The 124,787-nt window shown below is 38.0% G+C and overlaps 2 protein-coding genes and 1 pseudogene across 7 annotated transcripts; 2 read left to right on the top strand and 1 right to left on the bottom strand.

The window, feature by feature from the left end:
- The first annotated feature begins 38,950 nt into the window (after positions 1–38,950).
- Positions 38,951–42,327, top strand: LOC122753257 (annotated as a pseudogene).
- A 6,115-nt stretch (positions 42,328–48,442) lies between these two features.
- Positions 48,443–98,514, top strand: SNAPC3 (small nuclear RNA activating complex polypeptide 3). Of its 2 annotated transcripts, XM_043977128.1 has the most exons (12): positions 48,443–48,756; positions 50,457–50,534; positions 52,537–52,621; positions 53,369–53,473; positions 56,848–56,997; positions 71,737–71,819; positions 73,265–73,429; positions 79,607–79,714; positions 82,033–82,533; positions 83,218–83,321; positions 93,722–93,827; positions 97,604–98,514. In XM_043977128.1, exons 1-9 carry the CDS (start codon positions 48,461–48,463, stop codon positions 82,178–82,180), a joined length of 1,218 nt encoding a protein of 405 aa, XP_043833063.1. In that variant the 5' UTR covers positions 48,443–48,460; the 3' UTR covers positions 82,181–82,533; positions 83,218–83,321; positions 93,722–93,827; positions 97,604–98,514. The 2 variants fall into 2 exon arrangements, with proteins under 2 accessions (XP_043833063.1, XP_043833062.1); XM_043977127.1 differs by lacking the exons at positions 93,722–93,827; positions 97,604–98,514 and having other exon boundaries at positions 83,218–83,323.
- On the bottom strand, positions 83,729–114,237 carry PSIP1 (PC4 and SFRS1 interacting protein 1). 5 transcript variants are annotated; one of them, XM_043977122.1, is made up of 16 exons: positions 114,100–114,237; positions 113,510–113,700; positions 110,640–110,716; positions 101,357–101,495; positions 100,104–100,208; positions 98,600–98,662; positions 95,126–95,240; positions 93,427–93,502; positions 91,353–91,581; positions 89,166–89,284; positions 87,488–87,543; positions 86,978–87,048; positions 86,629–86,730; positions 86,314–86,527; positions 85,619–85,730; positions 83,729–85,246 (listed from the first exon to the last, which is right to left on the bottom strand). In XM_043977122.1, the coding sequence occupies exons 2-16, from the start codon at positions 113,579–113,581 to the stop codon at positions 85,186–85,188; spliced, it is 1,611 nt and encodes a 536-aa protein (XP_043833057.1). In that variant the 5' UTR covers positions 113,582–113,700; positions 114,100–114,237; the 3' UTR covers positions 83,729–85,185. The 5 variants fall into 5 exon arrangements, with proteins under 5 accessions (XP_043833057.1, XP_043833059.1, XP_043833058.1 ...); XM_043977124.1 differs by having other exon boundaries at positions 114,096–114,227; XM_043977123.1 differs by having other exon boundaries at positions 113,992–114,114.
- Positions 114,238–124,787: the final 10,550 nt, after the last annotated feature.

Below are 124,787 nucleotides of genomic sequence, written 5' to 3' on the forward strand. Positions count from 1 at the left end.
GATTACAAATGGAACTGAGACTCTGTTGTGCATCCTGGGGTCAACTCTCAATGGGTTGGGAGTATTAACCAAGGTGACCTTGACTTTTGACCTTCAACTGGTTTTTTCTGTCTAACCTTCGTTTGGTGATTTCTGTACACTTAAGGGTGAATATCTTCCCCTGATTCTTCACTGAAGAGTGGAAATTCTCCCTTCCCTCTGCGAGCCTTTGAAGACTCTATACCAGTAATAAACAAGTTGTGGGAGGTCCTGACCAAGCTGGAGACAGTACATTCCGGTTGTTTGTCCTTTGACCTTGACATTGGGGTGATGTCATGACTTGCAGTAAATTGGATTTAAGTGAGGGAGGGCTGTGTATGGTCACCAACCTTGCTCTCTCCTCCAGCACCACCTGGGTCCAATGGTAAAATATACATCATGTAACGATTGGAATAACGCCACCTGCTGGATACTAACTGTAGAAGAGTTCTGCCCATGAAGCGAAGGTCTTTGAGGGCAAGACCAGGAGTCTTTTCTTCAGGAGTCAGGAAGTGACGCGGACTAGTGGGAGGAGGAAGGAAGAGACTGGCGCTCAGTCTCGCGCTTTTTCCTTTGGACTCTGGTGGAGAGCGGAGCTAGAAATGTGCTCTCCCTTTAATAGATAGGAATCTAGGCCTTTTTCTCTCTCTTTACCAAATTCTTATTCTCCTTAATAAATGCTTAAAAGTTTAACTCTTGCTAAAGCTTATAATTTATTGGCGACCACTCATTAGATATTTTAGACAGTTTAGCTAGAATTTTAGCCCTTAACAATCAGGATGGCTGAAGATGGCCCCAGATGTTTGAGGCAATTGGGGTCAAGTGATTTGCCCAGGGTTTCATAGCTAGTGTCTAAGGTGAGATTTAAATTCAGGTCCTCCCAACTTCCAGGCCAATTCTCTATCCACTGCACCACCTGGCTGCCCCATGCACTCTGGCTGCCCCAAGTGCTCTGAGTCTGTCTAGCCAAGTTAAGCTCAGAAAGACATCACCAGCAACTTGATTACTACATGATGAATTGTTTTTGGGCAATCCTTGCTGCCCCCAGCAATTTTTTTCTCCCCCAGTTTCTCATAGTTCTTGGCCTATGTCTCTTTTGTACTCAACTCATCATGTATTATACATACTTGTGTACACATCTTCCCCCCTGCAAATTTCAAACTCTTGAAAGGAATTTTTGCATCGTGTTAAATATGTATCCTTGGTGCTAAAAACAATGCACTATGCGCAGCACAGTGCTCCCTCCCTCTATGTGAGGACTGTGGAACTGTGGAACTGAAGAGTATTCTCATAGTCAGTTCCTTTAGGAACTGCCTGGAATAATACTTCTCAGAGGATGTGAACATAAACCATTATAGTGTGTCACAACTGGAAACTTAAGAAAAAAGTAATAGGAACAGATTAAGTGGAATATACTATGATGGTTAAAAATATGAGAGGCAGAGGAACAGCTAGGTAGAGTAGTAGATAGAGCACCAGCCTTGGAGTCAGGAGGACCTGAGTTCAAATCTGGCCTCAGACTCTGGGCAAGTCACTTAACCCCAATTGCCTCACCAAAAAAAGAAAAAAGAAAAGAAAAATAGGAGAGACAGTTTCTGGGTAGTTTAATCATTTTACTAATAAGTTTGATAGGTTATCAATAAAAGGATAATCAATGGACATCTATTAGGAACAGCCCACTAGTGTTTTCCAGCCCCATAAATCAATCTTTCTATAGGTTCAAGAATATTTTAAATATCTTTTTAAGGATCATCTTTAGGTTAGACAAAGAAACTGATTCTGCCCAAAACAGTGACCTGAAGCTGGTGACCATGAGCTGTACCACTCACCACCACAGGGGAGCATGAAACTGTTTCCCATGAAGTTGTTCAGCAACTGAACAACACAATAGATGCACGATTATTGATTACCAGAGGGAAACAGAACAAGAAGAGGAGGAGGAAATGAAACTCACAAGTGTTCAGAAAATCATTGCAACTTCCATGCAAACTATTCCAACTTCATCATTCAATACCACAACCAAGATCAAAATAATAGCAAAACTGAATGACCCCCCACCCCACTTTCTTTACTTACTTCAATATCTGTGTTGAAGAAGGCAAACTGGAGTTGGAATCTTGACTCTGTCACTTACTAGGTGTGTGATCTTGGGCAAGTCAATCAACCTCTTTGGGACTCAATTTCCTAAGCAGTAAAATGTGGGAATCAGGCTAAATAATGCTTAAGTTTCCTGACAGCTCTAATGGTTGATGAACCCTTACTTACTTCCATGAAGCTCCCTTGGCACCAGCTACTCCCACTGCTGTTTAGACACTGTTCCCCATCCCCTGCCTCAATGCTTATATGTCAGGGAAAGAGATGCCAGTTACATTGCTACAATCTCTACAAATCTTTCTGTGTTCACAATGTTGATGCTAAAGGAAGGAAACTCACAATAGAGGTAAAGGCAAATCAATACCCTTGCTACAAGTCCACCTGAATCTATGCTCCACCCAAGAAGGGCTAGCCTCTGCTATCATAAAATCAAGGAAGAGAAGTGCTGTCTTCCAACTCCTACCAAAATTATCTCCTGTCATCTGGAGTGGGCTACATCCCCAAACTGGAAACTAGGTGGTACAGTGGATAAAGTACCATCCCTGGATTCAGGAGGACCTGAGCTCAAATCCAGTCTCAGACACTTGACACTTAGTAGCTGTGTGACCCAGGGCAAGTCACTTAAACCTCATTGCCCCGCAAAAAATAAAGTAAAAAAAATATGGCATGTGAGAACCAGGGAATAATCCTTCACCTGGATGAACTTTTCAGATACTTTTAAGGGTATTATGTATATTCTATATATATGTATATGCATATATAATTATGTACATAATGTATAGCATGGATTGAGCACATATTAGGAAAGAAAATGAAAAAACAGGAGAGTTCAGAAAGGTTAAAAAGAACATAATAAAATAAATAAAATATAATTCATATGAAGAAAAGAATTTGGCACCATTTAGTCTAATGAATAATAGAAACTCACTTTTTTTTTTGCAGGGCAATGAGGGTTAAGTGACTTGCCCAGGATCACATAACTAGTGTCAAGTGTCTGAGGTTGAATTTGAACTCAGCTCCTCCTGAATCCAGGGCCAGTGCTTTATCCACTGCACCACCTAGCTGCCCCTAGAAACTCACTTTTGCTGAGTTTTGTTTCTTGATTTTTAAGCTATAGCTTTCTCTTATTGTCTAGGCTTATATTTTGTACCCAAATTTCCTGGATCCAACCTAAATATTATTTTTCTTCCTCTCTACTCCCATTTTCAAAGAGCTACAAAGATGAGACAAATAAGGCTCGTTTTCAGGATCTGTTTCTTAAAGTATAAATATGGACCAAATTCATGCTGCTTATTTTTCTGTGAACTGGACATAATATGTGATATATATAGGGGACTTCTGTTGTGGCTTATAGAAACAGAGCAGAATCTCCCCTCTCCCCTCCCTTCCCCCCCCCCACCATTCTTATCTTTGCAGTGTTTCTGGAGGCATATTGGGGCCTCTCTAATGATAATTTTCATGCTCATACGGGATACCAGAGCAGAGTTGGGGCATATAAAGGGAGAAGAGCTGCTTACCTTTGAAGAGGAAACTTTGAACATGAAAGAAGTTAAAGGGACAAAGGGAAAAGGGGTGGAGCATTTACCCCCACCCTTAAAGAAACAAGGTGGAACTTGTTGACATTATAGGTTGGAGGAAAGCCACACTGCCTGCCCACTAAGGCAGGGACAGGGTGAAGGGAACTCACTTGTCTTAGCTAAGTCTATTGGTACCACCATCTTCCTCCCTGAGAAAGATTTATGGCAAACATGGATAAGGGTTGCATAGAATGAAGCATGGATAGGTTTCAATATATCCACATTAATGGGTAATATTTACATAAAGTTTGACATAATGACATTGACATAATATTTGCACACCCTGTGTCACCCAATTGTTTTGAGGAAAGTACGTTGTAAAGCTCAAGGTACTAGAGGGATTATTTGTTGTAATGCCAAAGTACAAGCAATCGTAAGTCTATTCCTCCTCATCCAGTGTTTCAGATGATCTGTTTGAGGCGACTGAAATTTCTTTTTTTTTCTTTTGCAGGGCAATGAGGGTTAAGTGACTTGCCCAGGGTCACACAGCTAGTAACTGTCAAGTGTCTGAATCCAGATTTGAACTCAGGTCCTCCTGAATCCAGGGCCTGTGCTTTATCCACTGTGCCACCTAGCTGCCCCAAGGCTATTAAAATTTCAAAGAAATTTGGATAGCCTCAGAGATAACTACCAGGGAGCACTTGGGAGTTAAAGAAGCCAACGATTATTTCAGCAGTGTGATGGCTCAATATGGAGGATGCTCAGCCAGTATAGGGAAGAAGTCAAAAGAATTTACTGTTTGTAACCTACCTAGAAATGAGAGCTTAGGCCTGGTACATGACGAGCTCTTAAGACATGCTTGTTTTAATTTACATTTCTTTAATCTGTAATGATTAAGAGCATTTCTTCATACGAATATAAATTGTTTTGACTTCATTGCAAAACTGCCTGTTCATATCCTTTGACCATATATCAATAATGAAGAGCAAAATGAGCAGAGCCAAGAGAACTCTGTATACAGTAACAGCAATATTGTTTTAAGAATGACTTTGAACAAATAAGTCATTTTGACAATTATAATTACCACAATTAACTATAAAGGACTAATGAAGGAAGATGTTATCTGCATCCAGAAAGAATTGATAAATAGAAGTATACATAGAATGATTTTACATACATATACCTATTTGTGTCTCATGGTAGTCATAGCTAGGGAGAGGAGGAGAAGGGGGAAGAAGGAAAAAAAGGGGGAAAGAAGAAAATGAAAAAATATTCACATGATAACTTTATTATATATTTAAAAGGGATAGCAAGTTGCATATAATAGATTTGCAGTTTCCTCTTTTATTATACCATGTTATGGAAATCCTTGTTTTATTCCATAAACTTAAAAATAAATGAATGAATGAAAAAATACATATTTATTGACTGAACTGTTTAACTATGTGTTCTTATAGGGTTTTCTAACAGAAGAGCTGAAAGTGTATTGTCTACCACAGGGCAGTCTTTCCTAAGATTGTTAATAGTATATGTTCCTCTTCTGAGGATAAACTATGGCAATTCCAATAGATGGTAGAAGCAGCAAGTCAGCTGAGAGGCAATGGCCAGAAGTCTTGGATGTAAAGTAGAACAACATCAGCAAGAGGAGCTAGCTCTAGGACCACACCAAGGGATATGCTAGAAGTTGGGAGGAAAATTGGTGAGACACAGCCAGCTGCCCGAAAACAGTGCTGTGAGAAGGGTTCCAGCCTCACCATAACTTTTCTTCTGTATGAGTTTTCTAGAAAGCTTTCCTTTCCCACTAATGTAGGTGTCTATAGAAGATTGTACCCCTTCATGTAGTAGGAGGAAACAGCCAGCCTTCAGAAGATGCTATTACTTTGCTATTCTGTTTTAATTAAATGCTTTGCTATTTGATTTATGATGACTACCTGGTCTTTTGGAAATGAATATACTAGATGAAGATTGAGCTTTGTTTACCCATTTGTCATTACTCAAAATGCCTCACACCAAATACAAGGTAGCAATGGGTTCCTGTATCAAGAAGGATTCTATGAGATCCTATGTTATATGTTATTAAAGTATATATTATCTGGGGGCAGCTAGGTAGCACAGTGGATAAAGCACTGGCCCTGGATTCAGGAGGACCTGAGTTCAAATCCAGCCTCAGACACTTGACACTTACTAGCTGTGTGACCCTGGGAAAGTCACTTAACCCCCATTGCCCTGCCAAAAAAAAAAAAAAAAGGGCAGCTAGATGGCGCAGTGGATAGAGTACTGGCCCTGGATTCAGGAGTACCTGAGTTCAAATCCAACCTCAGACACTTGACACTTACTAGCTGTGTGACCCTGGGTAAGTCACTTAACCCCAATTGCCTCACTAAAAAAAAAAGTATATATGATATACTATATATGTAATGGCATATGTAATCTACTATACATACTATATGTAATCTACTGTTGTGAGAAAGTTTCCTTAATTTAAATTCCCTGTAGCAATGAAATTACAAATCCCATTCAGAAATATAAAAATGTCTGTGCTGGTTGCTGGCAATACAGAAATTTAAAAATTGGATAGTCCCTGTGTTCTGAAAGTTTACAATCTAAACTAAGAAATAATAATACAAGATAACCCACAATAAAGCTGCATGTCTAGTATGAAATTAAGTGGTAGAAGAATTCCAGAAGAGGAAGGAAATAGTTTGGTAGAAACTCTTAGGGAACTATTGTCTTTCATGGATAAATAGTACTTGAGTTCAGCCTGAAGGGTGGATAAGTGAGGCAGCTAGGTGGCACAGTGGATAAAGCACAGGCCCTGTATTCAGGAGGACCTGAATTCAAATTTGGCCTCAGATTCTTGACACTAGCTTGTGACCCTGGGAAAGTAACTTAACCCTCATTGCCCTGCCCCCCCCCCAAAATTGGATAGCTAATCTGATTGCTTGCAATCTTGGGGAGGGCGGAAGGGAAGGAGGGAGAAAAATTTGGAACTCAAGATCTTACAAAAATGAATGTTGAATTGCTCTATGGTCAACTGTGATAGACTTAGCTCTTTTCAGCAATGCAATGATCCAAGACAATTCCAAAAGACACGTGATAGGAAATGCTCTCCACATCTAGAAAAAAGAACTATGGAATCTGAACGCAGATTGAACCATACTATTTCTAGACTAAAAAAAAAGTCAATGGAATTTCGACTTGCAGATTGGAAGGTTGTTGGTAACCTTTAACAATTCAGTTGCAATATATTGGTGAGAAACTTGATTGCATAAGATCAGTGAACAAATAAATGGTGATGAAGTAGAGATAACAGCTGCTTATGCTCGTTTTAGACATTTGGCAGTGAAAAGGAGAGATGAAAAGGTAGCTAGGGGAAGAAGCAGGATCAAGTTCAAGATAAGGTTTGTTGCCGTTCAGTTGCATCCAACTCTGTAACTTTCCCAAGGTCACATAGCTGGTAAGTGTCTGAGGCCAGATCTGAACTCAGGAAGAAGAGTCTTCCTGACCGCAGGCCAGGTGCTCTCTCCACTGCACTACCTAGTTGCTCTAAGACAGACCTTGCCATAGAAACACCAATCAGCTCAAGTATAGGGACCAGGAGACCAGAGCCAGTGTGGGGAGAGCTCAATACTTGTACCAGTGGCTGCCCAATGAGCTGTAGCCCTGGCAATGAGGGATAGGAGAAGGGGACTTTAGAAATCATATAGATCAATGTATTCATTTTACAGATGAGGAAACTAATACCCAAAGAAGAGAAATAACTTTTCCAAGATTACAGACATAGCAAATAACAGAGCCAGAATTCAAACTCAGGCTCTCCAACTCCAAATCTAGCGTTCTCTTAATTTGGAGACCCCAAATTAAGACGTTGTTGTTGTTCATCCTTTGTTTTCAAAGAGGATGACATCATGATAATATCATGGGCTGATGTCTTAACTCCAACGTGAATTAGATTTAACTGAGGCAGAGTTGCACAAAGTCATCAACCTCACCCTCTCTTTCAGAGTCATCAAAGGCCAATGGCAAAATAAAAGTCAATGACTTTTATAGAGTTGGAAGCAAGTCAATACTGGCCATGGCCTGGGATGCAGTGGACAAACCATGGCATCTTCACTGACTGACCAAGCTCTAAGTGCTTCATAGTGTCTGCCTCAGCCTCTTTCATGGCTGTTGGAATAAATTGTTCTCATCTGCTCACTCCGATAAGGAGTCTTCAGTGCTTGGGGTAGACAGCCCCCTAACTCACCCTCGTTGATGGGGTTGAGACATGTTGGTTACCTTCAAACTGGTTAAGACAAATTGGCCAACAAAGCACTATAGTAAATGGCTTGTGAGTTTCTTTCCAACTCTCAGATTCATGATATTCAAAGAACCTGGATGACCTTTCAGGTCCTTTCCAGTGCTAATTCATAGCTATGATCCTCAGAACGTAAGGACTCCAATCTGGTGGGTGACTCTTATAAGTGTAGCTCAGGTAAGGGACAGATTTTTTAAGTCCCTTTAGTTAAGAGAACCAATTCAAATAGAGTGTTGGGAACAATTATTAACTTAAAGTAGCAGTATTAATTATTGTGGTAGTCTGTAATTAATTTCAATTAAACTCAACAAACATATTAAAATGGCTACTTATATGCAAGGTTCTATGCAAGGTCTTTGGGGATAGAAAGGAAAAAAAAAAAGAAAACAGTCCTTGTCCTCAAACTGCTTACATTATATTGGAGGGACATAAGAAGACAGATAAGAAAATACAAAGTAGGGGTTTAATTTTTTTCTTTTTTTTACCCTATTTTATTTTCAGGTCCAAATTCTCTCCCTCTCCCCTCCTTTATCTTCACCCCTCACTGAGAAAGCAAGAAAAACAAAATGCCTTACAAACTGGTATAGCCAAGCAAAATAAACTTACAAATGGGCCATGTCCATCATCGTCGTCATCATCATCATCATCTTCTTCTTCTTCAATCTGTGCTCTGAATCCATCACCTCTCTATCTGGAGGTGAGTAGTGTATTTTCTTTTTGTTTGTTTGTTTTTGTTTGTTTGTTTGTTTTTTTAGTGAGGCAGTTGGGGTTAAGTGACTTGCCCAGGGTCACACAGCTAGTAAGTGTTAAGTGTCTGAGGCCGGATCTGAACTCAGGTACTCCTGACTCCAGGGCCGGTGCTCCATTCACTGCGCCACCTAGCTGCCCCGAGTAGTGTATTTTCATCGCAAGTGCTCTGGAATTCTGTCTGGTCATTATGTCAATCCAAGTTCCTAGGTTGTTTGTCTTTACAATATTGTTGTTATTAACACAAAGTAATTTCCAGGGGAAGACAACACTAATTACTGAAGGAGACAGGAGGGAGGTCAGGAAGGACCTCATGTAGGAGGTGACACCTGAGTTGGGCTTTGAAGGAAGCCAAGGATTCTAAAAGGAAGAAGTGAGGAAGGGGAACCTTCTGGGTAAGGGGGACGGCTTGTACAAAGATATCAAGATAGGGGATAGAGGATAGTGTAAGGGGAACAGCTAGTAACCTAGTTTGCGGGGAATGGAGAATGCCTAAAGGGGAGTGAGAAGTACTCCCCCAAAGAATGGATGCATTGTAACTGCAGACAGTAACACATCTCTGCCGCAATTCTGCATTTACAAAGCAGTTACTGTCAATCTTAGGAAGTAGGTAATTTGGGGTGGGAAGGGGGGAGCTGGAGCTATGACTTCATCCATGTGAGGGGGCTAATGCAAGTATTATCTCTGTATTAGATGAGGAAACTGAAGTGATTTGCCCCAAATCAGGCAGCCAAGAAGTGCTAAAAGCTCAAAATCTGGTCTTCAGAGTCTGAAGCAGGGCTTTTTCTACTATGTCATGATCCATATTTTGCTAGCAGGGATTGTCCCAGTGCAAAGACATAAAGACATAATGTGGAAATAAGCCAAGCAACTACTGTACATTTAATCCTAGGTGAGCAAACTAAGGAAAGGAACTAGTAACTGACGAGGCACACAGGATGGCTAGGGATCTCCATGGTAACCTGAGAGAAGCAGGGAGGTGGAATACTCTCTCTCTCTCTCTCCTGATGTTGGGAGAGCAGGACTTTCAGCTAACCTTTGTGTCTTTTATTTACAAGCAGCCTACCACAGAGCTAAGTGAGTTGGAAGTAGGTATAATTTAGAAGTTGCAAACTTTTGTGCTTTGTTTCTGGGAGCTTTGGGGATTTGCTTTACAGCAAAGGAACTAAACAAAAATGATTCCCTTATGTATGCTTTAATTGGTGTTTCATGCTTTTAGAGCATCAGATGTTCAATTTGGAGCTTCTTGCGGGACCAGCTGTCCTTCTGGCTCTCCCAGGAGAGCAAAGGTTCATTGGTGTGTTGTGGCTCTGCTTTGCCATCTCCCAAAGGGTGGAGAAATGGTTGGGTAATGTTCATTCTGGAAAATTCTGAAACAAAACATTGTTTTGTTTGGCTCATTCTATACCCCCACCACCTAGGTCTGAAGGAGGCCTAGGATTCATTCATTCATTCATCCACCCATCCATCCAACAAACATTGATTAAGCACCTATTAGGGACACAGCATATAATGCTAGGCAGTGGGGCTGGGGGAAAGGCAGAATAAAATCTAATATGTAAGGACAAGACAAACCCAGAGAAGTACAATGTGTTATATTACACAATATTACTTGATATTTGCATTAGGGGAGTTGTGAAACAAAGTTATAGGTGAGGTTCTAGGGGAAAAGTCATTATTACTAATGTAGGATGAGGCTGCATGAAGGAGACACCTTTAAGTTTGGCTTTTATAGATGGGTAGGAATTAAACAGCTCAAGGTCTATAGCAACTTACTATAACAGAACAAGGAAGAAGGAGGGACTCCCAGCACTCAAACATGAAGGAAAACCATTTTGGGTAAAGTGGCTATGAAAAAAGTAGGGGTATCTGCTTGGATCACTCGTATGAATTTTTTCCCACATAGGGTGTGTGTGTGTGTGTGTGTGTGTGTGTGTGTGTGTGTGTGTGTGTGTGTATGTGCAAACCTCCAATTTTGCCCAGCTAGGTTGTATATGCTCATGAGTATGTATATATGTGACTTACAGAAAAGCAAGAATAGGTATGTCTAGAGTTTCTTCTCCCTTATCTTCTTCAAGGGGTTTTTTATTTCTGGCATAAGAAGCAGAAGCACAGAGCCAGAGGCCAGCTACTCTAATCTCCTCAGAAAGAGGGGATATTGGGCTAGAATTATATCTATCTACTCCCTTAAATATTATTAGTCTAGGGGAAATGATTTTTAGGTTCAAGCTGTGTTCTTAATCACTGTCCCATAATGAAGAAGGAATATCCCAATCCAAGACTTCAGTCCATTCTCACCAAACACCAGTTCCCCAAACAACTCACATGGTAAATAGCAAATAAACCCATTCAGCCAAATTGATAGCAAACAGAAATCAGAGAAAGTATACATAGGAAAATATATACTGACAATACCAAAAGAATGAATGAGTTCTTCCTTTGGGAGCAATAACTCAGCTCAGCTGAGAAAGAGTTTCTGATGTCACCCAAGGGAAAATTCCCCAAAGTCTCTAGTGTAGTAAGCTGGGGTTAGGGACGTGACTGAGGCTGCTAACTTCTCTGCAAGTCAGCTTCTTCCCAGAGTCTTTCCATACTTTCCTGGGGCCTGAAGAGAATCTGGAACCATGTGACTTCTCTCCTGAAGCTAGAGGCCAAAAAATAGGATCTCTTTAAACTGTGTTGTAAAGCAGTAATCATCAAAACAATCTGATACTGGCTAAGAAATAATGGTGGATCAGATACAATTATTTTTTAAAAACCCTCCAAACACAGCCAGAAAACAATTCCTAGAGCAGCAGAACTCACAAAAAGATGGCTGAGATTATTTTCCAGCCAAAGATACCTTGGAAGTTCAGCAGAAGGGGGAACTAGGCTGGGAGTGGAGTCCAGCCTGGTGTAATGAAATAATGGGATTTAGCAGATACTCAAAGACCCACCTGGAGATTAATCTATACTGATTGAATCAAGTAAGAGTGATTGACTGCTGATTAAGCCTACTTCAAGTTAATTGGATTGTAATCACACCTGGCTATCCCTTAAGAAGGTATTGTTCTCAGAAACTCAACTTGAGAACACCTTCAAAGCCAATGGATTTGGATGACGCCAACCAATCACCTTGAAGCAGTGTGTAAGGACCGCCTCTGTTCCAGATCTATAAAAAAGCTTCCCCAAACAGCTTGCGAAGGAGTTCCTTATTAAAGCAGTCTTGTGGAGGAGGACTTCAGGAAGAACCCAACCAGGCTGGAACTCTAGGCTAGGTAGGACTTCTTTTTCTTAACTCCTTGTGAATACCTCTATGCTTTAATAAGTGTTTAATGCCTAAAGACTGATGCTGAAGCTTCTGATTTAAGGCGACCACAATTTATATTTTTAACATCACACTGGTAATCACACCAATGCAGATACAGCCACAGTCAGACTGTGCCAGAGAAACTTACCCCGAGCCTCCAAATCAGTGCCAGTGTCTTCCGAAAGTAAGCTCACAGTCTGGCAAGAGGGCAGAATGGCTGGCTGGGAGGTGGGGGAGTCTATGGGGGCATATGCAGGAGCTGAGGGGAGATTTGGATGTCCTACCCCAGCAGGGAACCAGGAAGAAACATTAAGCAGTAGAGGCCCAAGTAGGGGAGGGGTGTGTAAGCTTGTCAGAGCTAGCAACCAAGACACATAAAGTTTGCTGCCTGGCTGATTGGCAAGTTGGCTGGGGGTTATCTACAGACCAGAGAAAGGGCCAGGCAAGTGAAGAAACTGCCACTCATTAAATCATAACACCTGCGATCCCCTGAAGCTTGAAACAGTATATCCTGGAATTAGGACCCCACACAAAGAAGGAGTTAAAAGTCAAGTGAAAGACAGGCAGGATGAGCAGGCACAGAAAATTGCAAACCATAGAAAGCTTCTTTAGTGACAAGGAATACCAAGGTGCACCCTCAGAAAAGAACAACAACATCAGGGTCCCTACATCTAAAGCTTCCAAGAAAAATTTGAATTGGTCTCAGGCTATAGAGGCTCTCAAAAAGGACTTTGAAGGTAAAGTCAGAGAGGTAGATGAAAAATAAGAAAGAGAAATGAGGGTGATGCAGTAAAGACATAAGAAAAAAGTCAACAGCTTGAAAAGCCAAATGGAAAAGCTCTCTGACAAAAATAATTGCCTAAGAATTAGGATTGAACACACACACACACACAAAAGAATTAGGATTGAACAAATAGAAGCTAGTGACCTTATGAGAAACCAAGAAACAATAATAAAGCAAATCCAAATGAATAAAAAAATAGACGACAATGTGAAATATCCTCTTGGAAAAACTGCTGACCTGGAAAATAGATCCAGGAGAGATCATTTGAAAATTATTGGACTACCTGAAAGCCATGATCAAGAAAAGAGCTTAGACATCATCTTCCAAGAAATTGTCTGGAAAAATTGCCCTGATATTCTAGAAGAAGAAGGCAAAATAGAAATTGAAAGAATCCACCCATCACCTCCTGAAAGATATCCTAAAAGGAAAACTTCTAGGAATATTATAGCCAAATTCCAGAGCTCCCAGGTAAAGGAGAAAATATTGCAAGCAGCCAGAAAGAAGCAATTAAAATATTGTGGAGCCATGGTCAGGATAGCACAGGATCTAGCAGCTTCTACATTAAAGGATTGGAGAGCATAGAATATGATATTCCAGGCAGCAAAGGAATTGGAATTACAACCAAGAATCATGTAGCCAGCAAAACAGTATAATCTTTCAGGGGGTAAAATGAGACTTCAATGAAAAAAGAGGACTTTCAGGCATTTGTGATGAAAAGACCTGAACTGAATAGAAAATTTGACTCTCAATTGCAAGACCCTAGAAAAGCTTAAAAAGATAAACAGGAAAAAATGTTAAACTGTTTACATTCCTCCACGGGAAGATGATATATCTAAATATGATGATGATATGTCTAAATCATAAGGGTTAATGAGTGCCTTGTGTCTGAGGCCAAATTTGGGTTTGGGTCCTGCTGGGTCCAGGGTAGGTGTTTTGTCCACCGTGTCACCTACCTGCCCCATGATGACATCTTTGGGGTATAATTGAGGGGGAAGAGGAATACACAGGGGGAGGGGATAGAGGAGTGGCAGAATGGAGTGAAATCTCACTTGAAAGAAGCAGGAAACAGTGTAAGGAGTGGGGGGAGAGATGGGGGATGTGTGGGGAAGTGAAGGAGCCTTATACACATCAGAATTAGCTCAAAGACATTACATCAGAGTTGGCTCAAGGAGGGAATAACATACACACCCAATTGGGTGGATTAATCTATCTAACCCTGCAGGAAAGTAAGGTGGGAAGGGAATAAGGGAAGGGTGAAAGAAGGGAAGGCAGAGCAGGGAGAGGGCAGCCAGAAGTAAAACACTTTTGAGGAGGAATAGGGTAAAAGAAGATAGAAATAGAGTAAATATCATGGGAAGGGAATAGGATGGAGGGAAACAGTTATGATGATTGATGATAATGGCAAAATATGGTACTTACTTTGCTGGGCTATTCTGAAGACAATTCTTTGTCAGGTTTAAAGCACTATATAAAAGTTATAATGAACAAGATGCTATCAGAAAAACCTGGAAAGACCTAGATGAACTGAAGCAGAGTGAAATGTACTATATACAAAATAACAGCAATAGTGTAAGATGATCTGCTGTGAAGTATGTAGTTATTTTCAGCAATTCAGTGATCCAATATAACTCTGAAGGACTTATGGAAATTGCAATCCATCTACAGAGCAAGAACTTATGGTATCTGAAAACAGATTGAAGCATAATTTTTTTTGATAGTTCCTTAATCTGAAGTTTTGTTTTTGTCTGTTTTCTTTCACAACCTGGCTAATGTGGAGATGTTTTGCATGACTACTCATGTATAATTTATATTGAATTGCTTGAGTTCTTGGGGGTTGGGGGGGTGGGGAGGAAGGAAGGGAGAAAAGTTGGAACACAAAGTTTTTAAAAATTGATGTCAAAATTTGTTTTAATTTAGAAAATAAAATTCTAAACAGAAAAAAAGAAAAAAGAAATAGTGGTGGATCAGTGGAATAGATTAGGTATATAAGATTCAGCAGTAAATGACCAGAGTAATCTTGTTGTTTGTCCTTCCTTCCCAAAGAGGACCATGACATCAGGGTAATGTCATGATTTGCACTGAATTGGATTTAAATGAGAGGGAGGGCTGCACAAAGTCACCAACCTCACTCTCTCCTCCAGAGCCATCTTGGCAAGATACATGTCAGGATGACTGGAGATGGCCCAGATGTGTAAGGCAATTGGGGTTAAATAACTTGCCCAGGGTCACACAGCTGATAAGTGTCTGAGGTGACACTTGAACTCAAGTCCTCCCAGGCTCTTCAGAGCCAGTGCTCTATTCACTGTGCCACCTAGCTGCCATCCAGAGTAATCTAGTGTTTGATAAACCCAAAGACTCAAACTTTTGGGGACAAGAACTCAGTATTTGACAAAAACTGCTGCTGGATAGAGAGCATTACAAAATGTAAAATGGATAATTCTGATTATATTAAATTTAAAAGGGTTTGCACAAATAAAACCAATGCAACCAAGAAGGAAAGTAGAAATCTGGGAAACAATTTTTATAGCAAGTAACTCTGATAAAGGCCTTATTTCTCAAATATATAGAGAACTGAATCAAATTTATAAGACTACAAGTCATTCCTCAATTGATAAATGATCAAAGGATATGAACAGGCAGTTTTCAGACAAGAGAATCAAAGCTATTTATAGGCTTATGAAAAAATTCTTTAAATTCTATTGGAGGGCAGCTAGGTGGCACAGTGGATAAAGCACCGGCCCTGGATTCAGGAGTACCTGAGCTCAAATCCAGCCTCAGACACTTGACACTTACTAGCTGTGTGACCCTGGGCAAGTCACTTAACCCCAATTGCCTCACTTAAAAAAAAAAAAAGCAATACTGTACAATTATTAACTGTGAATGACTTAACTATTCTCCACAATAAAATGATCCAAGACAGTTCCAAAGAATTCATGATGAAAATGCTATCCACATCCAGAGAAAGAACTAATGGAGTGTGACTGTAGGTTAAAGCATAATATTTTTCACTTCATTTTTTGGTGGATTTTTTCTGGTCTATGTCTTCTTTCACAACATGATTAATATGGAAACATTACATGATTGCACATGTATAATCTAAATCAAATTGCTTACCATCTCAGGGAGGGGTGAGGAGAGGGAGAGGAGAGAGAAAATTTGGAACTCAAATTTTTTTTAAATGAAGTTAAAAATTGCTTTTATATATAATTGGGGAAAATAAAATATTGCTTGAAAAAAGAAAGATCTCACACACAAAGTGATAGAAATATTTTATAGCAGAGATTTCTTCTAATTAATATAATTATAATTTTTGTGGCAGAGATCCAATCAAAATTTATTTGCTCTTAATCAAATAAGAGGGCCAAAACCAGGCCCAGTGCTCTCCAGTAATTGAGTGTTTGAATATATGTTTGGAGATGAGGGATACAGAATAGAGTGGGGGAGCATATTACTGTGATATAAATATAAAATATAAAAATATATATTTATATTATATATAAATATTAAATAAATATAAATATAAATATAAAATAATTTTTTAATCAAAATCAAATAAAAATTTCAAATGCCAAACAAAAACAAAAGTTTTAAAATGGGATTTCTTTCTAACCATTACCAACTTCACCCTTCATGCAAACATAGAACATTGAATACTCAATCTCCACCAATGGGAAGAGTCTTCATGTCAATGATGAAAATGAGCCACCTGTTAGAGGCACATACTTCCTGGCCCCCAGAATTTGGTGACCTGTTTTGATTGATTACCTGGTTCAATCCATAACAGCTTCCAAGTTACTCTCTGGACTTGTGTTCCCACAGAGTATTTTTCCCTCTGGCTGTATTATCTCTAGTTATTGGCATTAGCCAGGCCCCCACAGTGATGCAACACACTGGGAGAAAGGAAACAGGATATAACTTAGCTTTTAGATATCAAAATGATCATCCAAAAACTGATTTAGACCTTCTGGTATAGCTCCAGATTGACACATACTCGTCTTGATAACAAACCTTTAGCCTACATGGCTTTAGAACTTTCCCAGGTTCCAGGTTTGTAGGGTCAGGGTATCTGAAGGCTGTGTACGCAATAGTGGCCCAAGAGCAGCAATGTGATATAGAAGAAGAACAATTGTATTAGCACCTTTGCTCTAAAGTTCCATCACCAATAAACTGAGTAATCTCTGGAAAGCTATTTAACTTTTCCATGTCTCCATTTTCTCATCTGTTTGTAGCATCCAAAGCCTCCTTCACATAGAAATAATGAAAATATTATTACCATCGTTTTTTGGTATGTGGGAATCTGAAGCTTCATAAAGTCATGTGATTTTCCTTTGGTCATACAGTTAATATAATAACAACAATAATGGATATTTAAATAGTAATTCATATACTTTCTTATTTGATCCCCACAGCAACCCTGAGAGAGAGACCCTAGGAATTATCATTATCATTTTAGAAATCAGGAAACAGAGGCTCAGAGAGGTTAACTGATTTGCCTATGTTCACATAACTCGTAGGTATGAGAAGTTGGGTTTGGATTCAAGTCTCGCTCAAATCCAAATTCAGCACTCCTTTTGTACCATGGCACCTAGGTCAAATCAACCAATCAATCAACAAGTATTTATTAAGTGTCTACTAGGATCTACATCCAAAAGAGATCATTAAAAAGGGAAAAGGACCCACATGTATAAAAATATTTATAGCTGCTCTTTTTGTGGTGGCAAAGAATAGGAAATTGAGGGGATGGCCATCAATTGGGGAATGGCTAAACAAGTTGTAGTATATGAATGTAATGGAATATTATTGTGCTGTAAGAAATGATGAGCAGGAGAATTTCAGAAAAATCTGGAAAGACTTACGTGAATTGATGCTGAGTGAAATGAACAGAACCAAGAGAACATTATACACAGTATCAACAACATTGTGTGATGATCCACTGTGATAGACTTAGCTCTTCTAAGCAATCCAGCAATCCAAGACAAGGTAAAAAAACTCATGAAGGAAAACACCCTCCACATTCAGAAAAAAGAACCACGGAGTTTGAATACAGATTGAAGCATACTATTTTCTTTCTTTTTTTTTTTTTTTTGCGGGGCAATGGGGGCCAAGTGACTTGCCCAGGGTCACACAGCTAGTAAGTGTCAAGTGTCTGAGGCCGGACCTGAACTCAGGCACTCCTGAATCCAGGGCCGGCGCGCCATCCACTGCGCCACCTAGCTGCCCCGAAGCATACTATTTTCAAAAATAAAAAGTGCCTACTATAAAGTCAGCAATATTTGTCACACCTATTGCAGGAGGATGTTATGAGGATCAAGTGAAATAATGCATGAAAATGTAAGCAATGATGATTACAGCCTAGGTCATTTGGCTCAGAAATTCAGAAGAACACATGGTTCTGTCATATGCTTCTAAGACAATGAGAAGGGCAAGGATAAGAGCAAGGAATGCTAGAGGGAGATGCTATCTAGAAACTCTTTTGTGTTCTGACCTTACTAGGGCATGCCCAGTGAAATGTGGCAGAATAGCATTATCTGTTGTCATGCCATTTGTTAACCAAAGAATATACTATAAGAGAATTCAACGAGTATGACCCTAACATGAGGTCCTGTGAAATATTCTTCATAGATACCTAAGTATCCAGAGCTAGCTAACTTAATCTACATCCTTAAGGTCCCTTTCTTTCCCATGAATCCAGTAATTATTCCTTATTTTATTCAAATTACTTTTAGTCTGTAATAACAGAGGTCCTCACTTGAATGAACTCTACCATATATACAATTCATAATTCAATTCAGCCAATGTCAAGAAAGAAAAACGATATGCAAAGCTACTTCTTCAATCAGGCCTTTTAAAAAGAGATTTTTTTCTCATACTTTTTTCTTATTTAGTTTGAGTCAATGCAGGATGGATCCTGTTGGAAGTCTGCTATACAGATATGAATAGCACCTCTCATTGTTTGAGGTTTGTGTCCTGTAGGGAAAACAGCCAGATATATGACCAGCTATTTTTATCTCCTTCCTGGTCATATCAAGGCAGTGTTGTAGAGTGGGAAAAATATGGAATTTGGAGTCAAAAGATTTACATTCAAATCCCTGCTTTGCCACTTACTACCTATGTTGACTTTGGTCACATCATTTCCCCTCTCTAGGCCTCAGTTTCTTCATGTGTCAAGTGAGGACATTGGACTTAGATGACTTCTAGGGCCCCTTCCAGTTCTAAATCTATGATCCTACTTTAGTTTTCCAAGGATCCAATAGCTTACCAGTGTCATTTTAAAAACCTAATAAAAATTATAACCCCTCCAGACATTATTAGAAAATCTTCATGAGTTGCTGCAACCAAAAATTTTACCCACCGTGGGCAACTTTCTGGTGATCAACCTCTGCAGACTTAGTTAGGCTAGTTCTTGGATAAGAGACACACAAAGCTTGTCACCAGGTCTATTCTCAAAACCTTCCCAGCATGATAGGATCTACAAGAGCTAATGTTGTGCAGGCATAAGCTTTGAGATTGCAGGGTCACCTGCCCAGTCACTCAACTAGCTTTCATTAAGCACCTACTATGTGCTAGGTATATGGGTCATACAGTGAATAAATTACTTGCCAGACCCAAAGACAAGGAGTCTTGAGTTCAAATCTAGCCTCAGACAGTTACTAGCTGTGTGACCCTGGGCAAGTCACTTAACCCTGTCTACCTGTTTTCTCATCTATAAAATGAGCTGCAGAAGGAAATGGCAAACTACTCCAGTATCTTTGCCAGGAAAACTCCAAATGGGGTTCCAAAGAGTCAGACATAACTGAAAACCACTGAACAACAATAACAAATGTGTCAGGCACTGTGCTGAGCAGTGGGGATGAAAAAAAGGCAAGACAACTCTTGCTTTCCAGGAGTCCATCACAATGAGAGCTCAGAAAGAGGCTGTTCTAAACGTAGGGAATATTTCTGCTCTTCTCACCTCACAGCCCAATTTCAATTATATAAAACCTGGCTATGTTATGACTAAGGTTCCTAGAAATGTCCCTAAGTTCAGTCCACTTCCAACTCTCTCTTAGAACTCCTGTTTCCAGCTCTGAATCCTACATCTGACACCTACCACAGGCCACAGTCCATCAGCTGACTGCTGTTTGGTCTATATAGAACCTTCTTTGACTTTCAGCACTGTCCTTTTGCATTATCACCCTCCCAGCTGTGTAACTTTGCCCAAGGTATTTAACCTTTGTAGGCCTCAGTTTCTTCATCTGTAAAATTAGGATTTGTACTGACTACAGGATCCTTATGAGATTTTCTAGCTCTAAATTCCATGATCATATGTTTCCCCCAGGGCACATTCTTCTTGCTGATGGTTGCAGCTGAGGGATAGGTCCCCAGAAGAGTCCTCATACTTATAAAATGATACTGAGAAAATACATTTTCCCTGATCTGGGACTAGGACTAAGCAAAGTAGACAATCACCATGGGTACAACAGTGAAGGAAGAAGGCAAGAGGTGGGGAGTTGGGGTAGGTGGGAAGAGAGTAGAATAATGAAGGACATTCTGATTTTGTCTGGATTCACAGATTTTTGATACTAACCTTATAATGTAGCAAAAAGAGCATTGATCTAGCGTCAGAGGACTTAGATTCTAATCCTCATTTTTTTTACTCATTAGCTGTTAGACCTCAAACAAGTGCTTTTATCACTCCTGCTTTGACTTCCTCCTTACAGGTATACCTTCTGACTTTATAGCCTACATTCCTGCAAGACTATTGGTGTGGCACCAGCACAGTTCATTTGGTTCCATAAATTCTGTAACAGATGTCACATCTAGGTCATGAAACAGTTTCTACAATGTCATTTTTTTAATCTTGTAAAAAGGTTTTTTTCCCCAATTACAAGTAAAGATAGTTTTCAACATTCATTTTTATAAGATTTTGAGTTCCAAATTTTTTCACCCACCCTTCCTCCTTCCCATCCCCCCTCTCTAACATTGCAAGCAATCTGATATAGGTTATATATGTGCAATCATGTAAACATATTTCCACATTAGCCATGTTGTGAAAGAAGAAACAGAACAAAAGGGAAAACCCATAAAAAAAGCAAAAAACAAAAACAAAAAAAAGAAATTTTATGCTTTGATCTATATTCAGACTCCACAGTTCTTTTTCTGGATGTGAAGAGCATTTTCTGTCATGAGTCTTTTGGAATTGTCCTGAATCATTATATTTCTAAGAAGAGCTAAGTCAATCATAGTTGATCATAGCATAATATGGCTGTTACTGTGTACAATATCCCCCTGACTTTACTCATGTCTCTCAGCATCCGTTCATGCAAGTCTTTCCAGGTTTTTCTGAAATCTGCCTGCTCTTGTGGCAGCTAGGTGGCACAGTGGATAAAGCACCGGCCCTGGAGTCAGGAGGACCTAAGTTCAAATTTGACCTCAGACACTAGAAACTTACTAGCTGTGTGACCCTGGGCAAGTCACTTTAACTCTTGTGCAAAAAAACAAAACTAAACTAACAGAAATCTGTCTGCTCATCATTTCTTTTTTTTCTTTTTGTGGGTCAAAGAGAGTTAAGTGACTTGCCCAGGGTCACACAGCTAGTAAGTGTCAAGTGTCTGAGGCTGGATTTGACCTCAGGTCCTCTTGAATCCAGGGCCAGTGCTTTATCCACTGTGCCACCTAGCTGCCCCTGCTCATCATTTCTTACAGCACAATAGTATTCCATTACATCCTGTAATGATTGGAATGACGCCACCTACTGGAGACTTGCTGTGGAGAGCTCCACCATGAGGAAAATGCCTCAGAGGCATTGTGGCTTTTCCTTGGCGTCAGGAAATGACGCTTGCTCATGGGTGCTATCTATCAAGTCTACCAGCCAATCAACTGGAGGAGCCTCCTATGGTCTGGGAGGAGACAGGAAGGAGGAAAGGGAGCCTGCGCAGAGAGCGCTGGCCTTTTTTGGCTTCCGGACTTGATGGTGGTGGCAGCAGAGGACTTCACAGGAAATTTGAGGAAAGATAGGAATGCCAGGCTGTTAGAATTCTGTTCTCAATCCTTTTCTTTCTATTTTCCAATAAACCCTTAAAAACCTAAACTCGTTTTATCAGTGATTTTTAGTCAGTTTCCCCCAAACTGGGGGAACACATTAGAATCCACATTTAGAATCTTAAATTACACAATCCATATACCACAACTTGTTCAGTCATTCCCCAATTGATGGGCATCTCCTCAATTTCCAATTCTTTGCCACCACAAAAAGAACTACTATAAATACTCTTGTACAAATAAGTCCTTTTCTCCTTTTTTATGATTTCTTTGGGATACAGACCTAGCAACAGTATTGATGGATCAAAGAGTATGAACAGTTTGATTGCCCTTTGGACATAGCTCCAAATTGCTTTCCAGAATAGTTGATCAGTTCACAATTCTACCAACAATGCATTAAGGCCCCAATTTTCCCTCATCTTCTCCAGTATTTATCATTTTCCTTTTCTGTCATTTTAGCCAATCTGATAGGTGTGAGGTGATACCTCAAGAGTTGTTTTATTTTGTATTTCTCTAATCAATAGTGATTCAGAGCATTTTCCCATATGACTATAGACAGCTTTAATTTTTCATCTGAAAATTGCCTGTTCATATGCTTTGACCATTTATCAATTTGGGAATTACTTGTATTCTTATAAATTTAACTCAGTTCTCTACATGTTTGAGAAATGAGGCCTTTATCAGAAACACTTGGTGTAAAAATTGTTTCCCATCCTCCTGCTTTCTTTCTAATCTTGGATGTATTGGTTTTGTTTGCCATAATGTCTCATAAAAGCCCACTTGAACAAGTCAAGTGGTGGAGCAAGATCAACAATGAAACCAGGCTGCAGGTCGTGCTTGTCAGAGCCCAACCACACACTGGGCCATCTATGTGCAAAGAAGGGTGAAGAGCAGAATACAGAAGCTCCTTTTGTAGAGTGGGCTAAAGTAGCTCCATTGTGAGCAGAGAGGGCAGAAGATACCTTCAAGGATTGCCTGAAATGCAGCTTCAAACAATGCGCTTAACTGGTGGATGGCTGAAAACAAGAGCAGCTAAAGCAGCTGCCAAGGGTTCAGCTGGAGGGAACAAAGCTGGCCTTTTTTTTTTTTTTTTTTGCAGGCAAAGGGGGTTAAGTGACTTGCCCAGGGTCACACAGCTAGTAAGTGTCAAGCGTCTAAGGCTGGATTTGAACTCAGGTACTCCTGAATCCAGGGCTGGTGCTCTATCCACTGTGCCACCTAGCTGCCCCCCAAGAGCTGGCCTTTTTGAGTAGATAATTTGGGTTACCCATGACCCTAAAAAACAGTGCAGCAAGTTTTAGGCTGTTTGGGGACTACAGTTGCACATCAGAAAACAGAGTTCATAAGGATTTTGTGTGGAATGGACTGACTGCCCACACTGTGTGACCAAATAGACCAAAGGTGGCAAACCACCTAACCACTAACATTTTTTTAAATGGGGCAATGAGGGTTAAGTGACTTGCCCAGGGTCACATAGCTAGTAAGTGTCAAGTGTCTGAGGCCAGATTTGAACTCAGGTCCTCCTGAATTCAGGGCCAGTGCTTTATCCACTGTGCCACCTGGCTACCCCTACTAACATTTTTAAGACCAAAAAACAACAACTCAATATAATAAGCAATGCAATGTTATCAGTACCCAGTAAAGAAACACTGGACCATAGTGAGGAAGAAGAAGAAGAAAGGAGGAGGAGGAAAAGGAGGACAAAGAGAAAAGAAAATGAAGGGGAGAAAGAAGGAGGAGGAGGAAGGGGGAAAAGAAGAGAAATAAGAACTTGGTAGTTCAATTAAAATACATTTTAAATTAATATTATGGACATTATGCTTGGAATACTAAGAGTCATAAAACTGCCATTCCACTATAATGTATGCCCTGGGTTACCTTGTATGGCATGCCCATATCCCAAGCTACCATTTTCCCCACCTCCCATAATAGATTAGAAAGAGCTGAGGAAACTCAATTTAGTTAAGTGCCAAAAGACCATAACCAAATAACAATTTTCCATTGTTCTCCTCTGACTAATGTGAACTATGAAAGATTAGGAAGATATATCAGCAGCATACCCATAGTCAGTTAATCAAGAAGTATTTGCTAAGTATTTACTATTGAGAGAAATTAATATTAATAACAAATGATTTGGAGAGATCCAGAGTTCCCCCTCTTTCTATGGTCCTCGTGTCAAAGTTTAATCTCTTGAAGGACATTACTGATAATGAGATTGAATTAACCCTTCTCAATTGGTCAGACCCCACCCAACCTTATAAGGAATTTAATCTAAGGTGGGGAAACCCACTGTGCTCTACACAGGTTTGAATGGGGATAATTTTTTTTATTAGAAGAGGTAACCTAGAAGTAAATGACATGATCAAAAGTCAATAAAATAGACCCAGCCCCTAGTTGTAATATTCATTCTCTCTTATTACTTGTTAAGTAATCAGAATTGATTGCCACCCTCTTGAACACCCACTTTTCCAAGGCCATATGTCTTGAGCCACCCACTCACCATGAAAGTCTTTGGCATTTGAGAATGTCACTGATCTCATTTATTAAAATTCTAGCATTATTAATAAAAGGACTAATTAGTCAAAAATCATGTCTCTTGAACTTTTACTTTGAACATCACACTATGTGCAAAGCATTTAGCTAAGAATCAATTAATCAATAAAGAAACGCAGATAAATGATCCAACCATTCTGGAGAGCAATTTGGAACTACACCCAAAGGGCAATAGAATTGTGCATACCCTTTGATCTAGCAATACCACTACTAGGTTTATATCTCAAAGACATCCCCCAAAACAGAAAAAGACCCATTTTTACAAAAATATTTATAGCACCTTTTTTTGTAGTGGCTAAGAATTGGAAATCAAGGGAATGCCAATCAATTGGGGAATGACTCAACAAGATGTGGTATATGATGGTGATGGATTATTATTGTGCTATAAGAAATGGACAAGCAGGATGATTTCAGAAAGTCCTGAAAAGACTTGTATGAACTGATGTATAGTGAAGTGAGCAGAACCAGGAGAAATCTTACATAGTGACGGCAATATTGTTGGATGAAGAACACTGAATGACTTAGCTCTTCTCAGCAATACAATGATTGAAGACAACCTCAATGGACTAATGATGAATCATACCATCCACCTCCAAAGAACTAATATTAATTGAACACAGACTGAAGCATACTATTTTGTTACTTTCTTTCATTTTTTCTTTTATTCAAGTTTTCTTATACAAAATAACTAATATGGTAATGTTTTACATAATTGTACATGTATAATCTATATCTGATTGCCTGCCACCTCAGAGAATGGTGAAGGAAGGGATAAAATCTAGAACTCAAAACTATAAATAAAAATGTTTATTTAAAAAAATGAACAGATAGAAAGAAAGGCAAAAACATTATTCCTTCCCCCAAGGACCTCACATTCTAGGAGAAACCACATACAAATAGCTAGGTACATACAATTTTTATACAGAGTAGAAAGAAGATACCCTCAGAGGGAAGGCATGAGTATGATGAGTAACCAGGAAAAAGTTCCTACAGAAGATAATATTTTATCAGAATCTTGAAGGAAGTCAATGAAGCTAAGAGGTGGAGATGAGTAGGGAGACCATTCTAGGTATGAGGAACAGCATCAAGGAACTGTGTCAGGTTCTAGAAAGAGCAATTAAGTCAGTATAGCTGGCTCCCAGAGTGTGTGGAGGTGAGGAAAGTGTAAGAAGACAAAAGCAGTAGAAAGGAACAGGTTATAAAGTGATTTAAATGCCAAACAAAGGACTATATATTTTATGGTGGAGGTAATACAGAATCACTACAATTTATTGTTTAGGGGAGTGGCATGATCAGACCTACACTTGAGGAAAATCACTTTGGAAGCTCAGTGGAAGAAACAGTGGAGTGGGAAAAGACCTGAGTCAGGGAAAGAAGGCTAATTGGAAAGCTAATGTCATACTCTAGGCACATGGTGGTACAGTAGCTAAATGAATGGAAAGAAGGGGACACATAAAGAGATGTTGTAAAGGTAGAAATGATGAGATTTTATAATATAGGGCATGAGTACCAGTAAAAAATCTAGGATGAAACCAAGTTTGAGAGTCTGGAAGACTTGGAAGATGGTAGTGCCCTGAATAGTAATAGGAAAGTTTAGATGAAGGAAGGATATGGGGAAAAGATAAAGTTCTGCTTTGGACATACTGAATTTGAGATGCCTACCAGAAATTAGTTTAAAAAAGGTATCTGAAAAGGTCATTGGCACTATGGGAATAGAGTTCAGGAGAGAAACTAAGGCTAGCTATATAGATCTGGAAATCATCTGCATGGAAATGATCTTTATTTATTTATTTATTTATTTTAGTGAGGCAATTGGGGTTAAGTGACTTGCCCAGGGTCACACAGCTAGTAAGTGTTAAGTGTCTGAGGCCGGATTTGGCCTCAGGTACTCCTGACTCCAGGGCCAGTGCTCTATCCACTGCGCCACCTAGCTGTCCCAGAAATGATCTTTAAACCCATGGAATCTGATGAGATCACCAGGTGAATATGGGAAAAGTGCTTTGTGTCACTTCCTGCCATCGGTGACCAACCTGTATCACTGTTACATCACAAAAAGATGTTGCTCCATGCATAAACAGATGTGCAGAGGGAGATCAATGTATGATGGGGAAGATGGACATTGGCAGGGAAATCTGTAGACAAAATTCCACCCCTTCCCCCACTTCAAGTAGAATCAGTCAATTAATACAGCCCTACATACCTTTGTTCCTGTCTATTCTTCCAAAAACAACCCTCCCAAACTTGGAGTTTCAAAAGCATGGTTGTGTAGGGAGAAAAGAAGACAGGGAGTCAAGTTTTCATGTTTGTATGACACTTCATCTAGATTAACCTGGCCACCAATAATAATATCTAGCTTTTAATAATATAATCTGTATAATCTCATTTGATTCTCACAACAATCCTGGGAGGTAGGGGTTACTATTATCCCTATTTAACAGATGAGGAAATTGAGGCTGAGAGAAGTTGTGATTTACCCTGCTAGTTAGGGTATAATGCATTGTTTGAACTTGTCTTACTGATCCCAAGTCCAACTTCTATCTACTGTGCCAATTAACTGCCAATGAAAAGCCAGATAATATTAGATGGGTCTCTCTTTATCCCTCTGGGACTCAGTTGATTCATCTACCAACCTCAAAGAATTTTTATTACATCTAGGACATGATAAATGTCCTAGAGAGACATATTGTTTCATTTTAAAGATAAAATACATAGTACAATCAATATAATAAAAAGTAAGATTCCCTCTTAAGCAATAAAGCCTGAAGGTTATTTCTATGTTATGTTTTACAATGTACACTACCGTATGTTTTGACGTGAGATGACTTTATGCCTGGGAAAAAGTATTTGAATTTACATTTCATTTCAGCCAAATCAAACTATCTGTTCTCTGAATTCAACATTATTTACAGTGTGTCCAGTTGTGACTGATCAGACCAATATGAGTTTAGAAGGCTCTACCACAGGTCAGGCACAAATAGTCTGTATGGCCATTGGGAGGGAAATGTCCCTAAATTTTAGCATTTTTCATTTGTTTTGAGCTACCATAATTCTGCTTTGCTCAAAGAGCACAGAACTTTCTTTGATGACAGAGTGCCACTGCATTTAAAATTTCTCCATTAGCTATATGTAGCTGATGATTCCACATATGGATAGTGCAGTGCTTGCTGGTGGTTTTGTTTTCTTGATGTTAATTATCAGGCCAAAATCAGCACAAGAAGCAGAGAATTCATTCACACTTTGTTATATCTCAGCCTCAGAGACTGCATTGAGTGCACAATCATCTACAAACAAAAAGTCACCCACCAACTCTCCCTCCACTGTAGTCTTGGCTTGTAGCCTTTTCAAGTTAAATAATTTGTCAACAATGTGATAGCTGACCTCGATGCCATTTTCATCCTTGTTGAAGGCATCTGAAAACATTCCCGAAAATATCATGCTAAAAAGCGTGGCAGCAAACACATAGACCTGCTTCACTCCATTGGTGACTGGAAAAACACAAAAGCATCATCCATTATCCAAAACCCATGTAATCATGCCATCATGAAACTGATATACCATTGATGAAGTCATGGGCAAACAAATTTCACCATGATCTTCCACAGGTCCTTGTAACTGATGATATCAAAGGCCTTGGTTAGATCAACAAACATTGTGTACAGACTTCTGTTCTCCTCCTGGCATTTTTCCTGGAGTTGTAAGGCAGTAAAAACAATATCAACCATTCCTTTGTCTTTTCTGAAGCCACACTGACTCTCAGGTAGATGACCATCTTCCAGGTGAAGGATCAGCTAATTAAGGAGGACTCTCACAAGAATCTTTCCAGCAGTGTCTAAGAGAGACACCTTCCAGTGGTTGTCACAGAACTACCTACTTCTTTTTCTTTTATATAATGGATGATGGAGGCATCCTTGATCTTCTGGGGGATAATCTCCTCTTGCCATATAACTGAGAAGATTCCTGTCAGCTTTTGTATGAGTAGACCACTTGCCTTGTAAATATACGTTGGGATGAAATTAGCAGGCACTTTGCCCCATGAGAGGCAAACATCAAACAATATTGCTGTCTCTGTGCACAACATTCTTCTGGTTCTGCTCATTTCACTATACATCAGTTCATACAAGACTTTTCAGGCCTTTCTGAGATCATCCTGCTTGTCATTTCTTATAGCACAATAATATTCCATCACTATCATATACCACAGCTTGTTTAGCTGTTTCCCAATTGATGGACATTCCTTTGATTTCCAATTCTTAGCCACCACAAAAATCTCTTCTTCAGTTGGAAATTCAGCTATAAAGGGATTGACTTCTACTAAGGTATATGATCAATGACTTCAGCATTAGTTTATACAGACTGTTGAGAACAGCCTATTTCTCCAGGATCATGTTCTTATCACTGATCAGTGTGGCTCCATCAGTGCCGAATAGTTGAGATGCACAAAAAGTCTTTCGTCTGTAAATAGCCTTCAAAGCATCATAAAAACATTTTGGATTGTTACTATCAGCTTAAAAATGAATTTCATCTGCCTTCTTACTGAGCCACGAATCCTGTATGTCTCTAAGCTTTGCTTGCACTTTACTTTTGATGGAGTTAAATGTTGCCATCTTAGTGATAGATTAATTATTCTTCTGGAAGACCCTGTAGAGTTGTCGTTTTTCATTTAGTAGCTTCTGAATTTTCCCATCATTTTCATCAAACCAATCCTAATGTTTGCAAATATTCTGGCCCAGATAAGTAAATGCAGTGCTGTATACCAAATCTCTGAAAGCTGTCAACTTTTTTCTGCTCCACTGTTGCCAATCATGTGTTGGCTCAGCTTTCCCTCCAAATTAGTAACACACTGTTCACACAAGAAGTGCTCTAGTCTAAAGATGTTGAGTCTTCAAATAGTAATCATACCTTGATGCCACCACTTTTATTGAATATGCATGTTTAACTTAGAGAGGATGAGTCTATGATCTTTCTAGCACTCTGTGCCACACATTGCCTTTGCTACTCTCATATTCTATCTGTCTCTTTTCCTTAAAATGATATAGTCTATTTAATGCCAGTGTTTACTACAAGGGTGCATCCATGAAGTTCTATTACATTTAAATAAATGGAAGACAGTATTGGTGACGAGGTCATGAACTGTACAAGTCTTCCATAGTAAGTGACCATTGCTGTTTCTGTTTCCAACTCCATTCCTCCCAAGGATTCCCTGCTGTGTCCGATAGTCTGTGCCTATTCAGGACGTTAAACTTACCCAGAATTACAAACTTGTCCTCTTTTGGCATATTGATGATGAGGGTGTCCAGGTCTTCGTGAAATTTTTCTTTGAACTCATTAGGGTTTGTCATGGTGGGCCCACATACAATGATGATGGTGGCATGGCACTTCCCTGAAAGTGGCAACCTCATTGTCATGAGCCTGTTACTCACCCCTTGTGGGAGTGAACATACATGCTTGGGAAGCATGTGAGCTTATTGACTAGATTAGATTTGATTGCAAAACCTATGCCAATGAAACCTATGCCAGCTTCATAGCACTCCCCATCACTGTAGCCACTCCAGAAAAAAAAATGTGTATGCAGGTCTTACTTTGATAAACTGGTCTTCATTTGCCAGCCTTCTTTCACTCTGGGCTGTTATTTGGATGTGATACCTGCTGAGTTCTCTCAAAACAAGAGCTGTTGATCTTTCAGCTCTACTGTTTGATGAAGAACTATAAAAACTATTCTCAGAATTATAATGATCCAAGATAATCCCAAAGGACTAATGATGAAACATGCTATCCACCTCCAAAGAAAGAACTGATATTGATGGAACACAGATTGAAGCATGCTATTTTTCACCTTCAATTTTTTTCTTTTATTCAAGTTTTCTTGTACAAAATTACTCATATGTTAATGTTTTATATAATTGTGCTTGTATAACCCATATCTGATTGCTTGCTGCCTCAGGGACAGATGAGGGGAGGGAGGGAAGAAGGGATAAAAATTTGAACTCAAAATTATAAATAAAAAATTTTATTACAAAAAAATAAAATAAAATATTATCAGCAAGGGAAAAAGGATGACTGGCAATAGCTCTGTAAGCAGGGGATGACCTTGGTATGTATCTTCCATGTCTGACCAAGCTCTAAGTAGTCCACAGTGCCTGTGTCCCATTGAAACAAAGTGTTCACATCTGCCTGTTCCACTGAGGAAGTCTTTACATGCTTGGGTTAGACACCCTTCTAACTCACCAACAGGTTTGAGGCCCATTGGTTATCCTCAAGCTGGTTCAGCTCCTCTGCAGAGAATGTTTTAGCAGGGTGTGACTGCTGCACATGCAGAGTCTTGGAGTCACAGGTGAAAGCTGGATGAGAGGTGGAAACTAAAGGTGCATAAGCAACCCTGAAAAGGGCTCAGCAGTCCTCATGCCAGAGATACTAGTCTTCCTTAAACATCCCATACACCCATGGATGAATGAATAAGTATTCTTTAACCGGTTACCATCCGCCAAACACTCTGCTAAGTGCTAGATATACAAAGAGAAAAGCAAAGACAGCCGGTGTCCTCAAGGTGTGTAAATTCTCGTAGGAGACAACACATAAAGGGAAGTGGTGGCCAGAAAAGGGTGTTTTGGCGTGGCTAATTCCTGGAATAGCGAGTGGAACAATAAGGGAATAGACTCGCACCCTTTTCAGTCATCTTTGAAAACTAAGAGGAACAACAACAACATTATCATCCCCTTTTCGGTAGCAATGGATGTATCGGTTTGATTATGGTTTCAGAATTAGAAAGGGGATCAGGAAGGGCTCAGGAAGCTTGCAAAACTATGAAGAAAAATGCATAGGAATTAGTTGGAACACAGTGCAAGCACTGAGGAGCATTCAACATTTCAAAAGAAAATATAAAACATGTATCTTGTTTTCCATAGGCAGAAAAAAGGAAAGGCAAAGTTTAGGTTAATGAGTAGGGAGGGGTTGGAGGAAGGCTGGGGTCATGGAGTAGCACCTGACCTGTAGTCAGCCAAGGAAGGGGGAGAGAGGAAGGCCTGGGAGAAGAACTGGCAGAGAAATCCTCAAGTACTAGCAGCCCATAAAAGACGTCCACCTCCAAGCAATTTTGCCCTGCCATACGTAAGGGAACTCAGTTCTTTACATTTCTAAAGTGGAATCAATAGGGCGTGCACCACTACTCAGACCCCTTCTTGAATGTATCTAGGCTCCCAAGCAGCGGGAGACAGGATGGTGCGCAGATCAAGACCCCACATTAAACACAGACACACCACATAATGTATGTGTCTGACTTACTGCTCCAGTCCCTGAAGGCACGGTTAGTTACCAAAGCTACCCACAAGAACACCAGGGAAGACAGGAAGGGAAAACCACAGACCACCACAGTGGCTGCCACAGACTTCTCAGAGCCTCTCTTGTTGTCTCTTTGAAATGCCTGTACTGGTAATTACACTGGGTCTGGGCAGGTTGGACCAAGCTACTGCAGCACTGAAGCTGGCTCCAGTTTGGATCAAATACTCTATCCTGCCCCACTAGACATGAGTGACATCCCTGATGCTCACCTCTGATACACAGCCCCAGCAGAGCTCCTCCTTGCTTATTTATTGCTGACAGACACTGCTAGAATAAGAGTTCTTAACCGTTTTTTGTGTCATAGACCCCTTTGGCAGTCTGTGAAGCATATGGACCCCTTCCCAGAATAATGGAGGTTTTTTTTAATTCATAACTGAAGGAAATACTAAAGTTTACTTAAAGGTTAGCAAAAATAAAAGTGTAGGTTTTTTCTCCCTTCCCTGTACAAGAAGTTAGTGAAGAATAGATACTATTGAGCACCTACTACGTGCCAGGCTCTATGTTAGACTCTGGGACAACATTGACAAAACATTGGTCTGGTCCTCAAAGAACTTACAGCTTTAGGGAAAAATAATATGTAAATAGGTAAGAAAATACAAAATATAGAAAAAGTATATCTAAGCACTTCTGTTCTAGCATCTCTAAAGAAAAGACCTGACCTGTCTCCACTTTTCTTCCATCTTAGAACAGGTTTTTGTAGTAGTAGTCATAGTGGTGGTGGTGGTGGTAGTGGTGGTGGTGGTAGTGGTGGTTATAATAGTGGTGGTGGTAATGGTAATAGTAGTAGCAGTGGTAGTGGTGGTGGTGGTGGTAGTGGTGGTGGTGGTAGTGGTGGTGGTGGTAGTGGTGGTTATAATAGTGGTGGTGGTAGCAGTAGTGGTAGTGGTAATGGTAATAGTAGGAGCAGAGGTAGTGGTGGTGGTGGTGGTAGTGGTAATGGTAATAGTAGTAGCAGAGGTAGTGGTGGTGGTGGTAGTGGTGGTTATAATAGTGGTGGTGGTAGCAGTAGTGGTAGTGGTAATGGTAATAGTAGGAGCAGAGGTAGTGGTGGTGGTGGTGGTAGTGGTAATGGTAATAGTAGTAGCAGTGGTAGTGGTGGTGGTGGTGGTGGTGGTGGTGGTAGTGGTGGTAGTGGTAATGGTAATAGTAGTAGCAGTGGTAGTGGTGGTGGTGGTAGTGGTAATGGTAATAGTAGTAGCAGTTGTAGTGGTGGTGATAGTAGCAGTAGTTGTAGTGGTAATGGTAATAGTAGTAGCAGTGGTAGTGGTGGTGGTGGTGGTGGTGGTAGTGGTAATGGTAGTAGCAGTGGTAGTGGTGGTGGTGGTAGTGGTAATGGTAATAGTAGTAGCAGTGGTAGTGGTGGTGGTGGTGGTGGTGGTAATGGTAATAGTAGTAGCAGTGGTAGTGGTGGTAATAGTAGCAGTAGTTGTAGTGGTAATGGTAATAGTAGTAGCAGTGGTAGTGGTGGTGGTGGTAGCAGTAGTTGTAGTGGTAATGGTAATAGTAGTAGCAGTGGTAGTGGTGGTGGTGGTAGTGGTAATGGTAATAGTAGTAGCAGTGGTAGTGGTGGTGGTGGTGGTGGTGGTAATGGTAATAGTAGTAGCAGTGGTAGTGGTGGTAATAGTAGCAGTAGTTGTAGTGGTAATGGTAATAGTAGTAGCAGTGGTAGTGGTGGTGGTGGTAGCAGTAGTTGTAGTGGTAATGGTAATAGTAGTAGCAGTGGTAGTGGTGGTGGTGGTAGTGGTAATGGTAATAGTAGTAGCAGTGGTAGTGGTGGTGGTGGTAGTGGTAATGGTAATAGTAATAGCAGTGGTAGTGGTGGTGATAGTAGCAGTAGTTGTGGTGGTAATGGTAATAGTAGTAGCAGTGGTAGTGGTGGTGATAGGAGCAGTAGTTGTAGTGGTAATGGTAATAGTAGTAGCAGTGGTAGTGGTGGTGTTAGTGGTGGTAATAGTAGTAGCTGCTAATATTTATATAGCACTTACTGTGCTAAGCCTAACAATTATTATTTCACTTGATTCTCACAACAACCCTGAGAGGTAATTTTCTTGAAAGAAAAAACTTCTGACTTCACTTCTGACACTCAGATTCTAATCACCCAAAAAACGTTGTTAGGTGTAAAAGAGTTAATATTTGTATAGGATTTTCAGGTTTATATAATTCACTTGTTATCTCATTTAAGGCTCATAACAACCCTGTGAGGTAAGTGCTTTTGTTATCCTCATTTTACAGATAAGGAATCTGAGCTTGCAAGTGACTTACCCACATTCACATACAGGCAGGATTTAAACTTAGGTCTTTCTGACTCCAAGTTCAGCACTCCATCACTATCTCATCTAGCTACCTTAAAAGGTTATTCTCATCCAAGAAGGGCTAAATTTGGTATTTCTCCCCCTCAAAAGTCTCCCCACTTGTTTGCCAACATCTTAGTGATACAGTGAATAAAGACTTCCTGATTCTAGGTCTGACATTCTATCTCCTATATGCCTTCTAGCTACCTCAAATGGGGAAAAAAAGAAAGGAAGGAGAGAAAGAAGGAAAGAAGGAAGGAAGGAAGGAAGGAAGGAAGGAAGGAAGGAAGGAAGGAAGGAAGGAAGGAAGGAAGGAAGGAAGGAAGGAAGGAAGGAAGGAAGGAAGGAAGGAAGGAAGGAAGGAAGGAAGGAAGAAGCTTTTCATTTGAAATTTGGAGAAAGCTTTAAAATTCCAGTACTTCCAGGATTAGCTGTGACAATTCCCCTAAGAGACATTTTTCTGGTTCCTTGCCTCCTCTGGCCACCTTCCCTTAGGCTACTCCTCAAAATCACATTGTATTTACTTTGTAAATTTTAAATTTATTTAAAACTGTTTCCATTTTTGTCTTTGTATGTGGTACCTGGAACATAGTAGGCCCTGAATAAAAGCTTGTTGAATTGAATTGCAATAATATTTATTTGTCAGCAAGTTTCACTGATGGTGTGATTGGTCGATTAATGAACAAGTGTAAATGACTGATAATAACAGACATATATCAGTTTAATAAATCCAAAATATTTACCAAAAAAATACAATTTTCCCAGCAGTTTTTTAAATCAAATAGTGAGTTCTTATCTTGGTAGCTGGGATCTTTGTGTTTATTGAATAATAGATTATTAGATTAACTTGCTTTTGTATATTGTGTGCCTAATCTATTCAATTGATCAACGTCTTTTTTTAATCAGTACCAAATTGTTTTAAGAAGTATTGATTTTTAGTATAATTTGAAATCTGGCATTTCTAGGTCCCCTCAATTCTGATTTTTTTCCCTTACTTCCCTTTAGATTCTTGGTATTTTTTGCCTCTATGTGAATTTCATTATCATAGTTCTATAACATGATCATTTGGTATTTTGATTGGTAGGTCATTAAATAAGTAAATTAGTTTAGAGAGTATTGGCATTTTCATTACTATGGCCCAGTCTACCCAAGAGCAACTAGTATTTGTCTAGTAATTTAGCTCTGCCTTTATTTGTGTGGAGTGCTTTGTAATTATGTTCTTATATTTCTGGGTGTGTCTTAACAGATAGACTCCCAAGTAGTTATTTTGAATGGAATTTCTCTTTTGATCTCCTCCTGTTGAGTTCTATTGGTATTATATAAAAATGCTAATGACTTGTGCAGATTTGTTCTATATCCTGCAAATTTACTGACATTATTAATTCAATTAACTTTTAGTTCACTCTTTAGAGCTGTAACGATTGGAATAACGCCACCTGCTGGATACTTACTGTAGAGGAGTTCTGCCCATGAAGGGAAGGTCTTTGAGGGCAAGACCAGGAGTCAGGAAGTGACGCGGGCTAGTGGGAGGAGGAAGGAAGAGACTGGCGCTCAGTCTCGGCTCTCTTTCCGGAGGACGCTGGCGGAGAAGGGGAGCTAGAAATGTGCTCTCCTTTTAATAGATAGAAATCTAGGCCTTTTTCTCTCTCTTTACCAAATTCTTATTCTCCTTAATAAATGCTTAAAAGTCTAACTCTTGCTAAAGCTTATAATTTATTGGCGACCACTCATTAGATATTTTAGACAGACTAGCTAGAATTTTAGCCCTTAACAGATGGCGACCACGAAGGGACTCTGTTAAGGGCTAAAATTCTAGCTAGTCTGTCTAAAATATCTAATGAGTGGTCGCCAATAAATTATAAGCTTTAGCAAGAGTTAGACTTTTAAGCATTTATTAAGGAGAATAAGAATTTGGTAAAGAGAGAGAAAAAGGCCTAGATTTCTATCTATTAAAAGGAGAGCACATTTCTAGCTCCCCTTCTCCGCCAGCGTCCTCCGGAAAGAGAGCCGAGACTGAGCGCCAGTCTCTTCCTTCCTCCTCCCACTAGCCCGCGTCACTTCCTGACTCCTGGTCTTACCCTCAAAGACCTTCCCTTCATGGGCAGAACTCCTCTACAGTAAGTATCCAGCAGGTGGCGTTATTCCAATCGTTACAGAGCTCTTTAACCATCAGACCATCAACAAAAAGCAATTATTTTGTTTCTTCTTTCCCTATGCTTTTTCCTTCAATTTCTTTGTCTTGTCTTATTGCAACATTTAGGATTTCTACTTAGGTAAAATAGAACTGACAGTGAACATTCTTGTTTCACCCTGATTTTATGGGAAAGAATTCTAATTTATCTCTGCTACCTATGCTATCATTTGGCTTTAGAAATGTACTGTTTATCATTTTAAGGAAAAGTTCATTTATTCCTATGTTTTCTAGGTTTTTTCTGCATCTATTGATATAATTGCATCAATCTCTAGTAAGGGATTGACTAGCCACAAAAGAACCCTGCAATTTGGGGGCAACTAGGTGGTGCAGTGGATAAAGCACTGGCCTTGGATTCAGGAGGACCTGAGTTCAAATCCAGCATCAGACACTTGACACTTAACTAGCTGTGTGACCCTGGGCAAATCACTTAACCCTCATTGCCCTTCCAAAAAACAAACAAAAAACCCCTGCAATTTGTCTATTTTTTTACAGACTGGGAAAAGAACAACCTTAAATAGAGATCAGCCCTCAGACAGGAAGGCAGAGCAGAGGTTTCCAAGTAAGGGTTACACTGGGAGTCCTGTCTAGGAGAAAGAGAAGGGAGAAATAGCAGTTGTCCCACAGCAGAAGCAGTTAATCATTGCTAATATTTTCTCCACTGCTTTAAGTCTAGACAATCAACAAAACAATCAAGCCCTTATTTGTAGTGTTTTTCAATTTACTGAAAATTTAATATTCTTTTCTTGAAAATGCATATGAGGGGCAGCTATGTGGTGCAGTGGATAGAGCACCGGCTCTGGATTCAGGAGGACCTGAGTTCAAATCTGGCCTCAAACACTTAACACTAGCTGTGTGACTCTGGGCAAGTCACTTAACCCCAATTGCCCCACCAAAAAAAAAAAAAAGAAAGAAAAGAAAAGAAAACGCATATGAGATGACTCCAGCATGACCCTGAGATGTAAAAACTGACATGCCAGTGAGGTTCCCAAACTGAGTCTACGATGTCCCCTCCTGACTCAGCCAATCCAGTAAAGGGATGGGTTTGCCTAGGTACTACCCTTCAATCTTTCTTTCTGGGAACCCCTATGTCACCTTAAACTACCTAGAAGTACAGGGTTTCAGAAATCTCTATTTTGCCTTTTACTAGTTAATATTTTTATCATTACTTGGGTAAAGTCTGAGATAACACACATCAAATTTGCAGGTGACCACAAAGTTGGAAAGCATGGTTAATATATTGGATGAGTCAGGATTCAAAAGGACCCAGTAAGCTAGAATCTCAAGACTAATCTAATAAAATGAAATTTAGCAAGCATCAATGTAAAGTCTTATATCCGGGTACTTGAAAAGCTAATTGTGGTCCCAGAAACAAATCAGGAAGTATACCTGACCACAGAGAAGCAAGGGTGCTGCCGCAGCAGACTGTTACAAACACTGTCAGATACCACCACTGTACCATGTGTCTGTCTGCAATGGTTTTTCTTTGTCATAAGGAAGACTTCAACATAGAGCAATGAATTTTTTTTCCTCCTAGAAATGACTATGATATAAAAATAAAAGGCATAAATAACACATTTTAAGAAAGCCAAAGGGGGACAGCTAGGTGGCTCAGAGGATAGAGCACCAGCCCTGGAGTCAGGAGTACCTGGGTTCAAATCCAGCCTCAGACACTTAACACTTACTAGCTGTGTGACCCTGGGTAAAGTCACTTAACCCCAATTGCCTCACTAAAAAAAAAAAAAAAAAGAAAAGAAAGAAAGCAAAAGGAAAAAAATGTCTTTAACTTGGGTTTAAAAAGAAAATAAAGCTGCTGGGGATAGAAAATAGAAACTTACTGGAATGGCACCAAAAGGAAACTGTTCCCAAAGCATCTTCAGAAAGCTTGGAGCAGGAGGGCAGGAGGTATCAAAAAGGTTTCAAAGAGTAAAGACAGTGGGCAGCTAGGTGGCACAGTGGATAGAGCACCGGCTCAATTCCGGCCTCAGACACTTGACACTAAGTAGCTGTGTGACCCTGGGCAAGTGACTTAACCCTCATTGCCCCGCAAAAAAAAAAAAAAAGAGTAGAGACATCCTGACTCCAAGGTTTATTTTTTAATTGTAACACATCCATACAGGAGATGGGGTTCTACATCTGCTGAATGCTAAAGAGATGGGTGGCATAATGAACAGAGCACTGGCCCTGGAGTCAGGAAGACCCAAGTTCAGATCCTGCCTCAGACACTTACTAGCTGTGTGATCCTGAGCAAGTCACTTGACCCTGTTTACCTCAGTTTCCTCATCTATAAAATGAGCTGGAGAAGGAAATGACAAACCACTCCAATATCTTTGCCAAGAAAACCCTAAATGGGGTGGAGATGAGTCAGACATGACTGAAACGTCACAACCGATAGTCCCCGGTAGAAGACACTGTGCGCCATCTGCTGGAGAGTTATTGATCTCTGGCCTTCACAACAATCCTTCAGGAACTTCAAAGGATAGTGAGCAAGGCTTATAAAGAATGACCACCACTTTCTGGGAGCTGAAAGAAGTTGCAGGAAATGGTGATCAGAAAAAAATACAGGAAGGAGTACACCCTAGTTTTCTCCCTTGCTGGAGCCCCCACACTGGAAATTATGGAAATGGTACAAGTCTGAACTGGGGTTACACGCTTGAGGAGAGGGACTTGACTTTCTAGGGCATGCTGCCACTTTCTGGGTTGCTGTACCTAATTGACTATTGGTGGTGATTGTTCAGTAGTTGCTGCTAATGGCAATAAGGAAGTTGGGTCCCCTTTTCTCTCTTCAGCGATGGCTGTGGAAAGCTACGGATATGGATGGTGAAACTGGAAGCAGCTCCATTGGTTTGGAGGCACTACTATTTCTAAAACTCCTTAGCTCACGGTGGTGATTTGTCTCCATCAGGGTCTGAAGGGACATGGTAATCATAGTGGTGGTGGTAGTAGTGGTGGTTTGTCTTTCCTGGCACATGATACCTTCAAAGTTAAACTGGGATCTTTGTGCAGGGAAAGAACCTTTAGCTCAAGGCTCAAAGGTTATAAACATATCTTTCAGAATAATACCATGATATTGAAAAGATTCAAAACTATAGCATACCATGAAGTGGAAGTTTGGGCTGGCTCCTGGGAATATTGGAGCTAGTTCAGTCAGAGCCCATCCAATGCCTTGGCCTCACTTGGTACTTTACAAGCCTAGTGGTTTGAACTACAAAATAATTGGGATCAAAGGTATAAGAAATAAATCTAAAAGATTTAACAACCTTAAAAAATTGATGTCAAAATTTGTTTTTACATGTAATTTGGGAAAAATAAATTCTAAATAAAGAAATTTTTTAAACAATTTTGAACTACCTCCAGTTCCTGACTTTCTGAAGGTGAGTTGTACTTTATTATCTTTTATTCTAATATTACATGCTATAAAACCTTATATATTAAAGTAATTAATTGGATTCTTATTATTTATAATGATGATTGCATTTTAGTCCTCTCTTGCCAAACTTCTAAGCCATCTTTGGCTGGAAAATCATCTCGGCCCGTTGTTTTGTGGGTTCTGCTGCTCCAGGAATTGTCCTATGGCATTATTTGGAGGTTTTTTGAAGTGATCACAGTGTGAGTTCCAACAGCTTACTCCCTTTCCTCCACCATCTTGGCTCTGCCCCAGAAATGTGATGATTGCATTTTAAACATGAAAAACTTGGGACCTACTAGACCAGGGCAAATTTAGGCCTATAACATACAAGAATCAATTGAAGAGCCTGGGGATCTGAGGTGTAGGGAAGTATCACTCAATCAATAAACATTTATTAAGGGCCTATTATGTGGCAAGCATTGTGGTAAGCATTGAGAATATAAAAAAAAGAAAAGAAAGACAGTCCCTGACCTCAAGGAGCTTACAATCTAATGGGAGTAGAGAGCATACAAAAGGAAGCTGAAAAGGGGACTAGCCAAGGAGGGAGGCTATATAATTGCTAGCTAACTAGAAGCAATGGTTAAAATTTAAAGGAAGGGGGCAGCTAGGTGGCCCAGTGATAAAGCACTGGCCCTGGATTCAGGAGGACCTAAGTTCAAATCTAGCCTCAAACACTTGACACTTACTAGCTGTGTGATCCTGGGCAAGTCACTTAATCTTCATTGCCCTGCCCCCCCCCAAAAAAATTTAAAGGAAGGAAATTTTTAATTTATTATAAGGAAAAATCCTATTTCAGTGTATTTCCATGCTTGGAATTGACCCTGGATTCTATGGGTGTATGGAAATGAAGAACAATTATTTCCAAGTTTTACTTACTTCCAAGAAAAGTTTTCAAGTATAGTGCCAATGGCAGGCTGCATCTGCTATCCAAAAACCAGACTAGGTATGAAGAGGCTCATCACTATTAGAGTAGCCACTAGGTGATGAATTCTTTGGTCATGATAACTCATGAAAGAGATAAAAATAAAAATGGTGCTTGCTCTCATTTTACCTCCTATTCTTTCCACAAGAGAGGGGTCGGGGTGGGGGGGTGTTGGGGAGGTGGAGTAGTAGAAAATCATATAGAAGGTGTTGAGAATCATATTTTTTAGACCATCTACAGAGTATAATTGAACTTTGGGAATTCAAAATGAGATCAGCAAGGAAGTGTGGTATAATGGAAAAAGGGCTGGACTTAGAATAGGAATTGCATTCAGTGTTTTTCTATCTTCAGTAGGAACTGGCTCAAGGGCTTCCCTAGCCAATCTATAGATCTATTTAGGAAAATTCTATGGGAATGTGAGCCAACTCCGAACAACTGGTAAGCCTATTATAGCTAGACAATTTAACATATTTATCTTCTCTTACTCTCTCATCAAGAGCCTTTAATAGTCCAGATTGTTATTCTTTTAATGTAGAAAATTATGAAGGCTACAGGCAGCAATGTAGTGCAGAGGTGGCCTGAGTTCTAGGCCCAGCTTGTAACAAACTAGCCAAATAAACACTTCCCATTTCTGGGCCTCGGTTTTGTCATCTGTAAAATGAGTTTGGCCTCAGTGCGCCATCTAGCTGCCCCCAAAGTGATTTTTTTAAAAAGAGTGTGGGGGCAGCTAGGTGGAGCAGCGGATAGAGCACCAGACCTGGAGTCAGGAGGACCTGAGTTCAAATCCGGCCTCAGACACTTGACACTTACTAGCTGTGTGACCCTAGGCAAGTCACTTAGCCCCAGTTGCCTCACAAAAAATAATAATAATAATAATAATAATAATAATAAAAAGAGAGAGAGAGAGAGAGAGAGAGAGTGTGTGTGTGTGTGTGTGTGTGTGTGTGTGTGTGTGTGTGTGTGTGTGTGTGTGTACAAAAGAAGGTAGACCTGGCCAGTGGAATGCTGTACCATTAAACTTGACTAGCTTAAAAGAAAGAAGGTGTACCAACTACATAGTGACAATAGTTTAGTCAGCAAAAGCAGCTAAAGAAGCTCAAAAGTTTTCTATGCTTAATATTCACCTGAAATGAATATTACATGAAAATTTATGATCCAAAAACATGGAATTTCAATCTGTATGCATCTTATGCATATTGCCACACAAATGAGATCATCCATGGTGCAGAGTTTAATTTTTGTACCCAATGTTAAGGAAACAGAAGTTTCTGTGACATGTCCTGAAACTTCTCATCTAAGTCACTAGAAGTTTCTAAGTTTGGAATTAGTTTTACATACACTCAAAAGAACATTATCTCTACTGGGGTCTTTGTAATACTAGTATGTGAAGACTTGTTGGGATTTGAACTTGAAAACTGCCCATATGTATTACACTACAAAGTTTAAATTGGGAACAGCTCCTTATACAATCCTCTTCCATATTCCAGTATCAGCAACATGGATTCAGTACTAAAATGGGTTTTTAAAAATGGAGTTGGGGGCAGCTAGGTGGAGCAATGGATAAAGCACTGCCACTGGATTCAGGAGGACCTGAGTTCAAATCCAGCCTCAGACACTTAACACTTACTAGCTGTGTGACCCTGGGCAAGGCACTTAATCCCAATTGCCACACACACACACACACACACACACACACACACACACAAAGTGGAGGTGCTATAGTTATGGAGAAGCTTAGCACAATCAAATCTCAAATGGTACATGACATCATTGATAAATCCCAAGGATTCTCTATATGTCCATGGAGAAAGAAAAGTAAAATGAGCATCCCTTTCTATATTGGTGCTGCTTTCTTTTAAAATTATTATTATTATTATGGGGCAATGAGGGTTAAGTGACTTGCCCATGGTCACACAGCTAGTAAGTGTCAAGTGTCTGAGGCCAGATTTGAACTCAGGTCCTCCTGAATCCAGGGCCAGTGCTTTATCCTCTGTGCCACCTAGCTGCCTCCTAAATGAAATTTTTAAAAAATTATTTTATCAAGCTCTATAGACTCAATAATTTGATTGATATAGCATTAAAAGTATAAATTCTGGCAGTATTGTCATTTTTATTATTTTAGCATGGCATAACAACAAGCACTTGATATTCCTACAGCTGTTTAGATTGTTCTTTAACTCTTCACGGAGTGCTAAGTAATTGAATCCATACAAATCTTTTGTGTGCTTTGGGAAGTTGGTCCTCAGATATTTTAGATAAATCACTGTACTCTGTTTAAAAGAATTTTGTCTAAAATTTTTGAATCAATGTTCATTAATGATATAGGCCCAGAGTTTTCTTTCTATTTTTTATCTTTGCTTGGCTTAGGTACTGGTATAGTGGGATGTGGGACCCCAACCCCTAAGAAATCCTTAAGCCTTGGATATTAAAACCAAAGAACTCAGAAATGAAAAATAGCTCTGCCTCCCACCTCAGGAATGCAGTGTAGCCAGAGCACAAAGACCTGGTATGGTGTAAACACTGGTAAGCATACCAAGGTCTACAAGTGGTAGTAGACTATATGCAAGTTCCATACATTTGAGATATGGGCCTGTTTTACACCAACAGGATGAGTGCTGCATATCTTACTGATAATCCATTATTTAAACTCCAGGCACCCCCCTCCCCAGTTTTTTGCAATCTCCTTCCTCTAAAGGTGGTTTCCTTTATCTGTAAACATATAAAAGATCAACTCTTTTCTTACTCAGGGAGGCAGTCTCCATCCTGACTCTGCCTCCTGGTCATATATACCACTCTCCTAATAAACCTTTTTATTTTACAAAATTCACTGTGAGCCTCCAATTTTTTGGGTGAGCTAGCCCTCCCTAACCAGATCAGAAGTTCCTCCCAGAATACTGGACTATATTTGTCTCATAAAAGGATTCCAGTGTGGCTCTTTCTCAATTTTTGAGAATAATTTGTGAAATATGGGTACTAACTGTTCCTTAAAAATTTGATTGAATTCTCCTGTGAATCTATCAGGTACAGGAGTATTTTCCCCCTTTGGTAGTCCCTTTAGAGGTAGATCTATTTCCTTTTCTGCAATCAGGTTATTTAAGATCTTTATCTGGTCTTCTCATAGTTTGGGTGTTTTATATTTTTGAGGGTTCTCGGTTTTGTTAGCATATTACTGTATATAATACATTCTGATTATTCTTATTTCTTCTAGTTTTGCTGTGATTTCACTTTACTCATTTGCTATTATATTGAGTTGGTTTTCTGCTCTCTTCTTTTTAATCAGAATAGCTAAAGGTTTATCGATTTTATTAGTTTTTTCAAAGAATTGGCTTTTAGTTTTATTTGTCATTTCTTATTTTTTGTTTTCAGTTTATTTATCCTCTAATTTTTAATATCTCTTCTTTTGTGTTTATTTTAGGCTTGTTTATTTTTTGATTTCCAAATTTTTAAAATGCATATTTAGTAAATTAATCTTCTCTTTTTCTATTTTGTTAGTGTATGATGGTAAGAATATTATTTTCCCCCCTGAGGACTTCTTTATCTGCATCCCAGAAATTTTGGTGTGTTGTTTCATCATTATCATTTTCTTTCACATAGTTATTAGTTCTATGATTTGTTCTTTTACAAAATCATTTTTTAGGATTTCATTGTTAAGTCTCCATTTGGGTCTGTATCTTTTGTCCGTGGTTCCTGAACTAATTTCTATTCTTATTGTGAAATATGAAGGATGTTTTGATTCTTTCTACCTTTTTCCATAAGTTTTCAATATCTTTGTGCCTTAGTACATTATCAATTTTTGTAAAAGTTCTACGTGGTACCAAAAAATGTGTTTCTTTTGCTGTCCCATTTAGAAGACGTCCAAAACAGAACTCATTAGATTTCCCCCTAAACCCTCCCCCTTGCCACCTTCCCTGTTACTGTTGAAGGCAACAACCTCCTTTTAGTCTCTTAAGCTTATAACCTAGGAGTCATACTGGATTCCTTGCACCCAGTTATATCCAATCTGTGGCCAAAGCCTGTCAATTTTACTTTTGCAACATCTCTCAGATACCACCCCTTTTCTCCTCTGACACTACCCACTCTGGTGCAGGCCCTCATCACCTCATGCTTGGATTGATGAAATAGCCTGTTGTTGGGTCTACGTAACTCAACTCTCTCACCACTCCAATACATAGTCCATTCAGATATCAGTATATTTCCTAAAACATAGGTTTGCTCATGTCACCACCTGACTCAATAAACTCCAGTGGTTTCCTATTGTCTCCAAGAGCAGAAACAAAACATTCTGTTTGGCGTTTAAAGTCCTTCATGACCTAGCCTGTTCCTACCATTCCTCCCCTCTTACTTACACCTTACTCCCTGACACAGAGTCTCCTGGCTGTTCCACAAACAAGACTTGTCATCTCTCCACTCTGAGCAATCTCTCTGACTATCCCTCCTGCCTGGAATGTGCTCCCTTCTCCACTCCAACTACTGATCTCCTTGGCTTTCTTTAAGTCTCAACTAAAAGCCAGGCTTCTATAGGAAGCCTTCCCCAATCCCTTTTAATTCCAGTGCTTTCCCTCTTTTAATTATTTCCTATTTATCCTGTATATAACTTGCCTTGCTTATATTTGTTTGCATGTTGTCTCCCCAAATAAATTGCAAACTCTTTGAGTTTTGCCTATTTTTGTAGCCCCAGGAACTCCAAATTAGGTTAAGCCCTCCCCTGTACCTCCCTAAGGTGGAGATTATTATAATGAGACTGATAATCAATTTATCCATACTATAAATATAACTGTCTTTACTTTCCCTATTTGAGAGACACTTCCATGATGCTCTCCCTGTGACTCACAGTATTGCAATAAAACTTGGGAAACTGAGTCACTGAGTCTTGTAATTCTTTTGGGACAACTCACGATCAATTTGACCATAAATCTGTTATGGGCCCAGAGCACTCCAGAAGTTCTCTGGGGTACATCAAGGAACCTTCTCCTTGAGAAACTAAACCAAAGGACAGACACACCTAAAGAGATAAGTGGAACCAGATTGGACTGAGCTAGCTCCGGGACCCCCATCGTTCATTGCAGTCTCCTCCACCCCATGGGAGATAAGATTAGGTGTGGCTGCTGCCTTTGTGTCCTGAGGAGATGGCTTGAGAGATCCGCAGCCACCCCTCACCCAACTACTCCAGCCACCACCAGGGGTGATGGTCTTCCCTCAGTAGAGGAACTTTCCACAGTCAATCACCTCATCTGACCACCATCGGACCTCTATAAAAGTATCTGCCTGTCCCCTGCTCGAGGAGACTGGTATCTCAGAGCCATGTTTTGTGCCATGCCTTTCTCCCCATGAGAAGTCCAATGATTTCTCTCTTGGTTTCCCTTCCCTTCCCCTGCCCCTAAATAAACTACTATCTTATTCTAATTGCTTTTGTGTGCAGGAGGGTGTAATTCTTTAAAGAGGAATTCCTAAGGATACCAAACCCCTATCCCTACCCAAACCCCCTACCCCATTTTTCCCATGACAAATCCATCCCACATCACCAGTGCTTAGCACAGTGCCTGGCACATAATAGGTGCTTAATAAATGTTGCTTTGATTCTCAGAGACCTATGGTCCTTAGGTTGTTTCTATACATCCTGTATTTGAAGTTCATATGTTTTGCTTGCAGAGTGAGCATAATTTCTTTTAATGTTCTTGTTTTTCACTTATCTTCTTCTAGATTGTCTTTCACTTCTGTGTGTATGTCATATTGACTTATGTCTTGCCACTGGACTCCAATGATTCTGGAGGAGAGAGTGAGGCTAATGACTGCATAGCTCTGCTTCACCTAAATCCAATTCACCTGCAAATCAAGACATGACCCTCCTGGTGTCATTGATCTTCCAGAATGAAGGACAAACAACAATCTGTGAGTAGTAATAGCTGCCCCCCTGGGGACCCAAACAGCCAGTTTGACTTGAGTAGTGCTACCATTAATCCTTCTCCTCCTCCTCCCTCTGTCCCTGCCCCTCCTCCCCCTCCTCCTAGTCTTTCTCCTCTTCCTTCTTTTCCTCTTCCTCACGTCCACATGGGAAGTAATACCCTTATATGTGGGTGCTCTGTTCAAAGGAATATAATTTTGATTACTTATACCTTGAAAGGTATCTTGGGATTTGGGGGATAGATTTTTTTCTTTTCTATTCTATCACTATTTTTTCAAAAAACTGATTTAATTGACTCTTTTGTCTTGTATAGTTTCACTTATGATTTCTTGAAATACAGCTCTGAAAAAATAGGCTTTGAAAAAGTCCATTGGGATTCAAATGGAAGTACTTAACTATTCCTTTTAATCCAAATCACTTTTACTAGTTGGTCAATAATAGGCTCCAGCCCACACCTCTCTTGCTGGTTGTTTGGGTTTTGACGGCTTAGAGTGTGTAAAATAGCAATTGTTTTCTATTCTAGTGGGTCTTCCCCTACCAGATTGACTATTTTGGGAAGGCAAACCGGAACGTTTTTTGTCTCAATTCTTTAATCACTGAATGGGTGTTGCCTCAGGCAAACTGAGACTTGGGAAAGACCTTAGTTTAAAAAGGCCAAAGTCTACCCCCTGCACCATGGGCCTTTGCTAATTTCTTGACCCAAGTCTCTCTATTAGATTCCAGTGACTCTGGAGGAGGGAGTGAGGCTAACGACTTTGCACAGCTCTGCTTCACTTAAATCCAATTCACTTGCAAGTCAAGAAGACATCACCCTCCTGAAGTCATTGATCCTCTTCAAAAATATGGACCACGGGGCTGCTAGGTGGCACAGTGGATAGAGCACCGGCACTGGATTCAGGAGGACCTGAATTCAAATCTGACCTCAGACACTTAACAGGTACTAGCCGTGTGACCCTGGGCAAGTCACTTAACCCCAATTGCCTCACCAAAAAAAAAAAAAAAAAAGAATGTAAAAACACGGACCACCAACAAAACAACCCTCTCCTTATAAATGAAGAAACTAAAGCCCAGAGACAGAACTATAAGAAAGAATTTTTTGCACCTAGGCAAATAGCTGAAATGTGCCTTCTTTGGGGGTGGACAGAGGCAGAAGGGGTGAGGTAGGGTATATGTATATGTTTTGATACCTCATCCTATGGCATGGAGACAGAAACTTGTTCCTGGGACTGTATGAGAAACCCTCCTAATTTTCTATTTTAAGTACTAATTCTTGCTAACTAGGCTATTTTTAGAATGCAAGTGTGGTGCAGAGGTGAATTTGGGGTCACATGCCCTAAACCTGAATTCTAGTTCTGTTAATCAACTAACTGTGTGTCCTTGGAAAGTCAGTTAACATCTCTGGGCCTAAGTTCCATCATCTGTTAAATAAAGGGTTTGGGCTGGGTGCCCTTTCCAGGTCTAGATCTTAAATGTCTGCAACCCTCATTCAGCTTTGGGGGTAAATATCTGGCAGAGCCAGGTGTCAAACCACGTGCCCTGCTGCCTTCTCCCCAAGTATGTATGTTGCAATCAATGGGTGGATGCACAGAATGTGACCCTGTCCCTTTCACAGGAAGGTTTCTCCACCCCAGACATTTTTTAAAAATATCTAGAAGGCATTACAAGAACGCGAAGTCTATGGGTGCGGAAGCTAGGGAGAGAGCATTTTTGGGAATAAAAGTTGGCCCGCGCGATTCCCCTAGTGGGGCCGCAGATCCCACAGTGAGAACCGCTCCCACTCAGCAGCTCCTCCCAATGCAGAGAACAATGCAATCTAAGGACACGCTCCTGAGGCTTTCTCTGCTGCGGACTGACGGGGCGGGGCTGGGCGGGGCGGCTGCGCTGCTGAGGAGCGAAGCTTTCTGGGAAATGTAGTACCTCGTTCTTCTCCTCTCCCGGCTGAGGGGTTCGCTCTCAGTGTTGGAGAAGGGAGGACGCTGCTCAAAACTACAAATCCCGCTACACACCGCGCTCCCGGCTCTAGTGGGAGTGGCTGGGGGGGGGGGGTGGAAACCCGGCTTTTGCGGGACGAGGAACAGAGGAGGGCGAACATGGCTGCGGACTGTGTTGGCGGTAGCGGCGGCTCCTCAGGCTGCGGTTCCTCCGGCGGTGTGGTTGGGTTCAGGTTCCCAGAATACGAGATCCCGGAGCTGAACACGAAGCCTTTCCTCGTGCAGGCCGTGGGAAACCTGTGGAAGGAGAGGCTTCTCGGGGCCCGTGACTTCTCCCTGGAGCCGCCCGAGCCCAGCAGGCTGGACGGGGCCGGAGCCGGCGAGGAAGACGCGGCCGTGGCCGAGGACTTGGGCTGCAGCCCGGAGACTGCGGCCGAGCTGAGCCTCGTGTGTGGGTGAGTGCTCCGCTCCCCCCCCCCCCCGCCGACTTCCGGGCCCTACTGGGAGGGGGAGAAGGGTCCCAGTCTGAACCCCTGCACTGACCAGACCTCCCCCACACACACACCAGAACACTCCTCAGAGACCATTTAGGACTGCGGGGGAGGGAGTGGGGGTGGGTCAGGAGAGCTGGGTAACTGCTAGTGGAGGAGGAGATGGAGTTAAGGGAGGGAGTTTGGGGGGCTACTCCAAAGAGACATAGGCCACCTATCATCCTTTTGTTACTTAAGAAGGTGTATCTCGTGGGGGCAGCTAGGTGGAGCAGTGGATAGAGCTCCGGCCCTGGAGTCAGGAGTACCTGAGTTCAAATCCGGCCTCAGACACTTAACACTTACTAGCTGTGTGACCCTGGGCAAGTCACTTAACCCCAATTGCCTCACTAAAATTAAAAAAAAAAAAGGTGTATCTCATGAAAAAGTAGCAAAAGCTAATAAAGGAAACCCTTGGATAATGTAGCAGGGGAGGAGGGGTTAATGGAAAGAGTACTGGAATTGGCATCAAATCAGCCTTTATTTAATTCCTACTACGTGCCAGGCAATTGTGCCCAGCGCTGAGGCTACAAAAATGAGGCAGAAGACGGTTCCTGTCCTCAACGAGCTTACAGTCTAACGGGGGAGACAAATCAGAGGTCCTGGGTTTATATCTTGGTTCCTGGGTGACTCTGGGCAAGGCATTTCACCTCTCTGGGCCTTAGCTACCTCTCTCTCAAAAGGAGAAAGTTGGATTTAAGTTCCCTTCCGGCCATGAGTCTGTCATTTTTGTGCAGCCTACAGTCTGTGACATTGTATCACAGTTAGATGTTTTGAGAGTTTCCTTGTTGAAGTGCTGCTTAGTATCTTCTTACTGATGATATCTTTGGTCATGGCATGCCTCCAAAGAAAAGAAAGTAAGTAAAGTAAAAATCTGTCTGGTGTCATTTAGCCACTAACAGTATTGGAAGAATAAAAATAGTCTTGTTCTCTTGTTCAAATCTAGCCTCAGACACTTAGCAGCAATATGACCCTGGGCAAGTCACTTAGCCTTTTTGACATCCTGAGGATCAAATGATATAATAATTGTGAGGTGTTTAGCACAGTACCTGGCATAGAGTAATTGCTTTATAGATGTCAGCTATTATTATTACTATTATTTTCTTAATGAAGGTTTGTTGAAGTAATAGAATGTTAAACCCACCAATCACACCTAGTGTTTATTTCAGAATAATTGTACCAAAAATATTTCATTCAGTGAAGTTTTCTTTTGTAATGTCACTATTTTGTGTGTGAGGGTACTTGGGGTTAAGTGACTTGCCCAGGGTCACCCAGCTAGTAAGTGTCAAGTGTCTGAGGCCGGATTTGAACTCAGGTCCTCCTGAATCCAGTGCCTTTGCTTTATCCGATACGTCACCTAGCTGCCCCCTACCTTACTTTTTAGTTGTTCAGGACATTCTCACTTTAATAGACAAGGATGGATATCTCATGGGTAAAAATATCTGAGTTATGGAGCAGCTAGATGGAGCAGTGGATAGAGCACCCGCCCTGGAGTCAGGAGTACCTGAGTTCAAATCCGGCCTCAGACACTTAACACTTACTAGCTGTGTGACCCTGGGCAAGTCACTTAACCCCAATTGCCTCACTAAAAAAAAAAAAAATCTGAGTTATTGCATTTCCATCTTTAGCCTGGATAAATTGAAGTACTGTGAAGAGGAGGATGATCCAGAAGTCATTCCTGAAGACACCAACCTAGTGACTTTGGGGTATGATAGACTGATTTTATAATACAATATGAATTTTTTTTAAGTTCATTTTCCATGTAGTAAAGACACTTATACACAATAATGTAATACCTTTTTAGTACAAGCCAGATTCCATCTAAGAAATAAAATTTCTTTCAAAATATGTGAATGATAGGGGTAGCTAGGTGGCGCAGTAGATAGAGCACCGGCCCTGGATTCAGGAGGACCTGAGTTCAAATCCGGTCTCAGACACTTGACACTTAGCTGTGTGACCCTAGGCAAGTCACTTAACCCTAATTGCCCTGCCAAAAAAAAAATTTTGAATGATGAGGTTTCTAAACATCAGCCTTTTGTTTATTTGTTCCAGACTATTTCTATTAACGATACAGGTACCATGTTCTAGACTCCTGGACTTTAAAAAAGTTAGCTATTCTATTGAGATCCATATCTAATACATCACAAAGTCCTTTTGAGTGTTCTCTTTTTGTAATGTCTCACGTCTTTCTTTCCCTTCCTACTGCCAGCAGCCACCCTAATAGGAGTGTTATTACCTCAGAGTGGTTTTAATTTGCATTTATTAGTGAAATTATTAGTTAGAGCATTTTTTTCACATAGGTATTATTACCTTGTGTTTCCTCCTCTGAAAACTGCTTGTTTATATCCTTTAAGCATTTATCAATTGGGGAATGGCTCTTATTCTTATAAATTTGACTCAGTTCCCTAGATATCTTAGAAATCCAGAGAAACTTGCTGCAAAGATTCCTGGCCTCCCCCCTTTCCTGCTTTTTAGCTAATTTTATCTGCATTGGGAAAACTTTTTAATTTTATGTAATCAAAATTGTCCATTTTACCTCCTTTGAACCTCTCTATCTCCTGTTTGGTCATGAACTCTTCCCCTATACATAGATCTGAAAGGTAATTTTCATGTTCCTCTGATTTATTAATATTACCCTTTATGTCTAAATCATTTACCTTCATGGAGCTTGTCTTGGTATATGGTATGAGATGTTGGTCTTTTCCTAGTTTCTTAGTTTTCCCAGAAGTTTTTGTCACCTAATGAGTTCTTCCCCTAACCACTAGGATCTTTGACTTTATCAAATGCTAGGTTCCTGAGCTTATTTGGTTCTGTAATTGTGTACCCAACATGTTCCACTTATCAACCTCTCTCTTTCTTACCCAGTACTAAATTGTTTTGGTTTTAGCTTTGTTTTGTTTTGTTTTCCCTTTTCTTTTTTTCCGGGCAGTGAGGGTTAAGTGACTTGCCCAAGGTCACACAGCTGTCAAGTGTCTGAGGCTGGACTTGAACTTAGGTCCTCCTAAATCCAGGGTCAGCGCTTTATCCACTGTACCACCTAGCTGCCCCTGAAGAAAGTATTTTGTTTTGTTTTGTTTTCCCTTTTTCTTTTGTGGTTTTAGCTTTGTAGTGTAGTTTGAGATCCAGTACTGCTAAGACTCTCTTGCTTCCCTTTTTTCCCCATTAATTTCCTTGATATTCCTTTTCCTTTTCTTTCTTTTTTTTTTTTTTTGGTGGGGCAATGAGGGTTAAGTGACTTGTCTAGGGTCACACAGCTAGTAAGTGTCAAGTGTCTGAGGTCAGATTTGAACTCAGGTCCTCCTGAATCCAAGGCCAGTGCTTGATTCACTGTGCCACCTAGCTTCCCTCCTGATATTCTTGACATTTGATTTTTCAGATGAATTTTGTTATTTTTTCTAGCCCTATTAAATAATCCTATGGGAATGTGATTGATGTGGCAATGATGAGTAGTGTTTGGTGGGGGGGGGGGTTGTTTTTTTCTTTTTTACAAAATGCTTTCCCATTTAGGTGTTTAACCCAATCAACTTCATTGAGTACACTGAAAGAATTAAGTAAAATTTTCCAGTTTTCAATGAGATCAACAAATTCCTAACCCTAGGCATTAGAACATCTATTTGTAGAAAATCTTCAGTTATTTTACACACAATTTAAAAATCATAGATATCTTTGATATTTTTAAAAATTTTATTTTTCCCAAAACTCCAATAGACTTAGAAAGAGAGCTTTGGAACATCGAGAAGAAACCATAACAGTAGATCGTATCTGCAGACAAGAAACCTTTGCCTATGAGATGGTAAGATTCCTTTTTTTCCCTCACTGCTCATAAAATAATTTCCTCTTGCTTAGTGAAGCCTTTTTACTATTGTAACGATTGGAATGACGCCACCTGCTGGATACTTACTGTAGAAGAGTTCTGCCCATGAAGGGAAGGTCTTTGAGGGCAAGACCAGGCATCAGCAAGTGACGCGCCACTCATTAGATATTTTAGACAGTTTAGCTAGAATTTTAGCCCTTAACACTATATATGCTTAACTTAATTCCCAGGCAGTTTTTTAAGAGTGTATAACAGGCAGTATGGGGGGAGGAAGATGAGGAGGAGAAACACACACAATTCCAGTTACTGATGCCCTTACCCTTCTCAGGCTTTGCTTTTGATTTTCTTCTTAGTGCTTTCCTTGGTTCTGTTCTCAGTACTGACTTTATATCTGTTTCTAGCCCTGCTCCTGGTTCTTTTTCTGTTTCCCACATGAACCTGGCTTTTTATTCTTGCTTCATCTTTCTCAGGCCACATCCCTCCTCTTACTGTAAGAAAACTAGGAATTTTTAGGCAGATAAAAGATGAGATTTTGTAACATCACTGAAATTTTTAGGGTCATCTACTTTCCCTTCTATCTTCTTATCCTTTTGGTTTGTCAGTAAACCATAGTTTTAAAGCAATGTATTTAATTATGACCATGATCAATTGTGAAATATAAAGCAGCTTTTTGAATTCTAGAAGCTTACTTGGATAATATTCATTTTTTCCCTTCTTCCCTATCAGGAGTCACATGCCATAGGAAAGAAGCCATCAAATCCAGCAGACTTAGTTAATGAAGGAGAACTTATCTTAACGCTGAATATCTTCTATCCTGTTATTTTTAGTAAGGTCAGTTCTGAAACCTAAAAAATAACCCAGTGATAATAAAAAGTCCCTAGTTGTTTTATCAGGAGTAGTCTGCTAGAATAACCAGTCAACAAACATTAGGAAGCATCTACTATGTGCCAGGTACTTGTGCTAGATACTGGGGATGCATAGACAAAAAAATGAAACTGTCATTGTTTTCAAGGAGCTTTCATTCTCTCAGGGGAGACAGCTTGTCTATACATACATACATATATGCACACATATAGACATACATATCTTTGTACATATGTATGCATGTATGTATAAGCATATACAGAATAAATATATAGGGAAGGGAGGACACAGTCATATGAGGGCATCAGGAAAGGCTTTTTGTGTAGATGCTGCTGCTTGAACTGAGTCTTGAAGGAAGCAGGGATTCTGTATAATTGAGAGCAAGAAGGAGATACATTCCAGCCCAGGGTGGGGGTGGGACACAGCCTTACAAAGGCATGGAAATGGAATAGGGAGTGTTGTATGTGAGATACATCAAGAAAGTCAATTTGGCTGGTGGCAGAGTGTGGTAAGAAGGAGAAATATTTAATGGGACTGAAAGAGGAAGATGAGACCAAGTGTTTTAAAGACCAAGAGCATAAAAAACAAAACAAAGATTTCTATTCTCTTCTTAGAGGCAATAGGGAGTTATTGGAGTTTGAGCAGAAAATTGATATGGTTCTATCTGTTCTTGAGTAAAATATTTTAGCAGTTGTGTGGAGGATAGATTTGAATGGAAAGAGAATTGAGGCAGGGGGACCAGTTAGGAGGTCTTTGCAGTTATCTAGGCAAGAGGTAATGAACACCTGAATTAAGGGCTGTGTAAGAAACAAGAAAGGGTTAGACGTGAACATAAAAAAATGACAGGATTTGTTAACTGATTTAATGTGAAGGGGAGCAAGGAGTTGTGGCAAGTGAAACTATATGTGGTCACCCTATAATTGTCCCAAGTGTTAGGGAATTTAGCTGGGATTTATAATGTATTTGTTTTTTAGAAATTAGAGGTTACTACATCAGTTTGGGGCATTAAGCATTTATTAAAGCATATTAAATATTAGTAAAGAGAGGACACATGGCTCTGAAAGATAAGAAAACCTAGCTAGGAAAGAGAAGAGAGAGAAAAGAGAAAATGGGGATCCCTAATGGGCTGCATCTTCTCTCACCAAATTCCTGGGCCAAAGAGCAAGAGTGTCTGTGTAAGCTTGCTGAGGGCAGCAGGAGAGCCCGCCCGTATACATTCCTCAAAGCTAATTGGCTAGCATCATTCAAATCTATTGGTTCACTGGATTTGAGGGTGGTTTGGCATAGTCATGCTGAGGTCAGAGCCCAGAGAACAGATCCTCTGGCAGGAACAAGGCGTGGTTTTGAATGAGGTAACTTCCTGACTCTGGGTTGGCCTTAAGAAAGGTCAGGCCAGGCGCTCTCAGCAGGGGCTTCTGGGAGTCCCCAAAACCCCTATTAATAATTTTCTCACAGAATCAAGGATTATGTGATGGTTACAAACCTGGGAGACTGGTGATGGCCTCTGCAGAAGGTTCAGTAGGGGGCAAGATTTTGGGGGAAAGATAATGAGTTTTGTTTTGTACATTTATATTTGAAAGGTCTCTAAGAAATCTATTTTCACATGTCCTATAGGCAGTTGGGAAAGCTGGAATTCTTTTGTTGTTTTTTCCCTTTCTTTCACATTCTACATGGTCCAGAAATAATACTGCCATATATTATTTAGAGTTTAAAATGCTGTCTTTGGATCTGGAAGTCCCCATAGGCTCTCAAAGACTTAGAAATGCTTGGTGTGTTGAATTGAAAGGTTTTGTGTTTATAAGGAAGACTCGTGAATATAATGGGATGTTGGATAATCTGGTTGGGAGGCCAGCCTCATTAAATTAATATTCACATTTAATTTCTACATAAACTGTTGGCCTCATGAATAGACATGTAATTTTCACAAAATCACTGACTGGACTAGACTTTAAAGATCATCTTATCCCTTTGGTTTAAAGGAAAATGAAACCCTGGCAGATGAGGTGACTGCCCAAAAGTGGCGGCAATAAATTTGAAACACCTTCTTCTAAGCTGAAGTACGGTAATTAGAAATTGAACCTGAATCAGCTGATAGTTATTTTCAGTCACTATATAACCAGTGTCCTGCCTTTAAAAATTCTTTAGGGGGCAGCTAGGTGGCGCAGTGGATAGAGCACCGGCCCTGGAGTCAGGAGTACCTGAGTTCAAATCCAGCCTCAGACACTTAACACTTACTAGCTGTGTGACCCTGGGCAAGTCACTTAACCCCAATTGCCTCACTAAAAAGAAAAAAATTCTTCAGGTTTAAAAAAAGAGAGAAATATATATATATATATAACTTATATATATGTAAACATACTTAACGTGTAAAATTGGTTGTGTTTTCCTTAATATTACATTAAATGATACACCATATCTGTTGTACCTCCCTCAGGGGTGTTTTAAGGCCAGAATGACATTAAAAATGGAAAAGCATATTAAACAAGGAAGAGTATAAATATATTTAAAGTGACGGTAGTAGCTTTTAAAATAGAGGTAATCTCTAGCTTATGAGTACCCACCATGATACTAAATATCTTTTTTTTTTTTGGCGGGGCAATGGGGGTTAAGTGACTTGCCCAGGGTCACACAGCTAGTAAGTGTTAAGTGTCTGAGGCTGGATTTGAACTCAGGTACTCCTGAATCCAGGGCCGGTGCTTTACCACTGTGCCATCTAGCCACCCCATTTATATAATATCTTAAGGTTTACAAAATACTTTCCTTACAACAACCCTTTGAGATAAGTACAGGGTGGGCCAAAAGTCACAATGGTTTAATAACTTTTTGAAAATTATTTTTTCTTTATTTTTTGCCATTTGTGAGATTTTGGTTTTTACATGTAAATTTTTTTTCCTACATATAAGTATTGAAACCTCTTAATGACTTTTGGCCCACCCTATAGATGATTAGCATCTCTGTTCTGCAATGAAGAAAAAGGTTTAAAGAGGTTAATTGTCTTGCATAAGGTCAACTCAATTATCTTCCAACATAACTTTTTTTTTTTTTTTTTTTGGTGAGGCAATTGGGGTTAAGTGACTTGCCCAGGATCACACAGCTAATAAGTGTCAAGTGTCTGAGGCCAGATTTGAACTCAGGTCCTCCTGAATCCAGAGCCAGTGCTCTATCCACTGTGCCTCCTAGCTGCCCCCCAACATAACTTTTAAGTGTTGGAAATGGGATTTGAGCATGGGTCTCTCCTTACTTTGTTTCCAGTATATCATGCCTGCAGAGAGAGGTCCTTAATCCTAGTGCAGGTACATTTTCCTTTTTGTTGCTGACTTGTCATGCTATGTGATTTGTAGCATAAAGAACGAAAACCCTATCAAACCCTGCTGGTGTTGGGCAGTCAAAAGCTCACAGAGCTCAGAGATTCATTTTGCTGTGCTAGTGACCTTCAGATTGGAGGAGAATTCAGCAACACACCTGACCAGGCACCTGAACACACCAGCAAGGTAAGGTGATTTTTCACAAAAACTAGGCAATTGATAAATACATGCATATACAATTGTGGTTTGTAATGTTAGATGTTCTCTCAACTGTTCTCTATGGACAGGCTTTAAGATGATTTTTTTCAATTTAGCCTTCTCGAGTGTTTCATAGAAAATGCAAAGGAATAAAAACACTAGGCTCTTGAGAAATGAATAAAATTTCGAAACTGGCAGTAAAATAAAGGAAATGAGCTTTGTTTCATTACTTGACTCAGGTATACTGCACTAGTTTATGAATCAGAAGACCAGCTCTAGTCCCAGCTCTGCCCCATACCATCCACATTATCCATGTGATCTTTAGAAAGTCATTTAAATTTTTGGAACTTTAGTTTCCTCATCAGCAAACTGAGATATTAATACATGTCCTGTTTGGTTACCCAACTTTATTATATTTGGGTGTCATAGTCATAAATCAAGAGCTGGAAGGGATCTGAAGTCCTCATCAGGCCTCTCATTTAATAGAGAAGGAACCTGAAATGAAGAGAGGCTAAATAACCTTTCCAGGGTCACAAAGAAGTAAGCTTCAGATCTGAAATTTGAACCTAACTCTTCTTCTGCCTCTTAGCAATACCACCCTGTAACTTCCACCTCAGTAATATACTTTTAAGTACTTTGAAAAAATAAAATCATATAAATGTAAGGTATTACTGTTACCGGTAACATAACTTGAAACTGTAAAGGAATGACTTTTTTTTCTGATAAAAATATTTTATTTTTTTCCATTTACATGTAAAGATAGTTCTCAACATTTGTTTATATAAGATTTCCAATTTCCAGTTTTTCTCCCTCCCCCCTCCCCTAGACAGCAGGCAATCAGATATAGGTTATATATGTGTGTGTGTGTGTGTGTATACACACACATTAAACATATTTCTGCATTAGTCATGTTATAAGAGAAGAATCAGCAATAAGGAAAAACCTCAAAATAGAAAAACAACAGCCCCCAAAACAAAAGAAATAGTATTGTTCAATCAGCAACCATACTCAACAGTTCTTTATTTTTCCTGGATTTGGAGATCCCCTTCCATCATGAGTCCCTTGGAACTCTCCTGTACCATTGCATTGGTGAGAAGAATCTAGTCCATCATAGTTGATCAACACACACAATGTTGGTGAGCAATTGGGGTTAAGTGACTTGCCCAGGGTCACACAGGTAGCAAGTGTCAAGTGTCTGAGGCTGGATTTGAACTCAGGTCCTCCTGAATCCAGGGCAAGTGCTCTATCCACTGCGTCCACCTAGTTGCCCCTAACACACAATGTTGATGATACTGTGTACAATATTCTTCTGGTTCTGCTCATCTCACTCATCAGTTTATATAAGTCCTTCCAGGTTTCTCTGAACTCCTCCTGCTCATCATTTCTTACAGCACAATAGAATTCCATTACATTCATATACCACAACTTGTTCAGCCATTCCCCAGTTGATGGGCAACCCCTCAATTTCCAATTTGCCACCACAAAAAGAGCAGCTATAAATATTTTTGTACATGCGGGTCCAGGAATGACTTTTTTTTAATGAGTTTTTAACTGCTTTGTCTTTTTTACTCCCCATTTCTGGTCAGTTATCAAGTTCTGATCAGTCTGCCTCCACAATCTGTATTATATCCATATTTCTCTTTCTGTTCTCATTACTGCTTTCCCAGTTCACTCCCCTGTTGAAGTAGTCTCATAACTTTTTCTTTCTTCTAGTTTCTTCTCCAGTCCATCTGTGAAGGTTGGTCCTACTCTTCATTTTTCTTTTTTCTTTTTCTTTTTTTTGCTGGGCATTGGGGGCTAAGTGACTTGCCCAGGGTCATGCAGCTAGTAAGTGTCAAGTGTCTGAGACCGGATTTGAACTCAGGTCCTCCTGAATCCAGGGCTGGTGCTTTATCCACTGTGCCACCTAGCTGCCCCCCACTCATTTTCCTAATACAGCTATGATCTCACTCCCTTTCTTATACTCCATATACATACTTTGACCAAACTTGGAAGTCATAGAATCTTGGAGGTAAAGAGAACCAACCATATAGATTATCTAGTCTAGCTCTTTTTACAGATGAGGAGACTGAGGCCCAGAGAGCATTCTTATCTTTCAGTGCCCAGTTTAGGAGCTACCTCCATGAACCTAGGCTGGGATTGTTCATAGTACTTTGTATGTCTTCTATGTACTTTTCATATAATGTTTTATAATTATTTATACCCTTGTTTTAACCACCGTAATAACTATGAACTCTTTGAGGACAGTCATATATCTTTGTATCTCTCCTAGAACATTGCTTTTAACGTTAATGTTTGAAAGAAAGGGACTGGGGCATCTAGGTGGCACGGTGGATAGAGCACTGGCCCTGGAGTCAGGAGTACCTGAGTTCAAATGTGGCCTCAGACACTTAACACTTACTAGCTGTGTGACCCTTGGCAAGTCACTTAACCCCAATTGCCTCACTAAAAAAAAAGAAAGAAAGAAAGAAAGGGACTACCACATGTCACAAAGTGTTATTCCCCTCTTCTCTCATTAATCCCATTTGTTAAGGGCTAAAATTCTAGCTAGTCTGTCTAAAATATTTAATGAGTGGTCGCCAATAAATTATAAGCTTTAGCAAGAGTTAGACTTTTAAGCATTTATTAAGGAGAATAAGAATTTGGTAAAGAGAGAGAAAGGCCTAGATTCCTATCTATTAAAGGGAGAGCACATTTCTAGCTCCGCTCTCCACCCGAGTCCAGAGGAAAGAGAGCGAGACTGAGCACCAGTCTCTTCCTTCCTCCTCCCACTAGCCCGCGTCACTTCCTGACACCAAAGAAAAGACTCCTGGTCTTGCCCTCAAAGACCTTCGCTTCATGGGCAGAACTCTTCTACAGTAAGTCTCCAGCAGGTGGCGTCATTCCAATCGTTACACATTCCTACCTATTAAATTAACTTTTTAATATCTTATCAATATCATGTCAGTGTCTTGTTTCCTTCACATGATCTTATACTATAGGAAGTCGTTTTATAGCTAGTCAGGTAGAGCTATTACAGAGTTATAGAGGGAGCTCATTGCTCATAGATCAACTATAGCAATAGGTCTGGTATAACTTCATGATAAATATGCATTAGAGAAGCAATAAGAAGGAACAATTTGTTGCTTATCATTGAAAATGGCAAAATTCACTAGTGAGAAGATTATTCCTATTTTATGTGTCTTCAATACATTATTCTTGTATTTTGAAATGGACACAAGTTGTAATTAGAGTAGGGAATTTCAACAGACAGCTATGTCAAATAAGGCATTATTAAATTTATAGAAATGTTTAAAGAGGACATTTTGCCAATTTATTTAATTAATGCCTTTACATCTAATTCCTAATCCCAGTATGGAGTGGCCTCAGGTTCACAGAGGCAGTACCAGAATAGAAATAGGTTTTGGGTTAAACAATACCTATCAAGCTGAAAAGGCTTGGACTGCAGTTTTGAAATCCAGGGAGCAATCTAGCTAAGTTATGGGAGGGGTTACTTACCACCAAACAACCCCTAAATGAAAATTGTTTTAACTGCAATAGCTCATAAAACTATTTTAAGTCTTAGAGTGGTTGAAACCTATGTCTCCTGGAAGAGTGAGTGCCTACATAAATTAAATTACAAATCTTTTGAAGTATTTAAGTAGTGAACTAGCTATCTATAGACTAACCATCCTTTTTTGTTATTATATCCAAAATTATTTGTTAAAATTCTCCAGTTTGGGGGCAGCTAGGTGGTGCAGTGGATAGAGCACTGGCCCTGGATTCAGGAGTACCTGAGTTCAAATCCGGCTTCAGACACTTAACACTTGCTAGCTGTGTGACCCTGGGCAAGTCACTTAACCCCAATTGCCTCACTAAAAAAAAACAAAAACAAATTCCCCAAGTTTGATTCTTTGCTTAGGTTACTATTAAATAGAAGAATGATAAGGAAGAAAAAAGCTGGGACAGAGGTGAGAGCAGTAGTACTTCATTGGATCTGTGAATATTCCCTGCAATAATACAACTCATGACCTGTTCTTACCCCTCTCATCCAGTGCTATTTTTATTCATGTCCTTTCTTAAGTCCTCTATTGAGCAGCTATCCAATGTACTGGAGGACTTCTGGACTTAAGAAAAAAAAAATCACTAAAAGTCTAACATTTGAATTCTCTTTCATTCCTTACTCTCCTTATGTGGTTGTTCCACTTTTCCCCAAATATAGATCTCCTGGATGACATCTTTTATGCTGTCACTTATGGACAGATCATCATTGGTTAATATGCCATGTCCTACTAATAAAATATCTCTTCATTTTCCTTTAGGTCACCTGAGATTTTGATTTTGTTTTTTCTTAATTGAGGTGTTCCATAATTCATAGCAATATAACATCACCAGGGGAATACTGACATTAAAAAAATAGCTTTTTTGTTTTTGTTTTTGGTGAGGCAATTGGGGTTAAGTGACTTGCCCAGGGTCACACAGCCAGTAAGTGTTAAGTATCTGAGGCCGGATTTGAACTCAGGTTCTCCTGACTCCAGGGCCAGTGCTCTATCCACTGCGCCACCTAGCTGCCCCAAAAAGATAGCTTTTTTATGTTGTGGATCAGCTAGGATTGTTGAAAGTGTTATGTAGATTACCAAATATAATTTAGTCAGCTCTCTTCCTGTTCTGTTCTGGACCCAGCTAAATATCCATTTGTATTGTCTAACAGGAAGTTAGTTATATACTGCTAGATTAATTTAGTGGACTTCCAGTTCAGGCATATGTTATACTAACTGAACTAATTAGAGATATAGTCATTCTTCATGGGTAAGCTGTACTAAACAAATGAAAATACTGCCTAAATTAATGTAATTATTCAGTTCCATACCAATCAATCAACAAAGAAGCACTAGCACTTGCAGCTGCAGGGGAGTAGAGGCACTAGTTACAGTTCCAGGGTGGAGAAGAGTACTTGTGCTCCCTCACAGTTCCAGGGCCAACAGGAGAATATTGGTACTTGTAGCAAGAGGGGAATAAGGGTCCTTGTCACAGTTCCAAGTCAAGAGAAGAGCACTAGAGGCTACAGCTGCAGGAGCGGAGGGGACCTGGTCATAATTCCAGGGCCAAGAGGAGTACGAGTGCTCTTCATGGGTAAAAACCAGAGCACAGGCCAGGAGAGCAGTGACCACACCTCTCCTTGGATCATGCTACCTTAGAAATACCAAAAACTGACAGATTCCCAGAACTAACTCTAAAAACAGCAGCATGAGACACTGACGCTTAGGACAGGGCCCGCTCCCCCTACCCTGGTAGTAGAGCCCAATATTAAAAGAACATTCAAAGTGAAGAAATAGGCTGGAAAAGTGAGCAAACAACAACAAAGAACCTGACCATACAAATATACTGTGTTGAGAAGACACAAATTCAGAAAAAGATATGCATGTCAAAATAGCTACAAGCAAAATCTCAATGGGTGGGTGCAGGGGAATGTGAATTGGACACAAGCACAAAAAGAATTCACAGAAGAGTTCAAAAAGGATTTTAAAAATCAGATGAGAGGTAGAAGACAAATTGCGGGGAAGGGGTGACATGAGAAAATTGTGAAAAGAGTCAACAGCTTGGTAAAAGAGCCCCCCCCCCCCCAAAAAAAAATACTGAAGAAAATAAGACCTTAAAAAAACAGAATTGGCCAAATGGTAAAAGAGGCATAAAAGTTCACTGAAGATTAGAACTCCTTAAAAAACACTTGAATTGGGCAGGTGGGGAAAAAAGAGGTACAAACGCTTACTGAAGAAAAGAATGCTAAAAAACAGAATTGGCCAAATGGAAAAAGGAGTATAACATTACACTAAAGAAAGTAATGCCTTAAAATTAGAATTAGGCAAGTGGAAACTAATGACTCCATGAGACATCAAATAAAACCAAGTCAAAAAAAAGGAAAAAGTAGAAAAGTGAAATATTTCATCAGAAAAACAATTGACCTAGAAAATAGATCCAGAAGAGATAATTTAAGAATTATTAGACTTTCTGAAAGTAGATATATCCTAGATATATGTCAAGAAATTATCAATGAAAACTGCCTAGTATCTTAAATCTAGAATGTAAAATAGAAATTGAAAGGCTTAATCCACTAATAACCCCCTGAAAAAGATCCCAAAATGGAAAATCCCAGGAGTATTATAACCAAATTCCAGAGTTCAGGTCAAAGAGACAAAGCATCTGGAAAGAAACAGTTCAGATATCATGTAGCCACAGTCAAGATTACACAGGATTTAGCAGCTTCCATGTTAAAGGAGCAGAGGATTTGGAATATAATTTGAAAGGTAATGGGTTAGGATTACAACCAAGAATTACCTACCTAGTAAAACTGAATATAATCCTTCAAGGGGAAAAAATGGATATTCAATGAATAGAAGACTTTCAAACATTCCAGGTGAAAACACCAGAGCTGAATAGAAAATTTGATCTTCAGATAAGAGTCAGGAGAAACATAAAAATGTAAACATAAAGAAATCATAAGGGACTTAATATGGTTAAATTGTTTATATTACCATGTAGGAAGATGATATTTTTAATGCCTAAGAACTTTATTGTTATTAGGGCAATTAGAAGGGTGTGTGTGTGTGTAAAGAGAGTGAAGTGTGTATAGGTATGAATTGACTATGATTAGATGATTCCCCAAAAAGGGGGGGAGGGGTGAAAAAGAGGTATGTGGGAGAAGGGAAAGGAAGAATGGAGGAAATTCTCAAAAAAAAAAATGCACACAAAGAAGAGCTTTTATAGTGGAGGGGAAAATGGGGGGGGGGGTGAAAAATACTTAAACCTCACTATGATTGAAATTTGTTCAAATAGGGAATAACATACACATTTAGTTGGGTATAGAAATGTATATCTTACCCAACAGGTAAGTAGAAGGGGAAGAGGATAAGAGAAGGGTTGAGGGGAGGGGAGCCGTTGGCAATAAGAGGGAGGTTGAATTGAGAGAGGCAATGGTCAAAAACAAAGAACAGGATAAAAAGAGAGAAAATAAGATGGAGGGAAATTGACAGTAATTATAACTGAATGTGAATAGGATGAACTTAACCAAAAAATGGAATTGGCTAGCAGAATGGATTAGAAACCAGAATCCAATAATATGTTGTTTACAAGAAATATACTTGAAACAGAAAGACACACAGAGTTAAAATAAGGGGCAGGAGCATAATCTATTCTTCAACCGAAGTATAATAGGCAGGAGTAGCAATCGTGGTCTCAGACAAAGCAGAAGCAAAATAATCCTAATTGAAATAAGCAGGGAAATCATCTTGCTAAAAGGTACCATAGACAACAAAATTTCTATCAAATAGTATAGCAACCAAATTCTTAAAGGAAAAGTTCAGTGAGTCACAAGAGGAAATAGTAAAATTACTAGTGGGGGACCTCAACTTTCTCCCTCAGATTGAAATTAAACTAACCAGAAAATAAATAAGAAAGAAGATTAATAATAAATAATTAGAATCTCAATTATTTAATTATTTTTGGTGGTTAATAGATAATTAGTTTTAATTTAGAATTTTAGAAAAATTAGATGATGAATGTCGGAGAAAATTGAATGGGAATATGATTATATGTTTTTCTCAGCTCTACATGTCACCTTCAAGGGGAAAAATGATGATTTTTTAGGGCATAAAAACCTCACAAATGCAGAAAATCAAAAATATTAAATGCATCCTTTTCAGACCATCATGCCATAAAAATTACATTCAATAAAAAGTCATGGAAACATAGCTTAAAACTTGGTTGGATCAAATCCGGCCTCAGACACTTAACACTTAATAGCTGTGTGACCCTGGGCAAGTCACTTAACCCCCAATGCCCCGCCAAAAAAAAAAAAGTAAAGCAGGAAACTGGGCAAAGAGCTTTTTAAAAGAACTTCGGGGGGGGGGGGCAGCTAGATGGCGCAGGGTTAAAGCACCGGCCCTGGATTCAGGAGTACCTGAGTTCAAATCCGGCCTCAGACACTTGACACTTACTAGCTGTGTGACTGTGGGCAAGTCACTTAACCCCCATTGCCTAAAAAAAAAACAAAAACAAAAAAAAAGAACTTCTCTGATAAAGGCCTTATTTCTCAAATATATAGAGAACTAAGTCATATTTATAAGAATACAAGTCATTTTCCAGTTGATAATGGTCAAAGAGTTTGAATAGGCAGTTTTCAAAGAAATCAAAGTCATGAAAAAATGCTCTAAATTACTATTGATAAAGAAATGCAAATTTAAACAGTCCTAAGGTACCACCTCACACCTATCAGATTGACTAATATGTCAGAAGACAGATGTTGGAAAGGGTGTGGAAAAATTGGGATGCTAATGAACTGTTGGTGGATTGTAAACTGACACAGCCATTCTGGATAGCAATTTGGTGGAACTATACCCAAAGACCTGTAAAACTGAGTACCCTTTCATCCTGCAATACCACTACTAGATCTGTATTCCAGAGATACAAAACAAAGAGAGAAAAGGACTTGATTATTATTTTTTTAAAAAAAGTTCTTTTGGGGGCAGCTAGGTGGTGCAGTGGATAGAGCACTGGCCCTGGAGTCAGGAGTACCTGAGTTCAAATCCGGCCATAGACACTTAATACTTACTAGCTGTGTGACCCTGGGCAAGTCACTTAACCCCAATTGCCTCACCAAAAAAAAGTTATTTTTATGAAGACAAAGAATTGAAATTGAAGGGATTGTCTGTTAATTGGGAAATGGCTGTTTATTAATATAATGGAACACTATTGTGCTGTAAGAAATGACAAGGATGATTTCATGAAAACATGGAAAGATTTACAGGAATTGATGCAAAGCAAAGTGAATAGAACCAGGAGAACATTATACACAGTAATAGCAGTATTGTATGGTGATCAATTGTGAATGACCACTTTTCTGATCAATACAGTGATCCAAGGCAATTCTGAAGGACTTACTATGAAAAATGCTAATGCTCCTCTAGAGAGAGAACTGATAGAGAAATTGAAATGTAATTTTTAAACATTTTTTTTATTGTTTTCTTGTAACATGGCTAATATAGAAATGTTTTGCATGCTTCCACGTGTATAACTGATAATACATTTCTTGCCTTGTTGGTGGGTGGTAGAGGAGTAGGAAGTAAGAAGAGAATTCAGAACTCAATGTGTTTTTCCGGAGTAAAATTTTAATGGAGATCTACTTAAAAAACACCAAAAGCTTTTTTTTTTTACAAATAAATATATTATTACTTAATGACATATAATTTCATTCAGTTGTACAGGAAATTATTCTTATGAAGGTTTTTTTTTTTTTTTTTCAGTTTTGAGTTCCAAATTCCCTCCCTGTCTTCCCCATTGAGAATGCAGGCAGGGGGCGGCTAGGTGGCGCAGTGGATAAAGCACCAGCCCTGGACTCAGGAGTTTCTGAGTTCAAATCCGGCCTCAGACACTTGACACTTACTAGCTGTGTGACCTTGGGCAAGTCACTTAACCCCAATTGCCCTGCAAAAAAAAAAAAAAAAAGAATGCAGGCAATTAGATATGTGTTATATATATATATATGTAGTCATGCAAAATATTTCCATATTAGGCATGTAGTTAACAAAAAAAAACATAGACACCACGCCCCCCCCCAAAAAAAAAAAAAGAAAGAAAAAGTATGCTTAGATCTGTATTCAGACTCCATCAAGAACTCACCTTTTTTTTTTTTTTTTTTTTGGCCAGGCAATGAGGGTTAAGTGACTTGTCCAGAGTCACACAGCTAGTGTCATGTTTCTGAGGTCGAATGTGAACTCAGGTCTTCCTGAATCCAGGTCTGGTGCTTTATCCACTGTACCACCTAGCTGCCCCCTGAGAATTCACAATTAAAAAAAAATAATAATGTTTAAAAATAGTTCGTGGTGTTAAAGAAACATGGCAAAACTTGTATGAACTGATGAAGAGTTAAATGAGCAGAACCAGGAGAACAAATTAGACAATAACAACACTGTAAGATAAATATCTTTAAAGGACTTAACTCTGTACAATGACCAACCATAAATGCAGTTTCCTGATGAACCGTAACAGAGATAAAGCTCAAGATACTGAATGAAGGTGTACGTTTTTGGACATTATAAATGTGTAGATTTGTTTTATTGTACATATTTGTTATAAAGGTTTTTCTTTCTGTGGGGGAGGAGAGTTGGGAATGAGAGGTAGGCTAGGGACAGGGAAAGGAAGAAACAGAAAAAAAATCATTGAAGGATTATCTTAAAATGCACAGTTGATGATCCAACCATTCTGGAGAGCAATTTGGAATTATGCCCAAAGGGCGATAAAACTGTGTATACCCTTTGACCCAGCAATACCACTTTTAGGTCTTTTTCCCAAAGAAATCATGGAAAGGGGAAAGGGACCCACATGTACAAAAATATTTATAACTGCTCTTTATGTGGTAGCAAGGAATTGGAAGTTGAGGGGATGCCTATCAATTGGGGAATGGCTGGACAAGTTGTGGTATATGAATACAATGGAATACTATTGTGCTGTAAGAAATGATGAGCAGGAGGAGTTCAGAGAAACCTGGAGGGTCTTACCTGAGCTGATGATGATTGAGATGAGCAGAACCAGAAGAACATTGTACACAGTATCATCAACATTGAGTGTTGACCTACTGTAATGGATTATATTCTTCTCACCAATGCAATGGTACAGAAGAGTTCCAGGGAACTCATGATAGAAGAGGATCTCCAAATCCAAGAAAAAAAAAAAAAAGAACTGTGGAGTATAGATGCTGAATGAACCATACTATTTCTTTTGTTTTTGGTGCTGTTGGTTTTTTTTTTCTATTTTGAGGTTTTTTATCATTGCTCTTGATTTTTTCTCTTATAACAGGACTAATGCAGAAATAGGATTAATGTTATTATGTGTATAGATATATATGTGTGTATAGATATCTATATGTATATGTATATAGATATATAAATATAACCTATATCAGATTACCTGCTGTCTAGGGGAGGGGGGAGGGAGGGAGAAAAATCTGAAATTATAAAGCTTGTATAAACAAAAGTTGAGAACTATCTTTACATGTAATGGAAAAAATAAAATACCTTATATGTAAAATTAAAAAAAATTTTTTTAAATGCACAGTTGAAAATAGAAGGGTAGCTGGAAGGAATCATAACCTATCAAGACAACTTTGAAAGTTACTCGTATATACTGTAACGATTGGAATGACGCCACCTGCTGGAGACTCGCTGTAGAAGAGTTCCGCCCATGAAGCGAAGGTCTTTGAGGGCAAGACCAGGAGTCTTTTCTTTGGCATCAGGAAGTGACGTTGGCTAGTGGGAGGAAGAAGGAAGAGACTGGCGCTCGGTCTCGGGCTCTTTCCTCGGGACGCTGGTGGAGAAGGCAGCTAGAGATGCGCTCTCCCTTTAATAGATAGAGGAATCTAGGCCTTTCTCTTTACCAAATTCTTATTCTCCTTAATAAATGCCTAAAAGTCTAACTCTTGCTAAAGCTTATAATTCATTGGCAACCACTCATTAGATATTTTAGACAGACTAGCTAGAATTTTAGCCTTTAACAATACTGAATTTATTGTGTGCCTAAAAAAACCAAGTTTATAATAGAGATTATTAGTTTCATATAGTCCCCTTTCTGTTTTACTGTGTATATGGAAATGATCATCTTATTTGCTGGATCTCATGTCAAGCTTTCTCTTGACAGTTTTTTCCTCTTTATTTTTCACTGTTTCATGAGAATAGTGTTTTATAAATGAAATTATACTCTAACCTGGCCTTGGCTTTGGCTTACAGTTCACTTCTCTCATAGTTATGGTGACTACTATTTACATAGGCTAAAATTCTGGGGGATGATGATCAGAATCATTTTTTGTTTTGTTTTTGCAGGGCAGTGAGGGTTAAGTGACTTTCTCAGGGTCATACAGCTAGTGTCAAGTGTCTAAGGCTGGATTTGAACTCAGTTCCTCCTGAATCCAAGGGCAATGCTTTATCTACTGTGCCACCTAGCTGCCCCCAGAATCGTTGTCTTTTTAAAGATTTTTAGTCATTTCCTGCTTTGAGGAGTCAGTTTTCATACTTGTTTGGAGGATAGATGATGAAGAATGTTACCCACTTCCTGACAGAGAGGTGATGGACTAATATGCAGAATAAAGCATACGTTTTGGACAAGACCAATATAGTAGGACTTTGTTTTGGTTGACTATGCTTATACATAGTCATGGGTTTTGTTTTTCTTTATTTCTTTCTTTTTTAGAGAAGGGAGAGAAAAAAGTGCAAGGGAGAATTGATAACTGAAAAAAAATTTATTATTCAGTTTCATTTTTGGTGATGTTTGGTGTTTCAGCACCTTTGGACTCTCCTTATCCTGGGAGACCCAGTGATCTACCTTTTTTTTTCCTTTGGGCAGGGCAGTGAGGGCTAAGTGACTTGCCCAGGATCACACAGCTAGTAAGTGTCAAGTGTCTGAGGCCAGATTTGAACTCAGGTCCTCCTGAATCCAGGTCCAGTGCTTTATCCACTGCACCACCTACCTGCCCCCTACCTTTGGACTCTTTAAAGAAAGTATTCATGATATGTAGGTATGAGACTTCTGAATTATCTACAAAGCCCCATTTGTTTCTTTTTTAAAATAAACAGAGAAAGGCCTAATAAACATTTTTACGTATAGTTTTGAGTTCCAGTTTTTATCCCTCCTTCCCCTCACCCTTCCCTGAAGTGGTAAGCAATCAGATGGCTTATATATGTACGATTATGTAATACATTACCATATTAGTCATTTTGTACAAGAAAACTTGAATAAAAGCAAAAAATGAAAGTGAAAAATAGTGTGCTTCAGACTGTGTTCCATCAATATCAGTTCTTTTTTTTAATAAAGTTTTTTTTCCTGTTAAATGTAAAGATAGTTCTTAATTTTTGTTTATACAAACTTTCCAATTTCAGATTTTTCTCCCTCCCTTCCCCCTCCCCTAGACAGCAGGTAATCTGATATAGGTTATATATATATATATATACACACACAATAACATTAAACATATTTCTGCATTTGTCATGTTATAAGAGGAAAAAAAAATCAGAGCAATGACGAAAAACCTCAAAATGGAAAAACAACAGCACCCAAAACAAAAGAAATAGTATGGTTCTGTCAACATCTGTACTCCACAGTTTTTTTTTTTTTTCCTGGATTTGGAGATCCTCTTCTATCATGAGTTCCCTGGAACTCTTCTGTATCATTGCACTGGTGAGAAGAATATAGTCTATCACAGTAAATCAACACACAATGTGGATGATACTGCATACAATGTTGTTCTGGTTCTGCTCATCTCACTCATCAGCCCACGCAAGACCCTCTAGGTTTCTCTGAACTCCTCCTGCTCATTGTTTCTTACAGCACAATAGTATTCCATTTATCAGTTCTTTCTTTGGAGGTAGATAGTATGTTTCATCAATAGTCCTTTGGGATTGTCTTCAAAGCCCCATTTCTTAATACTGAACTCTCTTTTCTAACCTTCATTTCGCATTTTTCTTTCTTTTCCTGTGATCCTCCTTTCACTAAAATCTACAAGTACACACAACTTGTTTTAGAGAATCTTGCCAAGTTCTTTGTAGAATTTCCTTACTTTATCCTCTATAACATTGTGATTGGTGTATAAGTTGCAATTATGCTTTTATAGTTATGTGAGGGGACTTATTGGGATGAACTCCCAGGATTAAGTATAGATAGAAGCTAGATTTTATTCTGATTACCATTATCTAGTAAAAAGCATATGGGGGGCAGCTAGATGGCGCAGTGGATAGAGCACCGGCCCTGGAGTCAGGAGTACCTGAGTTCAAATCCGGCCTCAGACACTTAACACTTACTAGCTGTGTGGCCCTGGGCAAGTCACTTAACCCCAATTGCCTCACTAAAAAAAATTAAATTAAAAAATAAAAAAATAAAAATACAAAAAAGCATATGGAGGGGCAGCTAGGTGGTGCAGTGGATAGAGCACCGGCCCTGGATTCAAAAGGACCTGAGTTCAAATCCAGCCTCAGACCCTTGACACTTACTAGCTGTGTGACCCTGGGCAAATCATTTAACCCCAATTGCCTCACTCCCCCAAAAAAGCATATGGATTTAGAGTTGAAGGTGAATCAAATTTATGAAAGCACTTTAAAAATGTTAAAAAAGCATTGTACAAATGCTTTTGTACAGAACATTATTACTCTTACAACCATGCTAAAGATAAACAGCAGCAAAAAATATCTGAGACTTCATGCTGGCAGTCATAAGGAAAAAAAAAAGTTGTTAGCATGAAAAGGTTTATTTTCCATCAAAGTATTTTACCGGGGGCAGCTAGATGGCGCAGTGGTAAAGCACCGGCCCTGGATTCAGGAGTACCTGAGTTCAAATCCAGCCTCAGACACTTGACACTTACTAGCTGTGTGACCCTGGGCAAGTCACTTAACCCTCATTGCTCTGCAAAAAAACAAAACAAAGTATCTTATCATTGAAGTATGCTGGTTTAAGGGAATCTCTTTTACAAAACTGTTTCAAATACAAGTATAAACATAAATTAAATTCAAAATGTAACAACTAAAATAACAGTATAATAAACTGAAAATGGTGGAACCTTGCACATATCTTGAGTTCTCACAAAATTAGTTTTCTGTAATTTTAAAACCATACTGGTGGCTAACACTGGTACATTTTAAAAATGTAAACAGTTGTACCTGCTTTTTTGTGTAATTATTAAAGGCATATTTTTCCCCCTCAATTCCCTTATAGGATCTTTACAAGTCAGCTTTCTTTTATTTTGAAGGAACATTTTACAATGATAGAAGATACCCTGAATGCAGAGATTTGAGCAGGTAATTATTTTTCGTAAGATCTATTTTTTCCACTTCTAAAAATGAAGGCACTGTAAATAACCTTGAAACTATGACTTTTGAATAAGAGTTATCTTGACTGCCTAAGATATTTGGGAAAAAATGTCAACTTCCTAACTTGTTGAAAATTCTGTAATCAGAGCATTGAGCTAGTCATAAGTATTTATCAAACCAAAATAGGAATTTTCCCGACAGGGAGGTATTGAGAATATTTATTTGGGGACAGACTTACATTAACTTCTACAAATATCTTTAAAAACAAAAACTTTTAAAAACTTACTCATAGTTATTTTATATTGTAACCTTGCAAACAAGTCAAAAAAAAATTTCGTTACCATACCATTAAAATGTATCACCCTAGGGGGCAGCTAGATGGTGCAGTGGCTAAGCACCGGCCCTGGATTCAGGAGTACCTGAGTTCAAATCCGGCCTCAGACACTTGACACTTACTGGCTGTGTGACTGTGGGCAAGTCACTTTACCCCCGTTGCCTGCAAAAAAAATAAAAAATAAATAAAAATGTATCACCCAGCTGTTCTTCGTCATAGAATAGTAAAATGGATTGACTTTGATTTTTTGCATTTACTCTGGGGAAGAAACTGTATGTAATTAGTAATTTTTTAAAATCAAAGCTATGAAATGCCTATTGTACAGAATGTTGTCCTGGGTATTTTGGAAAAAGAAATTAAGATTCACTCTCTGCCTTTAAATTCTAACTTAGAGGTTAGTAGAGGGATGTGATACATAGACATATGTGATACAGTACGAATGAGTGCAGGAAGGTCATTGATAACTGGGGGTGGGGAAGTTAGGAATCAGAGGTTTCCTAAAGCATGATGTAGTACTGCTGAGTTAAACTTGAGGAGACAGCTAGTTTGCACAGTGGGTGGAACACTGGACCTGGAATCAGGAAGACCCAAGTTGAAATCTGACTTCAGATACTTACTAGTTGAGTAAGTCACTTACCTTTTCTCTGCCTAAGCTACCTCAACTATAAAATGGGGATAATGAAAGCATCTACATTTCAGTGTTATAACAATAAAATATATACAAAATGCTTTGCAAACTTTAAAGTACGGTGTAAATGATAGCTGTCATTATTATTATTATTTTGCTAGAGTTACCAGTGGGTGGTGTCCTAACTAATTTAGTCAGAATTCTGTATTCTTATAAGTTCGTTGAGATTTTCCTCATGCCAGCCCAGTGAGGGCTCTTCATAAAGCCATACCAATCGCAAGGAGTAAAGGAAAGGGATCTTGTAGCATCATCATGTCTTAGCTACAATGACTGCCATCCAGAATTGTCAATTCTCCAGTTAACTGGGTGGTGTTGGTTGTGGTGCAACATGACACTCCTGCCAAATGTCTTCCACCCTTTTAGGTTTCTTGGGCATCATGGTTGATCACATATACTCCTGCTTGTTTTCAGAACAATTATTGAATGGTCAGAGTCCCATGATCGAGGATATGGGAAGTTCCAGTCTGCTAAAATGGAAGATTTCACCTTCAATGATCTGTACATTAAATTAGGTTTTCCTTACTTGTATTGTCACCAGGGGGACTGTGAGCATGTTGTTATCATCACAGATATAAGGTATGTTGAAGTATTTAGGTCATCTTCCTTTCTCTTTTTTGAACATACATACATCAGAATAGGAAAAAAAAAAACACCTTGTAATGTCATTATAGGCTTCTTAGAGCCAAAGCCCCAACTTGATTTTGGTTCAGTGACCAAAGTTTCATAACCACTTACTATTTCCTCATTTTCTGTCTTCTATTTTGTTTTATAGTAAATCTAAGGGGGCAGCTAGGTGGCACAGTAGATAAAGCACTGGTCCTGGATTCAGGGGGACCTGAGTTCAAATTTGGCTTTAGACACTTGACACTTAACTAGCTGTGTGACCCTGGGCAAGTCACTTAACCCTCATTGCCCCACCAAAAAAAAAATTTAATCAGTATAGTAAATCTAAATTCTTAACTCATATTTAACACAAGCACCTATGAGGGATGATTATGCATTTTGTGGGTCACCCAGGTACCTTCTTGTTTACCTTTTTTTCCCTTTTCATGTTTAGATTATTGGTTAATACCTTTACCAGGTGGAGAAAGAGAGAAAAATAATATTTTTAGAAATTCTGGTAAAAAAAAATTAATTGGAAGGATTAAGTTTCCTAAGAAGAGTCTTAGGAGTTATATGTTTCACTTAATTATGGCACAGATAGAACTCCTTTTACTAACACTTGGAATTATAGTGTCTACATATACAAGACCCTGGCTACCTACCTCTTTACCTTTACTGCCTTTTTCCAATTTGGTACACTGTGAGATTGCTATGAAAAAGCTGCAACCTTTTGCCCTCAAAGCCCTTAAACTCTCCTTCTGTGGGAGTTAAAGAAGCTGGAGACTTTAGCTTTATCTCTGCCTGAGCTTGTCAGAGCCAGTGGGGAAAATTTAGGTGGCTAGCTGTCTTAAGATTGCCATCTCTCCTCACATCCACCAGCCGCTACTCTTGTTCTCTTCCCCTGCTGCCAGAGCATTCTTCTTTCCACTTGACCTAGATGATCATCTTGTGTGAAAGTCACCACTGCAGGGGCAGCGAGATGGCGCAGTGGATAGAGCACCAGCCCTGGAGTCAGGAGGACCTGAGTTCAAATCTGGCCTCAGACACTTAACACTTACTAGCTGTGACCATGGGCAAGTCACTTAACCCCAATTGCCTCACCAAAAAAAAAAAGAAATAGAAAAGTCACCAATGTTGTTGTCAAGAGATAGCTTTGTCACTGCAGCTATGAGCAGAGGAGGGGAGATAGTTGTGTTCTTGGCATCTCCACTTAAAATTTCATACTCATTTTTCAGGGGGAAGCAGATTATAAATGGTTAAGATGTCTTTGGTCCTGTAGTTTAGCTTCATTATGAGTGAAATAGGCTAATGTTGGTTGGCATGGGAATTTGGTTATTACTAAATACCCTATATAATTGTTTCTCTGGAAAATGCAGTATGAGTTGCAAGTGACAAAGTTAAAATTGACTCTTCAGAACGCAACCTCTTTAGAAGTTGGGTGCTATTTTTAATTAATTGAAAGCTGTTAAAATCCCAATTAAAATACTCAGGTGATGGGGGCGGCTAGGTGGCGCAGTGGATAAAGCACCAGCCCTGGATTCAGGAGTACCTGAGTTCAAATCCGGCCTCAGACACTTGACACTTAATAGCTATGTGACCCTGGGCAAGTCACTTAACCCCCATTGCCCCGCAAAATAAATAAATAAATAAATAATACTCAGATGATAATCTATTTTGGTTTACTCCTGGTGTTTCAATTATTATTGCAAATCTTTCTAAAATGTATTATTTAGTTGCCTGTATTTATAAGTAAGACAAACTCAATTTAATTGTATCTTTGATATATAGGGATTTTGCAGGGTTATCATTTTGAACACATGGGAAATATGCAAAGGACTTTCATAGCGAAAGGGGATCGGATACATCATTATAGTTCCACATGGAATAGGACCAATGGGTAGAAGTCTGACAGGGACATATATTGGCTTGATGTAATGAAGAAGTTGCTAACAAATGTGATATATTGGCTTTAAAAAAAAAAATGAATGACCTTCCTCACTAAAGTAATGAGCCCCTTTCATTTGAAAGCAGTTAAGCAGACACCAGATGATATGTCAGTGATGTTAGAGGAGATGTGGGAGTTTGGATGAGATTCAGTTCAACAGTTCAACAAACATTTATTAAGCACCTCCTAAATGCAAAGCCTGTGATAAAAATTAGGGAGACAAAGACACACAACTGTTCTTTCTTTCAGGGAGCTTATATTTATCAGTTAGTACAATTGTACAAGATGATTGGGGAGTGATTTGTAGAAATAAAATTAAAGAACTCTTGGGAGTTGATGAGTTTGCTAAAATAATGTAGAGAGAAAAGGGAAGAACCTTTGGGAGACAGCCTTGCGTAAGATGTGAAAGATGCTTAATGATTCACTAAAGAAGACTAAGGAGTGGTAAGACAAGTAGGAGAAGTAAGAGAGGGCAGTTATCAGAAGAGAAGGGAGTTTTGAGGATAAGTAATTTGTTAACCATGTCAGAAGAAAATTTGTCTAATACTTGTGATACTCTGAAGCTAAGTGTATTATATTGACAAGAGTTGCCTTGCAGTAGAGGGCCTCTACTACCTCTGGCTCTCTAAAAACTTAAGATTTCTTATAGCTAGGAAACCCTGCTGATGTCAGGTAGAGTGAAGATGATTGTGGTGATTAGGTCTCTGAGGACTGGACTGAACTAACAATCAGGGGACTCAGGAAAGGTTTTACATGTGAGGTGGCACCTGAACTGATTCTTGAAGGAAGCTAGGGATTCTAAAAGTTGAAAGTGAGTAGGGAGAATGTTCAAGGTATGAGGAACAGCCTCTGCAAAGGCAAGGGTAAAGGATATAGTAATTGGGAAATACACTAGAACATAGAGGGCATATAGGATAGTAAAATGAAATAAGACTAGAGAGGTAGGTTGGAGTCAGGTTGTTGAAAGCTTTAAAAGTTGGAGTGAATTTGGATTTGATTTTAGCAGCAATAGGGAGCCACTGAAGACTTTTGAGTAGAAGAGTGACTTGTGCTAACTTGTGTCTTATTTTAGATAGAGGATACGAGACATGAGTAACTATAAGCAGAGAGACTACCAGCCAGTGCTAGAGTGAAGACTAGTTAGACTATTAATGAAGGTCCTTATAGAAGAGGTATTGTGACAGTATAATCAACAAAACATGGCAGCTAGGTTTGGGGGTTATGAGAGAGGAAAGTGTTGAGGATAACACATTGTGAAAGCTGGATAGCTGGCAGGATGGCAACTCCCTTAGTAGGACTTTGGAGGTTTGGAAGGAGGACAGGTACAGTGGGGGAGACAATGAGTTCTTCTGGGGACATGTTAGATGTGATTTCTTTAAGACATAAGGGCAGGCAAAATCTAGTTTAGGAATTTAAGGAGAATACGTAAGGTACTCTGGGTACAGGGTCTGTGGATGGCAGCAGGAATTCTAAATGAACTGTTTTATGTGGACAGGAAGTTCTGGTGGAACACAAGAGTACATTAAGAAGAGTATTGTTTTGACTAATGTGGAAATATGTTTAACATGATTGTACATATATAACCTATCTCAGACTGCTTGCTGTCTTGGGGAGGAAGGGGAACAACATTTGAAATTCAAAATCTTATAAAATTGAATGTTGAAATTTTTTTAATGCTAATTTTAAAAAGAGGAGTAATGTTTAAGGAGCCTGGAAAGTTGGTTGGAGCCAGTCGTTGAAGAACTTTACATTTCATGCTTTTTATTTGATTTTAGAGCCACTGGAGTTTCTTAAGAAAGGGGAGTCATACAGTCATACTTAGACTTTAAGAATATCACCTTGGGAACTAATGGGGAAAAAATGCACAGGAAGGTGAGCTAGCTGTACCAAATTTGAAGCTATACTATAAAGTGGCAGTCATCAAAACTATTTGGTACTGGCTAAGAAATAGAGTAATGGATCCATGGAATAGGTTAGGCACAGGAGACACAGTAGTAAATGACTGTAGTAATCTACCATTTGATAAACCCAAAGACTCCAGCTTTTGGGATGGGAACTCAGTATTTAACAAAAACTGCTGGGAAAACTGGAAGATAGTATGGCAGAAACTAGGCATAGACCAATATCTCACACATTATACAAAAATAAGGTAAAAATTTAGACATAAAGGGTGATACCATAGATAAATTAGGAGAGGAAGGAATAGTTTACCTCTCAGATCTATGGAGAGGAAAACAATTTATGTCCAAACAAGAGATAGAGAGTATTATGAAACTCAAGATGGAAGGCTTAGATTACATTAAATTTAAAAAGGTTTTGTACAAACAGAAGCAATGCAGCCAAAATTAGGGAGGCAGAAAACTGGAAAACTTTTTTTTTTTTTGGTGAGGTAATTAAGTGTCTGACGCCGGATTTGAACTCAGGTCCTCCTGAATCCGGGGCTGGTGCTCTATCCACTGTGCCACCTACCTGCCCCTGGAAAAGAATTTTTACAGCCAGCATTTCTGATAAAGGCCTCATTTTTAAAATATATAGGGAACTATATCAAATTTATAAGAATGTAAGTCATTTCCCAATTGAGAAATGGTCAAAGGATATGAACAGGCATTTTTCTGATGAAGTCAAAACTATTGCCATATGAAAAAAATTTTTAAATGACTATTGATCAGAGAAATGCAAATTAAAACAACTCTGAGGTACTACCTCACAACTGTGTGATTGGCTAATATGACAAAAAAGGAAAATAAACGTTGGAGAAGCTGTGGAAAAATTGGAACACTAATGCATTGTTGGAGCTGTGAACTGATCCAATCATTCTGGAAAGCAATTTGGAACTATACCCAAAGGGCTATGGGACTGTTCATACTCTTTGATCCAGTGGTACCACTACTAGGTCTGTGTCCCAAAGAGACCATAGAAAAGGGAAAAGGACCCACATGTACAAAAATATTTATAGCAGCTCTCTTTGTGGTGGCAAAGAATTGGAAATCAAGGGAATACTCATTAATAGGGGAATGGCTAAACAAGTTGTGGTATATAAGAAATGATGAGCAAGAGGAGTTCTGAGAAACCTGGAAGGACTTATATGAACTGATGCTGACTGAGAGGAGCAGAACCAGGAGAACATTGTACACAGTAACAGCAACATTGTGTGATTAACAATGGTGATAGACTTGCTCTTCTTAGCAGTGCAACGATCCAAAAACAGTTTCAAAGAACTCATCATAGAAAATGTTCTCAACATCCAGAAAGAACTGAATTATGAATGCAGATTGAACCATACTGTTTTTACTTATGGACTTTTTTTTCCCCTTCTTTTTTGAGGTTTTTCCCTTGTGCTCTTGATTCTTTTTTCATAAGATGACTAATGTAGAAATATGTTTAATGTGATTGTATATACAACCTATATCAGACTGCTTTCCATCTTGGGGAGGAGGGAGGGAAAGGAGGGTAGGAGAAAAGTTTGGAACTAAAAATCCAGTGAAAACAAATGTTGAAAACTATCCTTATATGTAACTGGAAAATAATAATTTTTTTAAAAAAAGAATATCACCTTGGCAGCTTTGTGGAGGATGGATGGAGAGAGAGACTTGTGGCAGGGAGATCCATTAGGAGGTTATTGCAGGAGCCCAGAAGAGAGGTTACAAGGATCCAAACTAGGGTAGTAGCAGCAATAGTGGAAGGAGATGTATTTATGAGTGTTTGTGAAGGTAAAAACATATGGTGAATGATTGGATATGTAGGTTGAAAGAATAATGGATAGAGGTTTCCAAAGTTGTAAATCTGTATGATTAGAAGGATAGTTTATGTAAACAACAAAAAATATGCAACATATATATAATATATTAATAATAAATATAAATCTATATTTGCTCTGAAAGTTTTTATACCAAAAAGATTTTTTCTTTCATTTTTACCATTACTAGTTTTTGTCTACATCAGTTTTGTATTTAAATCTTTGTAAAAATAAATCATATTCTGAAGTCAGGTTTTATAGAAACTAGATTTCAGCAAATGTTGAGGATCCCACCTACCATTAAACATTTTTGGTCTTAACATTCAATGCTTATAGGGAAGTTCTCTTACATATTGGTGTCAGTAAATAGACGAGTAACATGAATAGTGATAAATGAGAATGTGAAGGTAGGTTATATAACACTTTGTCTCTTAGTAATGCCCCAATGTGTTCTTCCTTATGCCACAAGGCTTGTACATCATGATGACTGCTTGGATAAGACACTTTACCCCCTACTCACCAAGAAGCACTGGTTATGGACCAGGAAATGTTTTGTTTGTAGAATGTACACAGCCAGGTAAGTGACCCGTTTGATTGTCTTTTCTCAAATCTTAAGATTAGTGGTTGGGGACATGAATATTCTGACCCTGTATAGGAAAATGGAATATCCTTTGTACATGGAAAAGAAAAGAGTATTTAATACATTCTTTGGGTACTTGAAATTTACTTTCCTGATTAATCAGAATTAATCAACACAGCAATGGAAAAACTATTAGAATTAGAATGGTTAAGATTGTGAAACACTGAAAAACTTAAAAGGGGGAACAGAATTTCCATTTTAATCCTAGGAAGAGAACAATGGAAAATGGCATCTTACAGTTTCTAGAACTAAAAGAAACATTATAGCTCCAGAATTTTTCAGAAAATGAAGCTGAGGTCCATAAGCTTTGATTTCCTTTTCTGAAAATTTCATGATTGTATCCTTTGACAATTAAAGGGAAATGGCTCTTATTTTTTTATACATTTGACACAGTTCTATACTCAGTATATATTTGGAAAAGGAGGCTTTTATCAGAGAAACTTGCTATAGAATTTTTTGCTATCACTTCATTGTCTCTTACCTTTTAGCACAAGTTTTGATGTTGTCTCTTAAATTGGTCTGGTTTTGCTTTTGCTTTGTCTTAGATTGTGATTGCTAACTTTGCTTTTTTTCCTTCAGCTGAAGCATATTAAATACTGCTCCCGCTCTTTATTTTTAACTGTTTGTTTCAATTACATTTGTTCTAAAGACCATTTTATGGGTTGGTTCATCATTCATATGATTACTAATAGTGAATTTCCCTCCATCTCATTTTCTGTTTCTTTTATCTTCTTTCCCTTCACAGAAGTCTGTTTTGCTTCCAACCACCGTCTCTCTTAATCTATCTTTTATTGATCCCCCCTTTCCCCTACATTCCTATACACAACTGATTAACTGATTGTGTTTGTATATATGTATTGTGTGTGTGTGTGTGTGTGTATCCGCCTCTTTGAATCACTTCCAAAGAGTCAAGAATTGTCTGCCACCCCACCTCCACCTCATTTGCCCCTCTACTGTAAATGTTCTTCCTAGTGCCTCTTTTATGTGAGAATATTTTCCCTATTCTACCTCTCCCTTCCTACTTCTCCCAAAGCATGCCTCTTTCTCATACCCTTTGTTAGCCTGTACTTCACCCTTTTCACTCCACCAGTTTAATCTTTTCAATAAGGCATTTTGACCCTATTCTCTATAGAATTATCTTGCTACAGAATAATAGTTTTTTAGAATTAATATGATCTGTTAAGCTGTTAAAATTTTAATTACCCAAATATCCATTATTTTTTTTTTTACTTTTGGGGGGGACGGGGCAATGGGGGTCAAGTGACTTGCCCAGGGTCACACAGCTAGTAAGTATCAAGTGTCTGAGGTCGGATTTGAACTCAGGTACTCCTGACTCCAGGGCCGGTGCTCTATCCACTGCGCCACCTAGCTGCCCCCTTATCCATTATTTTTTAAAGCTTTTAAATCTGTAAATGCATTGTACTTCAGTGCATTATATTAACTTCAAATTTTAAATTCTAGGTTAAGTCTTTTTCTAACTATATGTATTTTGAATACACATCCAGCCTCTGTTTTACAAAGAGCTTATTGCTATAGTGCTAAAGTATAGTGCTAAAGCACTATAACATTGCTGTTTGGATACAGGACTTTTACAGGATAGATATTGAATGCTTCTGTATGGGTGGGGCATTTTTTTTCCCCCTTCAGGATAAAATCCTCTCATGGTGAGTAAAGGTGACATGAAAAAAAAAGGAGTCATGTAAAAATTTTAATTGGGGGCATTCTCAACTTTTGTAGTCAGTTTGATAGGATATTTTACCATGGCAGTTTTGATTGACAATATAAACATAGTGATAATAGCAGTTACATAGTGCTTCAAGGTTTGCAACACTTTACAAATATCTTACTTGATGTACAAGCATGGTTTTATATTGAATCTTCTCTGTTCTGCCGTGTACTTGGAAAGAATGACTTTTTAGTGAGGCAGTTGGGGTTAAGTGACTTGCCCAGGGTCACACAGCTAGTAAGTGTTAAGTGTCTTAGGCCAAATTTGAACTCAGGTACTCCTGACTCCAGGGCCGGTGCTCTATCCATTGCGCCACCTAGCTGCCCCAAATGAATGACATTTTAAAGGTGTTTAATAAGTGCTATTCTTTTCCCCACTTTTACATATTTGTAGAGGACCATGCCATGTAGCTGCCTCTTCAATGAAAAAAAAATATATTTTGCTAGTAAGAGGATCCTATAGTAGGGGTTATCACCACTCCATTATTCAAGATATGAAATATTAATAACACTTTTTCTTTAAACTACAGATGGGTAACCAACAATGACTGCTTTGCACCAGAGGACCCCTGTTTCTTCTGTGATGTTTGTTTCCGAATGCTCCATTATGATTCTGACGGCAACAAACTGGGGGAGTTCCTTGCTTATCCTTATGTTGACCCTGGAACTTTTAACTGAAGACAACTACAGACTTGCTCTGTTGAATACCCATGGTTGTTTGGAATGGTTACAGTACTTCTCAGAAATGTCCATTTCTGAACATCAGGAACATCCTAGGCAAAAGCATTTGCTTTAGAACTGGAAAGCAATCTATTTGACTGTTGTGATAACTCATTTAGCTGTTCATTTTATTTGGTAGCTTTTTTCTTAGGCTTTCAAATGTTTGGGTATTTGATATATTAAATTCATAGTAGTCTTTATTCTAGTTATATTTCTTTTCTTTCTTTGAGCTAACTACATAGTGGTCAAAATTAGACCCACTTAAGATTACTTCTGTGACCCAAGAAACTGGACCTCAAGAGAAAACAATGGTGAGTATATTTCAAGTATGTGGAAGAGATTGGGGTGGGGGGATAATATTTTATCAGAAATAGTTTCAGGGCAAGTCTAATTAGTTCCATTGATGTTTGATTGTATATAATCACTTAGTGCCCCAGGAATTATGAAAGACTTGAAATGGCAGAACTTACTTGAAGTAGTATGTGGTTTAGTTGTGGTTGTCAGTGCAGTTTCATTTGATTTTCACTAAGATTAACAAACGTGTGGTGGGGGCAGCTAGGTAGCACAGTGGATAGAGCACCGGCCCTGGATTCAGGAGGACCTGAGTTCAAATCCCGCCTCAGACACTTAACACTTACTAGCTGAGACCCTGGGCAAGTCACTTAACCCCAATTGCCTCACCAAAAAAATAATAATAATAAACTTGTGTGGTTCTGATGCCTATCAATATTGAAGATAGATTTTATGTCCTTATTACAAGTAACTTGCTAGTTTTCTATATCTACCCTTGGCTTAATCTTTTTTTTTTTGCCCAGGGTCACACAGCTAGTAAGTGTTAAGTGTCTGAGGCGGGATTTGAACTCAGGTACTCCTGACTCTAGGGCCGGTGCTCTATCCACTATCTGCTGCCTCCCCCTTGGCCTTTTTGTATGTAGAAGCAGGGGTACTATCTTGAGTTTTGAAAAATGTACAAATTCTTGTTTTCTTTTCTCTAGGTTATCTTAACTATAAAACTGAATTTTACATCTGGATGTTTGGGAACAACTGTAGTCATCAATTATACCACTGATTAAGAGAAGCTCATCATACATGTGTAAAGGTTGGTGATAATATTGAACTTTCATCATGTTTTCCCCTAATTTGGATACCCACATAATCTTTTCTGTGTACCAAGCTTGCATTGTTTATTCTTCTCTTACCACCCTAACAATATACTCAAAAGTACCAAGAAATGGTACTGTATTGTAAAAGTTTGATTTATAAATGTTGATACCAAGTTACCGCTTGTTTTGATTTATTTTGTTCTATAAAACTTTGGGCTACAAAAAAATCTGGGCGAGAACATATAACTTCATGCAACAAAAAAACAAGTCTAAAAATACATAGTGGTTAAGTAGGAAATTCAGAAATAGTTCTCCTACGTTCTTATAGTCAAAAGATGAGTGGTCAGCTCTCAGGTGAGAAATAGATTCCTTATTAGAAAAAGTAGGGTAAACAACATACTACTTCAGATTGACAAAATTCTTTAATCAAAAATGGGTAAGTTTACATTGACACTTTGGATTAACTACAATAAATCTGGTTTTTAGAAAATTAACTTAGGAGCATATACTGGCACATATATAGCAATATTCCAACAAAGCAATATAATAGGTGATACTCTTAATTTGTAACTTTTTGTCTCTTGAAAGTACTTCATAGAACGTCTAAGACAAAATCTATACAAGTTAACCAGTGTATTCTAGCTCCAATTGTGGAAATGTCCACCAAAAAAAAATTTTTTTGACATGCTTTCTAAAGTAATTGAGAAGTCCTGAAATATATATGTAGTTAAAAAAGTGTTCAACCTAAAAACACTGTCTTTAAGTATTGCTGTTGCTTAAACTAGTCAACTAATATACTTTTTTACCAGTAATTTCTCCTCATTCACACTTTTACAACATGAAGTGCCTTTAAATTTTTTACTTTGGGGGCATATTTACATGTTAACTGAGTTTATATAGTCCAACATTTTTCAAAATTGCTATTATTTATTTAAATCTGGAATACCTCATATTAGAATACTTTTGTTCTACAAAAGGGAGCACTCCCTGTCATTAAGTGCCTCCAATATTTCCACCTAATGCTAAGGTTCATTTACTGATAAAAAATCCCATAGATTTGAATGTTCCCACTAACCACCATTCTAGATTGCTTTCTCACTGGATAATTAATAACCCTTATTTATCCAGCTTCATTCATAAAGCTATGCCCAACTACTACCAAAAAAATGAGAGAAAACGCACGTGATTTTTACCTGTTAAAAAACAAAGCTGCTACTTCCCAAATTGCCATCTGGGTTACCCAACTGCTTAAAAAAAAATAAAATAAAGGCATCACAATTCAGATTGTTTCAAAGCAGGAAAACCTGGCAAATGGAGTTTGGAAGATTAATACTAATTTCTATAAAAGGGAGTGAATGAGTATTCTTACACAGAAGTAACATTTTTAGCTACTATAAAAATGCTCAACTTCTACAAAAACCACAGTGAAAAGACAATCCAGTAAATACAAGATTTGTAAAAACTATGCACAAAAAAATACCACGGTATTTAGGAGCATGGGAAGAGTTTATACAGGTGGCAGTTAAAAAAAGTAACTCTTGACCACCATTAACTACACATTAAACATACAATAATCAAAAAATATACTACAACTATAACTCTTGAAAAATAAAAGCAGTTTAACGTTTCCTAAATGGATCTTTTCTCCCCCAAAGACACACACTTTTACTGTGTATATAGCGGTTAATACTGCACAAATACAATCAGCAAGAATGTTTACTTTTAAAACAAAGATAGAAATGGGACTGTTTCCCCTTTAAACAAGTTTTTAAACATCAAAACCTATGCTTATAAAAATTACTTAAAACTTTCAGCAGTCAAACTTTTAAATGAAAAATGGTGACAATCCTCTCTTCATAATTAGTTTTCTACTGTTGAGTCCTTTGGAAGTTTTTCAGGCTCCCTCTCTTCACTGGATGTTCTAAAAATTGGGGGGGGAAAGCAAAGATCAGCACACACTGAACCAAAGAATCACAAACAAAACAAATTAACTTTTCTCTAAAAGGGAAAAAAAGTATAGCATAGTGGCTGACATTCAAATTATATAATTAAGCTAGTTGTGACTATTGTTGCCAAAGGAATTGTCCTCTATATATGCTTAGTTGAGGCAAAGGATCTTCAGACATGGACATAGAACCATATGTATTCCATGGAAGATATAGAACTCACAAGTTGGATTCCTGTTAATATAACTAACTACTCCTTTTTATTTAACTTGTTCCCAAGAAAGAAAAAATTTTTTTTAACACAAATTTGGGGTTAAGACATGCTAAAAGCCAATAAACATCCTCACTTTTTCTTCATGCTGGCTTCATGCCTATCTTTACTTTCCTCATTGCTTTCTCCATTGTGTTGTTGCTGGTTATTGTCTTGAGCATCCGATCCACCATTCAATGTTTTTGAACCTTTTGAAATGAAATACCTTAAAGTCACATTATCATAATTTAATAATTTTTTTCTCATAACTTAAGTAGGTTACCTATACTTAATGAAAAGCTTAAAAATAAAAAATCTTAACTTTTCTGAAATTTCTGCTGCTTTTACATATTTACATCAGAAGTACAATGGCTGGCTGGAAACAGTATATTTTTTCTTGCCCACCAAAACTATGGTTATGTTCTTCCAAGTCAGAGCTTTCAGTAGTTAAAAATCTTATCTTATCGACACAAAAATGAACTAAGAGGGCTAAGAGAAAATGACATACTGCCAGAAAAACTGAACACCCCTTTTCTATCAGATGGTTACAAAATAATGATAGTTGCACAAATCTAAGAACTGGACAAACTCACCTTTAGGTGGAACAACAAAAAGCACGTGTGAGCACGTACACCCATACCCCCCCCCCATCCTCCAATTAATCCCATTTAAGTGATTCTAATAGCCTGTAGAAGGCTCAGTTCACCCACTCTATTATATCACCTAGCTTTACTGAACTACAAGTAACATGAGAGGATCTGGATCACAGATTATTAAGGAATCACTACATACCTGTTTGTTCCTTTTCTAGTTTTTTATTTGGACCTTTCTTTCCCTGTTCTTTCGTTTTATTGGCTTCCTCATGTTGTCTTTGTTCAGCAAGTGATTTATTCAGCACTTGTGTAATAACAGAATCTCCTTCACCAACTAAAAACATGTTCTTAAACTTGTTGTATAGCATTGTAGATTTTTCCATAATAACCTGACTAACTTTAAAGCGCCTTATCTGGAAAGGATAAAGAAATATGTTAGTAATCACATTAATCTACCTATAACATTCAAAATAATAATTAGAGCTAAACTCAAGGAGAAAAACAAACTGCTTACTTTCTTTAATGTTGTAATCATCTCTGTGTGTTTCTGTGCTTGTTGCATGGTGACCTGAAGTGAAGCAAGCTCATCAAGGGCCTCAATACATCTGTTTACATCCTTTTTAACAAAAGACAAGTTTTAACATTGAGTTTCCCCCGAACATGTAAAATTTTAGTAAAACCTAATAGTCTGTGATCTGACTAAATTGAATCATTTTAAACTACTCTTCAAACAGAAGTGTTTTCTTTGATATCTGACTTTTTAAATTGACAGAATTATCAAAAACCCTTCATATCACAATAAATTCTCAAACTACAGTAGATACCATGCTTCCTCTATTTTATAATTACCATGATAAACTTACAAGATTATCAATTTTGAGGGAGTTTTTAATTTCTGCGTGTATCCTTTGAAGTCGAGAGTCCATTGATGTTTCTATTAAATATTTAGAAAATAATATGAATGAACATCTGAGCCTTAGTCAAAATATTTCACAATTTTAAAAGATATTAAAGTTAGGATTTATTGTTCTAATAACTTAAATTAACAACTTATAAATTGCAAAAGCTGCTTACCAATCACACACAAAATGAGCAGTGTCTACCTTCCACTAAGGAACTAGTTCTTATTAGTGTTAACTCTGCTAATGAGAATCTCTTTTCCACTAGTAGATTAATAAGTTTTATTAAATGTCAGTATAACAAATCACCCAGTCATTAATGATTGTGTTTAATTTTGATAAGAGCCACACACTTCCCCCAAGTGAACCTGATGTTTCAATTTACACAAAAATCTATTAAGAAGCCAAAGCAGAAAAAAGTTTTTTTAAAAAGTGTCCTGGTAACACACAAACTACTAGGTTCAATATACTAACCTCGTTTCTTCTCCACTTTCTTAACTTCTGGCTTCTTGCTTTCGTCTTTATTCTGCCTATCAAATGTTAACAGAAATATTTTACAACCTTGCAACTTTGTAATACATCACTCATCAACTCTTCCATTTTTAGTGTTCAAGATGATCTCATAAAAACCAAACTTCAAACTTTAAGTTTTCACCGTCTGTATTCATAACATTTAATATACAGGTCCAATTTATTCTAATCAGATAAGGGGTCTGGAAGATTAAAAGTGGTACAGAACAATTAAATGGCGTCTAGGTTTAATATCATTTAGATGAAGAGAATATAAAGTCTCAGTACTATGTGCTACATCATTATTCTTTGGTTATTCAGTTTTAGGTGAAATACCATTAGTAGATTTTGTATATTTCACTAAAAATCCAGTACCTTGAAATTCAGTCCACATTATAAGCCAATTGAAATACACAAGAACAAAGAGATATTTAAAAACAGCTTTTAAAAATAATCTTTATTTTTAAAAGTACTTGAACATTATCATTATACAAATCTAAGGCTTTATCTTGGGATAAAAAAAGAGCGCAACTGCTAACATACTAAAAGATTTCAACAGAAAAAACTATTAAGGGGTACTAGAACTAATTTTGCCAGTTCAAGTTCTCCTTAATGTGTAGTGTTGTGTACCCTAAGAAAAACTGTGACAATTTTAATTCAACAAAATGGTAAAGTCCTCAACTTTTTTTAAATTTAGCAATCTGGAACAAAATTCTTCCATCGGGGGGAATAAATTCAGTCATCTGAGTGAGATCTTCATCTCCTGTGCTCCACTTGCATTCTCTTTGTAGAAACTGGATTAATGGTTTGAGCCCCCATTTTTTTTTTATTGTAGATTACAAGCTGATTGGCTGGGAATACAATACAATAAACTTTATTTTGCATAATGCTTTATTTCCTCCCCACCTGAAATGCTTTACAGAAACAAAAAGCTATTTACAAAGTTGTTTAATAATGATGAAAAAGAAACACATGAGAATTATGACATTGTATTCAGAACATTTAAAAAGCCATGATGTTAAACAGTGAGAGAAAAAGTTCAGAATCAATTTGCCATGTGGCACTAGGGATTATTTATTATTCATTGAAAAGGTTTCCAAATATTTTTATCACTGTCCTCTCAAAGAAGCAATTGTGTTATACATTAATTACCAAATATCTTTTCTACTTCAATTAACAGCAAGACAGATTTGGTTTTCTCTGTACATACATATTCTATCAATTTTAATACTTTTAAATTTTAAGTATTAAATTTAAGTACTAATCATCTAGTTAGAATCCCACCTAGCTGCGAATGAGTAAAGGTTTTACTTAACTCAACAGTTTCCAATATTCTGGCATATTTATTATTTGCCATGGGATGGTGTGAAGTAATGAAAAGAAATACCTGCTGAACGCATTCAGCATTAGATAACTAATAAACAAATGCGTGAATAGTAACAAAAACAATGTTCTCTTACTTAATTGATATGGTTTATGACCTATTGAATGCCATATTCCTGTCACTGCAAAAATGGAATACATAACTGAGGCATAGACAATGGGAAAAAAGTCATATTTGCAAGAGCTTACGTGGCTGCCCTTGTATAAATCTTCATCCCTAAACACAAAGAAAAGTAGGGTAAAAAACCCAAACACTTACGATTCAGCTTCCATTTGTTCTTCTTGCTTGCGTTTTCTGTCTGCTGCTTCCTTCTCATGTTGACCTTTTATTATATTCCTTCTATGAGGAGCTTGAAAATTTCTTCCTCCTTTTCTCTTCTGTTTCATTTTGAGAATTAAAATGGGAGATTTCTAGTTACTGTACGCACAATCTCGATTATCAAATAACACCACCGAAAAATATGGCCAAGCAATAAGCTTATGTATTTAGCCTCTGCACAAGCATCAAGATTCTTGACAATTCTAATAAGTGGCATTAACATTTGCATAAAATTACAGACCTAGGAATCTTAGTTATTCAAAGCAATGTCTTATGACAAACTGAAATAGCCTAAAGTTTACTAATGATCTGTTTTGACCCACTTTGTTCAACACATATATAACAAATTCATGCAAAAATTATGCAGATTTCATAATTTCCAATAGTAAAATGATAGACCATATTGGCAAAAATGAAGGTTCCAACAGTGTCCATATCATAAATATTACCTCAAAAGCGTTAAAGTATTAGCAAAAATCTGACAAATAGATTAATGGAATGACTTTTATTAAGTATTATTTTATAATGGTAGGTAGTGATTTATTTTGTCCTGAACTATGTGGGAAAAGGCAAGAACGTCATAATTCTGTTTCTGTACTACCCGCCCCCCAACCCCCATACCCACTTCTGGGTAAAGTATAAAAAATAGCTATAGTGAAAAAGAACACAGAACACCTAGCTGCTTTTGAGGACTTGAAGTCAGAGATCCAAATGAATGATATTACTTAGGTACAGAAAGAACTAGCAGACATAATTGGTTCCTATATTAAGGAAGCTTTTTCAAAGACTGAAAAAAATCAAATGGATCTAGTTTTCAAAATAAAACCAGTAAGCTTGATTAGGACAAGTCTCCCCCAATTAGAATGTGAATGCTGTTGGCACCAAAATAAGCACTTTAAGAGCTTCATCAAGGATGGATCATGCCAATGCCAATTCCTTTTTTAGATGGCAAAGTCGAGAAAAGCTATAGATATGGTTATCCTAGATTTTAACGTATTTGACTGAAGTCTCTCATTTTTCTTGTTAAATACTGAGTTCCCCCCTCATTGGAGATCTTCAAACTAAGGTCCTTTCCAATTTTTTTGTATTTCTTTTAAAGTTTCTTCTCTCATTGGCAAGAAATCATCTTAGATTTTACACCCCCCCAAGCTAATGGTTATAAAACTTTAAAAATATTAAAAAAATGTTCTTAGCTAACAGGCTATTTAAAAAGTACCCCAACTGAGACTTTCCTTAGTTGCTGTGTTCTAATCTACTATGGGTGGGAAATACTCATTAAGAAACTTGCAGTCAGGGGCTTATGATTATCAATGTGTGAACTCTCCACCAAATTCACAATCCTCAACCAACCTATAGAAGGTAGTCTGGCAGTTATTAAATATCAAAGGATTTGATCCTAGGTTTTCCTACTTGACATGTACAAAGCACTTTAAAAACCAGAAACGGGGGCAGCGAGGTGGTGCAGTGGGTAAAGCACCAGCCCTGTATTCAGGAGGACCCGAGTTCAAATTTGGCCTCCAACACTTGACACTAGCTGTGTGACCCTGAGTACTTGACCCTCATAAGCCGGCAAAAAAAACAAAAACAAAGAATTATTGGGGCAGTTAAGTGGCACAGTGGATAGAGCACCAGCCCTGGAATCAGGAGGACCTGAGTTCAAATCCAGCCTCAGTCACTTAACCCCAATTGCCTCACCAAAAAAAAAAAAAAAAAAAAAAAGAAACCAGAAACTACTATATAATTACTAATTCTAATTATTATTTCTGATTCCAAGTGCCATACTCTATTCCACTATTAAGTTATGTTCTGGATGCTAAGAAGCCTTCTGGGTTTACAACCTGATTTAAGGGCATTTTTCTTAATATGTGAAGTGGTTCATTCTTGTAGTAAGTGACATGGTCTAAGTTTAAGGCACTTTTATATTCACTAAGAATTTCAGGAAAAGTCTTTCATAATTTCAAATATGTGTGAAATGAGAACAGATTCAACTGACAATTCAAATGTATGAAAATTGTTTTGAAATTCTATTTCAAGTCTGTTTCAACTTAAATGTTGAAGTAAGGACTTTTTAATAAGACACTTAAAAACATCCATTTGAGGCAAATAATTTTTAGAAAGTAAATCTACCTTTTCACCTTCTTGATCTTCACCCTCATCTTCAGAATCAGAGGTCGATACAAAGCCTGCTTTTGTTGTAGTTTTCCTTTTTGGCTCAACTTCCTTCTTCCCTTCCTTTTTATCTGGCTCTTTCCTTGGCTTATCTTCTTCCTTCTGGACCTCTTCATCCTTTTTCATCTGCTTTTTTGGTTGCTTTTCATCTTGACCTTTTTTTTTACTTTTATCCTCTTCAGTAACACTATATTAATAGTATAAAATTACTGATGCGAAGTCAAGTTAATCATATCAAGATTTCCTAATTTAAAGCATCTTTCAACAAGAAGTGATTTAGCAGTAAATTAGATGTTTTATTCAAAGTGAAAATCATCACTTTAGATTAAGAACTGTCATTTTGAATGGGTTATACCCTTCAAACAAAACGAAGTATTCTTTACAATCCTCTCTTCCTAAGTACAAGTAAAAACGTGCATTGCTTGGGAAAAATAAATGGTTATTCTTTGCTTCCTAAGACATATAAGTAAAGTGCTCTCACCAGTTAGGTGGAAAAAAAATTACATATTCATAGTGTCATACAAGTAATAGGTGCTAAATTAATTTGTGAATTGAATGTAGCATGATCTTCATAACTCAAAATAGGTCACCAAACTTTCACACTTCCTTGACCAACCTTTACGTCAATAAGCTGCATAGTACAAGATTGATAATAAAGTGGCATTAATGTTTGCAAACAAAAAAATTACATAAAAGCTAGAAAAATAAAGGTGCTTTGTTCAGCAAATTTGTAATAAAAAAATTACCCAGAATGTGATGTAGATTTTGTATTATTACCAAATCTGAAAAAAAGGAAAACCAGATACTTGTAATTTTCTACCTATTTGTGGATCTTAGTTTATGGGCACATAACTTTTTTCATATATTTGTCAGATTACTTTGGGTAGTAACACCATCGAATTTTTAAAAAATATTCAAGAGCTTCAAACCGTGAAGCAAGACTTTCTCTAGAATTTAAGTTATTCCCCACTAGTCAAGACAGCCTAAAGAGAATTTCAAACTTTTCTGTAGAGACATAAACCTATTGAATAGAAAGGGTATTATTAAGTCCTATAGAACTTTGAATTTGCATCATAAAGTGAAGAGTTCACTCATAGCAATAAAAAATGTTTTACATACCAAAAAATTATCTTTAAACTAAAATATGAATAAATGAGCTATTATAAATCACTACCCTCAAATGTGTTTAAGATCAAAAGGTTGTCGGAACAATATTCCATCTATTTTCTATAGCTGAGCAATCAAAAAGGCTATTTTGAAATGTACTTACGAATCTATTAAAATAGTATAAATAGGAACTAAATTACCCAATTCAAGTCAGGAAGTAACAAGGTAATTGATTTTAATTTGATCTCCCTTTACCAATAGGTAAAAGTTCAATTGTTGCTTTTTGGACTATTCTAAAATACTTAAATGAATTTCCTCCACCAAATATTCAAAAATATTAAAGGAAAAAGGAACATCTAGGTGACACAATATTACAGAGCATGAAGTCTGTTACCAGTTTTGTAACCTTGGGATGATATAATAGCACCTATTTCCCAGGGTAATTGTGGGGATCAAGTGAGATATTTGTAAAGTGTTTAGCACAGTTCCAGTTACACAGTTGGTGCTATACAAAAAAGATAGTTTACAATAATCTTAGTTTAAAACTATCTTTTCTTGTTTATTAGGCATTCTAAAAAAGCTACCAAAAATAAAACCACACTTTTTGCATTTTATACATACCAACGTATCACTTGAACTTGAAAATGTCAAAGTTACTTTAATACTTTTATGTTTAAATAGTACTTACAACTTCAATCTTGGTCTAAGGTAATATAATAGAATAATAATAATGACCTGAAAATACAACAAATTCTTATCAACATTCCCTTCAGCAATTTTTATTCTTCCCAAAGCAGACGAGAACAGTGAATATTCTGAATAGATGTTCAAAAGAATTGTGTTAGCTGTAAAAACTAGAAGAAACTAAAAAATAAGCATACTCATTTAAAAGAAATTACATCAATAATGTTCAAAATATACTCACTTGTCATTGTCTGAAGTACAAGGCGGTTTCACCATTTTTGGTCTCCCTCTTGGTTTTGGAACTTTTACTTCTGTAGCTAACATTCACATAAAAAGACTAAGTTAGCTCATACTCACAAGCTTTCCCTTTAAGTTATACACTAATTGAAAAAGTACAATATCATATCTGGTTGTTTTATTTATTATGGAGTATTACTGGTAGATACTAAAAAAAATTAGGGCTATTTTAGGGCACTAAATTAATGCAATGCCTTTTGGAAAGAACTGTCTTATATAACATGATTTTTCTCTTTCAGGTAAAAGAATTTAAAATTGTGTAAATAACCTGAAAAATTAGTATACATTATCAAAATTGAAAAAATGGAAATCATTTTCCTACTTGAAAAAAAGGGACCTTTATAAGTGAGTATGAAGTTTTTTGCTAACCTAGAACTGATGTAAATTCCTATTCATTTTGTAACTTCACATTTCTGTGCAATATTTTTATTTCAATTACACGTGTAGGGGCAGCTAGATGGCGAAGTGGATAGAGCACCGGCCCTGGATTCAGGAATACCTGAGTTCAAATCTGGCCTCAGACACTTTACTAGCTGTGTGACCCTGGGCAAGTCACTTAACCCCAACTGCCCCACTAAAAAAAAACAACACACACACACACACACACACCCCAAAAATCAATTACATGTGTATTCTGTTATGGTTTAGTCAAGTGGCAATTTCTACTTTTTCCAAAATATGATAGTGAAATGTTAACAATATCTATAACACATACATCTGTTTTAATATTGTAATTATACGATCATTGGAGAATATGAAACCATATTTTTATTTAATTTCCAAGGATAGATTATATCTAGACATTACTTTGATACGAATTAAATGCTAGAATAGGAATTAGAATATAAAGTCCTAGTGAAATTTTCTTCTTCCTAATTTGAATAAACGTCACTCCTTTTCAGAAAGGAGTAGTAAAGCATCCTTTGAACCCTTTCAACTATTTTTCTTTTTTTTTAGTAAGGCAATGGCAGTTAAGTGACTTGTCCAGGGTCACACAGCTAGTAAGTGTTAAGTGTCTGAGGCCCGATTTGAACTCAGGTACTCCTGCCTCCAGGGCCGGTGCTTTATCCACTGCACCACCTAGCTGCCCCTCAACTATTTTTCTAAATTTCCTGTGTTTGTCCATTTTTATTTTATTTTTTATTTCTTCTGCTTCATTTTGCCCCATTTCCTCTTTTATGATCTCAAATAGGACAGATCTACTACTCTCTATATATATATACATAAAAAACACATTAACAAAAACAACATAAACACAATTATTTAAAGTAAAAAAGTGAATATTACTCAATATTCAAGGATTATATAATGAATCACAGCTTTGTGATGAAGCCAATCATATATTCTTTTTTTAAAAATCTGGCATACAACTATACATATTTCTAAGACTCCACTCTTAACGTTATTAGTTTTATTCAATTCCCAGATGTAGAGCAAAACTCATTTTAAATTACACTTGCTACCCCCTTACATTAAACACCTCATTATTTGTTTTACTAGTTAGATGAAGGTTTTTAAGCTGTACCACAGATAAATAAATACCAATGATTATGACTTTAAGGAGGAACAAAATGATATATGTAATCAATTGGATTCAGGTAGTGAATTTGATAAACAAGGCTATCAAGTATCAGTAAACCTACCAGATGGTCTTCCTCTTTTAGGACTCACTTTTGGAGATACAGATGTTGTTGCTGTTGTTGCTGTTGTTGCTGTGGTCACTATTCCTACCTCCTCAGTTTCTACTTGCTTTTCTGCCTGCGTCACAAAAGATTAACAGAGTTGGATTGTATTCCCCAAAAAGTAGGCTTAAAAAGTTTAATCCATATATATAGCATGACACATATATATTTCTGTCACTCCTTATGCATATATGATTATGGCTTCTATAGAACTTTTGTACATTTTTTCATACCCTACTGTGAACTAGTATACTAGGTCTGCTTTAAACAAACTACACTAACATTACTTTACTTTTGTTCTCTAACAATTTTTGAAGAATTCTGATATACACAAGAAGCAATTTTCATTGAACATCTTAGACTCAAACACTCATATATTTTATACATGAAGAAATATTCATGCAAAACAGACTATTAATTTGATCAATATATGCAAAGAATGAAATATCTAAGTTCTACTAACTCAGAGATAGATTTTAATGGGGTTTATGAATTTGGATTAGAAACAAATGACATCTTAATTATTACTAACCCCCACCTGGAATTTAGCATTTAAAAAAAGTTAAAACTCTGCTTCTAACCTTTTATTCCTAAGAACTTATTTGGATTGTCTTTAATTACTGATTGGGTAAGAGCTTCCAATTCAAAGTGGGCAGAGTAGGGAAAGGAAGTATTAATTCACTAGACACTTGCTTTCTTTTCAGTCCAGCCAACAAAGTGGTAGTCCCACTGAGATGGCAATGTTGACCTAAATGAATGTTGAAAATTGTTTTTATATATAATTGGGTAAAAATAAAATACTAAAAAATTTGTTTAACTAATGGCAATATTTACCTGGAAATGATCTTTAAAATCCCCAACCCTTTTAAAGAAAACCCTTTGAAGCTTCTGAAGATGAGGTAAATGTTCCAAACCATGAAAAGCTCTAAACTGAGTCAAGTTATTAAGTTCTAAGAGTAGCATAATATAGCCTTTCCCAGCCATTTTCTCAGACAAGACAAGAAGCTGATTCATCAATTCCTCAAGGTTAGACTAGGCACCTTTAAGCAGATTAACATTTTGGATTTGAAACTTTTCATGTGAAATTGCTACAGGGTCATGGCTCAAAAAAATTTTGTCCCAATACTATAGTATTAGAGGGGCATGAAGATCTATCAATCAGATCACTAATGCAATACCCCACAAACAGTCCTCTTCAGCCTACCTCCAAAAACTTTTTATCATGCCAAAAAAAAATGGCAATAACTATGTTTATATTTTGAAACATTAATACTAACAGTTTCTCATTAAATCAAGAATACAAAACCTTTGCTACAGGAGCCAAACATTTCAGAGGATAAGCATTTGTTTTCAATTTGCTTTAAAAATCCTTAGCTTGGGCAGCTAAGTGGTGCAGTGGATAAAGCACCGGACCTGGATTCAAGAGGACCTGAGTTCAAATTTGACCCCAGATACTTGACATTTACTAGCTGTGTGACCCTGGCTGGGCAAGTCACTTAACCCCAATTGCCTCACCAAAAAATAAATAAATGAAAACCCTTAGCTTATACTAGAAAGTAAATTTTAAATTACTAATCAGAAAAACTAGTTATGAAATATCCAACTAAAGAGTCCTTTTCTTTGTAGATTAATCCTATCTCTACAACTTGATTTTCATTTGTAAAGTACAGTCGATCTATTCTTTGTATACAAACTTATTCAGAGGCAACGTGGTTGAGCAACTCTGTTAACCAAAAGTTATGTTTAAAGGCACTATCAAGTTTGAGAACTCAAATCTAGCATCTCTATTGTTTAACGAGTTTTTTCCAGGACTACTTTATCTTTATAAAGTAATATAGAAAAACTTCTAGCCCTCTCATGATTGCTAAACTACAACTTTCTTATGATCTATTAACAAAACGACTTCAAAATGATAGCACTATTTTATGGTGTAATAAATACTATTTTAAGGTTTAAGCGCTTATAAAGCCTTTATGATGTTTGAGCTGGAAGTTTATAAAATGTCTCCATGTTGTGCTGTGTGATTTCACTGGCAGAGGGAACACACAGCTGGGGAAACCTCAACCTAACAGTCTGGGCCATCTCTATCCACTGTCACATTGCCTCTACAAATTTGTTTTTAAACAAAAAAAGCATTCCTACTTAAAATGCTTTAAAAATTTAACTAAAAAATGTTTTTAAAAATTCAGGTACCTAGCCAACATTTCTGAAGATGTATCAGGCAAGTTGTCATACATTTTGTAGCTCCCAGAATCATAATAAGCAGAATGTAAAATTCCAATATATAAATAATATAGATCTATGTATATTGTTGGGTTACTAATATAAAAGGTAGCTTCATTTTAAAAGTATAAGTAAAAGTATTTTTCAGAATTCTTTTTAAGTTCAAAATATGAAATTAACAAAATTAGGTTAATCTATTTGTTTGCTTCCTTTTAGCTGATGTTGGAATAATCTATCAATGAAAATAAAATTCACCCTCCCGGCATTGAAACAGTAACTATTAAAACAAAAATTTTGCACTTTTTGAATGCTATTGCAGAAATATTCTGACAGTTAATTGTAAGCTCCCTAAGAACAAGGAGGATTGTCTTAAACTCCACTGGGTTCCCCTTGAAATATAATGAATGTGGGTGAGTACTTGAATATTTAATCAATTGATTCCATAATTCACATTGGATTTTCCTTTATTCCCAGCACATTAACAAACCAGACATTAAAAAATTCACAAATGCATTAAATTTACTTTTTTTGTTTCAGAGGGTATGGTGAAAATTAAGCCATTTCTTCTCATGTACCAAGTGTTTAGTTCAAACTGCTAACAGAACCATGAAACTAGAAAGCATTAAAATAGAAGTCTGACTGCAACAAATGGCTTGATTAATCTTAATAAAGTCATAAATCTTGAGAAAGGTGATTGTAACCATATGGATCATAAAAATTTCCACATACATTATAGGGTTCACAGAAACAGATGTGATATAATTAGTTCTAAAATTATAAAAAGCCATTCAAATACCTCCAATTACTTTAAGTACAGCCAGCTGTCAAATATCCATGTACTAGGAGGCAGAAACAACTTGGATAACTGAAATTCAAAGATGATCCCAAAATGTCATTTCAGTTAAGTGTCTAAAATAAAACAACATTCTACATTCTAAGTGGATACCCTAGAACAGTGCTGTTGAATGGACTGAAAACAAGTGATAAAACTGTTGAGTTTTACCTCTTTTCCCTACCCTGCCCACTGTGAGCTTGAGGTGCAAAGAAATAGCCAAAAAACTGAGCAGGAGAAATGAATCTGGATAATATGAAACTATACAACTGGCCCCTGAAAAATCAAGTTTGAAGGAGAAGTTAGAAGCTGAATTCAAACCAAGTTCCCTCCCAATACAATTTAAAAATCTACTTGATCCTTTGAGTCAGTGATATTACCTTTCTCTTTCTTCCTCTTCTAGCAGCCTTAGGAGTGGTTATGTCCATTGTTTTAGTCACATCCTAAACAACAAATAAACATTAGTGCAAGATATGGAAACCTCAAAAATTAACTTTAAAGGGTATATACCAGAACCAAAGATGTATTTCACTTAAGACCTGATGTTTTTAGCCTTCCTAAATAACATTAAAACTTCTGAAGTTACAACATGAAAGTAACCCTGCCCTTGAAATTAACACTTAAAGTGCAGTTACATGTGATAACAGGAAATCATATATTAAAAAGCCTTACTACTGAAATGAAAGCTAGATAGAAATTTTCATTTTGATCTAATCATATTTTTGCTTATTTCACCAGATTTCAACTATTGCAAAATGTGTAGCCTTGCCTAAAAGATATTCATTCCTCTTTTTTAAAAAGTGGGGTTTTTGTAAATTGAATTAAGTGGCAGTACAGCAAAATCCTCTTCTTCCTCCTTTCATTAACTGAGACCAACAAGTCATTTTAATCTCTGTGGCTCAATTTTCTCATGTATAAAAATTAGAGTGGATCTAAACGACGTTTTTGTTTGTTTGGGGTTTTTTTGGTGAGACAATTGGGGTTAAGTGACTTGCCCAGGGTCACACAGCTAGTAAGTGTCAAGTGTCTGAGGCCAGATTTGAACTCAGGTTCTCCTGAATCCAGGGCTGGTGCTCTATCCACTGAACCACCTACCTGCCCCTCTAAATGACTTTTAAGGTCCCTTTCTAGCTCTAAATTTAGGACACTTGGAAATCTTAAATTATAGAAATTATTCTCTTTGTTAGAATGTTAAGTGGTTAATGTATTTTGATAATTCTATTATATAATTGATAACACACCAAAATTGTTTTTAACAGGCAAATATTTCAGCAAAGAATCTGTATTCAGTATCATTTTCGTAAGAAAAGGATTTTTAAAAAAGATTTGTTTGTTAAACCTTTTTCACATAGTTTGAATGCTCAAAGTATCTTATGGAAATATGTGTCTGACTTTATAATATTCATCAATAAAATTACTGTTTGTGTTAATTTCACTTAATTTCTCAAAATCACCTCTATTCTGTAAAATTGATTAACTCTAATTGATGATTTCCAAGAACAAGAGGGTTCCCATTAGTGCACATATAACTGACATTTAGACCAAAGAACTAAGCTCACTTATTCTCATTATACTTTACAAATTACCCATTATGTGCAAGGAACTGTATTAATAGTCTCTGGAAATAAGAATAAACACCACTATGCTCTCAAAAAAATTACAAATTTTGGCTTGTTATAGGGAAAACCCGTAACAAAACCATCCAAAAGGTGAATAGGTAGTTTAAGAAGATGGAATGCTAGGTTCTCACTAACTGGAGATTTTCAAACAAATATTAGATGAATCACTTGTGGAAAATGTTGCGGGGTAGAGCTGGTTTGACTGCTAAGGTTCTCAATTCTTTGCTTGTTCAAAAAAAAAAACAAAAACATTTGTCAGACATACTTCATTACTGGTTTTTTCTTCATGGTCAGTATCTTCTTTTGAAGCACTAATTTCTTTTTCTTCAGTTTCAACATCAGAAGATGCATTTGACTGTTTTGTAGATGCCTGTAATACAATGAAGAATTTTACAAAGTGGAGCTAAAGTTTTCATTCTCCAAGATTTGACAATTACATTAATTTCTACCATGCATTTCAAGTTATTAATTCACATCAACATGTTGTAGCTTTTAGTTCTCTATTTCCTTGATAGAGGCTGAAGGTATTAGCATTTTCAATTCTAAAACTGTTTTTAAAAGGAACAATTCTTTATGGCAGAAGTGAATTAGACAAAAGTAATTAGACTTTTTTTGGTGAGACAATTGGGGTTAAGTGACTTGCCCAGGGTCACACAGCTAGTAAGTGTTAAGTGTCTGAGGCCCTATTTAATAGAACCCAGGTCCTCCTGACTCCAGGGCCAGTGCTCTATGCACTGCGCCACCTAGCTGCTGCAAAGCACCCAATCTTAACATTCTAAACTAGATAGAGGTTAATAGTTGTGCCATAAATTGTCAAAAGATGCCAAATAACCACCTAAAAGACCATCTAAGGTTTGGAAACCTAATAAGCTATGTACAGCTGAATGGTGACAAGAACATGTACAAAGCAATCCTCCTCACCCCACTAAATTAAAGATTCTCCAGAGTCCTAGGAATAAGTTGACCAGGAGGGAAACATAACAAGGCTATGATAACACTGGGGGTGAATTGGTAGTAAGTTTGGGACTTTGAGAAGGTGATAAATTCTTAACAATTAGGGAAAATTCTAGCTATTAAACTCAAAGGCAAAAGGCAAGGTATTAATTTCTTGTACCAAATTAGATGCAAAATATTTAATTCGAAAGTGAATGAAATTTCTGCATATATAACAACAGCAAAGATGATCAATTCAGGAACTATAAGCAAACTCCTAAATAGAAATTATGAATTCAAAATTTAATTTTAAGATGCCTAACACCCTAAATGTGCTTAATAAATCTAAATCAGGATCTGCAAAATCTAGATTTCTGGTTTTTTTTTAAATCCTGATATACCTTTCTCCCTAAAAAGGGAGATTCAGAAGTATTTCTAAGGGCCAAAAAATAACAATGCGAGAATTATTTGTAATTCTTAAGTCAGTGCCCAGCCTTAAGTCTTTAATTTCATGACTTCTGGAAGAGCCCAGGAAGGATTAAATATTATAACAATAAAACTACATTTTAAATAACCATTACTTACCTGTTGACTAGAAAACTTCACTTTGGGGTTATTGTCTATTTCCCATAATCCTTCATTAAAGCCTTTTCGTTTATTAGGTTTGCCATATTTATCTTTATTTTCTGAGTAAGGAAATATGTCTTTCGGGCCCAAAAATGCACTGCGAAAAAGGGACAAGAGATATATTTTATGCAAATGACTTTTTACTAAAAATGTTATTTTATTGAAAATGGGTAACTGACTTTGCATATATCTACTTAATTCCTACAGTCAAACTTTATACTCAGTTCAAACTAGTTCTCCCATGTCTTGTTCACACTAGTTTGAATTATTGAGTTTCTACCAATAGAAACAAATTAGACCATTAAATTTTTTTTTAGAAATCTTATAAACCATTCTAAAAATATATGGTTTCAAGCAACTAGATGAAACTCTTATTACTTCTTTTAAAATGTCATAAGATGTAAAATACAGCAGAAACTTAAGAGTCACTAAATGAACCTGCTATAATAGGAAACAGTTCTTCAGTGCATAGAAGTAGTTTACAAGTACATTCAAAAGCATATTTCACTGAAGCCCGAGTAATCAGAGAATTCTGCTTATAAGCAGCATATTCACATTTCACCAGAGCAATCAAAAGTTTCAAATTTAGATTTAACCACACCGGACTGAAATACCACTAACTAAATTGAGATATGACCATGTGAAATCCAAAAACTAAAATTTCAAAGCCTCTTAAACTGCTTCACTTTACAATGTTTTTGAACTCCTTTAAAAATTCTCTTTCCTTTACAATAAAAATAGATATTAAGTATCGTATCTCACCAGAATTACTAACTCTAATAAATCATAAACAAAAAGAATGTTGATTAGGTATCAGTACAGACAGGTTACCCTTCTATGCATTTTTGTTTGTTTGTTTTTTATGGGACAGTGAGGGTTATGTGACTTGCCCAGGGTCTCACAGCTAGTAAGTATCAAGTGTTTAAGGCCAGATTAGAACTCAGGTCCTCCTGAATCCATGGCCCGTGCTTTATCTACTGCACCACTTAGCTACCCTCCCACCCTTGTATGCATTTTAATGGAATTTCTATTTCACTAAGAAACATATCACATGTATGTGCTTTTTGTGGGGCAAATAAAAATAAAACTAAGCTGATCAAAGTGTTTCCCCTTTTACAATATTCCAAAATACCAAAAAACACTTTTAGCAGAACTCTTGAAGCACATACTAAAATACTAACAGGAATTAAGTCTTAAGTCTACCCTTCAAAGAACAATACCATCTCAGTGTGTATCTATATATTTAATCGACATAGCAGAGGAATGATATAGGTTAAAATTTTTTATTTCAAAGTAAAATTATAAAATTTTGGACAAACTTGCTCCTTCTAATGCAAAATAAAGGAATAAAAATAAAGCCCTCGCCATGACATGACTTAAGATCTAATATACTTATAGACACTCTAATTTACTAGTACTGACAGTGACCATTGCCATTACAAGCAAAGAAGTCAAATTCATCCATTTTCACATATATTTATAGATCTCTAAAAAGACCAAATTTAAATGTTTTCATTTTTATTTTAAACATATTCTTGTAATAGGAAGGACTAAGTGTGAGGGGAAAAATTTCAAGAGAAATTAAATTCCTAGGTAACAAAGTAATTTGCTTTAAGTGAAACCCAGTTAGGAGGAGGGAAAAAGGTGGAGTAGCTTTACAAAAGCTATCAGAATTTCTTTTAAATACATGACTTTAATAGGACTGTGGCATTCTTAAACATGATTTTTTAACTGGAACTCTTTCCATTACAAATTTTTTAAAAATTAAAAAGCAATTAAAATAGGTTTTAATACGAAGCTTCCTCTGAATACACAGAACAATTTGTCAGTATAGTCGTAATACCTAAATTAAATGACACCAATGGGTGTGACAGGGCAGAAAGGGGGAAGCATTTGTTGTCAGGAACCTGGGTTCAAATTTTAGTATTGCCACTTGCTATGAGAAAGTCACTTTATTTCTTTATGCCTCATAAAGTATTTTATTTTTTTCCGTTACATGTAAAGATAGCTCTCAACTTTTGTTTATACAAGCATTACAATTTCAGATTTTTCTCCCTCCCTCCCCCCTCCCCTAGACAGCAGATAATCTGATATAGGTTATACATATACATATATACACACACACACACACAATAACATTAAACATATTTCTGCATTAGTCATGTTATAAGAGAAAAAAATCAGAGCAATGATGATGAGGTCCAGTTCTAAATCTATCCTATATCATATGCCTAAAATCATTAGATACTACCCAAGGACTGTTGTTGTTGCATATTAATAGAGCTAAACTTTTAGATTTCGCCAAATTAGAAAAAGCTTACATGAACATCCCCATTTACAAGATGTGTGAGACCTAAGTGCACTGTAAGTGGATTACACCTACAGTGGTCCCAACTAATGTGAAAAATAATTTGAAAATATCCATCAAATAAATCAGTAAACTGTTCCTACCCTTGGACATATATTCTGAAGAAGTCAATGAAAGAACTATCCTCTATAAACACATCAAAATATTCAGAGCAAATTTGTCTGTGTTAGAAAATGTGGTTTTATGGCCACAAATTAGGAAATGGCTGGACAAACTGTGGCATATGAATGTATGAACTGTGGCACTGTTATACTTTAAGAAATGATGAATGAGAAATTCAGAAAAACACAGACTTATAAGCACTTGGTATGCTTACAATAACAGCAGATGAATTCAGATTAATTGCAAAGAACAATCATGGGTTCCAGAAACAGTGGATGTAACACATCCTCCCCTTTTGGCAAAGGAGTTTGGGGAATATGGGTAAAGAACACAGTGTGTGTACACACATTGTAAGATTTATCTGTCAGTTATGCTTAACTATCCTTTATTACAAGGCAAAATTTAATGACATGTTAAAAAGGGAGGACAGGGGGGAAACCAATTTTTAAAAAATGAAAACAAAACAACCACAGCATCTGAGAACCATAACCCAAAGATTCTATTCATATCCATACAAATTCAAGAGATCGAGAAAAAGGTCCCTAGCATATTGGGCACACCTGGTAGATTTCCTGAAGGACATTGATAAAAGTAGCCAAGGATAGGAAGGTTTGGATGGGTTGCAACCTGGAGTACCCTGTCTACATCTATCAAATTACAGGAGCAGAAAGAAATACTTGATTGGTTTGGTCCTTCTCAGTAGAGAAATTTTGGGAATGAATCTTTTTTAACAGTTTATTGGTAATACAAAAAGATTTGACTACTTTCCACAAGAGATGTAAACTGCCTATCTGAATAAAAATAGGGTAACTTAGCAAGGTCTAAGTTGATGTATTCATTAGTTCACTAGATGGAATCAAACTTTTGAGTTCATTAGTGGAACAGATACTCAACATAGCTGAAATACCCGACTAAAAAGCTTCCCTAAAATTAAAGTTTTTCTATGAATTGAACATGATAATAGATTTGTGATCAACTTATGAAGATCTTAACTTAATTACATATCACCTACTTCATGTATATATTCTCTGGGCATTTCCCCCCCAGTCTGTTCAAATAATATAACATCAATTCTCCAATAAACCCTAATTACTATAGTAACAAAGCTAAGATAATGGAAAGAATATTAAAGTTATGAATTCTAAAATCTATCCTCCATGTTCCTGAGCAGTAAGCAGATATAGGTTATATATGTGCAATTATGTAAAACATAAACTTGAATAAAAGAAAAAAACAAAAGAAAAATAGCATGCTTCAGAGTGTGTTCAATCAATATCACTTCTTTCTTTAGAGGTGGATAGTATGCTTTATCCTTAGTCCTTTAGGGATTGTCTTTGATCACCCTATTGCTGAGCATAGTCAAGTCACTCAATGTTTTTAAATGACTAAAATTCAAAAAACTACAAATGAAATCAATTATATGGAAATAATTGGTCAACGTTTTATAAAAGTTCACTGACCGCAGGTTAAGAAATCCTGCTATCATCAATATCAAATATCAAAAACTTGCCCCTCAACAAACAAAATATAAAAACCCTCACAGTTCTTCTAGCAGTCTAAATCACTTTGAAAAACACTGCTATTGGGACAGCTAGGTGGCGAGGTGGATAAAGCACCGGCCCTGGAGTCAGGAGTACCTGAGTTCAAATCCGGCCTCAGACACTTGACACTTACTAGCTATGTGACCCTGGGCAAGTCACTTAACCCCAATTGCCTCACTAAAAAAAAAAAAAGAAAGAAAGAAAGAAAGAAAAACATTGCTATTAATTGAACAAATAAATGGAACCGAAATGGTCAATTATTCTTTACCACACTTGAATTAGTGGGGGTTGGGGGTGAAAGGGGAGTGTTAAGGAACTACCTTTTGTATAATTCGAGAAAACAAAAGCAAGACACTATCATAGACCTAAATGTCAACATTCAAAGATCTAAGCAATTATTGAGACATTTTGCAACACTGTTACTTCTGGTGTGCTCTAAAGGAGATAACTGACCATGAAATCGCCTTTTTGAAGTCAACTGTTCTCTTCTTTTTATATACCTAAATAAGCCAAGTTGTTATTTGCAAAGTATCTTCATTATTAAACCACAGCTTGATAAATTTACATCCCTTGAACCCTGAGAGTTGGGGGAAAAAATGGAAATTCAGAGATTTATGTACCTATTAATTTTTAACTTTTGAAATGTAGCACCTTCATAAATTATCTTTAATTTCCTATATCTAGGAATTCCAGAAAGCACATTATTAACACATTATTTTCATACAGATAAGGGAAATGACACCTAATTTTTTTTTTTTAGTGAGGCAATTGGGGTTAAGTGACTTGCCCAGGGTCACACAGCTAGTAAGTGTTAAGTGTCTGAGGCCGAATTTGAACTCAGGTACTCCTGACTCCAGGGCCGGTGCTCCATCCACTGCGCCACCTAGCTGCCCATGACACCTAATTTTTAAAAATTGGTAAAATTATAAACAGAGTATCTTTTTTGGGTAAGCAGTAATGGGAAATGTTACCAAAATAATTATACCCTTTGCACCAGTAATTGTTATTAGGAGTAAACCTGAAAATGTTATCAAAAAATGAAACAGGAAGGGGTGGCTAGGTGGTGCAGTGGATAGAGCAATGGCCCTGGAGTCAGGAGTACCTGAGTTCAAATCCGGCCTCAGACACTTAACACTTTACTAGCTGTGTGACCCTGGGCAAGTCACTTAACCCCAATTGCCTCACTAAAAAATAAATAAAATGAAACGAAACAGGAGATATAGTTACAACAAAAAGCTACAATCAAACTAAGTATCCAATAATACAATAGGGAAATGATTAAATAAATTTAATCATCAAGCATTTATCAATCACCTGCCATGTGGCAAACACTTCCTAGGTGCTAGAGACACAAACACAAAGAATAAAATCATCCCTAAAAACAAAGCCTTGCACTCTAATGAGCTTACATTTTAATCAGGTACATAGAATAATGAATTACTATTGTGGAATTAAGAAAACAGATCATCTTGAAATAACACAAAGCAGAAGCCAAAGAAATGAAGTACCTAAGAAAAATGTGCATAAAAATAGACAAAGAATCCTGATGTCAACCTTCAAGAGTTGTCTACACAATTATGATTCCTTATGTGTTACAATAAATTTAAATGCAAATAATTACCTATACCAAGTATTATCAACGTTTGGTTTTTTAATACAGCCAATCTGTTTACATGGAAGCCAAAGCAACAAAACCAAAAGCTGCAAGAGTGCAGAATTCTTGGAATATGAAATCAAGAATTATTTTGGGGGCAGCTAGGTGGCGCAGTGGATAGAGCATGGGCCCTGGAGTCAGGAGTACCTGAGTTCAAATTCGGCCTCAGACACATAACACTAGCTGCGTGACCCTGGGCAAGTCACTTAACCCCAATTGCCTCACTAAAAAAAAAAAAAAAAAAGAATTATTTTGCTTCCCATTGATGAAACTTGAAAATTTGATATTTAGTGAAACTCAAGTTATTGAATTTTTCAGAGAGCATGGAATTACTTGTGATTCCTAGGGAATAAAGGTCACTATATATGCCAAATAGACCATAAAGCAGGACTACAGATAAATTCAGTATCTCTTAATTTTTAATAAAATTTTATTTTAAAATTAACACACTACTCCTTTCCTACTGGGATAACCAATCACCCATGAAAGTTCAATTTGATGTCACTGTATTTGCCATGTATACAAATCAAATGATGTTAATCACCATCACTAGGTCTTCAACTTCTTAGATTCATTATGACAGCATTTATAAACCCATGTTAATAGGTAGTATACATTTCTAGTAATGCTTGGGAAAAAAACTCTTAATCTGCCATGTCATTCTCAGATACAATACCTATACCTTTAGAAAAGAAATAACTAAATATTACAGTTCCAATTTCATTTAGCTAAAATAACTTCAGAAAGTCAGTTTTATTTTACTAGGATAGGTGCCTAAGGACAAGCTTCTTCCTTAAGCTAGGAAATCACTTCAAAAACCCCACTGATTAGGGCAATTAATTTGTCCACTCTCTCTTACACTGATTCTTCCAAGATTTAATTTACTTATGAGCAAGGCAGAAAATCAAATAGCTTGTAAAGATAAGTAATGCTCATCCTTACCCCAAAATGAGTCTTCCTACAATAATATGCAGGAGTATAACATGTTAAGACTGCCAAAATCAATGAACACCTGAATTAGAAAATGCTATGGTAAAAAGGTTACTAGAGTATTAACTTTGAAAAGTTAATAATATAATCGCATATCCCAAATATGTGATATTTAAAAGAATTGTATAATAACTTGGCCTCAGTCAAGAAGACCTGGGTTTAAGTTTCATCTTTGAAATATACTGGTTTGGGGGCAGCTAGGTGGCACAGTGGATAAAACACTGGCCCTGAACTCAGGAGGACCTGAGTTCAAATTTGGCCTCAGACACTTGACATTTACTAGCTGTGTGACCCTGGGCAAGTTACTTAACCCTCACTGCCCTACCTGTCCCCAAAATACTGGTTATATAATCCAGAGTCCTTTAACCTAACTTCCCAGTAGTCAGAGTAAAACTCTTATCTGTTATAGATTCTCCATTTGTAAATGGAAATTTCTTCAACAGGAATTTCCTATGCCACAGAAATCATAGGTCTAGACCCAAAGTAATTTACATAACTATTTTAGTTCTCACAATTAGATAAGGTTGAAGGGACCTTGGAAGTCATCCAATTCAAGCCCTTCATTCAGTTATTTTATAGAGAGGCCAATCAAAGTAAACTGATTGAGCATGAGGTCAGAAAGTTAAGTCAGAATTCAAAAACCAGGTCCTTTGACTTCACATCCAATACTTTTTACACATTACTACATCTAGTTCTAGAACTGAAGGAAATTATGGGACATCTGAAAGATGCACAGACAAAACTAAGAAAGGAAGACAGAACTGAAGATAGAATACTAAACTTTCAAGATTTGCCTTACCTGATTGCATTACAGCTACTTTTTTTTTAGAGCTACTTCTCAATCAAATATAATGCTAGTTGCACATCTATTGAGTAAAATCTCATCTTCTGAGATTATATCTCCATATATCAAAGACCACAGAGACATGGTTAAGTGGCCACCATTCAGGTAGGGAAAGAGGAACAGGTGTTACATTTTTATTCCCAGACTATGCTCAAGGTGCAAGGCTTTAACGTTCAAATCACCCATTTTTATTTCAAAAACATATCTGAATATGATAAACCTTTTACTTAAGTACAAAGCATGATTATTTTCTGGTTATAATTTCTGACTCAAGAGAATATACAAAAACTTTTAACTTTTGTTTTCCCCTCCATTGTTATACAAACTTCACCTAACTTCTCATTTTACTATGCTTCAATGCTACAAAACTCACATTATATAGGACATGATGCTTAAAAGAACACTGCTGTGGTTTTTGTTTGTTGACCCAAAGACTCAAAGGATGAAGGTAGATGAAGACTGGTCAGTCCAAAACGTGAACAGCGATTCAATCTCCAGGAAAACCAGAGGACAAAATAGGAGTGGGTAATTTGGAGAACAAATTTAAAGAGCTAAGGAAAATGTGATTTGACCCAACACACAGAGCTGACTCATCAACTATTTAGTTATACCAAATTCTACTTGCTGACAGCTTACTTTAGATGTATCAAATACCAGCTCAAAATATCACTTTATATTTTAAACACCCTTTCCTGAAATTTAAATGTTGTTTGTTTTACCTTTATCAGTATTGTAAAATCATTGCTCCGAGTAGTTCTTTCATTTGGAGAAAATGTTCTAAATTGAGAGTATTACAAATAATCAGGCATAAAAAAAAATCAAAGTGATCCTTATTATTAATCCTAATATGCATTACTGTTTGCCACAAAGGGAAGATAAAAGTAAAGCAAAAGATTCCCAAAATAGTTGAGATGGTCCAAGTCCCAAATGCAAAACATGGAGAAAAAGCCCAACAGCTATACTATGGCAGTAAGAGCAATGGAGAAGGGGCAGCGGCAACACTAGATGGTTGAGGACAGCTCTTAGAAAGGAACAGAACCAGGGGATAGCTTAAGCAATGATCCAAGTAAAGCAAAAGCATTCCATTGCACATCTAGGACATTAAACACAAAGATCCTACCTAGGTCACCCACCTGATAGCCACTTGAACAGTCAAAGAGATATTCTAAGTAGATCAGGCAGAGGCGGAATGTACCTTCTCCCCCCCACCCCATCCCCAACTTACACAAGGACTAGGCTTCTCAAGTTTAAAAAAAAAAAAAAAAAAGCACATAAAATGTTTAAAGAAACAATCAGGGGGCGGCTAGGTGGCACAGTGGATAAAGCAAGGGCCCTGGATTCAGGAGGACCTGAGTTCAAATCTGGTCACTCTTGACACTTACTACCTGTGTGACCCTGGGCAAGTCACTTAACCCCCATTGCTCCACAAGAAAAAAGAAAAGAAACAATCACGTTATCACAAAACATATGAAGAAAGAAATTCAACTTCCCCCTGGCAAGGAAATCAGCTAGTGTCCTAAAAATAATGAATATCAATCTTACCTGGTATGTATAATATTTTTAAGCTTATAAATGAGAATCATAGTGAAAGTCTGAGAGAACGTTTCCAACATTCATAAATAAGTTTTGTTTTATACTGGTTATCTAAATATTTTATCCTTGATTAATCCTTCTTTAATTGTCTATTTCACATCTAACGGCCTCGTGAAATAAGTCTTCAAATTTTAACTTGGAGAACTTACGTCTCATGAGTTCCAAAAAAGAAAATGGGCAGTTTATTTGTAGGTGGTTTTACAGCTCCATCAGGAACTTCATCTACCTACAAGAAAAAAAGATTTTTAAAAAATCAAGATCTTGTAACCTGTATGAGATCATTCAGAATAGATCAACATCATCATATGGAATAAAGCCGTACAACACAGATATTTGTGATAATAAAAATAAGATTTCTTTACAAAGCTACAATAATGTCAAAAATACTAAAAAGGCTTCTAAAGAGCTTGTTATTAAATTCAGGATACATTTGTATTGATATTCTACCCTATCTTAAAACATATATACATTCATATATATATATATATATATATATATATATATATATATCCAAATTTACTTAAAATATACAAAAGGTTTTTTGAAATACAAATATGAAAAAGTACCTAATAATGCATCTTTGATGAACAAAGACATATCTTGTGGTGAAAATTAGCACAAAGAATTTAACACTAGGACTGTTGACCTGTGAGTTCATAGTTGTTTTAATTTGGAAAACATGCATTCAACAGACAGTTCTGATTCAGCAATAAAATAGCCAGACTGTAATTATCTAATAAATGTAATTCAAAAATAATTTCTATTTGGCTATAGAGTTAGTTTCAACTCAATATGTTTTTCGAGTTCACAATTCTTCACTATAGGCACATAAAAGGCAGGGTGGTATAAATAATAAACAGCCTCAGATGACTGTTCATAGGCTGTGAGACCTAGTTATCCCACCTCAGTGCCTCAGGCAACTCAATATGATTCTAAGTTGCATGGGAGTTGTGGATCTGTATTGGTGGAGGGAGTATGCTCACTAATAATTCTCTATGCTAATGAAATCACAGGTCCAGTTAAAAAAAATACCCAACACCACCACCACACATATCCTATCCTAGGAACTTAGAACCTACTTGGAAAGACAAGCATGCTATCAAAAAACATGGGGTAGGTAAAAAACGATCATGCAGAAGACTTGAATATCAGGGTTATAGTTTCTGCAATGTCAATGGCTGACCCCTTATAACACTTAAGTCTCCTCTGCCAATTAAGGGTATTAAATTAAATGATCTCTAAGTTCCAGGAAGTGATATAGACCAGGGCTTCTTTTTTTCCCCTCAGTAAATACTCCTTTATTTAAAGTTTTGAGTTCCAAATTTTATCACTCCAGGGTTATAATCAGATGTAGGTTACACATGTGCAATTATGTAAAGCATTGCCATATTAGTCATTTTGTATAGGAAAACTTGAATAAAAGAAAAAATGAAAGTGAAACGGCATGTTTCAGTCTGTTTTCAAGCTTTCTTTGGAGGTAGTTAGTATGCTTCATCATTAGTCCTTTGGGATTTTCTTGGGCCACTGTATTGCTGAAATAGTTAAGTCATTCACAGTTCTTCATCAAACAATGTTGCTGTCTCTGTGCACAACTTTCTCCTGGTTCTGTTCAATTAACTATACCATTAGTTTATACAAGTTTTTCCAGGTCTTTCTGAAATCATCTAGACCAGGGCTTCTTAAACTTTGCCCACTTGTGACCCCTTTTTGCCCAAGAAATTTTTATGTAACGGTAAATAAAATAGGTATACATAACCTTTTACTGTTGCCCAATTTTTCACAACAAAGTACTTAATTATTCAACTATATACAAATTCAAATGCAAAGGACCCTTTGGTTGATAAATAAGCACTTACTATGTGCTAGTCACAAGCACTGAAGATACCAAGAAAGGCAAAAACACCCCTGGTCTCCAGGAACTCACATTCTAATGGAGGAATCAACAAGCAAACAACTACATACACAGAAGATATACACTGGGAGAAACACTTCAGTAACACTCCAAAGAAGGAAAAAAAACAAACCGATTTAACAGTGGACTGTGTGTGATCATACATATCTGTTAGATACATAACCTTTGACAACTTGCCTCTCTTGGCAGCTGTATGACACCTCCCCCCCCCCAAGTAATTCTCTAAGACTAAAACCGTAGAAACGCTGAAGATCTGCATTGCTATGACTTTCTCTACTACTAGTAGTTCCTTACACCAATGATACCACAAGTTTGGACCCCTCCCCCTCATCCGGTTTAACAAATAAATAAAATTGTCTGTGAACCTTATTTCTCTTATGATGAAAACTTGTCTTGCATTACAAAACACAATTATCATTTTTATTATTTCCTTTCCACCAACCCATAGCTAAAAAGTTTATTTGGCTTTAAGGTTATTTTTCTGCTCAAGATTACTTCTACAAAGTCAAAATATCTCATGGATAGCCTGGTATATTAACACTCAGGACATCAGCATCTGGGGTTTTAGGAGGAGCAACAAAACCCTTCCAATTCGTTTGGAAGACTGAAATATCATTAGCCAAAGAAAAATTGGGTTTCCTGCTTCAGAGTTCACCCTATTAAATGTCTCACACAACTATACCTCTGTAAAATTCCCAAATTGATATCAAGGCGAAAAAAAAAAAAGTGGTATCAAAGTATGGCATAAGAGATAGCAGTCTTGGGGAAAGTGCTAATTAAAAGTCATTTTATTTTGTATGCTTATCCCTAAGGAGAAGAAAACACAAGGGCCAGTAAGATGAAATACACAACTTGTTTTTAGAAAGAAAACAAATACGAACCCGTCTAGTTACTTACAAAAGCTTAAAAAAAACCCCGAAGGGTCTAAATCGCTAAAAAGAATAGACTCCTAGTTTTCTACAAATTCGATGCAAGCTTGTTAGACAAGAAACTCACGGGGAGGGGGAAGGGGGGGGAGGATGGATGGCCAGGATACGTGCGATGGGCGTGAAGACAGCGGGCCCAGCCTAGGAGGCAGGACCGCTACGCGGGGCCGGAGTCACTTACTCGGGCTGGCCAATGGGGGTAACCTTTCATCTTGGCGAAAATTAGGTCTCCAGGTTTGAAATCTCGAGTCATCTCGGGGCCGAGGCTGGGGGTCCCGACCCTATGGACAAGAGGCTATGACGAGGCGCTGCAAGGGGGCGGAGGGGGCGTCAGTCTGGATGGCAACGGGAGCCCGAAGCTTCCAGATGCGCCTGCGAGGGAACGAAAGAAGAGATGTTACCAAGGCCCGGACGCCACAGGGGGCAGCCGGCACCACCCCTCCCCTCCTCCCTTCCCCGAGAAGTGCGCGACGGCCTCCCCGGTCCCGGCCGACGCCGCGAGGCCCGCAGATGCTGCCCCCGCCCCGATGAGCCGCCTTCAGCTCCAACCTCGTATTCTCGGAGCCGCTCTCGAGCAGAGATGGGGCCATGCCAAGCCCCGGGAGCGGCACGGCGGGAAAAGAGTGAAAGCCAAAAGAGACCAAGAAGCTGCCTCCGACTCACCCCGAAGCCCGGCCCCCAAAGGCCGTCACTAACCGCCTTGCTTAAGGCCGACTGCCAGCCAGGCCGAGACAGGCGGGTGGGCCAGCTCCGCCGCCACAGCTTACCTACCCGGGCCTCGCGCCGCCGCTGCGGTTACCGCCTCCTCGACGCTGGCGCCCACGCGGGGGTAAGCTGCGCCACCAGATGCCGCAGCCCGCGCCTCCTCCCTCAGCCCCCGAGACGCAACTGCCGCCGCGACTCCCGCGCGCTTCTCGCTCCGCGCTTGCGAGCGCCCGGGCCGGACCAACTGCGCACGGAAAGGAGGGGGGAATGGAACAAGGTGTCGAAGGGGATGGCGGATAGAGCGGCCTCTTAACTCGGAGACAGAAACTCCGATGGGCTCCCGATGAGAGAAGGCGGTTTTTGAGATCAGGCTTTCCCGGCTGCGGGAGCGGGAGAAGGAAGGAACGAGGACTGCAAGAACGCCTCCCCCTCCAGATGCTCTCGGAATGGCTGAGTCCTCCACCTCCTCCCTCGGCTGCTGGCTTTCTACGTGCGAATGTGAGTGTGTTTGTTCGCGCGCGTGCGTGTGTAGGTGTGTACTGTATCTAAAAGGCGGGGAGGGAATCTGCGATTGTTGCTGCTGGGGTTTGGGGGCGGGCATCCGGGGCCTGTGGCACCGCGGGCTGTGTTTTGGGAAGGGAAAATCTGGCGGGCTCTGGCCGCGCGTGCTCGCGAGTTTTTTCTGGGCGGGCAGGAGGCCTTGCAGCTGCGCTTGGATTAACAGCATCCGCCCAGGGGATGCTTCTCAGGACGGGAGGAGACTGGGAGAAGGCGGGGCAGCAGTCAGGGCAGAGCGCAGTCTATGGAACCTGCACATCATCTAGTGAGATGGAAGCAGTTCCGTGGCTGTCCAGTTGGGCTCTGATGCACTACCGCCTGCCCGCGCCGCCAGCAATGTTGAGAGAAGAGATTTTCTTTTTAGCTAATGCAAAATAACTAGATGACAGACTAGGAAATTTAGCTAAATGTCGGGGGAGGGGGGGGGGAGTGGCGCGGCGACCTTCCAAATATTTTTTCTCCAAGACTGGCTTTGCTAATGAAATGTTCAAGAATAATTCAAAAGTACAGAATGCCTTACTAAACTTAAGAAGTGTTACTTTGCTCTATTTAAAAAAAAAAACATTTTGAGCATATTCTAAATCTTTAGCGATTTCCTATATTTTTAGAAGAAATGTTGAACTTGTCAGATCTATGGATAAGGGAAGAATTTATGGCCAAACAAAAGATAAAGCATTATGGGATGTAAAATGGATAATTTTATTACATTAAATTAAAAAAGGGTTTGCAAAAACAAAACCCATGCAACTGAAATAAGGAAAGCAAAAAGCTGGAAAACAATTTTTACAACAAGTGTCTCTGATAAAGGCCTCCTCATTTCTCAAATATGTAGAGGATTGGGTCAAATTTATAAGAATTCCAATTATTCCCCAATTTATAAATGGTTAAAAGATATGAACATGCATTTTTCAGAGGAAGAAACCAAATCTATCTATAGTGATGAAAAAATGTTCTAAATCACTATTGATTAGAGAAATGCAAATTAAAACAATTCTGAGGTACCACCTCATACCTATCATATTGGCTAATATGACCAAAAAAGAATGATAAATGGTGGAGAGGATGTAGGGAAATTGGGACACTAATGCATTGTTGGAGTTGTGAACTGATCCAACCTTTCTGGATTGACCTAGCAATACCACCACTAGGTCTTAATGTCAGAGAAATTTTAAAAAGGGGGGTGGGGACCTCTTTGTACAAAAATATAACAGTTCTTTTTGTGGTGGTAAAGAATAGCAAATTTAGGGGATGCCCAACAATTGGGGAATGACTGAACACGTTGTGGCATATAATTTTAATGAAATACTGTTGTGCTATAAGAAATGATGAGCAGGATGATTTCAGAAAAACCAGGAAAGATTTACATGAACTGATGAAGAATGAAATGAATGTTATCAGAACATTCATTGTACACAGTAACTGAAATATTGTATGATGATTAACTGTGAATGACTTAGCTATTCTCATCAGTACAATGATGCAAGACAACAAAGGATTAATGATGAAAAATGCTATCTACCTCCAGAGAGTCTGAATGCGGATTGAAGCATGCTGTTTTTCACTTTTGTTTGTGTGTGTTTGGTCTTTTTCTTTCACAACTTGACTAACATGGAAAAATGTTTTGCATGATTACACACATATAACCTATATCAAATTGTTTACCCACTCAGGGGAGGAGGGAGGGAGAGAATTTGAAACAAAAAAATGTTTTAAATAAATGTTAAAAATTGCTTTTACGTGCAATTGGGGAATTTTTTAAATGAAAATAGAAATGTCGGAAGTGAAGGTGTACTCTCAGAAAGCAACTAATCACCAACTGAAAGGAAACTCAGGTTTACCTGGCCTACTTCCTCCAATTTATCCCCTTTTCAATCCTAGTTATTTATTTGTGTGCTTGTTATTCACCTTTTAATATTATAAACTCTTTGATAGCCTCTAGGTGGATTCTGTTGCTGGAAGCACAGTACTTTGCATATAGTTAATGCTTAGTAGGTGGTTGTTGAATCTTAATCCTTGGATTTAGAACTGATATGTAAAGAGATCTAATCCAAGGGTTCCAAATTCTTCTAGAACATTTTAAATTTTGTAGGTACCAGTAGTGCTCTCAGCATGTCCATCTATTCTTTACTCTTGCTATAGAGCTGTCCTACTTCCTTTTCAAACCATAGATCTGGATAATATCTCTTTACATCATTTCAGGGTCATGGGTCAATGTTGGATATAAACTACAACTTTTTTTTGGGAGGGGGGGGCGGCCCAGGGCAATAAGGGTTAAGTGACTTGTCCAGGGTCACACAGCTAGTGTCAAGTGTCTGAGGCTGGATTTGAACTCAGGTTCTCCTAAATCCAGGGCTAGTGCTTTATACACTGCGCCACCTAGCTGCCCCCTATAAACTACAACTTAAAAAAAAATTTACCATGTGTCTCTACATTGCCCTTTGGATTACTTAAAATTTTGATTTTAAGGGATTTTAGTATTCTATCATTCAAAACCATAGCATTGCCAGGAAAGTATTTGTTTTTTTAAAAGATAGGGTTTTGGCAGCTAGATGGCGGAGTGGATAAAGCACTGACTCTGGATTCAGGAGAACCTGAGTTCAAATCCAGCCTCAGACACTTGACACTTACTAGCTGTGTGACCCTGGGTAAGTCACTTGACCCTCATTACCCTGAAAAAAAACAAACAAACAAATTAAGGGGCTAGAGAAGGTTTTTTTTAAAAAAGATAGGTTTTTTACTTTGAGGTACCACCTCACACCTATCAGATTAGCTAATATGACAAAAAAGGAAAATAATAAATGTTGGAGAAGCTGTGGAAAAATTGGAACACTAATGCATTGTTGGTGGAACTGTGAACTGATCCAACCATTCTGGAGAGCAATTTGGAACTATGCCCAAAGGGCTATGGGACTGTTCATACTCTTTGATCCAGTGGTACCACTACTAGGTCTGTATCCCAAAGAGACCATAGAAAAGGGAAAAGGACCCACATGTACAAAAATATTTATAGCAGCTCTCTTTGTGGTGGCAAAGAATTGGAAATCAAGGGAATGCTCATCAATAGAGGAATGGCTAAACAAGTTGTGGTATATGAATGTAATGGAATACTATTGTGCTATAAGAAACAATGAGCAGGAGGAGTTCTGAGAAACCTGGAAGGACTTACATGAACTGATGCTGACTGAGAGGAGCAGAACCAGGAGAACATTGTACACAGTAACGGCAACATCGTGTGATGAACAACGGGAATAGACTTGGCTCTTCTCAGCAGTGCAAGTATTCAAAACAGTTTCGAAGAACTCATGATAGAAAATGTTCTCAACATCCAGGAAAAAGAACTGTGAATTATGAATGCAGATTGAATCATACTTTTTCTACTTTTGGACTGTTTTTTTTTCCCTTCTTGTTTGAGGTTTTTCCTTTATCCTCTGATTCTTCTTTCACGAGATGACTAATGTAGAAATATGTTTAATGTGATTGTACATAGACAACCCATATCAAACTGCTTTCCATCTTGTGGAGGAGCGAGGGAAGGGGGGGAAGAAAAGAAAAATTTGAAACTAAAAACCCAGTGAAAACAAACGTTGAAAACTATCCTTATATGTAATATGTAACTGGAAAATAATATTAAATTTATTTATTAAATAAAATTAAATTTAAAAAATAAAAATAAAAATGTTTTTGTATCAAGGAGCAAGTTGAAAACATTGGGATTGTTGAAAACTTGGCACAATTTTTGAAATGCAATTCAACCTTATTCTCTTCCTCTTGTTAATATGGGCTTTACATATTGTCTCTTTGCAGGTGCTATTCTAGATGTATATATAGGTGAACTAACTAAACTATTGCCCTTCCAACTACATGTCATAGTCATAGGCATTCATCTAGTTGGTTTTTCCTATGTAGATTGTTAAATCTAATCTCTTCTACATTGTTACAGATCCCATTAAGAATAACCTGTGGAGGGGCAGCTATATGGCGCAGTGGATAGAGCACTGGCCCTGGAGTCAGGAGTACCTGAGTTCAAATCCGGCCTCAGACACTTAATACTTACTAGCTGTGTGACCCTGGGCAAGTCACTTAACCCCAATTGCCTCACTTAAAAAAAAAAAAGAATAACCTGTGATATTGTACTGGGATCAGTACAATATGTAGCCAGCATGATGTTCACAAACAGGAGCCTCTGAAGAACTTTACCACTTAGAGAGGCTCATTCTTCTTTTGTACACCTTTGAAGACCATAATCACTGTATATTAAACCTCACTTAATGTTAATAATTGGAGGAACTCCCACTTGATCTCTTGAATTCACAAGGTTACCTCTAAATCTGAAATGGGCATCTTGGTGGGTTTTGTTCCATTGTCTATGCTGAAGGAAAGAAACACAAAGTAGAAGAGGCAGCCAGAGCTCAAGGTCCCCTAAGCAGGTTCCTTGAACCATATGTGCTAGGGGTGGTAGAGGGCCTCCAGCCTTCCCCATCTTCGTACAAGTCCCAGATAAGATAGTTATAGGCCAAATGCTCCAGAGATGGAGAGTAAGAACAACAGAAGCTGTCTCTCCCTTTGAAACTGATGTTGATGCCCCCTGCCATTGTCATGGTGGAAACTACCTTGTCTGCTTCATCATCCCCTAAATTGGCAAGCCCTTTAGTACTGATCCAGAACACACTGTCTCACCAAAAATAGCCCCAAATCCAGCAGATCAGAGGCACTCTCCTGCTTATCCTCATTACAGTGTCATGCATCCAAAGGCAAGAAGAAACATCATTTTATGAGATACTTGGTCATTTTACTGTGTCCATGGAGCCTAACTTAACAGATCACCAACAAAGGTAATTGCAGCCTATTTGCAAATAACTTACAGAAGGAAGTAAATTAATTCTATTAAACACATGAAAAGACTTTCCAGTTAAAGTTAAAAGAAGAGTATAGAGAACAATTAAACCAACACTAAAATACAATTCCCCCAAAGACAATTATTATAAAGGTTAGTTAGGCACATGCCAAAAAAAAGAATAAGAGAGTTGGAAGGGGGTAGGGATAATGAAAATTCAACATCATAAGAAGACTCCAAAATTTCTCTGATAATCTTTTATTATTGCTCCCTATGCCTTAGAACCTCCTCATCCTCTCCTTTCTTCTCACACTTTCCTCCACCCTACTCATTTCTTTCTCAGGCCATCACCCGTGAACTGGCTATAATATCCTCCCTTCTTTTTATCGACCCTTTGGTGAACCAGCCCAATTCTGTTATCCTGTATCCTAGAACTTCTTGCCTCTGTGCTACTGTTGATTACACCTCACCAAACTTCAACCCTAGGTTTCTTTCACTATCCACCTCCTGTGTTATTTATATGCTGCTAAACAGAGCTGAATGAAACTGTACTGATACAGTTTCTGTAGTGAGAAGTCTCACTAACAGTGAGGTTGGTATCCTAGTCCTCCCTCATCATGTTGCCATCATGGTGTCCTCAGAAACTATTCCAAATATTGTCTCTCATCAAGCCTTCGACAACATTCCCCAGCTGCATGGTCTCAGCTCAAGACTTTTCATATTTCACTGAAAAAATTAAAATTGATGAGAGCCCCGCCTTATGTTAAATCATTCAGATATCTTTCCCCACTATTTCCTCCTTCACTCCAGTTTCAAAAGAAGAGGAGGCTTTTCTCCTTGCCAAGGTCAAACTCTTAATTGAATCCCCTCCCTATTATTATAGCAAATAACTCTCATTGTCCTCTCCCAGCTCTCTCTTATCTATAAAAACCTCTTCTAATCTACTGTTTCCAACCCTACTGGCTACAAACATGTTCATGTCTCCCTATACTAAAAATAACAAAACAAAACAAAAAACCCCACTCTCTTGCTGCTACCATCCCGACTAACTATTATCCTATATTTCTCCTCCCTTTCATGGTTAAACTCCCCCTCATTACTAGTGCCTTTCACCTGGTGATCATCTCCAATTCATCCTGTATATATCTTGTTTGTCCATAATTGTTTCCATGTTATTCTATCTCCAAGACCGTCTTTTGCTTTTCTTAGTATCCCCAGTGCTTGGCAATGTGTTTGGTAAATGGTAAATAGTAGGTGCTTACTAAATGCTATTTGACTGATAGTGCCTCTGCTTCCTCTACTCTTACTCTCTGCAATATGGTTTTGGATCTCTTCATTTCATTGAAACTGCCCTCTACAAAGTTACCAGTGATCTCTCTCTCTTTTTTTTTTTTTTAGTGAGGCAATTGGGGTTAAGTGACTTTCCCAGGATCACACAGCTAGTAAGTGTTAAGTGTCTGAGGCCAGATTTGAACTCAGGTGCTCCTGACTCCAGGGCTGATGCTCTATCCACTGTGCCACCTAGCTGCCCCCACCAGTGATCTTTTAATTGTTAAACCCAATGGTCCTTTCTCAATTGTAATATTTCTTGACCTCTCTGCAAACTTTGTTGCTGTTGATCACCTCCTCCATGGTTGCCTTCCCACTTTGGGGAGTGTGTGTGGCCTTCTCATCCAGGAACCTCTGCCACCCACGTGCCCTTTCTCTCATTAGTGAGTTCTTTCTGGGGCCTCCATTTTGGATATGAGCCCAGGCCAGCCATGGTTCATTCTCCTCCCAGCTTTGATTCTTACTCACCAGACTTCTGCATCATGCCCCCAATCAGTTTCTTCCCACCCCCTTCAGTTCCTTTTTAAGTGTTGTCCTCTCCCATTGGAAGATGGGTTCTTTAGTACAGGGACAATCTCTCCCTTTGCTTGTATTTATATCTCCATCACTCAATAGTGTCTATCACATGGTAAGTGCTTAAAGAATGGTTGTTGCTTGCCTGCCAGGGTTTCCTGGTTTTCTGTCCTGCTGCTCCTTAGTCTCTTTTGCTGTTTCCTAATCCATGCTCACTAACCACAAATTCCCCCCCAAAACTCTGTCCTGGGAATTATTCTCTTCTCTGTTTATCCCATCTTACTTGGCAATTGCACTAATTCCCATGGGCTCAATTATCATCTCTGTGCAGATGATTCCTATATATATATATCTCCCTAGTTTCTCTCCTGAGCTATTGTGACATATCTTCCACTGCCCCATAGCCGTCTCCAACTCAACTCATCCAAAACAGAACACATTACCTTTTCCCCCAAACCTTCTCTCATTCTAAATTTCTCTATCGCCGTAGAGGGCATCCCCCATCCTCCCAGCCACCCATGTTTCCCACCTTAGTATCCTCCTTGACTCCTCACTCTCACTCACCCCATATGTCCAGTCTGTTGCCAAATCTTATTATTTTCCCAGTGTCTCTCATATACATCACCTTTTCTCCACTCATTCAGCACAATGCTAATTCATGATTGAAAAGCTATTTAATTGGTTTCCCTGATACAGCTATTCCCATGCTGATATATCCTCCACTTAGCTGCCAAGGTGAATTATCTAAAGCACAGATATGACTGTATTACTCCCCTAATCAATGAGCTCCAGTGGCTCTCTATTACCTCTAGGATGAACTAGAAATACCTCAGTTGGACTTTTAAAGCCCTTCACAACCTGACCTCTCCCTACATTTCCAGTGCTCTTATATTTTAGTCCCCTCATATATGATGTAGTTGACACTTCCTTGTTTCTCTCATACACTTTATCTCTCATCTCTGCATTGGCTGTCACCCATTCCCAGAATGCTCTACCCCTTTGCCCCCAAACACCTCCACCTTTTGGTTTCCATGGCTTCTTTCAAAACTTAGCTCAAAGCCTACCTTATTCAGGGAGGACTTTCCCAGCCCTCTCCACCACCCTGCTGCTTTTGTTTCCCTTTTTTGATTAATAATAGCTAACATTTATATATAGTGCCTACTGTGTGCAAGCTACTCTGCTGAACACTTAAAATTTTTTATCTCATTTGATCCTCACAATAACCTGGGACGTAGACACTATTATTATCCCCATTTCACAGATGAGGAAACTGAAGCAAAGAAAGATTAAGTGACTTGCCCAAGATCACATAGCTGGTAAGCACCTGAGGCTGGATTTGAACTCAGATCTTCCTGACTCCATGCCTAGAGCTCTATCCACCTAAGCTTCCATTTACTCAGTGTGTATATCTTATATGTACTTAGTTATTTCCATGTTGTCTCCCCTATAAAAATATATAGCTCATGGGGCAGCTAGGTGGTGCAGTGGATAGAGCACTGGCCCTGGAATCAGGAGTACCTGAGTTCAAATCCAGCCTCAGACACTTAACACTTACTAGCTGTGTGACCCTGGGCAAGTCACTTAACCCCAATTGCCTCACCAAAAAAAAAAAAACAAATTAAAAATATATAGCTCATGGGGCAGCTAGGTGGCGCAGTGGATAAAGCATCGGCCTTGGATTCAGGAGTACCTGAGTTCAAAACCAGCCTCAGACACTTGACACTTACTAGCTGTGTGACCCTGGGCAAGTCACTTAACCCCCATTGCCCTGCAAAAAATATATATATATATAGCTCATGAGGACAAAGGCCTTGTTTTTTATTCTCTGTGTATCCCTAGTTATTGGCATAGTGCCTGAAACCCTGGTTGACTGTACTTTGGAGAAGAACTTATTATTGACATAGCTATCATTTTTTTTTACATATAAGGTATTTTATTTTTTCTGTGACATGTAAAGATAGTTCTCAATTTTTGTTTATACAAGCTTTACAATTTCAGATTTTTTCCCCCTCCCTCCCCTCCTTCCCCCCTCCCCTAGACAGCAGGTAATCTGATATAGGTTATATCTATATATCTATATACATATACATATAGATATAGAGATATATATCTATACACACACACATATATATATATACACATAATAACATTAATCCTATTTCTGCATTAGTCCTGTTATAAGAGAAAAAATCAGAGCAATGATGAAAAACCTCAAAATAGAAAAAAAAACCAACAGCACCAAAAACAAAAGAAATAGTATGGTTCATTCAGCATCTATACTCCACGGTTCTTTTTTTTTTTTTCTTGGATTTGGAGATCCTCTTCTTTCATGAGTTCCCTGGAACTCTTCTGTACCATTGCATTGGTGAGAAGAATATAGTCCATCCCAGTAGGTCAACACTCAATGTTGATGAGACTGTGTACAATGTTCTTCTGGTTCTGCTCATCTCACTCATCATCAGCTCACTCAAGACCCTCCAGGTTTCTCTGAACTCCTCCTGCTCATCATTTCTTACAGCACAATAGTATTCCATTGTATTCATATACCACAACTTGTCCAGCCATTCCCCAATTGATGGGCACCCCCTCAACTTCCAATTCCTTGTTACCATGTAAAGAGCAGCTATAAATATTTTTGTACATGTGGGCCCCTTTCCCCTTTCCATGATTTCTTTGGGAAAAAGACCTAAAAGTGGTATTGCTGGGTCAAAGGGTATGCACAGACATAGCTATCATTTCTAAATTAGCTGTATTTGTGCAGTCATATTCTCAAATGGTGACAGGAAGTCTTATAAGTTACTGCTGCCCTTAGAAAAAAAAGGATAACTATGACAAGACACTGTATGTAATTAAAAGCAATTCTGAATAAATTTGTTTAAATAAGAAATGAATACAAAAAATAAAGATATTGATCATATTTATTATTCTATCATAGAAAATTAGTGTAAAACACTGTACAAAATGAAAAAATTAAAAAAGAATCAGCCGACCAACTCTTTATCTCCTTACCCAAGAAGAATCACTGTAGCCAAGGGCAATGCTAGTTGAGAGTATGAGTGACAGAGAACTATAAGCTGATCAAAGCATTGAAAATCAACTGAGAAAATGAATCTGCAAAGAGTTTGGCATGAAACTCATTGAACCCAGATCATCGTAAGAACATTTACTATGAAGTTGAAAAGAGGCTGCAAACATTTATTAAATACCTACTGCATGAATTACAGTGCTGGCTACTGGATACACAAAGACAAAAAAAAAATTCCTTTTCCTATGAGTCAACATCAAACAAAAAGATTTTCTTTAAATTTAATTTTTTTTTGCGGGGCTTTATCCACTGTGCCACCTAGCCGCCCCCTAAATTTAAATTTAATTTTTAAACAAACTCCAAATAAAATGGGCATTCCCTTTTACATAGAATTGATTGCACATGAAACTAACTGCAGATCTCTATTATGTGCAGCCTGCTTTTCTTTAAAAGTATGTAATAAGTTCAACCTGTAACTTTTGAAGCTGTCCTGCT

This window comes from Dromiciops gliroides, chromosome 1 (genome assembly GCF_019393635.1).
Source record: "Dromiciops gliroides isolate mDroGli1 chromosome 1, mDroGli1.pri, whole genome shotgun sequence".
Taxonomy (NCBI): domain Eukaryota; kingdom Metazoa; phylum Chordata; class Mammalia; order Microbiotheria; family Microbiotheriidae; genus Dromiciops; species Dromiciops gliroides.

What these genes read in the sequence shown, in the direction of transcription:
- PSIP1 (XM_043977122.1), bottom strand. Translation starts at nt 113,581, where the DNA reads ATGACTCGAGATTTCAAACCTGGAGACCTAATTTTCGCCAAGATGAAA. An exon ending in TAAAAGAGGAAGACCATCTG is followed by an intron (nt 93,503 to 95,125) that starts GTAGGTTTACTG and finishes TGTGAATGTTAG; the next exon opens with CTACAGAAGTAAAAGTTCCA. An exon ending in CCCTCAAAATTGATAATCTT is followed by an intron (nt 86,731 to 86,977) that starts GTAAGTTTATCA and finishes TTTGTTAAAAAG; the next exon opens with GATGTAAACAGATGTATTGA.
- SNAPC3 (XM_043977128.1), top strand. Translation starts at nt 48,461, where the DNA reads ATGGCTGCGGACTGTGTTGGCGGTAGCGGCGGCTCCTCAGGCTGCGGT. An exon ending in GAGCTGAGCCTCGTGTGTGG is followed by an intron (nt 48,757 to 50,456) that starts GTGAGTGCTCCG and finishes TTCCATCTTTAG; the next exon opens with CCTGGATAAATTGAAGTACT. An exon ending in ACCAACCTAGTGACTTTGGG is followed by an intron (nt 50,535 to 52,536) that starts GTATGATAGACT and finishes AAACTCCAATAG; the next exon opens with ACTTAGAAAGAGAGCTTTGG.